Genomic DNA, 144179 nt, shown 5'->3' on the forward strand with positions numbered 1-144179 from the left:
GAGGAGATAGGGAATCTACCTGAAAAAGAATTCAGAATAGTGATAATAAAAATGATCCAAAATCTTGAAAACAGAATGGAGTTACATACAGATAAATAACCTGGAGGCAAGGATTGAGAAGATGCAATAAATGTTTAACAAGGACCTAGAAGAAATAAAAAAAGAGTCAATTAAAAATGAATAATGCAATAAATGAGATCAAAAACACTCTGGAGAGAACCAACAGTAGAATAACGGAGGCAGAAGATAAAATGGTGAAAATAAATGAAGCAGAGAGGAAAAAAGAAAAAAAGGATTAAAAGAAATGAGGACAACCTCAGGGACCTCTGGGACAATGTGAAACACCCCAACATTTGAATCATAGGAGTCCCAGAAGAAGAAGACAAAAAGAAAGGCCAGGAGATAATAGCTGAATACTTCCCCCAAATGAGGAAGGAAATAGCCACCCAAGTCCAAGAAACCCAGAGAGTCCTAAACAGGATAAACCCAAGGTGAAACACCCCAAGACACATATCAATCAAATTAACAAAGATTAAACACAAAGAACAAATATTAAAAGCAGCAAGGGAGAAACAACAAATAACACACAAGGGGATTCCCATAAGGATAACAGCTGATCTTACAATAGAAACTCTTCAAACCAGAAGGGAATGGCAGGACATACTTAAAGTGATGAAAGAGAAAAACCTACAACCCAGATTACTGTACCCAGCAAGGATCTCATTCAAATATGAAGGAGAAATAAAAAACTTTACAGACAAATAAAAACTGAGAGAATTCAGCACCAACAAACCAGCTCTTCAACAAATGCTAAACAGTCTTCTCTAGACAGGAAACACAGAAAGATTGTATGAACGTGAACCCAAAATAACAAACCAAATGGCAACGGGACCATTCTTATCAATAATTACATTAAATGTAAATGGGTTGAATGCCCCAACCAAAAGACAAAGATGGCTGAATGGATACAAAAGCAAGACCCCTATATATGCTGTCTACAAGAGACCAACCTCAAAGCAAGGGACACATACAGACTGAAAGTGAAGGGCTGGAAAAAATATTTCACGCAAATGGAGACCAAAAGAAAGCAGGAGTCTCAATACTTATATCAGATAAAATGACTTCAAAATAAAGGCTGTGAAAAGAGACAAATAAGGACACTACATAATAATCAAAGGATCAATCCAAAAAGAAGATATAACAATTATAAATATATAGGCACCCAACATAGGAGCACCGCAATATGTAAGGCAAATGCTAACAAGAATGAAGGGGGAAATTAATAATAACACAATAATAGTGGGAGACTTTAATACCCCACTCACACCTATGGACAGATAAACTAAGCAGAAAATTAACAAGGAAACACAAACTTTAAATGACACAATGGTCCAGCTAGACCTATTTGATATCTATAGGACATTTCACCCCCAAACCATTAATTTCACCTTTTTCTCAAGTGCACACGGAACTTTCTCCAGGATAGATCACATCCTAGGCCATAAATCTAGCCTTGGTAAATTCAAAAAAATTGAAATCATTCCAAGCATCTTTTCTGACCACAATGCAGTAAGATTAGATCTCAATTACAGAAAAAAAAACTATTAAAAATTCAAACATATGGAGGCTAAACAACACGCTTCTGAATAACCAACAAATCATAGAAGAAATCAAAAAAGAAATCAAAATATGCAGAGAAATGAATGAAAATGAAAATGAAAACACAACAACCCAAAACCTATGGGACACTGTAAAAGCAGTGCTAAAGGGAAGGTTCATAGCAATACAGGTTTACCTCAAGAAACAAGAAAAAAGTCAAATAAATAACCTAACTCTACACCTAAAGCAACTAGAGAAGGAAGAAATGAAGAACCCCAGGGTTAGTAGAAGGAAAGAAATCTTAAAAATTAGGGCAGAAATAAATGCAAAAGAAACTAAAGAGACCATAGCAAAAATCAACAAAGCTAAAAGTTGGTTTTTTGAAAAGGTAAATGAAATTGACAAATCATTAGCCAGACTCATCAAGAAACAAAGGGAGAAGAATCAAATCAATAAAATTAGAAATGAAAATGGAGAGATCACAACAGACAACACAGAAATACAAAGGATCATAAGAGACTACTACCAGCAGCTCTATGCCAATAAAATGGACAACTTGGACGAAATGAACAAATTTTTAGAAAAGTATAACTTTCCAAAACTGAACCAGGAAGAAATAGATCTTAACAGACCCATCACAAGCATGGAAATCGAAACTGTAATCAGAAATCTTCCAGCAAACAAAAGCCCAGGACCAGATGGCTTCACAGTTGAATTCTACCAAAAATTTAGAGAAGAGCTAACACCTATCTTACTCAAACTCTTCCATAAAATTGCAGAAGAAGGCAAACTTCCAAACTCATCCTATGATGCCACCATCACCCTAATACCAAAACCAGACAAGGATGCCACAAAAAAAGAAAGAAAGAAAGAAAACTACAGGCCAATATCACTGATGAACATAGATGCAAAAATACTTAACAAAATTCTAGCAAAGACAATCCAACAACATATTAAAAAGATTGTACATCATGACCAAGTAGGCTTTATTCCAGGAATGCAGGATTCTTTAATATCCACAAATCAATCAATGTAATATGCCACATTAAAAAACTGAAAGATAAAAACCATATGATTATCTCAATACATGCTGAAAAAGCCTTTGACAAAATTCAACATCCATTTATGATAAAACCTCTCCAGAAAGCAGGCATAGAAGGAACATAACTCAACATGATAAAAGCTACATATGACAAACCCACAGCAAATATCATCCTCAATGGTGAAAAATTGAAAGCATTTCCCTTAAAGTCAGGAACAAGACAAGGGTGTCCACTCTCACCACTACTATTCAACATAGTTTTGGAAGTGTTGGCCAAAGCAATCAGAGAAGAAAAAGAAATAAAAGGAATCCAGATAGGGAAAGAAGAAATAAAACTCTCACTGTTTGCAGATGACATGATCCTCTACATAGAAAACCCTAAAGACTCTACCAGAAAATTACTACAGCTAATCAATGAATACAGCAATGTTGCAGGATATAAAATTAACACACAGAAATCCCTTGCATCCCTATACGTTAATAATGAGAAAACAGAAAGACAAAATAAGGAAACAATACCATTCACCATTGCAACAAAAAGAATAAAATACTTAGGAGTATATCTACCTAAAGAAACGAAAGGCCTATATATAGAAAACTATAAAACACTGATGAAAGAAATCAAAGAGGACACAAATAGATGGAGTAATATACCATGTTCATGGATTGGAAGAATCAATATTATGAAAATGAGTATACTACCTAAAGCAATCTATAGATTCAGTGCAATCCCTATCAAGCTACCAACAGTATTTTTCACAGAACTAGAACAAATAATTTCACAAGTTGTATGGAAATACAAAAAACTTTGAATAGTCAAAGCAATCTTAAGAAAGAAGAATGGAACTGGAGGAATCAACCTGCCTGACTTCAGGCTCTACTACAAAGCCACAGTCATCAAGACAGTATGGTACTGGCACAAAGACAGAAATATAGACCAATGGAACAGAATTGAAAGCCCAGAGATGAATCCACGTACTTATGGACACCTTATCTTTGACAAAGGATGCAAGAATATACAATGGAAAAAAGACAACCTCTTTAACAAGTGGTGCTGGGAAAACTGGTCAACTACCTGTAAAAGAATGAAACTAGAACACTTTCCAACACCATACACAAAAATAAACTCAAAATGGGTTAAAGATCTAAATGTAAGACCAGAAACTATAAAACTCCTAGAGGAGAACATAGGCAAAACACTCTCCGACATAAAGCACAGCAGGATCCTCTATGACCGACCTCCCAGAATATTGGAAATAAAAGCAAAAATAAACAAATGGGACCTAATGAAACTTAAAAGCTTTTGCACAACAAAGGAAACTATAAGCAAGGTGAAAAGACAGCCCTCATATAGGGAGAAAATAATAGCACATGAAAAAACAGACAAAGGATTAATCTCAAAAATACACAAGCAACTCCCACAGCTCAATTCCAGAAAAATAAATGACCCAATAAAAAAATGGGCCAAAGAACTAAACAGACATTTCTCCAAAGAAGACATACAGATGGCTAACAAACACATCAAAAGATGCTCAACATCACTCATTATCAGAGAAATGCAAATCAAAACCACAATGAGGTACCATTACATGCCAGTCAGGATGGCTGCTATCCAAAAGTCTACAAGCAATAAATGCTGGAGAGGGTGTGGAGAAAAGGGAACCCTCTTACACTGTTCGTAGGAATGCAAACTAGTACAGCCACTATGGAGAACAGTGTGGAGGAATCTTAAAAAATTGGAAATAGAACTGTCATATGACCCAGCAATCCCACTCCTCGGCATACACACCGAAGAAACCAGACCTGAAAGAGACACGTGCATCCCAGTGTTCATCACAGCACTGTTTATAATGGGCAGGACATGGAAGCAACCTAGATGCCCATCAGCAGATGAATGGATAAGAAAACTGTGGTACATATACACGATGGAATATACTCAGCCATTAAAAAGAATTCATTTGAATCAGTTCTAATGAGATGGATGAACCTGGAGCCCATTGTACAGAGTGAAGTAAGCCAGAAAGATAAAGAACAATACAGTATACTAATGCATATATATCGAATTTTTTAAAATGGTAATGATAACCCTATATGCAAAACAGAAAAAGAGACACAGATGTACAGAACAGACTTTTGGACTCTGTGTGAGAAGGCGAGGGTGGGATGTCCTGAGAGAACAGCATTGAAACAAGTATTCTATCATAGGTGAAACAGGTCAACAGCCCAGGTTGGATGCATGAGACAAGTGCTCAGGGCTGGTGCACTGGGAAGACCCAGAGGGATCAGATGGGGAGGGAGGCGGGAGGGAGGATCAGGATGGGGAACACATGTAAATCCATGGCTGATTCATGTCAATGTGTGGCAAAAACCACTACAATATTGTAAAGTAATTAACCTCCAACTAATAAAAATAAATAAAAAAGAGAAAAAAAATTAAAAAAAAATGGGAAAAAAAAGAGAGATAAAGGAAAGACCTATAAATACAAACCCAAAACAATCAAGAAAATGCCAATAGGAACATATATATCAATAATTACCTTAAATGTAAATGGATTAAATGCACCAATGAAAAGATAGAGACTGACTGAATGGATACAAAAACAAGACACATATATATGCTGCCTACAAGACACCCACTTCAGAGCTAGAGACACATACAGACTTAAAGCAAAAGAATAGAGAAATATATTCCATGTGAATGAAAACCAAAAGAAAACCAGAGTGGCAATCCTTATTTCAGACAAAGTAGACTTTAAAGAATATTTTAAGACAAAGAAAGACACTACATAATGATTAAGGAATCAGTCCAAGAAGAAGATTGTAAATATTTATGCACACAACATAGGAGCACGTCAATACATAAGGCAACACTGACAGGCATAAGAGGGGAAATCTACAGTAACACAATAATGGTAGGGGACTTTAAAACCCCACTTACAACAATGGACAGGTCATCAAAACAGAGAATCAATAAGGAAACACAAACCTTAAATGAAACATTAGATCAAATGGACCTAATTGATATCTTCAGGACTTTCCATCCAAATACAGAAGAATACACTTTATTCTCAAGTGCACATGGAACATTCTCCAGGATAGACCACATCTTGGGTCACAAATCAAGCCTCTGTAAATGTAAGAAAATTGAAATTGTATCAAGTATCTTTTCTGACCACAACATTATGAAACTAGATATCAACTACAGGGGAAAAAAAGAAAAACTGCTAAAATAAACTATGGAGAAAAACAAAGGTTAAAGTCAAAGAAACAGATCCATTATATAGTCATAATTGGCTCTTCCCTGCAAAAAAATGAGCCATTTATTGGAAATACAGTGACTCCAGGAGTCTAGAAGCAGGAATAAAATTCTGGCCTTGTACAGAACTTTTGGTCCATGTAATGGATTCTCAAACCCTGCCAGCAAGGAGAGCAGCAATGGCCCCTGAGAGGTTTATTCTCCAAAAGAGTTTCATTGTATGAAGATCAATACTTCATCTTCTTGCTAAAAATTAATCCCAAAGGCTGCATTTTGGACAACAGCCTCAACCGCACCCAATCTGACCAACCCTCATAACTCTGAGTTGGGAAGGGAGCATTTTCTGTAGTTGTTTGACTCAGGGCAGATGTCTTGAGACCACTCTGTCAATCATAAACAGAAGTATGGCTTTGGGTTCTCAGCTGTGAACAAGCAACACTACAAAATTTCTCAGGTGCCCATAGTGTTGTGTTAATCATTCTGCTGACCAGATCACAAACCCTAGGTATTTCCAATGATCTGGGTTGTTTACAGATCATCTCTGGTTGGCTCTCATTGCCACTGAAGTATCATGATAAAATTTGACAAGCTGGCTTAGTTGAGGTCTTTTTCAGAGAATAAATGCTCAGTAAGCACCCTCCAGCAGGAGAGGTTCAAATAAAACTTATTATTTATAGATTCTCAGTCTTCTAGCATTATTTATGGGAGCCTTCATCTGAAAAAAACACTGACAGCTGCAACTTCCATCTGCCTGGGTCTGCCTCAGTCTTGCAATATTCCCCTCTCAACTCCTCCTTTTTCTCTCTGCCCACTGCTTCCAACTTGTGCAAGTATAACATTTGGGGGATTTACATATTATTCTCCTTATTTCTCTTTTGGAGATGGGTTAAAACATAAATCAACCTGAATTAGTCTCTGGAATGATTGAGTGGTTGAGATCTCAACATGGGAATTTTAAGCCCTTTTCAATGAAATTCTAACCCTTATCTGGGTGGGTTTGACATTCTATCACTGATGCATCAGCCCTTCCTTCCCTCTATCTCATCCAGTCATATCTTCTCAAACCAGCACCAGGGTTTCTTTTTTTTTTCCCCCTTTTTTCCCCCTCTTTTTTATTTATTTTAATTGGAGGCTAATTACTTTACAATATTGTGGTGGTTTTTGCCATACATTCACATGAATCAGCCATGGGTGTACATGTGTTCCCCATCCTGACCCTCCCTTCTACCTCCCTCCCCACCCCATCCTTCAGGGGAATCCCAGTACTCCAGCCCTGAGCACCCTGTTTCATGCATTGAACCTGGACTGGCGATCTATTTCACATATGATAATGTACATGTTTCAATGCTGTTCTCTCAAATCATCCCACCTTCTCCTCCCACAGAGTCCAAAAATCTGTTCTTTATATCTGTGTCTCTTTTGCTGTCTTGTATATAGGGTCATCATTACCATCTTTCTAAATTCCATATATATGCATTAATATACTGTATTGGTGTTTTTCTTTCTGACTTACTTCACTCTGTATAATAGGCTCCAATTTCATCCACCTCTTTAGAACTGATTCAAATGCCTTATTTTTCATAGCTGAGAAATATTCCATTGTGTAAATGTACCACAGCTTTCTTCTCCATTCATCTGCTGGTGGACATCTAGGTTACTTCCATGTCCTGGCTTTTGTAAACAGCAGCACCAGGATTTCTGATACTCAGATAGCTCCTATGTTGTGCAATTGCCTAAATATAAAGTCTAGACTCTCTAGCCAAGCATTCAAACTTGCCTACTCTCCCATTCTCTCTCCAAAGGAGATCCTAACCTACTTTTCCAATTATCTTTTCCACTTAATCTTTATATTAAAATTCACACTGTTTTTTTTTAAAAATTACTACAGATGTGTTAATGGCCAGATCCCAAAGCATTATCCAAGTTTTTGTCTTCCTAAAGGCCTCTACATTGTTTCGCATCTGAAAACTACTCACCAGTCCTAGTTTCCTAAAGGTCTCATTGCCTTGCCTCCTACCATTCTTGCTTGGGTTTTCGTTTGTTTCGTTTTATTTTTGTCTAATTTTTTAACAACTACACTCCATTCACCCTTTACCTAGCTCTTCTTTCTTCTTCTACCCATTTAATTCATATTTTATAATAATCATAATTGACACTATTAAGGGCCTTGTGGGGCTCCTGGGCATGAAACCTTTGTGTCCCCTATCTCTTTGATTATACACCTTCATTCAGCCTCCATGACCTTCCCTGAGCTCCAGTGGGTAGATTCAAGCAGTTGTCAATTAGGAAAGGAGGAAACAAGACATCATTAAGAAACAATCAACAGCAGTCTTGGGGCAAGGTCCTGTTTCCCCAACAAAAGATACACACAAAATCTTTGAGCTAGTTTGCAGATATTGAAACTCTTTCCACGTGGGAGAAGTTAATGATTCATGATGGCATGCTGCCCACAAGCATATAGACATAAGATTAGTTGGACATGAAGGTTGACAATGTGGACTCCTACTTACCTTATCAATAACGCATCAGAATAATGTCCATGAGCTGATCGTGCCCTCTTTTGAACAATTACTATAAAACTTATCAAACTTGTCATTATCGTCCCCAAATTGAGACACTTGGTTTTGAAGTCATTTGTCTGCTGGGGCCCACTTTGCCTGGAAAACAATAAAGCTATCCTTTTCTACTTTACCCAGACTTTTGCCTCTGAGATTTCATTTGGCATAGGTGTACAGAGAAGTAGAACTGTTTGCTTCTTACTGCCTTATAAGGGTATGACACCACAATGAGAAATACCAGTTCAAAACACTTCCTTCCTGGAAAACACCTGTGTATTTGCACTGCTGGGGCAATGCAGGGAAATATGCTGGGTGTGAAAATGTTAATTTCGGTCCACTGACCCCCCCCCCCAAAAAAAAAGTGTTCTCACCGTGTGAAAGCTAGCATATTTCACTCTAAAATACACCTCAGAAAACTCCTTGGATTCTGATTCTCTCTGCAGTATAGTTAGTGCTTGGGGCAAGCTGGGGAATTCTCTGGAAGGAACACCGTGCTTGGATTCCTGCCTATGAGTGCATCTCTTAGAATTCCTTGATTCCTACTGCCTTGTATGGGTATGACACCACACTGAGAAGTATCACCTCACAACACTTCCTTCATGGAAAACATCAGTTTGTCCCCATTGTGTAGTTTCACTGCTGGGACCATGCAGGGGAATATGCTGGGAGTGAAAAAGCTAGGGAGACATTACTTTGCCAACAAAGGTCCATCTAGTCAAAGCTGCAGTTTTCCCAGTAGTCATGTATGGATGTGATTGAGAGTTGGACCATAAAAATAGCTGAGTCCCAAAGAACTGATGTTTTTGAACTGTGGTGTTGGAGAAGACTCTTGAGCGTCCCTTGGACAGCAGGGAGATCAAACCTGTCAATTCTAAAGGAAATCAGTCCTGAATATTCATTGGAAGGACTGATGCTGAAGCTGAAATTCCAATATTTGGCCACCTGAAGTGAAGAACTGACTCACTGGAAAAGACCGTGGTGCTGGGAAAGACTGAAGGTGTGAGGAGAAGGGGACGACAGAGAGTGAGATGGCTGGATGGCATCACTGACACAATGGACATGAGTGAGAGCAAGCTCCAGGCGCTGGTGATGGACAGGGAAGCCTGGTGTACTGCAGCCCATGGGTGGCAAAGAGCCAGACACGACTGAGCGAGTGAGCAGAACTGAACTGTGTCAGAGCTAGAATGTTTCACTCAGACCCACATTGGAAAACTGCTTGTGTTCTGATTCTCTCCACAATATAATTAATACAAAGTGGAAGCAGGGACCTTCTCTGAAGGAAATACTGTGCATGGATCTCCTGCTTAAGAGCACGTCTCCAAAAACACTTAGGATCCTTGTATGGGTATGCTGCTCACCAACAGAGAACAACCAGTTCACAACACTTCCTTCATCAAAAACATCAGTAATCCCCAGTGTGTATTTTCAGTGCTGGGACACTGCAGGGTGTCTAAATGCTTATTTGTTGTTTTCTGGCAAAAACAGTGTTCACACAGTCTGAAAAGCTAGAACGCTTCACTCAATCCCACCTAGGAAAGCTTCCTAGGTTCTGATTGTCTCTTCACAAAGTTAATTCTCAGTGCATGAGTTACTTATCTAAAGGAAACCCAGTGCCTTGACGTCCTTACTAGGAGTTCATCTCTTAGTACACCTAGCTTCAGAGGGCATCATATGAGTATGCCAGTGGCCACACAGTGAATTACAAGTTGACACCACTTCCCTCGTGGAAAAGACCAGTTTCCCCCAAGTTTGTATTTTTGTGCTGGAACACTGCAGGGATACAGGCTGGGTGTAAACCTTCTCATTGGGGTCTGCTGGACAAAAGAGTGTTCTAACTGTGTCAAAACATGGTCCACTGGAGAAGGGAATGGCAAACCACTTCAGTATTCTTGCCTTGAGAACCCCATGAACAATATGAAAAGGCAAAAAGATATGACACTGAAAGATGAAGTCCCCAGGTCAGTAGGTGCCCAGTATGCTACTGGAGAATAGTGGAGAAATAATTTCAGAAAGAATGAGGAGATAAAGCCAAAGAGAAAATGCCGGGAGCCAACACACGAGATCCTACCCATGACAAGGTCATGAGGGAGAAAACCTGACGGGCAAGGTGGATCAGGTTTTCAAGGATTTCAAAAAGGCTAGCTCACGAGATGCCACCCATGACAAAGTCATGGGGAGAAAGCCTGACAGGCAAGGCGGATCATGTTTTCAGGGATTCCGAAAAGCTGCCCCAAAGCTGCCCCCGGCGCTCATCTTAAAGATGGTATCTATTTTTCTGATGCTTGCTTCTGTAGACTACTCCCTAATTTATGTAAGGCAGAAGGCCTTCCCAGATTTCTTTCCAAATAAGAATCAATTTAGAACTTTAATCAATAAGTTTTTTGGGTGGTGGTATTTTATGAGATTATTTAGGGTGAAAGGAGTGTTTTAATTTAAACTCCTTTGCTAGTATTTTAGTTTATTGCCCTTGGTGCTAATATGCATGATTACTTATATTATTTTAATTAATATAAAGAACCTGATTATATAAGGCCCTAATAGATATAGAGCCCTTTGGGGGATGAAGAAGCCCTATTAGAAAATATAAGAAAAAATTGTTATAAAAGTGGTTATTGGGTTAACGTTTGCTTGCTGTGTTTTTGCTTTTAGAGTGCTAAGGCTGTGCTATAGAAACCATTGCTAATATAGTTACAGATCTAGAAAAATAAAAGCTTAGCCCTAGTGTTGTAACAATGAAATAGTTGTTAATTATTAGCCAGGAGTGCTAGGCAGAGGCTGCCTTATTAGAGCCGCAGAGTCTGTATGGAGTAAAACTTTTAGATAAATTTAACTGACAACTTTTGCAGAAGAATTGATGTTGGTATTAACAGGGTCATATTTTTACTATGTTGTGACATGCTGTACTGTTGCCCTATGAGACTTTAACTCTTCTGTTAAGATCACCACAGAAACAGAAAACAGGCTTACATTCACCTGACTTACATAAAATGTTAATAAGCCCTAAGGCCAAAAGATAATGTGTAAAGATTTATTATAGAAACTAAATGCAGAAGGCATCTTGTTCTTCCTTAAGGACAAACTGATGTAATGTAAACTAACCCTGTATAAACATGAGTAAGCATCTTGTATCTTGGATACATTCTGAGTGAGGGTATATAAACTGTTGTCAAAGAATAAAAGACAGACTTGGCCCTATCAAGGCTGGTCTCATGTATCTTCTATCTCTCGCTGACGCCGTTCATCCTGAGGGTACCCCCTGGATCCTGCTGGGGCTGGACCCCGGCAAGAAAACAAGACCCAGTTGTGGATGTGACTAGTGATGGAAGTAAAGTCCTATGCTATAAAGAAAAATCTTGCATAGGAACCTGGAATGTTAGGTCAATGAATCAAGGCAAATTGGAAGTGGTCAAAGAGAAGAGGGCAAGAGTGAACATCGACATTTTAAGAATCAGTGAACTAAAATGGACTGGAATGGGCGAATTTAATTCAGGTGATCATTATATCTACTACTGTGGGCAAAATCCCTTAGAAGACATGGAGTAGTTCTCAGTCAACAAAAGAGCCTGAAATGCAGTACTTGGGTGTAATCTCAAAAATGACAGAATGATCTCTGCTTGTTTCCAAGGCAAGCCATTCAATATCAGGGTAATCCAAGTCTATGCCCAATCAGTAATGTTGAGGAAGCTGAAGTTCAATGGTTCTATGAAGATTTACAAGACCTTCTAGAGCTAACACCCAAAAAAGATGTCCTTTTCATCATAGGGGACTGGAATGCAAAGTGGGAAGTCAAGAGATACCTGTAGTAACAGGCAAATTTGGCCTTTGAGTGCAAAATGAAGCAGGGCAAAGGCCAACCGAGATTTGCCAAGGAATGCACTGGTCATAGTAAACACCCTCTTCCAACAACAGAAGAGAACACTACACATGGACATCACCAGATGGTCAATACCGAAATCAGATTGGTTATATTCTTTGAAGCCAAAGAAGGAGAAGAGCTCTACAGACAGCCAAAACAAGACCGAGAGCTGACTGTGGATCAGATCGCGAGCTCCTTGCTGCAAAATTCAGACTTAAATTGAAGAAAGTAGGCAAAACCACTAGACCATTCAGGTGTGACCTAAATCAAACCCCTTATGACTATACAGTGGAAGTGACAAATAGATTCCAGGGATTATATCAGATAGACAGAGTGCCTAAAGAACTATGGACAGAGGTTCATGACATTGTACAGGAGACAGGGATCAAGACCATCCCCAATAAAAGAGATGCAAAAAGGCAAAATTGTTTTATGAGGAGGCCTTACAAATAGAGGCCTTACAAAAAGAAGAGAAGGGAAAGGAAAGGAGAAAAGGAAAGATATACCCATTTGAGTGCAGGGCTCCAAATAAGAGCTAGGAGAGAAAAGAAAGCCTTCTTCAGTGATCAATGCAAGAAATAGAGGAAAACAATAGAATGGGAAAGACCAGAAGTCTCTTTAGAAAAGTTAGAGATACCAAGGGATCATTTCATGCAAAGATGGGCACAATAAAGGACAGAAACAGTATGGCCTGAAAGAAAAAGAAAATATTAAGATGAGGTTGCAAGAACACACAGAACTATACAGAAAAGATCTTCATGATGCAAGTAATCACAATTGTGTGATCACTCACCTAGACACCCTGGAATTCAAAGTCTAGTGGGCCATAGGAAGAATCACTATGAACAAAGCTAGTGGAGGTGATGGAATTCCAGTGGAGCTATTTCAAATCCTAAAAGATGATGCTGTTAAAGTGCTGCACTCAATATGCCAGTCATGGCATATTGGAAATATGGAAATTTGGAAAACATAGCCATGGCCACCGAACTGGAAATGGTCAGTTTTCATTCCAATCCCAAAGAAAGGCAGCGCCAAAGACTATTCAAACTACCACAGAATTGCATTCATCTCACAGGCTAGCAAAGCAACTCTCAAAGTTCTCCAAGCCAGGTTTCAAGAACATGAACCGTGAACTTCCTGATGTTCAAGCTGGATTTAGAAAAGGCAGAGGAACTAGAAATCAAATTGCCAACATCCATTGGATCATCAAAAAGCCAGAGAGTTCATGAAAAATATCTACTTCTGCTTTATTGACTATGTAAAAGCCTTTGACTGTGTGGATCATAACAAACTGTGGAAAATTCTGAAAGAGATGGGAATACCAGATCACCTGACCTGCCACCTGAGAAATCTGAATGCAGGTCAAGAAGCAATAGTTAGAACTGGACGGGGAATAACAGACAGGTTCCAAATTGGGAAAGGAATACATCAAGGCTGTGTATTGTCACCCTGCTTATTTAACTTATATGCAGAGTACATCATACAAAATGCCAGGCTGGATGAAGCACAGGCTGGAATCAAGATTGCCAGGAGAAATATCAGTAACTTCAGATATGCAGATGACACCACCCTTATGGCAGAAAGTGAAGAAGAACTAAAGAGCCTCTTGATGAAAGTGAAAAAGGAGAGTGAAAAAGCTGGCTTAAAACTCAACATCCAAAAAATGAAGTTCATGGCATCTGGTTCCATCACTTCATGGCAAATAGATGGGGAAACAGTGACAGAATTTACCTTTTTGGGCTCCAAAAATCACTGCAGGGGGTGACTGCAGCCATGACATTAAAAGACGCTTGCTCCTTGGAAGAGAAGCTATGACCAACCTAGACAGCATATTAAAAAGGGGAGTCATTACTTTGCCGACAAAAATTCGTCTAGTCAAAGCTATGGTTCTTTCCAGTAGTCATGTATGTATGTGAGTGAGAGTAGAACCATAAAGAAAGCTGAGTGTCAAAGAATTGATGCTTTTGAACTGTGGTGTTGAAGAAGACACTTGAGAGTCCCTTAGACTGCAGGGAGATCAAACCATCAGTGCTCAAGCAATCAGTCCTGAATATTCATTGGAAGAACTGATGCTGAAGCTGAAACTCCAATATTTGGGCCACCTGAAACAAAGAACTAACTGGAAAAGACCCTGATGCTGGGAAAGACTGAAGGCAGGAGGAGAAGAGGATGACTGAGGATGAGATGGTTGGATGGCATCACTGACTTGATGGATATGAGTTAGAGCAAGCTCCAGGTGCTGGTGATGGACAGGGAAGCCTGGTGTGCTGCAGTCCTGGAGTGGCAAAGAGTCAGACCAGACTGAGCAAGTGAACGGAACTGAACTGTGTCAAAACTAGAATGTTTCACACACAGATCCACCTCAGAAAACTCCTTGGGTTCTGCTTCTGTCAGCAATATAATTAATACTAAGTGTGAGCAGGGGCCTTCTGTGAAAGAAGCACAATGCTCGGATCTCCTGCCTAAGAGTGCAACTCTTAGAACACTTAGGTTCTTAATGCCTTGTAAGGGCATGCCACCACCAACAGAGAACTACCATTTCACAGCACTTCCTTCATCAAAAGCATCAGTTAGTCCCTGAGATGTATTTACAGTGCTGGGACACTGCAAGAAATATGCGGGGTGTGAAAATGCTGATTTGGGTCTGAGGTCCAAATGGCTGTTCTCAACGTGTGAAAGCTAGCATGTTTCACTCTGAAACACACCTCTGAAAACTCCTTGGGTTCTGATTCTCTCCACACTATAGTTAATGCTTGGTGCAAGCAGGGGACTTCTCTGTAAGAAACACTGTGCTTGGATTCTTGCCTAAGAGGGGACCTCCTAGAACTCTTTGAGAAGTACCAGTTCACAACACTTTCTTCATGGAAAGCATCAGTTTGTCCCCCATGTGTAGTTACACTCCTGGGACAAACAGAAAATATGCTAGGTGTTAAATGCTAACTTGGGGTGTCCTGACAAAAACACAGTTCACCTCGTTTGAAAGCTAGAACAATTCACTCTCAAAAACAGCTAGGAAGACCTCCTAGGTTCTGATTTTCTCTTCACTATAGTTTATAAGGAAACATTGTGTCAGGAATTCCTTACTGAGAGCTCATCTCGAAGAACACTTAGGTTCATAAGGTGTCATATGGGTAGGCCACTGGCCGCATAGTGAATTACCAGCTCACACCACTTCACTCACAGAAAAGACCAGTTCTTTCCAAGTGTGCATTTTGTGCTGGAACACTGTAGTGAAACATGCTAAGGTTGAACCTTATTGGGGTCCGCTGGCATTAAGAGTGTTCTCACCACGTGTCAGCTAGAATGTTTCCCTGTCAAACCCGCCTCGGAAAACTCCTTGGGTTCTGACTATCTCCACACTATAGCTAATTCTTGGCACAAGCAGGAGAGTTCTCTGAAAGAAACAGTGCCCTTGGATCTCCTGCCTAAGAGAGCATCTCGTAGAATTTGGGGATGCCACTCACTAACAGAGAACTACCAGTTCACAGCACTTCCTTCACGGAAAGCATCAGTTTGTCCCACATGGGTTCTTTCAGTGCTGGAACACTGCAGGGAAATATGCTGGGTGAGAACCAGCCAACTGCGACCTGCAGGTATAAAAAGTGCTCTCATTCAGGAAAAGTTGGCATGGCTCACTCTCAAACACACCTCGGAAATCTCCTTGGATTCAGAGTCTCTCCACACTGTAGTTAATGCTTGGCACAAGCAGGGGTGTTCTCTGCAAGAAACACTGTGCTTGAATCTCCTGCCTAAGAGCTCATCTCCTAGAGCGCCTTGTTTCACTGCATTTTAAGGGTATGACACCACAATGAAAAGTACCAGTTCAAAATAACACTTCCTTCATGGAAAACATGTTTGTCCCCAGTGTGTATTTTCTTTCCTGGAACAGTGCAGGGAAATATGCTGGGTGTAAAAATGCTAATATGTGGTCTTCTGACAAAAACAGTTCACACCATCTGGAAGATAGAAAGTTTCACTCTCAAACCCAGCTAGGAAAACCTCCTAGATTCTGATTCTCTATTCTCTGTAGTTAATTCTTGGTACAACCAAGTCACTTTTTTAAAGGAAATACTGTGTCTGGAGCTTCTTACTTGGAGCTCATTTCAAAGAACATTTAGGGTCATAATGCATCATATGGGTAGGGCACTGGCCAGTCAATTACCAGCTCACACCACTTCCTTCACGGAAAAGACCAATTCCTGTCAAGTGTGTTTTATTGTGCTGGAACACTGCAGGGACTCATGCTGGGTTTGAACGTTCTCATTCGGCTCTCTTGAAAAATATAGTGTTCTCACCATGTCAAAGCTGGAATGTTTCACTCTCAAACCTCCCTCAGAAAATTCCTTGGGTTCTGATTCTCTCTGCACTATAGTTAATTCTTGGTGCAAGCAGGGGACTTCGATGAAAGAAACACTGCTTGGATCTCCTGCCTAAGAGCACATCTCTTGAACTGTTAAGTATGCCCCTCACTAACAGAGGACTACCAGTTATCAGCACTTCCTTAGTGGAATGCATCAGTTTGTCCTGCATATGTAGTTTCAGTGCTGGGACACTGCCAGGAAATACACTGGGTATCAACCTGCCAATTCACCCCTGTTGGCAAGACCAACATTCTCAGCCTATAAAAGTAAGAATATTTCACTCTCACACCCACCTAGGAAAACACCTTGGGTGCTGGTTCTCTCTTCACTACAATCCATTTTTGGTGCATCAAATGACTTTTCTGAAGGAAGCACTTTACTTGCATCTCCTACTAGGAGCATATATCATAAAACATGTAGGTCCCTACTGTCTTGAATGGGCATGCCATTCACCACACAAATAACTACCAGTTCACACCATTTCCTCCATGGATGAGATGAGTTTTTTCCAAGTGTGTATATTCAGTGCTGTGACACTGCAGGGTAATATTCTGGGTGTGAACCTGTTAATTGGGGTCTGCTTGCCAAAACAGTGTTTTTGCCTTGTGTCAGCTAAAATGTTTCACACTCAAAATATCTAGGAAAATACTCTGGGTGAAGACTCTGTTCACTGAAGTCAATTTTTGCCCAAGCAACTCACTTTTCTGAAGACTCATTCAGGATCTCTTTCTTAGCAGTCATCTCATAGAACATTTAGGTTCATAATACCTTGTACTATTCAGAAAATAAGTCTGGGAGACTATTCTGTGCGAGGGGACAGCCATGCCTGTTGTTACCCTGATTGGGTGAAACTGTACTGTCAGATTTTCTTACCAAAATGTGGCAAGCAACCTGTTTCTTACAGAAAGCTAATAATTAGTTCAAAATTTTTGGTGTAATTAAGAGAAAAAGAATTCATGTGTTTGTCTCACAGGTTTGAGGCTGCCACTATCCACCTTTCACAGTTGGAAGTACTTTTTGTCATCCAGCTACCATTCTCAGGTTCACAAAACACGTTTTCCTGACTTTTCAGAGCTTTGTAATGGCAAACCTAAGAAACTCTGCACCATTCCATGAGAAAAGTGGTCAGGGGAGAGCATTCTTTGGATGTTGCCTGCCATACCTACTGTTACCTTGATCAGGTGAAGTGGTAGTGTCAGATGCGTTCCCAGAGAGAAGTAGGAAGCAGCATGTTTCTTCAGGAAACTCAAAAACATGACTAGAGTAGTTGTAACAAAGAGAAATTGAAGCAGTGGGTTTTTCTGGCAGGTTTGAAGCCTCTGGCAGGTGTGAGGCTTCACAGGTGGAAAATATTGCTTTTACCATAAGGGCTCTATTCACAGGTTCTCAAAAGCATGTTTACTGGCGGTTTTAGAGTTGTACAAAGACACACCAGGGACACAGTGGACCATTCCGTGAGGAAAAGAAAAAAGCCAGGGGAGAGTGTTCTGTGAGTTTTGACTCCCATATGTGTTGTTCCTTGATTACGTGAAACTGTACTGTCAATTTCGCTTCTAAGCCAGATGTAGGAAGCATCCTTTTTATTTCAAAATCGTGACTACAGCTGTTGTTGTAATGCAGAGAAAAAAACCACTGTTTTTCTGGCAAGTTTGAGGCTGCAACTCTCCAGTTTTCACCTGGGAAAAATAAATCTTTTGCCATCAGGTCCCAATTCCCAGGTTCAAAACTGTATGTTTCCCTGCAGTTCCAGAGCCAGGTGAAGACACTCATTGGACACATTGTACCATTCCATGAGAAAATATGTTAGGGGAGAATTTTCTGACTACCACAACATTTTTAACTCTGATTAGGTGAAACTGTACTGTAAGATGACTCCCCAGCAAGAAGTGGCTAGCAAACTGTTGTGTTCAGAAAACCAAAAACTTGACCAAAGCTGTTGTTGTGATGAAAGAAAAATGAACCACCATGGTTTTGTCTGGTTTGAAGCTACAATTATCCAGGATCCAAAATAGAAAAGCATTGGTTTTACCATAAGGGCCCAATTCCCAGGTTCACAAAAACATGCTTCCTGGCTGTTTCAAAGTTGTGTAAAGACACACCTAGGACGTGCTGTACCATTCCATGAGAAAAAATGTCAGAGGAGAGTGTTCTGTGAGTTTTGACACCATAACTGTTGTTACCCTCATCTGGTGAAATGGTACTGTCAGGTGACTTCCAGCAAGAAGTCAGAGGCATCCTTTTTATTTCAGAAAACTCAAAGTCATGATCAAAGCTGTTGTTGTCATGAAGAGAAAAATGAACCAGTGTGTTTTTCTGGCAAGTTTAATACTGCAACTATCCAGCTTTCACTGGGGGAAATACTTTTTTTTTTTTGCCATCCAGCCACAATTCACAGGTTCACAAAAGCATGTCTCCCTTCAGTTTCAGAGCTGTGCAAGACACTTCTAGGGCACACTCTACCATTTCATGAGACTTCCCAACCGGAAGAAGGAAGCAGCCCATTACTTTCAGAAAGCTCAAATACTTGATCAAAGCTGTTGTAATGAAGAGTAAAGTGTTTTTCTTGCAGATTTGAGGTTGCAATAATCCAGCTTCCATCGGTGGAAAATAATGCTTTTACCATAAGGGCCCAATTCCCAGATTCACAAAATCATGTTTCTTGGTTGCTTCAGAGTTGTGTAAAGACATACCTAGCACACACTGTACCACTCTATATGAGAAAAAAGGTCAGGGGAGAGTGTTCTGTGCATGTTGACTGACATACCTCTAGTTAACATGATTAGGTGAAACTGTAGTGTCAGATGACTTCCCAGCATGAAGTGGCAAGCAGCCTGTTTTTTTCCAGAAAACTCAAAAAGTTGACAAAAGATTTTGCTGTAATGCAGAGAAAAATGAACCAGTGTGTTTTTTTCTGGCAGGTTTGAAGCTGCAATTATCCAGCTTCTACAGGTGGAAAATACTGCTTTTACCATAAGGGACCATTTCCCAGATTCACAAAATCATGTTTCCTGGCTGCTTTAGATTTACATAAAGACACCCCTAGGACACACTGTACCATTTCATGAGAAAAGAAGTCTGGGGAGAGTGTACTGCGAGTGTTGACTACCGTACCTCTAGATTAGATGAAACTGTACTGTCAGATGACTTCCCAGTAAGAAGTGGCAGCCAGCCTGTTGCCTTCAGATAACTCAAAACCTGACCAAAGCTGTTATTGCAATGAAGAGAGAAATGAACCAGTGTGTTTTCCCTCCAGGTTTAAAGCTGAAAATATCCAGCTTTCACAGAAGGAAAATACTTCTTTTGCCATCAGGACCCAATTTCAGGCTCACTAAACATGTTTCCCTGTACTTTCAAGACTCTGTAAAGAGACTCCTAGGACACATTGTTCCCTTCCTTAAAAAGAAAAAAAGTTCAGGGGAGGATTTTCTTTGAGTGTTGACTGCCATACCTCTTGTTTCCTGATTAAGTGAAAGCATACCGTCAGATGTTTTCCTAGCAAGAAGTGGTAAGAAGCCTGTTTCTTTCAGAAAACTCAAATGCTTTAACAAAACTATGCTTGTAATGAAAAGAAAATGAACCAGAATCTCTTCAAGACAAACACAACCTTGGTCAGGGATTTGAGTTTTTTTAATGAAACAGGCCGCTTGCGACTTTTAGATGGGATGGGTGTCATCTGACAGTACACTTTCACCTAAGCAGAGTAACAACATGTATGGCAGTCAGTACCCACAGAACACTTTTGACTGGCCTCTTTTCTCACTGAATGGCACAGTGTGTCCTAGGAGTGTCTTTACAAACCTCTGAAACTGCAATAAAGATGATTTCCTTAACCTGGGAACTTGGGCATGATGGCAAAAGCAATAATTTCCCCCTGTGTAAGCAGGATAGTTGCACCCTCAAACCTGCCAGAAAGACACACTGCTTCATTTTTCTCTTCAACAACACATTTGGTCAAATATCTGAGTTTTCTGGAGGAAAAATGCATGCCACATCTTGCTTGGAATTCATCTCACAGGACAGTTTCACCTGATTGGGGTAACAATAAGTACGCCAGTCACACTCACAGAAGACTCTCCCCTGACCTCTTTTCTCATGAAATAGTACAGGGTGTGTACAGTTTATGGGTGTGTTTACAAGGCACAGAAACTCCAGCGAAGCATGTTTTTGCGAACCTGGGAATTGAGGCCTCATGGCAAAAGAAGTATTTTCCCCCTGTGAAAGCTGGAAAATTGCCTCCTCAAACCTGCAAGGAAAACACGCTATTTCATTTTTCTCTTTACTACAGCAACAACTTTGGTCAAGCATTTGAGTTTTCTCAAAGTAACAGGCTGCTTGCCGCTGCTTGCCACTTCTTGCTGGGAAGTCATCTGACAATACAGTTTCATCTGATCAAAGTAAGACAATCATGGCAGTCAACACTCACAGAACATTCTCCCCTTATCTCACTGTTCCTGGAATAGTCCTGTGTGTCTCAGGAGTGTCTTTACACACCTCTGAAACTGCTGGGAAACATGATTTTGTGAACCTTGGAATTGGGGCCTGAGTGAAAAGGCAGTATATTCCACCTGTGAAACCTGGATAGTTGCAGCCTCAAACCTGCCACAAAAACACTCTGGTTCATTTTTCTTTTCATAACAATGACAACTTTGGTCAAGTGTTTGCGTTTTCTAAAACAAACAGGTAGCTGCCACTTCTGCTGGGAAGTCATCTGACAGTATCTTTTCACCTAATCATGGTAACAATAGATACAGCAGTCAACACTTGTTGAACACTATCCCCTGATCTCTTTTCTCAGTGTGTCCTAGGAATGTCTTTATACAACTCTGATGCTGCAGGGAAATTTGCTTTTGTGAACCTTGGAATTGAGGTATGATGGCAAAAACAGTATTTACCCCTGTGAAAGCTTTATAGGTGTGTCCCCAAACCTGCTGCAAAAACACCCATGTTAATTTTTCTCTTCAAAGCAACTTTCTTCATGTATTTGAGTTTTCTGAAAGAAACAAGGATGCATTCCACTACTTGTGGAGTGACATATGACAATTACATATTATTCAGGGTAACAACAAGTATGACAGTCAATACTCAAAAAACACTCTCCCCCTGATCTATTTTCTCATGGAATGGTACTGTATATCCTAAGAGTATATTCACACAGCTCTGAAATTGCAGGAAAACGTATTTTTTTTTAACCTGGGAATTGGAGCCTCATGGCAAAAGCAGTATGTTCCCCCTGTGAAAGCTAGATAGTTGCAGCCTCAAGCCTGCCAGAAAAACAATCTGGTTCATTTCTCTCTTAATTACAACAACAAATTTGGACAAGTATTTGAGTTTTCTGAAAGAAAGAGGCTGAGTGCCATTCTTGCCGGGATGTCACCTGACCGTAAGGTCTCACTTAATTAGGGTAGCTGCAGGTGTGGTAGTCAACAGTTACAAAACACTCTCCCTGGACCCCTTTTCTCATGGAATGGTACTGTGTGTTCCAGGTGGTGTCTTCCCAGCTCTGAAACTGCAGGGAAATGTCTTTGTGAACCTGGAAATGGGGGCCTGATGGTAAAGCAATATTATCCCCCTGTGAAAGCTGGAGAGTTGCAGCCTCAGAGCTATCAGAAAAACACCCTGATTGATTTTCCATGACAGCAAGAACTTTGGTCAAGTTTTGAGTTTTTTCAAAGAAACTGTTTACTTGGCACTTCTTGCTGTTAAGTCATTTGACAGTACAGTTTCATCTTATCTGGGTAACAATTATGGGAGTCAACACTTACAGAACACACTCCTGTAACTGATTTTCTCATGGAATTGTACAATTCCATGTATCCTAGGTGTGTCTTTACACAGCTTGAAGCTGCAGGGGAACATGTTTTTCTGAACCTGGGAATTAGGGCCTGATGGTAAAAGCAGTATTTTCCTTCTATGAAAACCTGCAAGAAAAATACATTGATTCATTTTTCTCTTCATTACAACAACTTTTTCAAGTATTTGATTTTACTGAAAAAACAGACTGCTTGCCACCTCTTACTGGGAAGTCACTTGACAGTATGGTTTCACCTAATTAGCATAACAAGAGGTATGGCACCCAACACTCACAGAACACTCCTAAGCTCTTTTCTCAGGGAATGCTACAGTTTATCCTAGGTGTGTTTTTACACCACTCTAAGAATGTGAGAATGTATCACATGTTTTTGTGAACCTGGGAATTTGGGTCTCATAGTAAAAGCAGTATTTTCCCCTGGTGAAATCTGGATAGTTGCAACCTCAGCCATGCAAAAAAATATACTGGTTCATTTTTGTTTTTATTACAACCACAACTTTTATCACATAGTTTAGTGTTCTGAAAGAAACAAGTTGCTTGCCACTTCTTGCTGGGACATCTGACATTGCAGTTTCACCTTATCAGGGTAACAACAGGTATGATAGTCAACACTCACAGAACACTCTGTCTTGATTAGTTTTTCCATGGAGTGGTACAGTGTATCCTAGGTGTGTATTTATACAGCTCTGAAAGTGCAGGGAAACACTTTTTTTGGATACTGGAAACTGGAGCCTAATGGTAAAATCAGTATTTTCCTCCTCTGAAAGGTGGATAGCTGCAGTCTCAAACTTGCCAGAAAAACACACTGGTTCATTTTTCTCCTCATTACAACTACAATTTTGGTCACGTATTTGAGTTTTCTGAAAGAAATAGGTTCCTTGACACTTCTTGCTGGAACTCGTCTGACAGTAGAGTTTCACTAATCAGGGTAACAATTGGCATGGTAGTCAACACTCACAGACACACCCCCCCGGCCTCTTTTCTCATGGAAACGTACAGTGTGTCCTAGAACTGTTTTTAGACAGCTGTGAAACTGCAGAGACACATGTTTGTTTGTTTTTTTTGGAACCTAAGAATTGTGACCTGATTACTAAATTAGTATAATATCCCTGTGAAAGCTGGAAAGTTGAACCCTCAAACCTGCCAGATAAACACACTGATTATTTTCCTTTCATTATAACACAACTTTCATCAAGTATCTGATTTTTCTGAAAGAAACAAGCTACTTGCCACACCTTCCTGGGAAGTCATCTGATAATAGAGTTTCAGCTAATCAGGGCAACAACAATTATGGCAGTCAACACACAGAACACTCATCCATGACCTCTTTGATCGCGGGATGAAACAGTGTGTCCTACTTGTGTCTTTACACAGCTCTGAAACTCCAAACATGTTTTTGTGAAACTGGGAACTGAGCCTGATGGTAAAAGCAATATTTTATTCCTGTGAATGCTAGATATTTGAAGACTTACTTGTGGGGGGAAAAACAAAACAAAACAAAACTGTTGTTTATTTTTCTCTCCATTACAAGAACAACTGTGGTCATGTATTTGAGTTTTCTGAAGTAGCAGCTTACTTGCCATTTCTTACTGGGAATTCATCTGACACTAGTTTTACCTAATCAGTTGGTGACAGGCATGGCAGTCAACACTAGCAGAACCCTCTCTCATGACCACCTTTGTTATGGAGTGGTATAGTATATATCCTGGGTGTGTCTCTACAACGCTGAGAAAGTGCAGGGAAGTATATTTTTTTGAACCTGGGTTTGGGCCCTAATGGCAAAAGAAGTATTTTCCTGCTGTAGAAGTTAAATACATGGAGCCACAAACCTGCCAGAAAAACATCCAGGTTCATTTGTCTCTTCATTACACTAATAACTTTGGTCAAGTTATTGAGTTTTTAAAAGATACAGGCTGCTAGCCACTTCTTGCTGTGTGTCATCTGACAGTACAGTTTCACCTAATTGGTTTAACAACATTACAGCGGTCAACACATAGAAAACTCTCCCCTGATCCCTTTGCTCATGGAATGGTTCAGTGCATCCCAGGAGTGTTTTTACACAGCTCTGAAACTGCAGAGAAACATGTTTTTGTGAACATGCGAATAGGGGCCTGGTGACAAAAGCAGTGTTTTCACCTTATGAGAGTTGAAGAGTTTCAGCCTAAAATCTGTCAGAAAAAACAATGGTTCACTTTCCTCTTCATTACAACCACAACTTTGGTCAAGCATTTGAGTTTTCTTAAAGAAACTGGCAAGCAAGAGGTGCTCACCACCTGTTCCTGGGTGTTCATCTGATAAAACAGTATCATCTAATTAGGGTAACAACATGTATGGCATTCAACCCTCAGAGAACACTCTCTGCTGAACTTTTTTCTCATAAAATGGTATACTGTGTCCTAGCAGTATCTTTACACAACTCTGAAACTGCCAAGAGACATGAATTTTTGAATCTGGGAAATGGGCCTGATAGGAAAATTAGTATATTCCCCCTGTGAAAGCTGGATAGTTACACCCTTAAATCTGCCATAAATGCACACTGGCTTATTTTCCTCCTCACTAAAAATACAACTTTGTTCATGTATTTTAGTTTTCTGAGACAAATAGGCTGCTTGCTACTTCTTGTTGGGAACTCAAACAGTATAGTTTCTCTTATTCAGGGTAACAACAGGTATGGCAGTCAGCCCTCACACAGCACTCTCCCCTGACCTCTTTTTTCATGGAATGGTACAGTGTGTTATACGTGTGTCTTTACACAGCTCGGAGACTGCAGGAAAACCTTTTTTGGGGAATCTGGGAACTGTGTGAAGATTGTAAAAGCAGTATTTTCCTCCTGTGAAAAATGGATACTTGCAGTCTCAAACCAGCCAGAAAAACACACTGATTTTTCTGTTCACCACAACAAAAATTTGGTCAAGTATCTGAGTTTTCTGACAGGAACAGGATGCTTGCCCCTTGCTAGGAAGTCCTCTCACAGGACGGTCTCACCTGATCAGGGTAACAAGAGTTACCTGTACACAGGTACACTTTCCCCTGACTTCTTTCTCATGGATTCTTACAGTGTGTACATGGTGTATCATTAAGATCTCTGAAACTACAGGTAAGCATGTTTTTATGAACCTGTGACCTGGGCCTAATGGTTAAAGCAGTATTTTCCGCCCATGAAAGCAGGATAGTTGCAGTGTCAAATCTGCCAGAAAAATATACTGGTTCATTTTTTTCTCATTACAGCAAATACTTTGGTCAAGCATTTGAGCTTTGTGAAAGAAACTAGCTGCTTGTCACTCCTTGCTGGAAAGTCATCTTATATTACAGTTTCACTTTATCAGGTAACAATAGATATTGTATCACAAAACACTTTCCCCTGACACAGTTTTCATGGAATGGTACAGGGTATTTTAAGTGTCTTTACACAAAAATTCCCCCTGTGTAATCTGGAGAGCTGCAGCCTCAAACCTGCCAGAAAACACACTAGTTCATTTTTCTCTTCATTACAACAACAGCTTTGGTCAAGTATTTGAGTTTCCTGAAAGAAACACGCTGCTTGACACTTATCGCTGGCAAGCCATCTGACAGTACAGTTTCACCTAATCAGGGTAACAATTATGCCAGTCAACACTCACAGAACACTCTAACCTGACCTTTTTTTCTCATGGAATGGTAGAGTGTGTCCTAGATGTGTCTTTACACAGCTCTGAAACATCAGGGAAACATGATTTTGTGAACAGGGAACTGGGGCCTGATGACGGAAGCACTATTTTCTTCTTGTGAGAGCTGCATAGTTGCAGCCTTAAATCTGCCAGAAAAAATACTCAGGTTCATTTTTCTCTTTATTACAACAACAATTTTGGTCTATTATTTGAGTGGTCTGAAAGAAACAGGTTGCTTGCCATTTGCTGTTGGAAAGTCATCTGACAGTACAGTTTCAACTAATCAAGGTAACAACAGGTATGGCAGTCAACACTCTCAGAACACTCTCCCTTGATATATTTTCCCATGGAATGGCATAGTATTTCCTAAGAGTGTCTTTACACAGTTTGGAAACTGCAGGGAAACAAGTTTTGGTAAAACAGGTAATCAGGGCCTGATACCAAAATACCCTTTTAAACCTGGATAGTTGCAGCTTTCACCCAGCCAGAAAAACACACTGGTTCATCTTCCTCTTCATTAAGCAACAACTTTGGTCATGTATTTGAGTTTTCTGAAACAACAGGCTGCTTGTCACTTCATGTTGGGAGTCATCTGACAATACAGTTTCACCTTATCAGGGTGACAACAGGTATGGCAGTCAAACACAGAACACTCTCCCTTGATCTCTTTTCCCATGCAATGGTACAGTATGTCCTAGGATTGTCTTTACACAGCTCTGAAATGGCAGGTAAACATGCTGTTGCAAACCTGTGAATTGGGGCCTGATGGAAAAATTAGTAATTCTGCTTTGGAAGCTAGATAATTGCACCCTCAGACCTACCAGAAAAACACATTGGTTCATTTTTATCTTCATTACAACAACTGGAGTCAAGCTTTAGAGGCTGCTTGCCACTTACTACTGGGAAGTAAGCTGACAATACAATCACACCTAATTAGGGTTACAACAGGTATGGCAGTCAGCACTCGCAGAACACTTTTACTGAAAGGTTGTTGCTGAACCACGAAAGATGCTGCGATTCTTGGCTTCCGGAGGAGGAGAATTCAATCCGGGGCCAGTGACGAGGCTTGATCACTCAGAGCTTTTGTGTAATAGTTTTATTAAAGTATAAAACAGGTAAAGCTTCTGACATAGATGCCAGAAGGGTATCCCCCTACTAGTCTTTAGCTGGATGTTACATAGCTACTAGCAGTCTGCTAATTAGAGAAAGGAAATGTATCAAAACTCAGACACTGGCACCAGGCCCCTCACCCACAACCTGCATTTTGAGATGACATTGGCACAAAGTGAGTTGTCCTGGGCCATAATCTGATTGACATGAATCTTGAAGAAAGGCAGGTTGCCAAGCAAATACAGTCTCATTAACATAGCTTAAGAGAACATTTGCATGAGTAAAACATACTGGTTTGTCAAGTTGGTTCTGAGTCTTAGGCAGAATTGAAGATGGAGTCTAGGGTAAATAACATAGGGTTCATTAGCATAGCTTGAGAAAACACTGCCATAAAAAAACACATTAGTTAAGTTAGCTCAAGGTTTGAGAAAAGTTAAGTTCAGGTGGAGCCAGGTGTCATCCTGGCAATACAGAATTTTTTTTTTTTCCATTTATTTTTATTAGTTGGAGGCTAATTACTTTACATCATTACAGTAGTTTTTGTCATACATTGAAATGAATTAGCCATGGATTTACATGTATTCCCCATCCCAGTCCCCCCTCCCACCTCCCTCTCCACCCGATCCCTCTGGGTCTTCCCAATGCACCAGGCCCGAGCACTTGTCTCATGCACCCAACCTGGGCTGGTGATCTGTTTCACCCTAGATAATATACATGTTTCAATGCTGTTCTCTTGAAACATCCCACCCTCGCCTTCTCCCAGAGTCCACAAGTCTGTTCTATACATCTGAGTCTCTTTTTCTGTTTTGCATATAGGGTTATCGTTACCATCTTTAGAAAGATGGTAGCAATACAGAATTTTTAAGAGAAAACTCCTTTTAAATTTGTATAGAGAAGGGGAAAAAATCTTAGCACTTGTAGTTTGTTTTCTCCTGCTGCTTAAGAGAGACATAAAAAATGTCTGACGCTTGAGCCTATTTCCTCTGTTTGGAGACCCCTGGCCTTCCTGCCTGTTAACCTCTCATTACTTGATATTTTTTCTCATGGAATGGTACAGTGTCCTAGGGGTATATTTAAACAGCTTTGCAACTGCAGGGAAACATGTTTTTGTGAATCTGGGAACTGGGGCCTGATGGTAAAGCAGTAGTCTCCTCCTGTGAAAGCTGGATAGTTGGCACTTCAAGCCTGTCAGAAAAACATCCTGGCTCATTGTTCTCTTCCTTTTCAACAACAGTTTTTGTCAAGTATTTGAGCTTTCTGATTGAAACAGCTGCTTGCCACTCCTTTCTGGGAAGGCATCTGACATTCCATGTTCACCCTATCAGGGTAACAATATGTATGGTTGTCAATGATTACAAAACACACTCCCCTCACATCTATTCACATGGAGTGGTACAGTGTGCCCCAGGAATGTCTTTACACAGCTCTGAAACTGCAGGAAAAATGTGCTTTTGTGAACCTGGATAAAGGGGCATGATGTTAAAAGGCATATTTTCCTCCTGTGAAAGTTGGTCAGTTGCAGCCTCAAACCTGCCCCCAAAATATACTGGTTTATTTTTCTCTTTATTACAACAATTTTAGTCATGTATTTATGCTTTCTGAAAGAAACTGCCTGCTTGCAACTTCTTGCCGGGAAGTTATCTGAAAGTAGTTTCACCTAATCAGGGTAACAACAGGTATGGCAGTCAACACTCACAGAACACTCTCCCTTGATATCTCCTCTCATGAAATAGTACACTGTGTCCAAGTGTGCACTTACTTAGCTCTGAAACTTTAAGGAACCATATTTTTGTAAACCTTGGATTTGGGGCCACATGGAACAAGCAGTATTTTTGCCCTGTGAAAGCTGGATGGTTGCAGACTCAAACCTGCCAGGAAAACACACTGTTTCATCTTTCTCTTTATTAAAACATCAACTCTGGTCAATATTTGAGTTTTCTAAACATTTTTCTAAAGAAAGAGGTTGCTTACCACTACTTTCTGGAAATTTACCTGACATTGCAGTTTCACCTTATCAAGGTAAGCAAGGTATGATAGTCAACAATCACAAAACACACTATCCTGACGTAATCTCTCATGGGCTGGTACAGTGTGTCCTAGGAGGATCTTTACACAGTTCTTAAACTACAGGGAGACATACTTTTGTGAGCCTGTGAATTGGTGTCTGATGGCAAAATTGGTAATTTTCCCCTGTGAAACCTGAAAAATCATACCCTCAAACCTGCCAGAAAAACACAATTTCTGTTCATTAAAACAATAACTATGGTCAAGTATTTGAGTTTCCTGAAGGAAACAGGCTGTCTGCCACTTTTTGCTGGGATGTCATCTGACAGTACAACTTCACCTGATCACAGTAAAAATAGGTATGGCAGTCAACACTCACAAAACACTCTCCCAACTTCTTTTCTCAAGAAATGGTATGGTGGGTTCCAGGAGTGTCTTTATACCACTAACAAACTGCAGGGAAACATATCTTTGTGAACCTGGGAATTGAGGCCTGATGCAAAAGCAACTTTACCCCCGTGAAAGCCGGATAATTGCCTCCTCAAACCTGCCAGAAAAACACTCTATTCCACTTTTCTCTTCATTACAGCAACTACTATGGTCAAGTATTTGAGTAGTCTGAAAGAAGCAGGCTGCTTGCCACTACTTGTGGGAAGTCATCTGACAGTAGAGTTTCACCAAATGAAGGTAACAACAGGTAAGGCAGTTAACACTCACAGAACACTCTCCCCTACCCTTTTTTTCTCATGGAATGGTACAGTGTGTCCTAGATGTGTCTTTATACAGCCCTGAAGCTGCAGGCTTGCTTGAGTGCTTGAATGTCGCTCAGTCGTGTCCAACTCTTTGTGAACCCATGGACTTTACAGACCATGGGATTCTCCAGGCCAGAATACTGGATAGGTAGCCCTTCCCTTCTCCAGGGGATCTTCCCAATCCAGGGATCAAACCCAGGTCTGCTGCATTGCAGGTGCGTTCTTTACCAGCTGAGCCCCCAGGGAAGTCCTTCTCATTCTCATGGAATGGCACAGTGTCCTGTGTCCTGTCTTTACACAGCTCTGAAACTGCAGGGAAACATGTTTTTTTGTAAACCTGGGAATTGGGCCTGATGGTAAAAGCAGTATTTTCACTGGTGATGAACAGCTTTATTCTGGGTGACCTGGCTTCTGGCTGCTGCTGTGGAAGTTGACTTCAGAATTTTGAGCCACCAGAACAAGATAATTGCCCCCCAGAATATTGAGAAATCTGTGGGAAATATGCCAAGGAAGGGTCACGTAAAAAACATAGTTGTAATTTGACCATCCTACTAAAATGATACAAATATGCACAGACACAGAATAGTGAGATGTTATAGCACCTAACATCTGACACCATGACTGACTTAGGAAGTCAGAAGCTATACAAGCTGCAATTAATGTAGAATGGTTTTGAGAGGATGTGCCCATATGTGGCAGAAAGCATGCCCAAGGTGGTCTGTCTGCCAAAGGTGATGGAAGGAGGCTAGGCAAACCTCCTGGTTGGAACAATTAACTGAGGGAGCAAAAATTTGCTGGGTTTTAATCTTGAAAAGCCTCATGAATTCTCACTACTGGTAAAGGAGACCTAGGCTAAGGAGGATAAAGAATGCATATTTACAGCTTTTAGGATCACCCAGTGGGGCTCCTGCCAGAGGTCTGGAGCAGAATTAGGGAACTGGAAGTTACAGCAGGCATACTCCCTCTCATTGAAGATTTCTCAGGGAAGTGTAAACAAGACCCAAGTCCCAATCAGAGACCCTGAAAGACAGCTCTTCTCACAGGGTGGGCACTAATGTGCTTCCAGTGCAGTAGTTTCCCAACAACAGGTGGAAATCAGAAAGAAGTCAGCAGGGGTGAGTCCATGCAGGGCTCACCCCTGCCTCTGCAGTGGGACCTGGAAGGCCAGGTGTGCCCACTGTCCCCATCTGCCGTGGAGGAGGGGGGCATCTGGCGAGGCCTCTGCCCCGAGGAGGTTTGTCAGATGAATCACATTTCCCTCTTTGAAGAGCAGGCACTGGAGCCAAGGGCCTAAGACGCTCTGGGCAGGCAGGGGGATTCGTCTCTCAGTCTCATACTCTTCTAGAAATTCCATTAGTGAATTTTCCCATCTTCTGCCTCCAGTGATTAATGTTGGCAGAAGCTGCTGAATTTGACAATGTCTTCTGACAGAGAACCCTGACAAGGGCTTTGATCTTCCTTGTATGAGCCAGGGCATTTGGGGACAGCAGATGGAAAGTGTAATCAGCACAGTTTCTTTCGATACATGTCCTTGCATAGCCTCTCTCCCACTTCCCCTCACAATCAAGCAAAATTCTGGCAATGTCACTTTGGTATTTACAACTTTGCTGGATACATGGCCTAATTGTACAGTGAAAGAAACTTAGGAGCTGAGATGGGGTATCTCTATCAGAAAGGATCTGCAGAGAAAGGGTCTTTCTCCAGAAAGGGTAAGAAAGGAGAGGTGGTAGGTGACAGGAAAATGGAGGTTATGTGAGATTGATTAATGCTCAGTCTTTGGGAATACCACTTTCATATGTATACATATGCATGTGTGTATATGTACATGTATATGTATATATAAAGTAGCTTTTCTAGTTGTCCTCATTAGGAGGATTGGTTAGAATTGTCTAGAATGTCATTAATGGATGTGAATGTTCCTTGATATACCCACTGTAAAGATGAGGCACAGAAAACTTAGATAACTTGCTCAAATTCAAATCATGGCAAATGGTGGACCTGGGATTCACCCCAGAAGACCTGCTCCAGTATCTGCTGCCTGCAGGGGTAAAATACATTGCCTTTTGGTGACATAAGAACAAATTTTAGAAAATCCTGAGGAATATATTTCTGGTATTCATTCCAATATTTCTATCAAAGATAGTTGTTGTTCAGCTGCCCAGTCCTGTCTGACTCTTTGCGATCCCATGGACTGCAGCACACCAGGCCTCCCTGTCTCTCACCATCTCCCTGGAGTTTGCCCAAGTTCATGTTCACTGTATTGGTGATGTCATCTACCCATTTCATCCTCTGATGCCGCCTTCTCCTGCCCTTGATCTTTCCCAGCATCAGGGACTTTTCCAGTGAGTTGTTTGTTCGCATCAGATGACCAAAATACTGGAGCTTCAGCTTCAGCGTCAGTCCTTCCAGTGAATATTCAGGATTGATCTTGCTTAACATTGACTGGTTTGATCTCCCTGCTGTTCAAGGGATTTTCAGGTCTTCTCTAGCACCACAGTTCGAAGGCATCAATTCTTTGGTGTTATGCCTTCTTTATGATCCAGCTATCACAACCATATGTGACCACTGGGAACACCACAGCCTTGACTATACAGACCTTTGTCAGCAGAGTAATGTGTCTGCTTTTCAACACACTGTCTAGGTTTGTCATTGCTTTCCTGCCAAGAAGCAATTGTCTCCTGATTTCATGGCTGCAGTCACCGTCCCCAGTGATTAAGAGCTCAAGAAGAGGAAATTTGTCACTACTTCCACCTTTTCCCTTTCTATTTAACATGTAGTAATGGGGCTGGATGCCATGACCTTAGTTTTCTTTAATATTTAGTCTTAAGCCAGCTCTTTCACTCTCCTCCTTCACCCTCATCAAGAGGTACTTTAGCTACTCTTTGCTTTCTGGCATTGGGGTGGTGTCATCTGCATATCTGAGGTTGTTGATGTTTCTCCTGCCTATCTTGATTTTGGCTTGTAACTCATCCTGCCCAGCAGTTCTTGTGATGTGTTCAATGTATAGGTTAAACAAACAGGGTGACAGCAGACAGCCCTGTCATATTTCTTTCTCAACCTTGAACCAATCAGTTGCTCCATACCAGGTTCTAACTGTTGCTTCTTGATCCTCATACACGTTCCTCAGAAGACAGGTAAGACATAAGAACAAACCTTGGAAAATCCTAAGGAATATATTTCTGGTATTCATCCCAATATTTCTACCAAAGATTACTATAATAGTAAAGTCAGAAGAGAACATGGGCCAGCCAAAAACTAGAAGTACTCTGCATGTCTGTTAACAGAAGAATAATGTGTTGCATATTCATCAAATGAAATGCTACACACCAATAAAAAGTGTTGAACTGTTTATACCTGCAGCATGGATGAAACTAAAATATATTATTATAAGGGGAGAAAGAGTGCCCTCTTCTTTTATGTCTTAAAAGTTTAAAGTTTTTATCTGATATTATCCCAGGGATTAGGGCAAATCTAATCGCTGTGTCTGGTGAAAAGTCTCCTTATGTAATTTGTAATTTTGAATTGTGAATTAACCTTTAGGTGGGCTTTATCAATGGAATTTTTATGCCAAGTCAACAGTGTTTTCAAGAGTATTTAGTTTTGTCCTCTTTTGCTAGTATACCCTCCTGCCCCAAATTTATGAAAATTTTTGATTTGGGGCCTTTTGAGACTATGAAGCTTATGTAAATCCAAACTTAAATTTATAAAAGTTAGGCCTGTGGTTATGATTCCCCAAGGAAGACTACTGTTTTCTACACACAGATGAGGCCAAGACAGATAAACTTTCCCCATGTGCTAGTGAGTAGATTTTTTTTTGTTTCACTGAGGATGTAATTGGGAATTTTATACCATTTTGGTTCCAACTTCCCACCTTGGTATAGTCAAGACTTTGTATCCCATGGCTATGTGGTCAAAAAGCCACACACCACCTGGTTACCTAGGGCCACAGCTTCCAACACTAACATCACCCCCACACCACCACCCCTACTGGGGCAGTCCTAGTACCAGGTCATGTTTATTTACTTCATGATTTTTGACCCCTACGAATTTTTCCTTCTCTAATGGCTCACTTTGCCTTTAAAAAGATGTCAGCTACAGTTTAGCCAAGATTTCTAGTTTTTGTGGTGGGAGAGTTTTCAAGTTTTCTGTTCCCTCAATGTTGTTTATCAAATAAGTTTTAGAAATGCTAAACTCACCACTTCCTTGGAGATTTTTTTCCCTTCCTGTTCCTTGGAGATTTGCATCATTAACCTGCAAAAGACAACAATTTAAATTTAAACCTTTTTTGAGCAATGTATGCTAACACTTCTCCTGTTGTGGGTTTGCCCCTGAATCACTGTGTTGTTTGCATAATATGAATGAGGCAGTTCATCTCATGAGAAAGCTCATAGACGGTCGTGGGCTTAACTGTTTCTTGAGGTCACTACTTTAACCTGTCAATAGGATTGTGCTGTACTCACAGGATGGAGGTGGGTAGGGAGGTTGCTTTCTGCTATAGCATTAAAACAGGTAGCAGTTTTAAAACAAATGTCAACACTATTCATATGTGTTTAGAAGAATAGAAGAAAAAAATCACCTTATTTTATGCCATTTAATAGGACAATCTGACCCTGTTAGGAGGTGACACTTTTCCAGAGTCAGTGGAATAAAGGCTCTGAAGGAGGGTCAAAAAATCTGATGCCACAGTATAGCTATAGCTTTGCCCACAGCTGCTTCCCATCTAAGAAGGAGTTAAGGATGTGAAAAGTCTTAGAATATCCTGTATAATATTTTTATTAGTCAAAAGAGTTAAAAGTCAATGGTTAATCCATAATCTGCTGGTTTCTAATGCTATTTATTAGATCAAGACTCATGCTCAGAATTTATTTTACAGAGATCTAGAGATTGAAGGACAATTCCATAGAGTATCAGCTCTGTAATTTTGTAAACTTGGCAGGTTGTTCCTCTGAGTTTGGGCTTTATCCTCTGAACTCTACCAAAGTAACTAATCATAATTTTAGGAATTATATGTCCCAACAGGGACAACAAAACACAAAGAATTCTGATGGTATAAAATTTTCCAAAGTATAATTTTTAAGGTTAACATGATTAATCAGACATCTATTAACTAGAAACCCATTTAGGGAGATTTATAAATTAATGATTAGATATCAAAGATATAGAAATGGGAGAAAAATCTCATGCAAGGGTTAACAAGAAACTTCCTCTCTCATTTCCTAAAAAAAAGGAAAAAAATGAAGTCCAGAACCCACTCTGAATACTTAAGAATCTACCATTGAGATAAATGCTAATCCTGTTTTTCAATATTTGCAGCTTAAAAGTTGCTCGTGTTGGGGGGTTCAAAGTCCGTATCTGCCTTAGAAACTCCTAATCTTTCCCTCCTGGTCACACATACCATTCAAACTCTCCGCCCAGACCAGGTTCCTTTCTTATAAACTCACATAGCATCTCTTAATTCTTTTATTTGTCATTCTTATTGCACTCGTTGATTTCCATCTCTCCAAACATGAACTCCATGAGAACATACCTCTAACATTCTGAAAACTCTGGTATCCTGAAGATCAATGATAGGAATGTTCAGAAAGAAGCCAGCCCTGGGTCCGCATGTGTTCTTCCCTCTCCAGTGACGTGACATTCATATTACTAACATTTCTCAGGAGCTTACCTTTCGTGAGGCACTTGAGTTACAGAGATAGGTAAGATAAGTCGCTGTGGCAGAGATGCTGGCTCGCAATCCTCACTTTTCTTAAGCACATGGCAAGACAACACAGCCCAACCCCACTGCAGCTCGGCCGTGAACTCTCCCAGGACGTGTACACAGAAGGGACTCAGCCAGGCTCTGACACCCCCTGGAAGCACTCCTTGTGCTCTCACCTCCACAGTGACTGGGGCAGAGTGAACACAGCTGCCTCGGAAGCCACACATTACACAGCCAGAGTCTCCCTTGACTGCAGTCATGCAGAGGAAAACCTGCATGACAGCCTCTGCTGTCTGGGACGGCTGAACTCAGAGAAACAATAATAAAATTATCCTTGTTCTGAAAGCCCTTGAGATTTGGGAGTCTGTTAACACAGGCTGTCTAGGACGGTTATAACTTTCCCTCCAAGGAGTAAGTGTCTTTGAATTTCATGGCTACAGTCACCATCTGCAGTGATTTTTGAGCCCCCCAAAATCAAGTCAGCCACTGTTTCCACTGTTTTCCCATCTATTTGCCATGAAGTGATGGGACCAGATGCCATGATCTTAGTTTTGTGAATGCTGAGCTTTAAGCAAACATTTTCACTCTCCTCTTTCACTTTCATCAAGAGGCTCTTTAGTTCATCTTCACTTTCTGCCATAAGGGTGGTATCATCTATCTGAGGTTATTGGTATTTCTCCTGGCAATCTTGATTCCAGCTTGTGCTTCTTTCAGCCCAGGGTTTCTCATGATGTACTCTGCATATAAGTTAAATAAGCAGGGTGACAACATACAGCCTTGACATACTCCTTTTCCTATTTGGAACCAATCTGTTGTTCCATGTGGTTTTTCCAGTAGTCATGTATGGATGTGAGAGTTGGACTATAAAGAAAGCTGAGCACTGAAGAATTGATGCTTTTGAACTGTGGTGTTGGAGAAGACTCTTGAGAGTCCCTTGGACTGCAAGGAGATCCAACCAGTCCATCCTAAAGGAAATCAGTCCTGGGTGTTTGTTGGAAGGACTGAACTGAAGCTGAAACTCCAATACTTTGGCCACCTGATGCAAAGAGCTGACTCATTGGAAAAGATCCTGATGCTGGGAAAGACTGAGGGCAGGAGGAGAAGGGGACAACAGAGGATGAGATGGTTGGATGGCATCACCGACTCAATGGACATGAGTTGGGTAGACTCCGGGGGTTAGTGATGGACAGGAAGGCCTGGCATGCTGCAGTCCATGGGGTCGCAAAGAGTTGGACATGACTAAGCAACTGAACTGATCTGAACTAACACAGGCTAGACTGCCTAATCCTGTTCTAAGTCTCAAGAGGGTCACATGTCCTAAGAAGACATAACCTATTATAGTGCAATAGGTTTCAAAGAACCCCCAAGATTGGAGCAAAGAAAGGGATTGCATCTCAGTGTTGGTTTCAAAAGCTGCAGGCTTTGCTCCCACCAAGGATGCATGACCAAGTCCAAGTAGGTGAAGATACCACATAGTGGATGTTCTTTCATTAGTATGCTGAGCAAGTTTCTCTAAGGACTTGGTCATATGGAAATTTAATCATTTTGTTCTTACTACACATCCCTGTGTGCTTAGTTGCTTAGTCATGTCCAGCTCTTTGTGACCCCAAGGACTGCAGCCCACCAGGCTCCTCTGTCCACGGAATTCTCCAGGCAAGAATACTGAGTGGTTTGCCATGCCCTCCTCCAGGGCAGCACCTTCCCAACTCAGGGATTGAATCCAGTTCTCCCACATTGCAAGTGGATTCTTTACCATCTGAGCCACCAGGGAAGCCCAAGAATACTTGAGTGGGTAGCCTAGCCCTTCTCCAGGGGATCTTCCCGACCCAGGAATTGAACTGGGGTCTCCTGCATTGAGGGCAGACTCTTTACCAGCTGAGCTACCAGGAAAGCCCACACATGTCCCTAACATCTCTCAAAAGTGAAAACTCTAATTCCATTATTTCACCCCAGTCTCTGAAGGAGTTTGTCCTTTGGGCTTTTCCACTGCTATACTGACAAGGAAGGATCAGTGCAGTCCTCTGTATGTCCCAGGAGACCAGGTCAGCTCAGGGTCCTGCAGGGTTAGCAGCATCCCTTGGCATCTGCTCCAGCGCCGGCCACTTCCAGACCTCAGGAAAGAGGGGACCTGAAGTCAGCGAGTTTCCATAGGCAATACAACAACTATGATGAGGAGGAAGCCTTGGATCTTTGCACTCATTCCTGAGTTTTTGTGAACCTGTCAGAGGAACTAAAGCAAGGGTTCGGGATTCAAGTCACGGAGGAGGAAGAGAGGAACAATGAACAGACAGGATGGAGGATGGACACGTGAAAATTACTTTTTAACAAAGTAATATTTTTCACTGCCTAGGCAAATGACTTCTGTGAATTTCTTGTATGAAAAGGAACTTATGTTTTGTTTTCTTTTTACTTAGTTATCACCATCATTAGGTTTTGATGCAAGTGGAAATTTACAATAAAATGAAGACAAATAGCATCAAGGATCACATACAATTCTGTGATATGGTGATCTGTAATTCACGCAATGTACTGCCTGAGGCTCATATCTTGATCTCCTACTCCAGTTGCTGCTGATGCCATTTGAGGAAAATACAGATGAAGAGAAAAACAAGTATCACTAGGCTAAAAAATTAAGACAATTACAAGAATATAAATACAAATGTATAATGTATTGCTATACAAATAAATAGTATTTTTAGTATAAAGCTACATTTGCATGAAGAAGCTACATTTGCACTGCTTAGTAACAAATGATTAAAATACACTGAAACATGTTAAAGTTGTATGAGTCATATATATACAGTGTCACAATTCACACAAAGTTTCACTGAGAATAAGCCATCTGAAGGCCATGTGTCCTGATCTGAAACTATCAAAGGCCTTGAGCAAACCTCCTGGCTCAGGAAAGATGCTCAAAAAGCTGCCCCATCCAGATTGATCTGACTTGACTCCACTTTTGGTTTTCAAAATAAGCTATAATCTTCTAAAGGGGATCATAATGTAGACTGATATAAACAGATACTGAACAAGAAGGAACTTTTCTATTGGCACAGAAGATTTACATCACTATTTTCCCAAATGTTATTATTTGAAAGGATGGATGAACCACACATTTATAATACTGGCAGAAATAACACTTTAACACTGAGATAAAGGACATAATGCAGCTACTGATACACATTAACAAAAGCACCAGTCTCCCCTTCTTTTTCTTACTTCATGCCAATTTAACACTTTAGGCTAAAAACTCAGGTATGTCTTATCATTTGTACCCTTCTTTGGACTCCTTAATGTTTCTCATTCTGTAAATCAGGCTTCACTCTTAATGGACTTGGTAATAGAAAGTCACATGCCAAGTACTTGCCTTAAAAGACACTTCTATCATCTACGCAAATCACACACACCCAAATCATGTAGAAATACCACAGCTATCAACAAGGATTTGGGCCATAAGAGAGTCAAAATTTGGCTTTCTCCACTGACAGTATCAGCCTGACCAAAGTGTCTTGCTTTTTATCACAGTAGTAATTTCAGATTTCTTCTTGTAGTCAGAGAGGCTTGTGGCTAACTGGGATCTTGTGCCAAAATAAAGCAGTGGGTGTGTGCTCATGGGTGTCAAGCCATGTGAGTTGAATGAACCAGCTTCTCATCCATTCACACTTACAATTTAAAGGGAAAGAAAGAAGTAGACTGCCTACATGTTGCTTCAGAATGATAACTCGAAGCAAGCTGGGGTCGTTCGCCAAGAGATAAATAATAAAAGAAATCAAGGAAACAGTAACTGGAGGTTTCAAACTTTCCCTCTAACCAGTGAACAGGCACTCTGCTCTCACTTCTCACACAGAACGCACTGCACCCATTCCCAAATGAACAGTTTATTTAATTTACCTAACTTTGATACTCTATAACTAAGTAACTGATATTGAAATACAGGGAGGTATGATAATTTATTTTTTGAATCAAAATCATATTTCTATGCACTTGACTTCTGGATTAAATATATTACCTACAGGAAAAATCTATCAAATCTTATTGAAATGTTAATCTAATTTTAAATTATTTTGAGTTGATATTTTCCTTTAGTTTTATATTCAGAAAGTACTTAAAATGAGCCTAAAAGTTGCAAGTGGAAAGAAATTAAATTCCATTGTATACATCTTTCACCAGAATTAAAAAAAAAAAAAAAAAACTGTAAAAACAGTTCCCATAGCAAATACTTCAACTTTTAATGAATCCACATCTCCAAACTGTTTCCTCCTCTTCCTCTATTTTTTTTTTTAGTATTGCTGAGAAAGAAAATACAGTTTTATTATATAATTAAATACTATTAGAAGTCCAGCTGGAAATTGGCCTTACATTTATAAAAAGCCAAAGTAGATTTTATTTCTTCATTCTGTCTCCTTTAGTAAAACATTTCACTCACAGAAAAAGAACTATTTCAATATGGGGGAGGGGGCTTGTGGGTAAGTATCATACAGAAAAGCCAAACTATGAAGACTTTCTTATTCCATACTGTTGAACTTGAATTGAATTATCTTTGAAAATTTTGTTTCAGCTGATTAGAAAAGAAAACAGAATCCAGTACCAGGAGGGCAGGTTCAGCTTGTCTCTGCTCCAGAAAGGCTTCCTGGTATCAGGGAGATGGAGCTGCCTCCCTGGAGGTACCACTGGTACTGTTGCTTTGGGTGAGGAGGTGTCAGAGCCCCAGATGGTGGTCGGGCAAGAAGTGAGCACAAGTCAAGGTTTTCCCAGCCTGTCAGTTCTGTGATGGCCTCAAACTTGAGACTGTATTGCTGTCTAAAGAGAAAAGTTATCGGCAACTCTTAATGTCATCACACTGGGGGATGAGACTATCAGGCGACTAAGTGGGAAAGATGAAAAATAACCAACTCTAAAAACTGGACTCTTGTCAGAATAAAAACTCCGTTTGTGTGAGGCTTGCAATAGGCTCATTCAGCCATATCAGGGCAGAGTTTCAGAACCTCCCCCTCCTCCAGTGAGCCCATGTTCAAAGTTAATACAAGATAAGGGTTATCTAAACAGCAGATAGGAGTGTACTGCATATTTCTTCTTAAAGATGAAGAGTAACATGGAAACTTATATTACCAGATATAAACTAGATAGCCAAGGGAAATCTGCTATATGGCTCAGGAAACCCAAACAGGGACTCTGAATCAACCTAGGGGGTGGGATGGGGAGGGAGGTTCAAAAGGGAGGGTATATGTGTTTACCTATGGCTGATTCATGTTGAGGTTTGATAGAAAACAGCAAAATTCTATAAAGCAATTATCCTTCAATAAAAAATAAATTAAAAAGAAAAAAAATGACAGAAGCTTTTTGAATTCCATAAACCTGTACTACTTATTATTCCATCTGGAATAAAAAACTTTAGACACCTTTCATAAGCTTGGAATCTAATATTCTGAATTTATTCTAAGACATAGATCAGATAGATGGATGGATTTTTTAAAGGACATTGAGCCCCCTGGGTACTTTTAGCAGACTAAGCATTGAGATTTATAGGAATAAAATTCTTTACAAGATTAAGGAAGAAGTGAATGAAATCAAACCTTTCATTTTCAGATATACACTTTCGTTAGTTCTTTCATCAAAAGCATATCAGTGAAGGAAAACCAGAAATGTTTCTTCAGTTATTATTAAACTGGTTCAAGAGTCAGGGAACCCTTTGAAATGGAAAAAAAACAACACAGTATTCAAGTTTTCATTGTAAGATTACCTTGCACTGGCAAGATGTAGGAGATTTCTGACTTCAATATTCTTCAATAAAAGAATATTGCTAAAGGAGCTTTTTGAAAAAAATTTAAAAAAGACTACATTTTGGCTAAAGACAACCAAAATCTCTCCTGTAAAGCTGCTACTTCCTTTTGAATCTCCAAAGGTAACAACATTTTGTTTGAGACGCTTGGCAGTCGCGGCTTCGTGGGCTGTGCTGCGTGATCATCTAAATCGTTAAGCAAAACACACACAGCTGATATCGAGCTGCCTGCCGCCCGAGTCCTCTCACTGGAGAAGCACTGTTCAGAGGGTGGGGGGCCCACAGGCCCATGGTGGGAAAACTGGAAATGTTAAAGGTAAGAAATGAAACACAAGAAGGGAGGTTCAGAGTTAGGAACATTTCCAAGCTTTTTTCTACAATAATCTCCAAGGCCCTCTCAACTTCTATCTCTAAAAAGTACCCCTGTATATGGTGCCTGATGTTTCTTAGTTTGACAAAAATAAATACCCGAACAAGAGGAAGCAAGATGTCTGCTACACTCTGAGGGTGCTCAGCTTGCCCTGCCTTCACTTGAAGGGCCTCGGCCTTGGATGTGCCAGTACCAGTGCTCCTGACACTGGGGACCGCCTTCTCTGGTCAGAGCTCTGTAGCCCGGAGGAAGCAAACGTGTGCTCACCCCCGGCCCCAAACAGACCCTAGCACCATGCTTGTTTTTCTGTATCCTGATTGTCATGCCTGAAAGATTCTCCCTAACATACACGAGGCTTAATGCCATGAGACTAAATGGCTAAAGATTATTGTTTAAGAGAAGCTTGCTCGTTCAAAAAGAAAATAAGGATCTGGTTTAAACTGCAGACAAAAGGGGAAGTTAACATATTCTTTTGGTTTGTGTTCCTTGAAACACTGTCCTCAGGCCGACGGCCCCTTGTCAGCCTGCTGACTCCTGCGCTGTCTCAAGGAGTCTCCCACCGCCTCTGAGCCAGCCGGGCCGGGCTGCTCCAGGCCGTCATCTCCCACCTCACCGGGCGCCTCGTCCTCCCGGGCCTCCCTCGGGGGCTCCGGGTCCCGGGCATCAGTCTTCTCCTCATCCGCGCCCGCAGCCGGGCCGTCCTCCTCCTCCTCCTCTGCTTCCTCCTCGTACCCAAGGTCCTCCTTCTCATCCTCGTCATCCACAAGGGTGTCCTTGTTTTCTTCTTCATTTGAATCATCCTTTTCCTCCTCTACATCCTGCAACTGTTCAGTTACATGAACCTTCTCTGATCTGAGATTCTGCTCTGTGGAAAAAAGAGAGGGGGAGCATTCTCTGATTAAACAATGGGCACTCAAAATGCTTTCACTAGTATGTAGAATCTAAAAAAATAAAACAAGCAAATGAATATTATAAAACAGAAACACACTCATACAAACTAGTGGCTTATACAGACTCAACAAACTAGTGGTTACCAACCGGAGGGGCAAGAGACCAACCGGAGGGGCAAGAGAGGGGAAGGGGAAGAGAGGTACAAGCTACTAGGTATAAAATCTACACGATACAAGGATGTAATATCCAGCACAGGGATATAACCAGTATCATAACTTAAAATGGAGTATAACCTATAAAAATAATGAATCAACTCTATTGAACACCTGAAACAAATACAACATTGGACATCAACTATACTTCAATTTTAAAAAGGTCATTCAGTAGTCGGTTGTGTTTAGCTGTGAAATGAAACAATGGGGCATAGGATGGCTTTCACCATCTTGAAACTATGTTACCACAAAGGACAGATCTCTGGATGGCATCCTAGCCCCACCCAGGGCATCTCCACTTCTCTCTGGAGACTCGCTGACCAAGCTGACTTGGGCACAGCCCAGGGGCATGGAGGGCAAAGGTTCCTCTGTGCTCTGTGTTAGGTACCTTGCAGAATGCTCAGTGAAACACTCACTGGTCATGGTGACTGGTTCAAACTCTGACTTAAGCAGAGCCAGTTGGAGTACTTTCCAGGAATTTTTGGCCAGAGTGAGGAGGAAAAGTTTTCTTTCTTTCTAGAGGGATTGTTAAACTGATAAAATGTGAGTTGGGGTTGTTGAAAGCCACTGAATCAGCTTCACAGAGACAGAAACCTATCATCTTTAGGCTAAGCATGAAACCAGAACATCCTTGGATTTTTCAGCTTTGTAAACTAATGGATTTTTCTTTTTTCCTGTAGGTTACTTTAAACTGGGATTCTGTTACTTTTAAGAATTCTAAGGAACATAACATAGTTTGTAATTATATATGGAAGTCTGAAAGCCTTAAAAACTGTAAGAATTAAAAAAGAATTATAAGCTCATTTAGTTGAGCTCACATAAAATTCAACAATTACAAAGTCTCATGAGTCTTCAAGGAGACCTGCTTGCGGTCCAGTGGTTAGGACTCCGCACCTCCCCTTCAGGAAGTGCGGGTACAATCCTGCTCAGGAAACTAAGATTCCACAGGACACAACTATGGCCCAGAAAACAAAGTCTTTCTGCAAACAACAGGAATAAAAGCATGGAAATCCAGGAGTATTTGGTCCCAGAAACAGTGTGCAGTAGTGAAAGGATTTGGGAAGACTGCTTTAAAGGGCGCAGGGCCATTATTGGTGAGTGCCACCTCCCCTCCCACCTTGCTCATCCCAGTTTGAAAGAAGGAGAACATTGTCAACTGATTAATGAAGGGCATACAATTCAAGGGAAACAGTAATTGCCAAAATGAAATGTTCCTTAATGTAAGAGAGGACATAAAAGAATGCTTGCTCAAATCTATCTAGAGAACACATTTCAAGGAATTTGGTAGCGGTTATGGTTTGGTCACCAGCAAACCATGGGGAAATTCACTATGAGCACAGAAAGGCATACCACAGACTTCTAAAGATACTCTATCTCATAAATTTGTCATACTTACCAGAATGTTCAGATAAATTTCTTGGAAATGGCAAGTACAAACATTCTGATATTACTACCAAGACCTGGAGGGAAAACAGTGATTTTACAGTGAATGACTAGGACATTCATTACCAAACAACCTTAAAGTTAGGCCTTGCTTCTATAACCAGATATTCATAGATAAAATACAAAGCAATTGGTCAAAAGTCCTCAAAAAACAAGGCAAGGGTATAATTAAGAATTTTCTATTTTTCAAATGTGGATATAATGTTGGAATATACTATTAATTTCACACAGAGGTCGCAAAGTCAAATGTATACACACAGTCCACTAAAAACAGATGAATTAATAAGCAAGTATAAGAAAACAGACTCTATCAGCCAAGCCTGAAGTGATCCTTTAAAAAACCCTACTGTGACAAATGATATACCACTCTAATGGCAGAAAGCAAAGAGGAACTAAAGAGCCTCTTGATGAGGGAAGATGGAGGAGGAGGGTAAAAGAGCCAGCTTAAAACTCCACATTCAGACAACTAAGACCCTGGCATCTGGCCCCTTTACTATACGGCAAATGGAAGGGGAAAATGTGGAAGCAGTGACACATTTCCTCTTCTTGGCTCTAAAATCACAGAGGACGGTGACTGCAGCCATGGAATCAGAAGACGACTGCTTCTTGGCAGGGAAGCTATCACAAACCTAGATAATTGTATTAGAAAGCAAAGGCATCATTTTGCCAACAAGGTCCAAAAACTCAAGGCTATGGTCTTTCCAGTAGTCATGTACTGATGTGAAAGCTGGACAATAAAGAAGGCAGAGCACTGAAGAATTGATGCTTTTGAACTGTGGTGTTGGAGAAGACTCATGAGAGTCCCTTGGACGGCAAGGAGATCAAACCAGTCAGTCTTAAAAGGAAATCAACCCTGAACACTCTTTGGAAGGACTGATGCTGAAGCTGAAGCTCCAATACTTTGGCCGCCCCATGCGAACAGCTGACTCACTGGAAAAGACCCTGACGCTGGGAAAGACTGAAGGCAGAAGGAAAAAAGGGCAACAGAGAATGAGATGGTTGGATAGCATCACTGAATCAATGGACATGAACTTGGGAAACTGTGGGAGATGGTGAGGGACAGGGAAGCCTAGCATGCTGCAGTCCATGGGGTCATGTAGAGTTGGACATGACTTGATGACTGAACAACAGTATGATAAATAAAACGAGTCTGTATATGGGTTGTCTCTTACCAGTGGGAAACTCCTGATTATGTGGAAGAGTATTTCAGGGTGTAGAATTACTAAGAGTGCCGCAAGAAATTACTAGAAGTGCATTGGGAGGACCCTGAGGGATGGGGTGGGGAGGGAGGTGGGACGGAGGGTCAGGATGGGGAACACATGTACACCCATGGCTGATTCATCAGAATGTATGGCAAAAACCACAATACTGTAAAGTAATTAGCCTCCAATTAAAAAAAAAAGCAGTGGGGCGATAATAATAATAATAAAAAGAAATTACTAGAGGGACAAACTGTGAGAAAACACATCAATGATGTGAACTAGATCTTAGTTTAAAGAGTGATTGACTGGCCTCACCTCCAACCTTGATTGCAGCCCTGACTCACTTTCTACTTACTACTAATAAGCGGTTTCCCTTGATAAACTACAAGCTTCCCAGAGGCAGGTTCATTCTGGCTCATGTTTCACACCCAGACTGTGGGCTGCGGTGATGAAACTGACGGGACAACGTGTGAAACGGGGCTGAGGCAGTCGGGGTCCCTCGCTCCCGACACCCTCCGCACGGCCTCCGCCCCGCACCGCGCAGCACAGAGACCAGCGCGGGGGGGCGGGGGGCCGCCTGCTGAGCAGGGCTGCACTGGCCCTCCTGTACCGAACTAACTGCTGAGCTTCGCCTTCACTGTGAACAACTGCCGAGTCTTTAAAACAGGAGCAATACTTCATAAATTTAAGGGGTTCAAAAATTTTAAGACTCCAAAGTCATGGTCCTTTTGATTCAATTTTATAAACATCAAATGAGTAACTCACTTTGACTATTACCACTTGCATATTCATTTATTACTTTACTTAATATTTGGTTCATTACATTTAAGATATCATGCTAAAATCTGAGGGGAAGGGTTCAGAAAAAGATAAAAAAGGAAATTATAAAGCAATATGTAACAGGGAACTCATTAAAAAATGAAGAAAGCTCTTTGATAGATACTTCAGAGATACAGAGACGATAACCAGTTCTGGGGGTGGGGAAGGATCCAGAATGATTCCTTGAGAGAGGTGGTCTTTGGGGCCCTGGACATGGTTAGGAGAGAAGGAGCACCACCAGCGGACTGACTCGTGTAAGCAGCACCAAGCTGCACACAGAGGCTCTTGGATCCAGTTGCTGTTCAGTCACTCACTCATGTCCGACTCTGTGACGCCATGGACCACAGCATGCCAGGCCTCCCTGTCCTTCACTATCTCCTGGGGTTTACTCAAACTCATGTCCATTGAGTTGGTGATGCCATCCAACCATCTCATCCTCTGTCATCCCCTTCTCCTCCTGCCCTCAATCTTTCCCAACATCAGGTCTTTTCCAACTGGTCAGCTCTTTGCATCAGCTGGCCAAAGTATTAGATCCTGGATCCAGAGAAACGCCTAAATGCCAGACAGAGGAAACCCAGGTGCAGGGCAGTGGGATGCACGAAGCACCGTGGGTTGGAGATGAGCAAGCTCCAAGCTGTTAAACTGATGTGAACAATAAAGAGAACACTTCCATCTGAAAAGACAGAGTCTGAAAGCCAAATGACAGCACATGCTTATAGGAGCTATTCACTGCACACAATACTTTTTTCTGACTTTCTTTTTCCTTTTGCCTTTCTTAACACCAACTGAAGTGGAAAGTTTCAGTTTGGTCACATTGCAAAGAAAGAAGAAACACTTGCCAGTAACAAATAACTGGCATTTACAACAGAGCCTGGAAGGGGGTAAGTCCCACCTTTGAGACACCTGGGCCATCTAGAATGCTAGGTAAGAGGGCCTACAAGAGACTTACGGTACATCAGCCTCAACCCTGGGCAACTCACTTAACTGTTTTCTCACTTGCATTCTCTCAAAAGGACAAGTCTGGAGTCAGTCTACCACCAAGGGCTGTTTCATGTCTCTAACACTACATAACTCCATTACACTGTCATCCTTTAAGAAACTGGGAGGAAAATCCTCTCATTCCATCAGTTCAGGATCTATTTTCCAGTCTAAAGAACCACTGTCTCATGATGGGCCACTTTCTGAGCCACTAAACATGGCACTGTTTACAAACAGGGCCTATACAGGAATGGTACCCTCCTCTCCCTCTTCCCTCCAACAGTTAGATTTTCAGGTTTCAGCTTAGCAGACCAGGCATCTAAAAGAGGAGAGCAGACAGATTTTCCATTTTTCATGGAGTGAGAGCTACACTTCCTGATAGTAGAGACCCTCTCTGTGGAAGCTCTGCACTAGGAAGCAGTCAGTAGCATATACTAGGTTGATCAAAAAAGTTCATTCGAGTTGTCCCACAAGATCTTAGGGAAAACCCAAATGAACTACTGGCCAAACCAATAGAAAAATGGTTCACCCAAGTTGCAAAATTCAGACAGTATCTACACCAACTGAAATGGAGACCAGATAAGAGAGGAAAAGTTTGCTGCCTGTATATTACATGGCTTTTCTGCCTGTCCACAGCTTTGCTGTTTTCCATCCTTCAAAGCACAGTTGCTGATGTCAGAAAGTGATGAAGCCAAAGTGATCTGATGTACACTTATGGGTCTTTCCCATATTGGTTTAAAATGCAAAATATATACTTGATTTCTAAAACTGAGTCCTTGGATTACCTGTGAAAAATAACAATGCAAACTAGTATAGCCACTATGGAGAAAACCGGAGATTCCTTTAAAAAACTGGAAATAGAACTGCCACACAACCCAGCAATCCCAATGCTGGGCACACACACTGAGGAAACCAGAATTGAAAGAGACACGTTCACCCCAATTTTCATCACAGCACTATTTACAATAGACAGGACATGGACACAACCTAGATGTCCATCAGCAGATGAATGGATAAGAAAGCTGTGGGTACATATATAAAATGGAATATTACTCAGCTATTAAAAAGAATGCACTTGAATCAGTTCTAATGAGGTGGATGAAACTGGACCCTATTATACAGAGTGAAGTAAGTCAGAAAGAAAAATACCAGTACAGTATATTAACGCATATATATGGAATTTAGAAAAATGGTAACAATGACCTGATATGTGAGACAGCAAAAAAACACAAATGTAAAAAAAGACTTTTGGACTTTGTGGGAGAAGGCGAGGGTGGGATGATTTGAGAGAATAGCATTGAAGTGTGTTTATTACCACATGTGAAATAGATCGCCAGTCCAAGTTCAATGCATGAGAGAGGGTGTTCAGGGCTGGTGCACTGGGATGACCCTGAGGGATGGGATGGGGAGGGAGGTGGGAGGGAGGGTCAGGATGGGGAACACACGTACACCCTTGGCTGATTCATGTCAATGTATGTCAAAAACCACTATAATACTGTAAAATAAATAGCCTCCAATTAAAATTAATTAACAAAAAAATAACACTTGGTAAAATATTTCAACCATTACTAGGCTCAATAAAGACAGCAAACAAAAACCAAACTAGCAGTCTTGCTTTGACTTCCCATCTTTTAAAATTATGGGAAAAAAGGAAGATGTAATGGTGAGGCTTATGGGAAACAAAGACTAGATCAGGAAATCACTTCTCTATGGGAAATGTCATGCCCTTCCTGGCCAATGTGTATATTAACATTTCATGCAAAAGATTGGCACAATAAAGAACAGAAATGGTATGGGCCTAACAGAAGCAGAAGAAATTAAGAAGAGGTGGCAAGAATACACAGAACTATACAAAAAAGATCTTAATGACCCAGATAACCACAATGGTGTGATCACTCACCTAGAGCCAGACATCCTAGAATGCGAAGTTAAGAGGGCCTTAGGAAGCATCACTACAAACATAGCTAGTGAAGGTGACGGAATTCCAGGTGAGCTATTTCAAATCCTAAAAGATGCTGTGAAATTGTTGCACTCAATATGCCAGCAAACTTGGAAAACTCAGCAGTGGCCACAGGACTGGAAAAGGTCAGTTTTCATTCCAATCTCAAAGAAAGGCAATGTCAAAGAATGTTCAAACTACCAGACAATTGCACTCATCACACACACTAGCAAAGTAATGCTCAAAATTCTCCAAGCCAGCCTTCAACAGTACATGAACCGTGAACTTCCAGATGTTCAAGCTGGATTTAGAAAAGGCAGCGGAACCAGAGATCAAATTGCCAACATGCATTGGATCATTGAAAAAGCAAGAGAATACCAGAAAAACATCTACTTCTGCTTTATTGATTATGTCAAAGCCTTTGACTGTGTAGATCACAACAAACTATGGAAAATTCTTAAAGAGATGGGAATACCAGACCACCTGAACTACCTCCTGAGAAATCTGTATGCAGGTCAAGAAAGAACAGCTAGAACTGGACATGGAACAACAGACTGGCTCCAAATTGGGAAAGGAGTACATCAAGGCTGTGTACTGTCACCCTGCTTATTTAATTTACATGCAGAGTACATCACACAAAATGTTGGGCTGGATGAAGCACAAGCTGAAATCAGGATTGCTGGGAGAAATATCAATAACCTCAGGTATGCAGATGACACCACCCTTACAGCAGAAAGCAAAGAAAAACTAAAGAGCCTTTTGATGAAAGTAAAAGAAGAGAGTGAAAAAGCTGGCTTGAAACTCAACATTCAAAAAACAAAGATCATGGCATCCGGTCCCATCAATTCCTGGCAAATAGATGGAGAAACAATGGAAACAGTGACAGACTTTATTTTCTTGGGCTCCAAAATCACTGCAGATGGTAACTGCAGCCATGAAATTAAAAGATGCTTGCTCCTTGGGAAAAAAGCTATGACCAACCTAGACAGCATATTAAAAAGCAGAGACATTACTTTGCAGATAAAGGTCCTTCTAGTCAAAGCTATGGTTTTTCCAGTGGTCATGTATGGATGTGAGATTTGGACTATAAAGAAAACTGAGCACTGAAGAATTGATGCTTTTGAACTGTGGTGTTGGAAAAGACTCTTGAGAGTCCCTTGGACTGCAAGGAGATCCAACCAGTCCATTCTAAAGGAGATCAGTCCTGGGTGTTCATTGGAAGGACTGATGCTGAAGCTGAAACTCCAATACTTTCACCATCAGACATGAAGAACTGTCTCATAAGAAAAGCCCCTGAAGCTGGGAAAGATTGAAGGCAGGAGGAGAAGGGGACGACAGAGGATGAGATGGTTGGATGGATCACTGACTTGATGGGCATGAGTTTGAGTAAACTCCGGGAGTTTGTGATGGACAGGGAGGCCTGGCGCTCTGCAGTCCATGGGGTTGCAAAGAGTTGGACATGACTGAGCAACTGAACTGATCTGAACTGATGACTCACAGAAGGAAGGAGACCCACTGAGGTCACCGAGATCAAGCTTCACATGACAGCATCCCATGCCGTGCTTTCAGTCCCCAGTTAAAGGCAAAGGTGACGGGGATTAGTGAGCCTGAGACCTCACTGAAGGCAAAGCTTCTGTCACTTTCAACACACATTACAGGTGCAGAAAATGCACGTTGAGCAGAGATACATGCTTGCTGTTTTGCAGAAATGTATTAATAGAGAACGTATGAATCTATTACTGCTTTGAAATTATTATTTCCTTAAATAACGTTCTCTTCCCAACTTCTTATAAAGGAACAGCATCACTTGGTCACTTGAATAGTCTAGAATCAACTCTCTTCTTCAGATCAAGTCTCTAACAACCTTCCTACACTGATAATTTGATTCAGTTTCCAAATAAACTTAGGCCCAGACAGGCCTGACTTTTTCAACTTAAAGTCAATCTCAAAAATAAAATTCTAAAACTATTTATACTGAGAAGAGTTTTCAATGTTTGGACTTCCCTGCTGGCTCAGACGGTAAAGTGTCTGCCTGTAAAGAGGGAGACTCAGGTTCAATCCCTGGGTCGGGAAGGTCTCCTGGAGAAGGAAATGGCAACCCACTCCAGTATTCTTGCCTGGAAAATCCCATGGATGGAGGAACCTGGTAGGCTACAGTTCCTGGGGACACAAAGAGTCGGATACCACTGAGCGACTTCACTTTCACTTCCAATAGCCCTTATCAACTACATCCAGCATAACTCCATCTCAGAATCATCCAGGATTTCATACTGTTTACCCTACAGAAGCCACACACTCATGCAGCTCCACAGTAGACAGCAGATGGGAGAAATACATTGATATCCACAAAGTTATACCCAAAGTCAAATCATTTTAGGGCAGAGGAATAAGGACACATTAATTAGCAATAAGATTAATAGAGCAGAATGGAACATACCCAGGCCTACCAAATTACCCAGGACTACTTAAGTTCTATCCCTACCCATGAAGTTAACATCAGCAGTCAAATGATAAATACAAACAATAATATAAGGTAAGCATACTCATGGCAAAATAAAATCAAGCCTCCTTGGCACCCTGGAATATGACTTTGAGGCACCAACTTATGGCTTGCTATAAAGGTGACTGCTAACATTTTCCTTATGTTATTTTTTAAAAGACTGTGCAAAAGACCTGAAACACATTACAAAATATAAGGGCAGACTTTAAGACAACCTTACCTAGGGGGGAGGAGCTAAGATGGCAGAGGAATAGGACAGGGAGACCACTTTCTCCCCTACTAATTCATGGAAAGAACATTTGAACGCTGAGCAAACTCCACAAAACAACTTCTGATTGCTAGCAGAGGACATCAGGCACCCAGAAAAACAGACCATTGTCTTCAAAAGGAGGTAGGACAAAATACAAAAGATAAAAAGAGAAACAAAAGAGCTAGGGATGGAGACCCATCCCGGGAAGGGAGTCATAAGTTTCCAAACACCAGGAAACCCTCTCACTAGCGGGTCTGGGGGAAGTTTTCAAGTCTTGGAGGGCAACCTAACTGGAAGGAAAAATAAATAAAATCCACAGATGACATGCTCAAAAGCAACTCCCAGCAGAAAAGTACCCCAGACGCTCGCATCTACCACCAGCAAGTGGGGGCTGAACGGAGAGCAGCGGGCGGCATTGCTTAGGGTAAGGATGGGGCCTGAATGCCCTGAAGGCAATTGGAGAGAGCTAATGTGAGGTAGCAACTTAAACTCTGGGATAGCAAGAGAGAAAGAATAACTGGCGAAAAGCACGCTAACCGAACACACTGCCGGCCTTTTGCAGAGCAAAAGAAAGACTGAGCAATTCCAGAGAAGAGCTAGCTGGCGGCGGACCAGCCCATCCCCTCCGGAGGCAGGAGGCAGGGGGGACGGGAAAGGGGAAACTCAGCCCCAGAGACGGCATCCCCTACCAAACTGCAAACAGGCTTCCAGTTTCTAACCAAAGACTTCCTGAGATTCTGGATGGTTGACATCCGCCGGGAGGGTTGCATTAGCGACCAGCTCCCCAGGACAGACACAAGGCGCACCAGACCAGCGCGAGCACGCGCACACGCGCGTGCACAGAAACTGAGGCTGGAACCACAGAGGGGATAAGGCGCACCGCACCCGGGGAGAGTGCGCTCATCAAGCTCCTGGCTGCCTGAGCTGTTCGGGCCGGGGAAGGCACAAAACGCAGGCCCAACCGAGTCTGCGCTCTTGTGGAGTACCCGAAAACTGGAACCGCAGGCAACTCAGGACCCGCTCCCTATAGAGCAGCCTGGAGCCTGAGCAGTGTAGACGGGGAAAGCACACACGCCCGCGAGGGGGGGGGGCATACCCAGTGTTACTGGAACACTGCGGGTCCTCCCCACACACGCCAGTGACATTTGTCTGCAGCGCCCCTCCCTCTCCACAGCACAACTGAACAAGCGAACCTAAACAAGAGACCACCTCCACCCACTTGTGTCAGGGCGGAAATTAGACACTGAAGAGACCGGCAAACAGAAGCCAAATAAAAAAAGGGAACCGCTTCAGAAGTGACAGGTGCAACAGATTAAAATGCCTGTAGTTAACACCGACTACACCGCAAGGGGCCTATGGATATCCAGAAGTGTAAGCTGGAACAAGGAGCTACCTGAAACTGAACCGAACCCACACTGCCCGCAACAGCTCCAGAGAAATTCCTAGATATATTTTTACTATTTTTTTGTAATTAAAAAGAAATTTTTTTTCTTTTCATTTTCTTTCTTTTTTTTCTTTTATTTTCTTTTAAAATTCCCTATTACTCCTCTATTACTCCTTAATTTTCACTTTCTTTTATGTTCTTTTAAAGTCCTCTATTACTCCTCAATTTTCATTTTCATGTTTTTATTATTTTTTAATTAATTTTTTCTCTTTTCTTAATTTTTTTTCTTTTATTTCCTTTTAAAGTCCTCTCTCACTCCTCTACTACTGCTTAATTTTCATTTTCATTTCACTATAACCTTTGAGGAACATACCTCAACATAATAAAAGCTATATATGACAAACCCACAGCAAACATCATCCTAAATGGTGAAAAAATTGAAAGAATTTCCCCTAAAATCAGGAACAAGACAAGGGTGCCCACTCTCACCACTACTGTTCAACATAGTTTTGGAAGTTTTGGCCACAGCAATCAGAGCAGAAAAAGAAATAAAAGGAATCCAGATAGGAAAACAAGAAGTGAAACTCATGCTGTTTGCAGATGACATGATCCTCTACATAGAAAACCCTAAAGACTCTACCAGAAAATTACTAGAGCTAATCAATGAATACAGTAAAGTTGCAGGATATAAAATTAACACACAGAAATCCCTTGCATTCCTATACATGGACAATGAGAAAACAGAAAGAGAAATTAAGGAAACAATACCATTCACCATTGCAACCGAAAGAATAAAATACTTAGGAGTATATCTACCTAAAGAAACAAAAGACCTATACATAGAAAACTATAAAACACTGATGAAAGAAATCAAAGAGGACACAAACAGATGGAGAAATATACCGTGTTCATGGATTGGAAGAATCAATATTGTCAAAATGGCTATACTACCCAAAGCAATCTATAGATTCAATGCAATCCCTATCAAATTACCAACGGTATTCATTGCAGAACTAGAACAAATAATTTCACAATTTGTATGGAAATACAAAAAACCTTGAATAGCCAAAGTAACCTTGAGAAAGAAGAATGGAACTGGAGGAATCAACCTGCCTGACTTCAGACTATACTACAAAGCCACAGTCATCAAGACAGTATGGTACTGGCACAAAGACAGAAATATAGATCAATGGAACAGAATAGAAAGCCCAGAGATAAATCCACATACCTATGGACACCTTATCTTCAACAAAGGAGGCAAGAATATACAATGGAAAAAAGACAACCTCTTTAACAAGTGGTGCTGGGAAAACTGGTCAACCACTTGTAAAAGAATGAAACTAGAACATTTCCTAACACCATACACAAAAATAAACTCAAAATGGATTAAAGATCTAAATCTAAGACCAGAAACTGCAAAACTCCTAGAGGAAAACATAGGCAAAACATTCTCTGACATAAATCACAGCAAGATCCTCTATGACTCACCTCCCAGAATATTGGAAATAAAAGCAAAAATAAACAAATGGGACCTAATGAAACTTAAAAGCTTTTGCACAACAAAGGAAACTATAAGCAAGGTGAAAAGACAGCCCTCAGATTGGGAGAAAATAATAGCAAATGAAAAAACAGACAAAGGATTAATCTCAAAAATATACAAGCAACTCCCACAGCTCAATTCCAGAAAAATAAATGACCCAATCTAAAAATGGGACAAAGAACTAAACAGACATTTCTCCAAAGAAGACATACAGATGGCTAACAAACACATGAAAAGATGCTCAACATCACTCATTACCAAAGAAATGCAAATCAAAACCTCAAGAAGGTACCATTACACGCCAGTCAGGATGTCTGCTATCCAAAAGTCTACAAGCAATAAATGCTGGAGAGGGTGTGGAGAAAAGGGAACCCTCTTACACTGTTGGTAGGAATGCAAACTAGTACAGCCACTATGGAGAACAGTGTGGAGATTCCTTAAAAAACTGGAAATAGAACTGCCATATGACCCAGCAATCCCACTTCTGGGCACACGCACTGAGGAAACCAGAATTGAAAGAGACACATGTACCCCAATGTTCATTGCCGCACTGTTTATAATAGCCAGGACATGGAAGCAACCTAGATGCCCATCAGCAGATGAATGGATGAGGAAGCTGTGGTACATATACACCATGGAATATTACTCAGCCATTAAAAATAATACATTTTAATCAGTTCTAATGAGATGGATTATACAGAGTCCATTATATATGGATTATACAGTCCATTATACAGAGTGAAGTAAGCCAGAAAGATAAAGACCAATACAGTATAATAATGCATATATATGGAATTTAGAAAGATGGTAACAATAACCCTATATGCAAAACAGAAAAAGAGACACAGATGTATAGAACAGACTTTTGGACTCTATGGGAGAAGGCGAGGGTGGGATGATCTGAGAGAACAGCATTGAAACATGTATATTATCAAGTGTGAAACAGATCACCAATCCAGGTTGGATGCATGAGACAAGTGCTCAGGGCTGGTGCACTGGGAAGACCCAGAGGGAGCGGGCAGAGAGGGAGGTGGGAGGGGGGATCGGGGTGGGGAACACATGTAAATCCATGGCTGATTCATGTCAACGTATGACAAAAACCACTACAATATTGTAAAGTAATTAGCCTCTAACTAATAAAAATAAATGGAAAAAAAAAAAAGACAATCTTACCTACAGGGCTGTCCTTTTTCTATAAATTTTTAGTCATCAGTTCCTATCTATAATATAGTGTTTAAGAGCTATGTAATTAGTATATAGTATAATAACTTTTATGAACTTCTCGAGTTTAAAAGCTCAAATTGATCAAGTAGGTAAAGAAAAAGATTTCAAAAATATATAACCAAGAGAAAAACACACCCAAGCATTTACAGTTGTCCATATATTTAATTATAAAGTATAAAATTATTCCAAACCGTATCTAAAACTCTGCAAAAAAAGTATACAGATACCTAATGGATAGGGATTTTCAAATCCAAAGAAAACATAGTGATGTGGTTTGCATCTCATTTTTTCACATAATAATGATTGTGATTTTTTTTTTTTAATCCACATTATCTTACAAAATTTACCTTGGGAAAACTGGAGTATATGTATAAGAAGCTGGTCACATTTATATTTTCAATTTGAGGATACAAACAGGAAAAATCAATTTGCTTACCCAAGGAACAAATTCACAGCTTTGGCCTTATCACAACAGTGTTCTAATCAAGTAGGCAATGTATGAATTCACAGCTGACTCAGTTGTCTTGGAAACTAACTTATCAAATTAAGTCTCTATTTCTCTCTTCAACACTGCCTATATTTTTGGTGGCACGTATCTTCAGAATATTTAAGAGGGGGGATTGGGGGATAATAACTTAATGAATTTTCCATTATATCTCAAATTTCCATTGAAAGTAGTATCATACAAACAAATGTTATTTAGCTGCTTAAATTATACACAAAATGATGTTTGTTTATGTGCTTTTTCTTTCTTGGCTGCTTTCTAGTTTTGCATGAAACCAACTGGCTTTAAAGAAAGAAAAGAGATTCACATTATCTCTTACCAGACCCATGAAAAGGCCAAAAATCAAGGTGGCTATCACAAAAAAGAAGTAAGAACACCAAGCAGGAACTCCAAGGGTCACTGTGAAATAGTTGTGAAGATGCTGTAATCAGAAGAAAAAAGTTAAAAAAAAACACATATTTATAAAGAGAACTAAAAATGTTTGAATCTCCCTCTTTACCACTTCACTCAAGTCTACAATTCTATTTATATGAGCTCCCACAAAGATCATCCAGGGGATTATGCATCTATATTATTTTTCAAGAGCAAATCAGATTTTATAACACTGAGAATCTGAGAGTCAAAATCAAGGTCGTATCTAATAAGAGTTATACTTCCTTGAAGCTAATGACCAAACAGAACTCTGGTAGGATTGTTTATCCTTCTTCCATCATGAGTTTTTTTTTGGTCACTATCCCCTAATAGCTTATATACCTTAATACTCATAATATGATATCCATAAAAAAGTAAAGTTTTTTTTTTTAAAAATTGGGCCTTTATCAATTTTTAAGTAGAACTAAATTACTGCTTATGGAACATCAACCATTTAAATGTTTCCATACTTCCTTTTTCTAGTCATATTCTTATTGCTCGACACCCAGCCCTCCTTTACAAATTTCCTAATCACCATAAAACCTACATGTAATAATACAAGACATTTTTCTGTTAATTCATTATGAGCAAATAAGATTCCATCAGTCTTTGAAGAAAGTGTACATCCCTTCTTGTTTACTATCCCCGGGACTCTATTTTTCACTCAAACAGTAAAAGTGAGTAAGGAGATACAATCTGAGCCAGAAGTACCACATGCAAAATCATACAGGAATTACAGATATGAACCCGCTAGTGTGGAATCAAAGCCCATTTAGACATGGACTTGAAGGAGCTATGTTGCCTCATGATGGCTTTGTGATCATCTATTTTAGGCCCTTTTAGCTTCAAAAAAATTCACTAAAAAGTCAATAGTTTTATGATATTTTTATGTCTATAGATAGGTTATCTACAGAATTACTGGGCACAGGATGAAATGGCTGCAAACTAAATGCCACCTGCAAACAGAAATAATGACTGAATGACTTCCCCAGAACTGATGAGGTTAACAAAAACTAGACCAAGATTCTATTTAAATATTTCTCAAAATCAAAGTTACTGAAGTATCTCCCATTGGCTTCTCAGTTTGTAACTGTCAATAAAATTAGATAATATATCTGATCCTGGCTTAACTTAGAATGACCAAAACAGACTGCTAACTGATCTAGAGCCGTCTGAGAGCTCTTCTCTCTGACTGTTAACTCAGCAGTAGATACACATCTAAAGACTCCTCAAGTTTTTAAATACTGACACATGTAATCAAAGTGTTCAATAAATAGTTATTGAATAAATAAAATACACCAGCAAATCTTTAAACTATTCACAGGAATGCACACAACTCCTGACTTATAAAGCTGTCATCTGTCTTCTGTTGATGGCACTGGTCATTGCTCTATCTTCAACCAGGACAACTATCTAGGAATAATCTAGTACTCTCTAGCCCAAGTAGGCAAAAGAGGTATTTAGGATATAAAAGGTTGTTTTGCTCAAACTCTGTTCAGTGGAAGTTTTAAGATGCATTGTACAGTTCTATAGGAAATTTGGCATATTGAACATAGCTTATTTATGCTTATCTTGATTATTCAATGTCATCATCAAAATTAAACTCTGAAATGAGCCAAGGAATTAGAAGACATGAAAGCCAGGGTGCATCTGTGCTGACCCATGGACATATGAATTCTGTAACTTGTTTTATTAGTACCTGCCCATATAGTTGGAATGAATAACACATCCAGTTATAAGTCCATCTGGACAGTGTCTTAAGCCCTTTTGCAAAACACATGATTTAAGAAATGCTTAACAAATTTTCTCAGTTATTTTCTAGGATTCAGTAAATGATGTGCCTTTGAATCACTGCATTGAGTCATATTCTCAGTGCATTCAAAAACATCCTCTTACAGGTTCCACTTCAATTTTCTTGTACTGGCATACTCTTTAAGGGATTTGCTTGAGCTTCTTAGAGAACTCTGCCATCTTGTGGTCTTTCTAGGTGATTACTAAAAAATTACTAAAGCCTCATTAATCAAGTTGTGTTTTCAAAACTGCAGCCACAAATCTTTATCGTTTACTTTGTCTGAGTCCACAATGGTTTCAGAGTACCTTTAAGACTATTACGGTTCCTGTACTAGGCACATGAAGTTTCCTGTAAACATGTTTCCAAGTAATAACTGATTAAACCCGATTTTAGATTTCTGTGCTTGTTTCTTTGCCAGGCAAAGTAACTTTTCACTTGTGGAAAATACTGACCCAAGTTCAATATTATATATGCTCATTACAAGGAAGCATCATATTATTTCCTTAAAATGCATGCAAATGTCACCTGCTGGGCCCAATACCTTATAATATTATATTTTTGTACTAGGTGACTGAATTAGAGCTAATTTTTAGCTATAAACAGATTAGAATGAGAGGACTAGATGAAGACACTGTTTACAGAAGAAAAAAAGGGGGACATTATAACCAGTGGTCAGATGGATTTGAGGAATGGAGCCAGGATAAGGTGTCCAAGGTTCAGAGGTGGAGCATTTTATAAAATTCACTCAAAACATAACAAAAAAGTTGAAAGTTGAAAAAAATAATTCCAGGTAGGTGCTAACCAGAAAGAAAAAATTACAGTATTAATATTAGACAAAATGACCTTATAGAATGTAAATGCAATTGCTATGTGTCAAATTTTACAATTTCTTATAAAATTTTATACAATTTCTTATAAAATTAAACTTTTAGTTCTTTTAAAGAAAGTATGGGAAGTCCAAATATATATATATATACACACTGTACTTCTCAATCACTAATAAGAACATATTAATTGGTTTTTCAGAGATGGATCATGTTCTGTTCTTCAAACGGCCTTTTCTCTGCAGTCCAATGCATTCACACAGAATCCATCCATGCTAAACAAGGCTGTGCCCTGTGCCTACAGAGATAAAACAGCAACTCCTGGCCTTGATGTGCTCCAAATGCCACACACTGAAATCATTTGCATGACATAATGAAAAATGGCAACTCCTTGTTATTAGTCAAGCTATAAGAGGTTTGAAAAATTATTTATTTTCCCTGTACTGTCTTTGAAAAGAAAACTACTTTATAACAATGTATGAGGGTCACAATTAATTTCCATCTAATCTCTTTTTAAGGCTTCCCTGATAGCTCAGTTGGTAAAGAATCCTCCTGCAATGCAGGAGACCTCGGTTTGATTCCTGGGTCGGGAAGATCCACTGGAGAAGAGGTTCCAGTATTCTTGGGTTTCCCATGTTGCTCATCTGGTAAAGAATCCGCCTGCAATGCTGGAGACCTGGGTTCGATCCCTTGGTTGGGAAGATCCCCTGGAGAAGGGAAAGGCTACCCACTCCAGTATTCTGGTCTGAAGAATTCCACAGACTGTATAGTCTATGAGGTCGCAAAGAGTCAGACATGACTGAGCAACTTTCACAATCTCTTCTTAACCCTCAGAACAAATTCTCTCCTGACCTGCAGCTGTAACAGATCCTGTACTAAGCTTTTGAAGATTCCTGACACCTATTACAACTATCCTGTTGGTTTAGACAATATATGGCTATAAGGTTTTCAGATAACTATCAAAATATATGACTCCTAAATATATTTAGTGTCAAATATTGCAACAGGCTGAATCCTTACTCTTAGTTCCTGGTTTGCAATTCAAAATTCTGAACCTTTGAATAAACTTCTCACCAATAAAAGAAAATATCAGAAGAAAACCAAATGAAACTCAAACTATATGAAAAGAGGAAAAATGCTAGTTATTTTTTAATATGATATATAAATGTCAAAAAAAGACAATTAACAGAATTTTTTAAAAAAAGATTAAGTTCAAGTCACCAATTTATTTCCTGTTGCCAAAGGAAAAAAAAAAACCTAAAGTAGGTATATCTCAAAAAGCAAAAAATATAATACAACTGAAAAACTGAGAGGCAAAAGTTCTTTTCAAATTTCTCCAAGCATATACCAATATGAACAAAAAGCAGAGTTCTCATGAGCTCCATGAACTGTTGTTGTTCAGTCATTCAGTCATGCCCGACTCTCTGCGACCCCATGGACTGTAGCACACCAGGCTTCTGTGTCTTTAACCAAGTTCTGGAGCTTGCTCAAACTCATGTTCATTGAGTTTGTGACGCCGTCCAACCACCTCATCCTCTGGCATCCCCTTCTCCTCATGCTTTCAAACCTTCCCAGCATCTGGGTCTTTTCCAATGAATCGGCCCTTCACATCAGGTGGCCAAAGTATTGGATATTCACCTTCAGCATGAGTTCTTCTAATGAACATTCAGGACTGATCTCCTTTAGGACGGACTGTTTGGATCTCCTTGCAGTCCAAGGGACTCTCAAGAGTCTTCAACACCACAGCTCAAAAGCATCAATTCCTGAGCACTCAGCTTTCTTTATAGTCCAACTCTCACATCTATACATGACTTTGTATGGAAAAACCATAGCTTTGACTAGACAGATCTTTGTTGGCAAAGTAATGTCTCTCCTTTTTAATATGCTGTCTAGGTTGGTCACAGCTTTTCTTTCAAGGAGCAAGCATCTTTTAATTTCGTGCCTGCAGTCACCATCTGCAGTGATTTTGTACTTGTTTCAATTGTTTCCCTGTATATTTGCCATGAAGTGATGGGACCAGATGCCATGATCTTCATTTTTTTAATGTTAAGTTTTAAACCAGCTTTTTCACTCTCCTCTCTCCTTCATCAAGAGGCTCTTTAGTTCCTCTTTGCTTTCTGCTAAAAGGGTGGCATCATCTGCATATCTTGAGGTAATTGATATTTATCCCAGCAATCTTGATTCTAGCTTGTGTTCATCCAGCCCAGCATTTTACATGATGTACTCTGCATATAAATTAAAGAAGCATGGTGACCATATACAGCCTTGATGTACTCCTTTCCCAATTTGGAACCACTCTGTTGTTCCATGTCTGGATTTAACTGTTGCCTCTTGACTTACATACAGATTTCTTAGGAGGCAGGTAAGGTGATTTGGTATTCCCATCTCTTTAAGAATTTTCCCCAGTTTGCTGTGATCACACAGTTCAAGGCTTTAGAGTAGTCAGTGAAGCAGAAACAAATGTTTTTCTAGAACTCCCTCGCTTCTTCTATGACACAACGGATGTTGGCAATTTGATCTCTGGTTCTTCTGTCTTTTCTAAATCCAGCTCGAACATCTGGAAATTCTCAGTTCATGTACTGTTGAAGCCTGGCTTGGAGAATTTTGAGCATTACTTTGCTAGAATGTGAAATGAGTGCAATTGTGCAATAGTTTGAACATTCTTTGGCATTGCCTTTCTTTGGGATTGGAATGAAAACTGCCCTTTTCCAGTCTTGTGGCCACCGCTGAGTTTTCCAAATTTGCCAGCATATTGAGTGCAGCACTTTCACAGCATCATCTTTTAGGATTCGAAATAGCTCAGCTGGAATTCCATCACCTCTATTAGTTTTGTTTGCAGTGATGCTTCCTAAGGTCCACTTGACTTTGCAATCCAAGATGTCTGGCTCTAGGTGAGTGATCATACTGTCATGGTTATCTGGGTCAGTAAGATCTTTTTTGTATAGTTCTTCTGTGTATTTTTTTCCACGTCTAATTAATATTTCCTTGAATATTAAGTTCCAAATATGACAAATGATGTATAATCATAACTTAGAAAAGACAAATACAGGAAGGTAATCACATCTAAAGATCTTTTGAAATACTTTAAAAATATGTACTTAATTCCCTGGCAATTTTGTCAAATCTGGCAGGATTTAGATCACCCTACATGTAGAGATGAGGAAAGGTTACATGACACATTCAATATTATGTAAAAGTTCAGCATTTTAACCTAAATAACAGTTCTAAGTTACTAAGACTCAGTGAAATGATACAATCACACATAGCAGCTTCCCAGGTGGCGCTAGTGGTAAAGAACCTGCCTGCCAATGCAGGAGACGTGAGACATGGGTTTGATCCCTGGGTCAGGAAGATCCTCTGGAGAAGGTGATGGAACCCCACTCCAGTATTCTTGATGGAAGAATCCCATGGAAAGAAAAGTCTGGTGGACTACAGTACATGGGGTCACAAAGAGTCAGACATGACATTGTCTGAGCCACATAAAAGGGGCTTGCAAATTTTTCCTTAAAGGGCTACATCATGAATATTTTGGCTTGTGGGCCATATGACCTCTGTCACAACAACTCATCTCTATCACTGTAGTACGAAAGCAGTCACAGAAAATAGGTAATAAGTGAATGTGACTGTGTTCCAACAAGACATTATTAAACAAGACAGGCAGCCCAGCCTGCCCACAAGCTGAAGTCTGCTGATCCCTAACAGATCTTCGATCTGTAGGGAGGTTATGACAATGAGAAATAAGAGGAAGTGAAACCACAGAAGCCCTTTCAGCTTTGACAAAGGGATTCACTACTGATCTATGAAATATGACTTTGGTCTTTTGGTCCCTGTTCAATTTAAGTCCTTCTACACAAAGACACATTCCCACTACGACTCCAGGTAAGAGTAGTAGTGTGGCTTAAGAAGAAAAGTGAAATTATAAAACCATTTATAAGTATTCATTTTCCTATTATTTAGAAACTACCTTCTCACTCTTAAAAACCCCTCTGCTGATATAATCATAAAGGGCCTTATTTACTCACCCATATCTTGCCAGAGATGCTAAAAAGACCAGCCATTCCAGACATCCTAAAAAAAATAAAGGCAAGGAGAACCACTGGTGATGGACAGCATAAAAACAAACAAACAAAACCTCAAGTCACAAGGGCTACTCCTCCACTGTGTGCAGTACATCATCCTCTCTCCTGGATTCTCTTCCCTTCTGACAGAGCTTAGACCCCAGGGCCGTGTTGTGGATTAGTCAGGAGTAAATGCAGTCAAGTCCGCTGGTGCTTTCTCGCTGCATGGTGCATGCCTGGCAACATCCCTAACACTGAGCAGCTGCAGATCTCTAGGGAAAAGTCACACGCTCTGCCCTCACAGTCACAAGCTCAGTGGGCAACTGAGAGGGCACCGTCCGGCTGCAATCCTCTAGGCTCGTACCTTGGATGAGAGCTCATATCCTTTCTCTCCCTTCAAACTGTACACACCCTCTCCACCCCTTGCCCTTATGTCACTGTGCAACCAGCAGCTGTCAGACGGCCTCTCTCACCATCCCAGCAGCACATCTAGCCTGGTGCACACCCGCATCCAGCTTCTTCTGTTCCAGTGGAGGAAACTACCCCCCCAACCACAGTCCAAACTCTCCACTTGTGCCTTGGATCCCATCCTTTCCCTGTTGCTAATGACTTGGTTTTTCCCATCATCCCATTTCCTGCATCAGCAATTTCTCCTTCTCTGATGGATCATTTCACTGCATGAAAACATGTTCTACTCTCACTCATCTTTTGAAAAGAACATCACTGGATCGCAGAAGGCCCCCCACCTCAGCTTCCCAAACTCCAAAGAGGAGACCACACTTGCTGCTCCTTCCTCCTCGCCTTACCTTTAACCCACTCAAATGCAGCTTCTGTCCTCCCTGCTGCACTCCTTGACCCCCTGTTAAGGCCAAAATGGCATCGCATTGCTTCATTCAGTGTCCTTGTCTCAGACTTCATCTCCCCCAACCCCTCATAGACATGAGACACAAGGGACTACTCTCTCCTTCATGCACTTTCCACTTGCCTTTTAGGAAATCACACACCCCTGCCTGCCCTCCTGCCTCCCTGGCACTCATTTTCAATTTCCTTCTGCTGACTCCTTATCTACCCAGCTTCTTAACTTTGGAGTGTCTTGTGACTCAGTCCCAAGCACTTTTCTTTTTCTCTCTCCAGGTGACCCCCCTTCCTTCTAAAACTTAAAATACCATCTATATGCCTTTTGTGTGGACCAATCCCCACGCATTCAACCTGGAAACTCTACAAAGAGGTCTGCATCTCAAACTTAATATGTCCAGTGCTGAACCCTTGATTTTCTCTTGCTCAAACCAGTAACTGGTACCAAGACCATCAAGTGCTCAAACCAAAAACCCAGGAGTTGAGTTGTTTGTGTGTGTGCATGTTTGCAGTATATGTCTGATTGCGTATGAATCTTACCTCTCCTTCACCTTAGTAGAGTCTACCTTTAAAACCTATTTTATTTTTAAACAGTGAAACTATTAAAACATTTTACAGCTACATTTATACCATATACAAATCTAAATTTCATTTAAAAGTATCAACTGATAGTGGTGTTTGATTCACATTAGCAATCACTACATACATGATCAAAGAGACTGCTTTCTTGAACTTTATTACAAAATTATTTTTATTGAGTTAACTACTCAAGTTTCAGAATGCTTTAATTTTTTCCCTAGGTATACTCCTTTCTTTAGGGCTCCCAAAGCTTCAAACAGTTGCTCTTTCCTATCTTTAAATTCAGCCCTGTCTCAGTTTAATTCAACATTTATTAACAGACGTTGATTTCAATCTTTTTCTTCTTAGCTATAATTATGATATACAGGGAAATAAAAGCCATAAAAGAAGCCTAACACTTACCAAGTGTTTTTTATTTGGGGCCATGATTAGTACTGAATTTCAGTCTTCAGGAAAGATCTGGGAAGGTGAGGACTATGACCTCATCTCCATATAGAGACTAAGAAGCCTGCTCTAAGTGGGCTCCAAGTGATGTTAAGTCACTTGGTTAACTAGTGATGAGACAGACCTCTCCACTGGAAAGGTGGTTTTTCCCTGATAATGGCTAGGTCATTTGCGGGCTGAAATGTTGGCACCATGTGGATACCCCATCACTCCACAATCTCCTAAGAGCTTTACATCCGTAACGTCAAAGGCCCTGGTCTGCATCAGGTCACTCTCACGCAGCCAATGCACACAGTTCCTATAACACTCAACTTACAACTGTACTTATATTCAGTATTCAGAAGGCATCTAAAGTTGTATGGCACTTAACTTTAAAAACTTTAAAGGCCTGTTCAGCAGTCATTTGTTAACAGTAAAACTGTAATTTTATTAGTAGGAGCTTGTTCAGCTGGTAAAGAATCTGCCTGCAATGCAGGAGACCTGGGTTTGATCCCTGGTTTGGGAAGATCCCCTGGAGAAGGGGATTCCATGGATGAAAGAGCCTAGTAGGCTATAGTCCATGGGCTCGCAAACAGTCAGACCCGACTGAACAACTTCACTGGTTCCTGGAGAAGGGAAAGGACACCCACCCCAGTATTCTGGCCTGGAAAACTCCATGGCCTGTACAGTCCACGGAATCACAAAGAGCTGGACACAACTGAGAGACTTTCATTTCACTTCGCTTCTGAATCTGTAGTTCAGTGGTTCCCAACTTTGGCTGCTTCTCAGAAACACCTGGGGCTTCCCTGGTGGCTCAGATGGTAAAGAATCTGCCTGCAATGCAAACCTGGGTTCTATCCCTGGGTTGAGAAGATCCCCTGGAGAAGGGAACGGCTTACCCGCTCCAGTATTCTGGCCTAGAGAATTCCAGGGATGGAGGAACCTGGCAGGCTACAGCCAGTGGGGTCACCAAGTGTTGGATACGACTGAGTGACTTTCACAGAAACACCTGAGGCTGCTTGACCAGTACCCGCGCAGTCTCTGGGACAGTAGCCATGTGTGGGTAGTTTTCAAAAGTCCACAGGTGATTCCCCTGGGCAAGTGAGGATGCAAATCACTGCTCTCAACCATCATAACGGCAATTCTTACCATTTCAAAAGGCTTCCCAGGTGGTGCTAGTAACAAAGAACCTGCCTGCCAAGCAGGAGACATAAGGGACGTGGGTTTGATCCCTGGGTTTTCCCCTGGAGGAAAGCACAGCAACCTACTCCAGTATTACTCCCTGGAGAATCCCACAGACAGAGGAGCCTGGTGGGCTGCAGTTCACAGGGTTGCAAAGACTGGGACATGACTGAAGTGACTTAGCATGCGCACACACGCACACCATTTCAAATTCAGAGAGGTGGAGTTTTGGTGAGTCAATAAGCTGACTTTACAGTTTTCTGAAAATGTGAAGAAAGTGCAACACTGTCAGTTTTCACTAGAAAACTAGTGCTCTTGATACTCATGCCTCCTCAAGAAGAATCAAACATCACAGATGTAAGCCACACTGTATGATTTCTGGGAAATCAGGTCCACAATAGGGTATATTTTCTGCCCAGTTCTCAAAGCGATCATACTAATATTGTATAAGTGAAGAAGAAGGCCCAAGACCTGGAATCTATGACTAAGAAATAAAGCTGATTAGTTTGTGGAGGGAGCAGAGACGGCTCTAATTTGGCCAACAGGGTCTAAAACTGGCCTTAAGTAAATTTCCCTCAGAAAAAACCGACATCATCATGAAACATTAATGATACTCAGTTCAAACATATCCCTATACCATTTTTTTTTTAAACCGGAAATTTATTCCATTTTCCAAACTACAAATGTAAAAGTTTCAAATAAAAGCCCAAGCATTAGTCATGCCCATGTTTCTGGCCAATGTCAAACAAATATCTTTACAATAGTTAGGCATTTCAAAACCACACCACAAGGGTATGTCAACTAGAATTATGTAAGATTCACTCCTTTAACTAGCCCTGTGTTCTGCAGGTCCAGCAGGGCAGACTCTCGCCCAGCCAGCAGGTCAGGTGCAAGAGTCAACACTCCACACCCCCAACTTACTGATGAACGTCCGAGGCTGGGATGCGAGGCTGAGGCGAGAGGTGGGAGCAGATAAGGGCAAGGGCAGGGAAGTCTAGTTTGTTATAATAATGGCAGTGACACTCATGGCAGTGGGGCTGCTCAAGTGTGAACTGTTTCAGCCTCAGCAAGATTAAAAGCCCAGAGTCTATCTGTGGGCCTGAGGCACAGCAGCTGGAAAGTGAGAGTGCCCTGGATCCCTCTCCGCTTCTGTGCTCACAGCGCCCCACCTTAGTGGCGCCACCACGAAGAGGGGTGGTGGGGAGACACTGGATCCACGGGTTCGGAGCGGCAGGGATGCTGAGAGGGCCCTGGAGCAGCAGAGGAAGGCCCTGGGTGTGGAGTGAAAATGCAGAAGAGCCTCACAGGTGCTCTGACAAGCAGCTGTCAGAGGTCTCCAGGCCAAACCACAGGTACCAAGCCCTGAGCAAGGGAAGCTGACCCCTGAACACAGTCAGAGTGAGGACTAAAAACACTTAATCCCTCCATCCAAGAAAAGTCGCTGTCTCTTCAGCCTCCATGACTAAGCAGGAGGCCCAGTATATTACTGGATTCTCGGCACTGGAAAAAGAAATGCCCAGCTTCCTTGCTAAATGTGTGCCTTTCCATCAGAGAATGACACACACACGGGTGCGGGGCTTGCTCCTGGTGTCTCAGTTTTGCAGGAAGGGCAGCAATTGTTCTGTGGGGAATCTCATTTCACCACCTGAAGCAAAGTTGCAACAGGGCCTCCATTAAGAGGCTCCCCTAATGCCTGAGGGAGCTCTCCTAAGTGCCACCAGTGCTGTGTAACAGAAGACTGCCACTGTTAGACTCAGCACCCACCCTGCACAGCCACCAGTGGTGGCCCTGCTCAGCGGGCAGAACGCAAAGCTGCTCTCACTGCAATAGCATGAGGCCAACCTGCATTACTGCCCTCAACCATGTCCCTGAGGAAGAAGCTAGAATCCTATTTCATTCTAGTATTAATGTCTATTATAACCCACTCAAAGCAGCTTAAAGCAACCTCTAATCTTTGTTGTCATCACCAACAATCACAGGAAGAACTGATGGAGAAAAGCCACGCCCACTGCACGAGGCCACGCCCACTGCACGAGAGGCCACGCCCTTCCGCCTGCAACCCAGAGGGGCACAGGGGCTTCAGCTAGGTTTTGCGCCCTCATTCCACTGGCGTGGGTAGGGTCAGACTGCATAATAATAGGGTATTATATTTACGATTTTTAAAAGAGTTCTTACATTTTATAGACACATACCAAAATATAATAAAATGACACACTTGGTATTTGTTTCAAAACAATTGATAAAACAAGCTATAATTTGATGGTCATTATAGGTGTGTGATATGTACATGGGGGTTTACTGTACTATTTTTTGTATTTTTATGTATATTTGAAAGTTTCTGTAATAAAAAGTGAAAAAAAATTTGAGTTCTTGTACAAAAATTTGGAACAAAGTGGCTCATACCATTATGATTTTCATATGATTTATACATATCACAAGCAAAATAACATGCTGCCTTAAAATACTACTGTAATAAGGAAAAAATGCAAATGGATGAATTTCTAAAATTTCCACACATCCACTAGTAGCTACAATTTCCAAATTCAATACATCACTCCCAAGATAAGTTAAAAGGCAAACATTTTAAAAGGAGTGCCTTAAAAACATACATTTTGCAAGGGATCACCTGCAAGTTTAAGAATTAATTCTAAGTTCTTTGCATCCTCAGAATTCATCAAGTCTCAAAAATCCTGTGAATCAGTCCCTTTTCCAGCTCACTTTCCAACCTTCTGCGGTATGAAACCTGTACATCATCCAGTGACACCTCCAAGTAACAGCTGGGTTGCCATGCTACACTTTTCGGCTGAAGACCCAGATTCCTGTCCAAACACCTTGTGCCACCATGGCTGCTTTTCAGCAAGTTCTGCAAAATACAGTATCTCAAAATTTCCCTCAAAGTTTAGGTGAGCTGGTCTCACAATGACCCCGCAGGGGAGCCAAGGGTGGTACACAGAGTGGCAGGGGCCCTGCCATCGGCACAAGCTGGCTTCCAGCATGCGGGACTGAGGCTTAAAAGTATTTTAAGTCCACCTATGCTCTGCATCCCCACTGCCATCAGGCTGGTCCATACCACCATCCCTGGGCGAGGCTGGTCCACACAGTGCCCTTGAGCCTCTGGTCACGGCCTGCACTGCTCACACCCCGGCTCCTCACCAGCCACAGGCCTGACCGTCTGCCTCCTGCCCTCTGTTTACACTGCTCCCCCTTCTCTTTTGCTGTGCCTAACCCTGGCCACCTGACTCTTCCTCAATACACTAAGCTCTTTCCAGTGTGGGGCGTGTGCGAATGCTACCTCCGTTCCTGTAACAGTCCTCACCTGCTCCTCGCCCAGCCAGGCCCTGCGGTCCTGCAGACCCCATCTGCAGGGACCCCTCAGAGCCAGCTCTCCTAGTACCCATCTAACAGAGGCCCGCACTCCCAGTCAAGCCCTGACTTAGTAAGGGTTTGTTTTCTGTTTTGTTTTGTGATTCTTTACATCCCTAATGTTTTCATCATCTGTCTTACTGTAAGTCACCCTAGGAGACCACAGGGGTCACATTTATCATGTTGACTGCTGAACATCTAGCACCGAAAATAGTATCTGCATAAAATCAATGCTCACTGATTTTAAAGAATGAAAATCTGTAGAATGAAACATCAGAGGTGAGCTGCTTTTAGAATAAACCATGTATTTCCTATAGACACTATCAGATCACTTATTCCTAAAATGTAACATGATTTGATCCTATTTCAGCAGGGATATTCCTTATGCTTATATATATATCAACATAAAATCAATTACAAATACCACAGTTCATTCCAAATGAAAACTATGAACAAGGTATTATTGCTTGACCTTATCTGCCTCACCAAGCATTATACAATTTACCATCATGGCCAAAGGTTACCCCAGCAGTATTCTGTTAAGCAGCCAAAGACACCATAGGTCTTACTCTCCACACAGACAGATACTTTAGCAATTCCTTCATGAACTCTAAATTCAAGAAAAAGGTTCTGCTCTACCTTCTCAATAATTTATAAGGAAGGAGGTATGGTAAATGGTGTTCAATACCATATTTAGTAAAGAGAAAAGAGGTGACGGTGCTAAAGTTGGAGGAGAGCTCTCTGTAACCCCCCTGAATCTGGATACTAAACCCTAGCATCCTAACAACCAGCTGAAACACATAGGGTCACAAAACCAGAAATACAACATGGGCCAAACAGGGGCACGTGTCATCTGGGAAATCAGAAGTGAATATGAAAAGAAATGTAGACTTTCAAGGTCTATGGGTTGTTAAGTTGAGACTATCTGTTCTATTAGTAACACTGTCATTAAAAAAACAAGTTACGTTAGAGAAGCTGGGGATTTCCAGCCAGTCAGAGGCTCAACAGACTGCCACTTCTTCTCTAAGATATAGTTCTGCAGGTCTTCGTAGACTCCTGGGCCACGGTAACGGCGGAATATCCCATCTTTTGCACTATAAATTATAAAAACAAAAAATAAACTAATTAAAATAACAAGTGTTACAGATAATAAAAACGAAAATAAGTACTGGTTTTACATGTGAACTCCACTCTGAATTTTAACTTCACTCAAAATGAAAAACAAAAAGAAATATTATAGTTAGGCATAAATAAGAAAGCATACACAAATACTTATTACAAATGAGAAATTCCAAAGGATAGAAAATTAAACATTCTATTTTATCACTGCACAATTTGCGACTGTAAGCAAAGTCCTTCGCAGTGGCTAATCTGTCAAGTTACTTTTTATTATTTTTGCTACAAATTATTTCAATTTTTCTCTTACATCAGCAAAACTGCAGTTGTTATCAAGTTTTAAAAAACTCTATCCACATTTCCAAATTGATATCATGCAAGTCTCTCTCCTGAAAACTGGGTCTCCCTGGTGGCTCAGTGGTAAAGAATATGCCTGCCAAGGCAGGAGACCTGGATTTGATCCCTGGGCTGGGAAGATCCCCTGGAGAAGGAAATGGCAACCCACCCTAGTGTTCTTGCCTGGAGAATTCCATGGACAGAGGAGGCTGGCAGGCTATAGCCCATGGGGTTGCAAAAGAGTCGGACAGGACTTACCAACTAAACAACAAATGCCTTAGGTCTTCCCTCCCTCTCACCTTCGGTCTAGGTAAGTTTCCTAAGGGAGGAGCCGACCCTTTTCTCTCCTGTTAACTCATTCACTGCTCCTGCCAGCGGGGCTCCTGTTCCCGCGACCGCACGGAAGCGGCTCATACTGGGATGGCTCTTCAGTGCGGTGTCCCCGGAGCGCTCTTCCGCCATTTCCCCTGTGTGTCCTGGACACTGGCCCTCCCTCCCTCCCTCCTTCCCCTGGGCTATCCTGACATGAGGTCTCCGGTCCTTCTCAGTTCCATGCGCCCTGTGCTCCTTTGCAGATGTCCTAGCAGGGGTCACTGATCCTTAGCGTGCTCCTTTTCCCACCGCGTCTATTCTCTCACCGTATGTATTTCAACTGTGATCTAATCCCTGGTATGTACCTCCAGTCTACACCTTTCTTATGATCCTGAAATTAAACTATCACCTAAACTTCTCATTTGGAATTAGCATAAACCCTTCACACTATCTTTTCCATTCTGGTCTCTATCTTCCAAACTGAACTTTATTCTAATAACTTCTCAATAGCTTTGCTAGTTAAACAGGCCTGTCAGTAAGTCACCAGAGGCTCTCCCTTTCTTATGGCTAATCAGTCACCAATGATCCCACCTCCTCAGCATCTCTGGAAACCATCCCTGCCTGTCTCCTTCCCCCTCACTACCTGAACTTCTCTAGCACCATCACCTGGGATGATCCAACTGTACCTCTCAGGCCAGCCACAGAGAACTAGTTCTCAGAAGGCATCTCCTTTTCTCCTAGGCTTTTCCATGATACATCCTCTATTTGGAAAGATCTTGTCTACCTTACTTGCTTCACATACTCTTGTTACCTATTAAGAATCATCCCACCTTTCATATCATCAGAAAAACCCTCTTCGGCCTCCTCACCTATCTGCTGCCTGAAATTAGACTCTCGGTAGCACCTGGGCGCCCCTCTCTGCTGATCACTATCGTTCAGTGGAGACCAGTCTTTCTCCCTGCACATGCTAAGCTGAACAAATGAAGGTAACGGACAAGAACTAAAGAATCCCAGGACACACTTTTTACACACACACCTACTAATTTCTAATCATTACAAGACCAGAAAATTATTTGAACTTACTGGAAAAATGCTGGGAGGGTGGTAACAAAGAAGCGGCCACTCAAACCTACAAGAAGCAGAAACAGAAAAGTTATAAGCCAAACTCAGACTAACCCAAGCATCTAACTCAGGCTGTAAGGGCAAGAAGCCTTGATCTTGTTATTACAACCACATAAGTAAAATCCCTCCCATTACTGAATCACATTTACTATTTTTTAAAATAAAATTTTAACCATCTTTATTTACCTAATGCTTTCCAGTCACTGACATAAAACTTGCTTATCTTTGATGTGTTAAACTGGAGTTTTCCAGCTTATATGATACTAAGGACTGTATGGTGGCTGAAAGGATAAGTTGTAAAGACACACAACCTAGTTAAACAACTAAATTCTCCACTTACTAATGTTGTGTTCTTAGATAAGTGACTTAATCTTTCTGATTATCAGTTACCTCATATATAAAACGGGGATATAAAATCCTAACTGAACTGTTCTGAAGTTATCTTAGATCACTATATTAAATTATTCAATAAATTATACATATTATTAAATAGCCATATATTTAAAAATAACAATGAATATGACATAATAAAATCATGTATAATCTTTGCACATTCATAAACTTTGCAAGTACAGTCAAGAAATTCCATGTACAATTCAGCTCAGTTCAGTTCAGTTGCTCAGTTGTGTCTGACTCTTCGTGATCACATGGACTGCAGCATTCCAGACTGCCCTGTCCATCACCAACTTCTGCAGCTTGCTCAAACTCATGTCCATTGAGTCAGTGATGCCATTCAACCATCTCACCCTCTGTTGTCCCTTCTCCTCCTGCCTTCAATCTTTCCCAGCATCCAATGAGTCAGTTCTTCACATCAGGTGACCAAAGTATTGCAGTTTCAGCTTCAAAATCAGTCCTTCCAATGAATATTCAGGACTAATTTCTTTCAGGATTGACTGGTTGGATATCCTTGCAGTCCAAGGGGCTCTCAAGAGTCTTCTCCAACACCACAGTTCAAAAGTATCAATTCCTGGCACTCAGCTTTCTTTATGGTCCAATTCTCACATCCATTCATGACTACTGCAAAAACCACAGCCTTGAATAGATGGACCTTTATCAGCAAAGTAATGTCTCTGCTTTTTTTTTTTTTATTACTTCACAACATTTCAGTGGGATTTGTCATACATTGACATGAATCAGTCATGGAGTTACATGTATGTGTCTCTGCTTTTTAATATGCTGTCTAGGTTGGTCATAGCTTTTCTTCCAAGGAAAAAGCGTCTTTTAATTTCATGGCTGCAGTCACCATCTGCAGTGATTTTGGAGCCCAAGAAAATAAATTCTGTCACTGTTTCCATTGTTTCCCCATCTACTTGCCATGAAGTGAAGGGATCAGATGCCATGATCTTCATTTTTTGAATGTTAAGTTTTAAGCCAGCTTTTTCACTCTTCTCTTTCACTTTTGTCAAGAGGCACTATAGTTTCTCTTTGGCTTCTGCCATAAGGGCGGTGTCATTTGTATATCTGAGGTTATTGATACTTCTACTGGCAATCTTGTTTCCAGTTTGTGCTTCATCAAGCCCAGCAGTTTGCTGTTAAAGAAGCAGGATGACAATATACAGCCTTAACGTACTCCTTTCCCGATTTGGAACCAGTCTGTTGTTCCATGTCGAGTTCTCATTGTTGCTTCTTGACCTGCATACAGATTTCTCAGAAGGCAGGTAAGGTGGTCTGGTATTCTCATCTCTTTAAGAATTTTCCACAGTTTGCTGTGATCCACACAGTCAAAGGCTTTGGCATAGTCAATAAAGCAGAAGCAGGTGTTTTTCTGGACCTCTCTTGCTTTTTCGATGATCCATGGATGTTGGCAATTTGATCTCTGGTTCATCTGCCATTTCTCAATCTAGCTTGAACACCAGCAAGTTCTCAGTTCACATACTGTTGACCTCACTTAGAGAATTTTGAGCATTACTTTGCTAGCGTGTGAGATGAGTGCAATTGTGTGGTAGTTTGAGCATTCCTTGACATTGTCTTTCTTTGGGATTGGAATGAAAACTAACCTTTTCCAGTCCTGTGGCCACTTCTGAGTTTTCCAAGTTTGCTGGTATATGAGTGAAGCACTTTCACAGCATCATCTTTTAGGATTTGAAATCACTCTGCTGGAATTCCATCACCTCCACTAGCTTTGTTCCTAGTGATGCTTCCTAAGGCCTACTTGACTTCATATTTCAGGATATCTGACTCTAGGTGAGTGATCACACCATCATGGTTATCTGGGTCATGAAGATCTTTTTTGTATAGTTCTTCTGCATATTCTTGCCATCTCTTCTTAATATCTTCTGCTTCTGTTAGGTCCATACCATTTCTGTCCTTTATTGAGCCCATGAAATGTTTTCTTTTTGCATGAAAAACGTTCCCTTGGTATGTTTAATCTTCTTGAAGAGATCTCTAGTCTTTCCCATTCTATTGTTTTACTCTATTTCTATTGATCACTTAGGAAGGCTTTCTTATCTCTCCTTGCTATTTCTGGAACTCTGTATTCAAATGGGTATATCTTTCCTTGTCTCCTTTGCCTTTCACTTCTCTTCTTTTCTCAGCTAATTGTAAGGCCTCCACACATAATCATTTTGCCTTTTTGTATTTCTTTTTCTTGGGGTGGTCTTGATCACTGCCTCCTGTACAATGTCACAAACCTCCATCCATAGTTCTTCAGGCATTCTGGCTATCAAATCTAGTCCCTTGAATCTACTTCTCACTTCCACTGTATAATCTTAAAGGATTTGATTTAGGTCATACCTGAATGGTCTAGTGGTTTTCCCCACTTTCTTCAATTTAAGTCTGAATTTTGCAATAAGGGGGCTTTCCTGATAGCTCAGCTGGTAAAGACTCCACCTGGGAGACCTGGGTTCGATCCCTGGGTTGGGAAAATCCCCTGGAGAAGGGAAAGGCTACCCACTCCAGTATTCTTCCCTGGAGAATTCCATGGACTGTATGGTACATGCGGTTGCAGAGAGTCGGACACAACTGAGCTACTTTTCCTTTCATACTAAGGAGTTCATGATCTGAGCCACAGTCAGCTCCCAGTCTTTTTTTTGCTGACTATGGAGCTTCTCCATCTTCGGCTACAAAGAATATAACCAAGCTGATTTCAGTATTGACCATCTGGTGATGTCCATGTGTAGAGTCATCTCTTGTGTTATTGGAAGATGGAGTTTGCTAGGAACAATGTATTCTCTTGGCAAAACTCTGTTATTTTTTGCCCTGCTTCATTCTGTACTCCAAGGTCAAACTTGCCAGTTACTTCAGGTATTGCTTGACTTCCTACTTTTGCATTCCAGTCCCCTATGATGAAAAGGGCATGTTTTTTTGGTGTTAGTTCTAAAAGGTCTTGTAAGTCCTCATAGAACCAATCAACCTCAGCTTCTTCAGCATTAGTCGTTGGGGCATAGACCTGGATTACTGTGATACTGAATGGTTTGCCTTGGAAACAAATAGAAATCATTCTGTCAGTTTTGAGACTGCATCCAAGCATTGCATTTAGGACTCTTTGTTGACCATGAGGACTACTCCATTTCTTCTAAAGGATTCTTGCCCATAGTATAGATATAATGGTCATCTGAATTAAATTTACCCATTCTAGTCTGTTTTAGTTCACTGATTCCTAAAATGTCAATGCTCACTCTTCCCATCTCCTGTTTGACCACTTCAAATTACCTTGACCCATGGACCTAACATTCCAGGTTCCTATGCAATATTGCTCTTTACAACATCGGACTTTATTTCCATCACCAGTCACATCCACAACTGGGTGTTCTTTTCACTTTGATTCCATCTCTTCATTCCTTCCGAAGTTATTTCTCCACCCTTCTCCAGTAGCATATTGGCACTTGCTGACCAGGGGAGTTCATCTTTCAGTGTTATGTCTTCTTGCCTTTTCATACTATTCCTGGGGTTCTCAAGGCAAGAATACTGAAGTGGTTTGCCATTCCCTTCTCCAGTGGACCATGTTTTGTCAGAACTCTCCACCATGACCCGTCCGTACTGGGTGGCCCTACATGGCATGACTCATAGTTTCATTGAGTTGACAAGGCTGTGGTCCATGTGATCAGTTTGGTTAGTTTTCTGTGATTGTGGTTTTTGTTCTGTCTGCCTTCTGGTGGATAAAGATAAGAGGCTCATGGAAGCTTCCCGATGAGAGGGACTGACTGTGGGGGAAACTGGGTCATGTTCTGATGGGCAGTGCCATGCTCAATAAACCTTTAATCCAATTTTCTTTTGATGGGCTGTGTTCCCTTCCTGGTTGTTTGGCTTGGGCCAAACTATGGTAAGGGCAATGAAGATAATGGCAACCTCCTTCAAAGGATTTGTGCAGAAACTGTTGTATTCAGTGCTCCTGACCCTGCAGCAGGCCACTGTCGACCCCCACCTCCACTAGAGACTCCTGGGCACTCACAGGCAAGTCTGGCTCAGTCTCTAGTGGGGACACTGCTCCTTTCTCCTGGCTGCTGGTACACAAAAGGTTTTCTTTGTGCCTTCCAAGAGTCTGTTTCCCCAGGCCTGTGAAGTTCTGAATTAAATCCCACTGGCCTCCAAAGTCAAATTCACTGGGGGTTCTCAATCTCTTTGCCAGATCCCCAGGTTGGGAAAATCTGTTGTAGGTCCTAGAACTTTCTTAACAGTCTGAGAATTTCTTTGGTGTAATTGTTCTACAGTCCACGGGCCATCTGCTTGGTGGCTCTATGATTGGGATAATAGTGACCTCCTCCAAGACAGCTTATGCCACAGGCTGCATGACCCAAGTCTGCTGCAGTCAGAGACCCTGTCCCTGTGGCAGGCTACAGATGACCCATGCATCTGCAAGAGACACTCAAACACTCAAAAGCAGGTCTGGCTCAGGCTCTGTGGGGTCTCTGGATCCTGGTGTACATAAGGTTTTGTTTGAGCTATGTTTTGTCTCTGTACATTAAACAATTTTTTTTTTTCAATTTGTCTCAGTAAACCTTTACTGAACACAACTTACACATCCATTGTTATGCCAGATACATGTAAAGACAAAGACAAAGAAAACCCTTAGTCACTCAGTGAATATTTACCAAGCACCTTCTTTGTTCTGGGAATTGTGATAACTATTCAAGATACAAATAAGCAAAAACACGTCTAGGCTTTGCTCCCACAGAGTGTACAGTCCAATGGCAGAAGGAAAACCTTAATCAAATAATCACAACTATGACTATAGAGATCAATGGGATCAAGAAAAGAGGCATGCAACAAAAACCTGAATGACACTAAAAGTAATGAGCAGAATGCTCTTTAAATGTTTAGAAGTAAACAAAACTCATGTGTGCACAAACAGTGAGTAAGTCTGGTTCTGTCAAAAGTGAAGCAATGCTGAAGGAGGCCCCTGACCAGCTCTCATCACTTATGCTTTTCCCATTGAAGAACTAGCTGGACAAAATCAAGTATCTATTCAAATAAAGTGGCTCAAATTTTACATCTCTCTGGTCTCACTTGCAATATGAAACACCGCAGCTTTACTTTTAATAAAATGGGAAATTTGCTTATACCCATTCTATTAGTTAAAGCTATATTCAGTAAATGGCTTCCCTCATAGCACAGTCAGTAAAGAATCTGCCTGCAATGCAGGAGACCTGGGTTCAATTCCTGGGTCGGGAAGATCCCCTGGAGAAGGGAATGGCAATCCACTCCAGTATTCTGGCCTGGGAAATCCCATGGACAGAGGAGCATGGCAGGCTACAGTCCATGAGATCACAAGAGTCAGACATGACCGAGCAACTAGACCATATTCAGTAACTAATTTATTAATTAATAATGAGTCTTCCCAAATTTTTTTCTGATATCAAACTATGTATATTCTAAAACATCCCTGTGGCATTTAAAAGAAAATATTCTGAAGGTAATAAAAATCAATTTACAAAAAGAAACATTTACTACAAACACTTCTCATGACATATCTGGAAGAAAATAAAGGTTGTACTGGCAGTTACAAAACCTCAGGTGACCTGAGAAGTCCACTGAGGACTGTAACAAGCATGTTCACCTCAAATACTGTTTGGAAATCCAGCCCAGGCAGGGAACCAGGATATCTCTTAATAACTTTCCAACTCTAAATTACTAGAGGAAAGAGCATTGGTAATTCTAAATTATTACATGCTTTAAGCTTCAAATAATTATTGCAGTTTCATATCTCATTTTTCTCCTAGCTAGAGATTCTTACACCCATCCAAATTTTCCTAAGGAATTACTGTTTTAAGGAATTATGCTTTGTTCATATATGGCCTTTTAAAACAGAATGAACAAATAGCATCCCATCACTACCTCATTTCTATTTAGATTTTTATAGAATAAATAGAATATCTAAAAAATGTTAGGTATTACTGAAAGAGATATTTTTAACTTGTTTTTTAAAATCCTTCATGTGCTCTTCGAAGAAGGCAACTGCACCCCACTCCAGTACTCTTGCCTGGAAAATCCCATGAACAGAGGAGCCTGGTAGGCTGCAGTTCCTGGGGTTGCGAAGAGTCAGACACGACTGAGCGACTTCACTTTCACTTTCATGCATTGGAGAAGGAAATAGCAACCCGCTTCAGGTTCTTGCCTGGAGAATCCCAGGGACGGCGGAGCCTGGTGGGCTGCCGTCTATGGGGTCGCAGAGTCGGACACGACTGAGCGACTTAGCAGCAGCAGCAGCAGCGTGTGCTGTTGTCATCATTGGCCATGGCAATAAATAAAAAATATATAAACCTTAAAAGTAGTTCATAAAACACATTAAATTATACAAAATCTCAAAAGTAGTTCATAAAACATATTAAATTATAAAACATGAATTTCCAAATTCACAAGCAGCTTGTGACTTAGCTTGGGCTAAACTCCACTTCTGCCTCTTATTAGTTTTTAATATGAGACAGTTGATTTAAAGACACTAGGCCTTAGTTGTCTTATTATAAATGGGCGTCACAATTTTTATCTTGCAGTATTGTAATATTAAGTGGTCTTATATTTATATAGTACACAGAGAAGAATGTCTTATATATGCTGCTGCTGCTAAGTCGCTTCCTGACCCAGGGATCAAACCCGGGTCTCCTTTGGTTCCTGCACTACAGGAGGATTCTTTACTACTGAGTCACCAGGGAAACCCATATAATAATACTAAATTAATGCTATTATTTTCTTTATTTAAATCTTTACTTCAAAGTTAGAATAAAATAAGAGGACATACAAACAGTAATTTAGTTGAGTGCTTTGGACATTGTGTATTATTTTGAATAACATAACTTAAAACTTTATAAATAAATGCACTCATGAAAATCAAAGAGTACAAAGAAAATAAGAAAAAAGAAACAGTGATAGATGGTCTCTGAGATTTCTGCATCTTTCTCATTCAGATTAGATGGTACAATAGCACACTTGTTCCCAAAATGGCTAGATTAAAGATTATAAAAAATTTACAGTTTTGACATGAATGTCTTCTATTTATTAATACTGTATTATGAAACATTAAGGGAGATTTTCATCACCTGAAAAGTTAAACCATAACCACTTTGGAATAGAGAAGCACCCTGTCAGGTTGTGGCTTTAGGATTTAAAACCAATGGATAAGGAAGCTGTGGTACATATACACCATGGAATATTACTCAGCCATTAAAAAAGACTTCATTTGAATCAGTTCTAATGAGATGGATGAAACTGGAGCCCATTATATAGACTTAAGTAAGCCACAAAGATAAAAACCAATACAGTATACTAACACATATATATGGAATTTAGAAAGATGGTAACGATAACCCTATATGCAAAACAGAAAAAGAGACACAGATGTACAGAACAGAATTTTGGACTCTGTGGGAGAAGATGAGGGTGGGATGTTTCAAGAGAACAGCATCGAAACATGTATATTATCAAGGGTGAAACAGATCACCAGTCCAGGCTGGATGCATGAGACAAGTGCTCGGGCCTGGTGCACTGGGAAGACCCAGAGGAATCGGGTGGAGATGGAGGTGGGAGGGGGGATCGGGATGGGGAATACATGTAAATCCATGGGTGATTCATGTCAATGTATGACAAAAACCACTACAATATTGTAAAGTAATTAGCCTCTAACTAATAAAAATAAATGGAAAAAAAAAGTGGAAAAAAAAAAACAAGCATGGATTTTAAAGAATTATAACAGGGAAGCAGCTCATTTCAAGTGTACATAATGGTTCACTGAAACAAACTTCAGAAAAGTATGGAAGAAACAAATGCACCTCTTAAATACTTAAAGAGATAAAGTCTGACCACAAGGTGTCCCAAAACTTAGACATACATTTTATACTTTAAAGATAACTTCTACTTTAAAATGAATATTAAGCAATTAATTCTTATTAGCAACCTTATCTTAAACACATAGAGCAAAAGAAAAAGAGGAATTAAAGATTAGGGAAGTAAAAAACACAGCAGGGAACTTCATATGTAAAGACACAACAGAAATTACCTAATTTCAATATGAAGGAAACTGGGATAGCTATTCAGTTTTAGTTCAATCACTCAGTCATGTCTGACTCTTTGCTTCCCCATGAACTGCAGCATGCCAGGCCTCGCTGTCCATCACCAACTCCTGGAGTTTACTCAAACTCATGCCCATTAAGTCGGTGATGCCATCCAACCATCTCATTCTCTGTCATCCCCTTCTCCCACCTCCAATCTTTCCCAGAATCAGGGTCTTTTCTAATGAGTCAGTTCTTCACATCAGGTGGCCAAAGTAATGAAGTTTCAGCTTCAGCATCAGTCTTTCCAATGAATATTCAGGACTAATTTCCTTTAGGATGGACTGGCTGGATCTCTTTGCAGTCCAAGGGACTCTCAAGAGTCTTCTCCAACACCACAGTTCAAAAGCATCAATTCTCTGGCACTCAGCTTTCTTTACAGTCCAACTCTCACATCCATACATGACCACTGGAAAACCACAGCCTTGACTAGATGGACCTTTGTTGGCAAAGTAATGTCTCTGCTTTTTAATATGCTGTCTAGGTTGGTCATAACTTTTCTTCTAAGGAGCAGGTGTCTTTTAACTTCATGGCTGTAGTCACCATCTGCAGTGATTTTGGAGCCCAAGAAATAAAGTCTGTCAATATTTCCATTGCCATCTATGTGCCATGAAGTGAAAGGACCAGAGGCTATGACCTTAGTTTTCTGAAAGTTGACTTTTAAGCCTTTCTCACTCTGCTCTTTTACTTTTGTCAAGAGGCTCTTTAGCTCTTGTTCACTTTCTGCCAGAAGGGTGGTGCCATCTGCATATCTGAGGTTATTGACATTTCTGCCAGCAATCTTGATTCCAGCTTGTGCTTCATCCAGTCCAGCATTTCTCATGATGTACTCTGCATATAAGTTAAATAAGCAGGGTGACAACAGACAACCTTAACATACTCCTTTCCCGATTTGGAACCAGGCTGTTATTCCATGTCCAGTTCTAACTGCTGCTTCTCGATCTGCATACAGATTTCTGAGAAGGCAGGTTAGGTGGCCTGGTATGCCCATCTCTTTCAGAATTTTCCACAGTTTGTTATGATCTACACAGTCAAAGGCTTTGGCATAGTCAATAAAGCAGAAACAGGTGTTTTTCTGGAACTCTCGTTTTTTCAATGACCCAAATAATGGCATTTTCATCTCTGGTTCCTCTGCCTTTTCTAAATCCAGCTTGAACATCTGGAATTTCACAGTTCATGTACTGTTGAAGCCTGGCTTGGAGAATTTTGAGCATTACTTTGCTAGCCTGTGAGATGAGTGCAATTGTGTGGTGATTTCAGCATTCTTTGGCATTGCCTTTCTTTGGGATTGGAATGAAAACGGACCTTTTCCAGTCCAGTGGCCACTGCTGAGTTTTCCAAGTTTGCAGGCATATTGAGTACATCACTTTCACAGCATCATCTTTTGGGATTTGAAATAGCTCAACTGGAATTCCATCACATCCACTAGCTTTGTTCATAGTGATGCTTCCTAAGGCCCACTTGACTTCTAATTCCAGGATGTCTGGCTCTAGGTGAGTGATCACACTATCATGATTATCTGCATCATGAAGATCTTTTTGTACAGTTCTTCTGTGTATCCTTTCCACCTCTTCTTAATATCTTCTGCTTCTGTTAGGTCCATACAATTTCTGTCCTTTTTTGTGTCCATCTGCATGAAAATCTCCCTTGGTATCTCTAATTTTCTTGACGAGATCTGTAGTCTTTCCCTTTCTATTGTTTTCCTCTATTTCTTTGCATTGATCACTGAGGAAGGCTTTCTTATCTCTCCTTGCTATTCTTTGGAACTCTGCATTCTAATGGGTATATCTTTCCTTGGCTCATTTGCCTTTTGCTTTTCTTCTTTTCACAGCTATTTGTAAGGCCTCCTCAAATAACCATTTTGCTTTTTGCATTTCTTTTCCTTGGGGATGGGCTTGATCACTGTCTCCTGTACAATGTCACAATGTTCCATCCATAGTTCTTCAGGCACTCTATCAGATCTAATCCCTTCAATCTATTTGTCACTTCCAGTGTATAATCATAAGGGATTTGATTTAAGTCATACCTGAACGGTCTAGTGGTTTTCCCTACTTTCTTCAATTTAAGTCTGAATTTGGCAATAAAGAGTTCATGATTTGAGCCACAGTCAGCTTCTGGTCTTGTTTTTGCTGACTGTATAGAGCTTCTCCATCTTTGGCTGCAAAGAATATAACCAATCTGATTTCAGTATTGACCTTCTGTTGATGTCCATGTGTAGAGTCTTCTCTTGTGTTGTTGGAAAAGGGTGTCTGCTATGACATGTGCATTCTCTTAGCAAAACTCTATTAGCCTTTGCCCTGCTTAACTCTATATTCCAAGGCCAAATTTTCCTGTTACTCCTGGTATTTCTTGACTTCCTACTTTTGTATTCCAGTCCTGTACAATGAAAAGGACATCTTTTCTGGGTGCCAGTTCTAGAAGGTCTTGTAGGTCTTCAGAGAACCGTTCAACTTCAGATTCTTCAGCATTACTAGTCAAGGAACAGACTTGGATTACTGTGATACTGAATGGTTTGTTTTGGAAATGAACAGAGATCATTCTGTCGTTTCTGAGATTGTATCTAAGTACTTCATTTTGGACTCTTTTGTTGATTATGAGGGCTCCTCCACTTCTTCGAAATTATTCTTGCCCACAGTAGTAGATATAACGGTCATCAGAGTTAAAATCACCCATTCCGGTCCATTTTAGTTCGCTGATTCCTAAAATGTTGATTTTCATTCTTGCCATCTCTTGTTTGACCACTTCCAATTTGCCTTGATTCATGGGCCTAACATTCCAGGTTCCTATGCAATATTGCTCTTTACAGCATTGGATGTTACTTCCATCACCAGTCATATCCACAACTGGGTATTGTTTTTGCTTTGGCTCCATCTCTTCATCCTTTCTGGAGTTATTTCTCCACTGATCTCCAGTGGCATATTGGGCACCTACCAATCTGGGGAGTTTATCTTTCAGTGTCCTATTTTTTTGCCTTTTCATACTTTTCATGGGGTTCTGAAGGCAAGAATATTGAAGTAGTTTGCCATTCCCTTCCCCAGTGGATCACGTTTTGCCAGAACTCTCCACCATGACCATCCTTCTTGAGTGTCCCTACAAGGCATAGCTCATAGTTTCATTGAGTTAGAGAAGGCTGTTGTCCATGTGATCAGATTGGGACAGATATTAGCTTTTGTTAATTAACCTCACTGAGCCTGTTTCTGAGTAATATAAAAAGAGTTTGTTCTTCCTAGGATTGTAATGATGCTACAACTTATGTAAGTTGCTCAACACAATTACAGGCTGAAGTAAATGCTAACTAAATGTTAGTTATTATCACCAAAGACAGAAGTAGAAGGAAAAAATTTTAAAAAGTAAAACTAATCTTACCTTCAAAACTGAAATGAAGTTGTCAATATAATGGAATATAAATAACTAAGTTTCATTATTATAAAACTAAAATGTCAACACTAACTGAAGTGCAGTAAACTAAAGTAGTTTCTATAATAAATTAGTGACTTTGAGGACAATGCTTACTTTTGGCCATGGTTTTACCTCTAATCTAGTGCAACAGCCATGGATGTTTTCTGAGCAGCTGCTGTTTTCTGTCTTGGACAACTAAGCTCATCCACATAGAAACGAAGGTTCAAGTAGACAGTCATTAACTTTCCGAAGTCAACTCAACTGAAACATCACCTGGTCTACACAGTATTAAACAGGCAGCATATGTAATCTAAGGCCTGTGCTCTCTTTGACTTCTACATCTCAGATGTAAAAATGCAATGTGTTTATAATCCCCAGTCTTTATAATCCTGAAATCTTACTTTCTACTTAAACTACCTAAAAAAATATCTTATTAGAAACACCAACAGTTGAGTTACAGGCATAACTAAAGAGTATGCATGAACACTTCAAAAATTCTTGCTTTCCCTTCTTTTTAAAAAAGAATGAAATTATCTCTTACTAGCATTCCTGCACATGGCAAACCTGATGAAAGTTACAGTAATAAAGATTTGCATCCAAACCTTCAACTATACACAGAAATATCCAGTGAACATCTCAACTGTGGGAAAAATAATATCATTGTGATGGTTTCCCACTGCTTATTAAGGAGGTAAGATTTTGTAAAAATAAAACAAATACTTGCTTCCAAGAATACAGACAAGATGTCCCGGAGGTTTGCCCATAAGTCAGTACCACATAAGACAGTCTCTCTTCATTCGGCTTCCAGGACTGCCTACTTCTCCATCTCCTTCCTACCTCACTAGCTTCTCCTTCTCAGCTTCTAAATGTTGGAGTGCCCCAATTCTCAATTCTGAAAACACTTCTTTGCCCATATTCCCTGGTGTTGGTGTTTAGTCACTCAATCGTGTCTGACTCTGCGATCCCTATGTCCATGGGATTTCCCAGGCAAGAATACTGGAGTGGGTTGCCATTTCCTTCTCCAGGGGATCTTCCCAACCCAGGGATCGAACTCGAGTCTCCTTCTTTATTGCTGAGCCACCAGGAAGCACACATTCCCGAGGTAATCTCAATTTGTCCCTTTGCTTAAAATACCATCTACCTGATAATTCTTAAATGCCTTTCTCTAGCTCATCTCTATTTGGATTTTCACTAAACATCTCAAAGCTAAACCCTGTTCCAAACCTGATCCTCTTTTAATCTCTTCCAACCTCACTCTTTTCACAAGTGCTGCAATCCATCTATCAGGAAATCCTTCTGGGTATTCCAGCCAAATGCGTATCTTCAATCCACCCATGTAACACTGCTGCTTTCATCCAAGCCCTCATCCCTCCACTCTAGGCTACTGAACTGACCTCTGAACTTTTCTTCTGGCTTATACTTCCGACCTCCTAAAGACAAATTTTTGCATAGCAGCCAAATGAATACTTTTAAAACATAAATCAAATCATGTAACTCCCCCGCTAAACCTTCCAGTTAGCTTCCTTTCTATCACGCTTGGCATAAACCCAAACACTTTGCCGTGGCCAACAAGAGCCCACATGATCTGGGCTCCAGCCACCTCTCCAGTCCCATTCGTCTCAGGGACCCCACTGGCAATGCTTTTCTCAAATAAGCCAAATGCCCCTACCTGCACATACTGTTTGCTCCACCTGGAAAGATCCGCTCCTAAACCTCACTGAAATTCATTTCCTTAATTTGTCAAGACCTACAATTAAAAAGTCCTTCCCTGGACATCCTATTAAAACAGTGGCTCCTGCCATTTTTTACATTTTTACCTTGCTTTCTTTTCATTACAGCCCTTACCACCACCAGACATTACTTCCCATTTTACTTTTGTGACTGTTTATCCCCTTCACTAGAATGTAAACTCAATACGGAACCACATTTTTCCCTTCCTATTCATTTGCATCTTTTTTTATCTGCATCATTGATCTTATCACTGGTATACAGAACAGGGCCTGGTGCATGATACCAACTCAAAAATTTGTTGAAAAAACACATTATTTCTAAACTATATTAAAATATTATTTGAAAGCATTACATTTGTAATTTAAAGTACAATTATAAGCATAAAATAATATAATCTAAAGTGAAATATTCTCTAGGCTACACAGTCATGCGTGTGAATTTTGTTGTTTTTTTTTTTTAATCAGTTACAGGCTTTCAGTAGCTACCATTTAAAAAAATTCTAGAGTTTCTACTTTAAAAAAACTAAGACATAAAACAACCACATTTTGATTTTTTTGGTCTTTATTTCTTTCCTATTTTCATGGAACACTAAACCAGTGACTTTTTTCCTTCTTTGAACATGTATCATATTTATATTAATACTATGAGTCAATGATGAATTTGCTTTTAAAATATTTCTGTCATAGTCAATTTCTCTTATTTCACTATACATTTAATCCATTCACAAGTGAAAAATAGCTATAAGTCTACATTTTAGAAGGAAAGACTATATTTATTAATAGTTAGGTTTTAGATCTATGACTTCATCACAAAGCTGTTTAATTTGTTTAATTCAAACTATGCTGTGAATTTCCAGCAGGTAACCCAAAAGGCTGAAATGAGAATAGACCAGATGCTTCATTTCTAAAAAAAAACTCATCATAGAATGTGTCCGGTTAACAAGGCTGACACCTCACTTCACTGGACTCAAACTTTTAAAAACACAAAAACAAGTTTACAGCAGATATGTAACTGTAACGATTTGATCTCCAAATATAAAAACTCATTAAAATAGCAGAAAGTCAAAAGTGAAAGTCATGTCCGACTCTTTGCAACCCCATGGACTATACAGTCCATGGATTCTCCAGGGCAGAATACTGAAGTGGGTAGCCTTTCCCTTCTCCAGGGTACCTTCCCAACTGAAGGATCGAACCCAGGTCTCCCTCATTGCAGGCTGATTCTTTACCAGCTGAGTCACAAGGGAAGCCCAAGAAAACTGGAGCGGATAGCCTTTCCCTTCTTCAGCGGACCTTCCTGACCTAGGAATGGAAGTGGGGGATTCTTTACCAACTGAGCTATCAGGGAAGCCCATATAATAGCCCAAATCATCAACTAATAATGATAACTGTTAGTCCCTCAGTTGTGGCCAACTGTTTGCAAACCCGTAGCCTGCCAAGCTAATTTATCCATGGAATTCTCCAGACAAGAATATTGGAGTGAGTAGCCATTCCGTTCTCCAGGGGATCTTCCTGGTCCAGGGATCAAATTTGGGTCTCCTGCCTTGCAGATAGATTATTGACTGTCTGAACCACCAGGGGAGCCCAATAATGGTAACTGTCCATCTCTAAATAGCAGACAGGCATTACTGGTTTTGGTTTAAATGCTTAAAGAGGCGGAGGCTTAAGGACTCACAGCTTGTAGCAGAGACCTCTCTCCATGGGTTTGTCAACACATAGATATTAACTGACACCATTCATTTTGTTGTCCATGTAACTGGTAATTCATTATTTTGTGATTGTTGGACTCACAGCTATTACAGAGAAGGGATAGCTACATTTTCACCTCGACTATCTTTTTCTTTCCTATGAAAGCATTCAACAGGTAGAAATTAAATGTAGATAGGAAAAAATTACTTATACAGTTTGAAAATTGTCAAATTTGAGATTTAAATAATAAAAACCCAACTTTTCTCAATTTACATATATTACACAGTTATTTTTAAACTAGAAATACAAATTTATTGTATTTTTTCAGAATTCAAGTCTCTATCTCCCTCTTTTGAAAACCTGTATCATTACAATTTTTTCATTAGTATTCATTTTCATTATTCATTCATTATTTCATTATTAATTTTCATCATTAACAAATAATAAATGTAGATAGTGAAAGAATTAGAAATTCACCATTCTGGAACTCTTAATAAAATATCTTGCTCAGGTAAGATCATCACAGATCTTAAAACCTCAAAGTATTGCCCCATATATTACCTGCCAGCTATAAAGTGTGGCCTTTTCCTCATAATTGAGATGTGTAGTATCATCACCTTAACCAAGTGCTCAAACTCAGCACCACTAATAGTGACAGTACATGTCTTCTGATGGGATACAATATAAAGTCACAGCATCACTTCTCCATAAGTATTTAACTCAAATCATCCCTTCAGACAAAAGTTCAAGTTTACAGAAAATGCAGAAAATATAAGAGCAAGTTAAATGTCACCATAAAGAAACATCTCAGAAAATCCCTAGCTTGTTCTCTCCAGAATAACAACAGCATGGAAAAAAATGGAGTAGTCTAGATTGATAGAGACTAAAAACACTTAACAATGAAATGTAACTGGTGAACCTTGATTGGATCCTGGTTTAAAAAACTATAAAATGACATGGAAAATAATTAAAGACACATTAATATGCTGAAGTAATGAAGGGTGAAGTCTCATGATGTTTGCAACTTATATTCAAATGACTTAGCAAAAAAATCATAAAAATATATACACACATCTGTATGTGTAAATATGAATACACAAACAGATACAAATATGCTAAAATATTGTTTGTTGATTTTAGATAGTCAGTTTATGGTAATCAATATTCTAGTCTTTCAACTCTTCTGCATGTGTGAAAAAATTCAAATTAAAAGCAACAAACTTTTGTATTTAATGTTCAACATTTACAGTACCTGGTTCTTGAATGACATCTACCTTCCCCACACTGATCTGAAGTATTTCACCATTCTTTGCAAATGTCTCCCATTCTGAATCAGTCTGCTGACAGGAGGGACACCAAGGGGCATAACTATAAAAGAATAACAGCTATTCAATACACATAAAAACATCAATAAAACAAAATAGAGAAATAGAGTATTTAAACTGACAAAATAAATTCTTAACTAAAAGGAGGCACAAAGGCAAGTTTTTCCAAAGTTACTTGATACAGAAGTATATCCCCCCCCCCCCCCGGAATTTAATGTTATGAATATTAACTTCCTAGGGAAAAATTCACCAAGTTTAAGATTTTTCACAATTACTATACACTTAAAATACTTTATTTCAATGTTATTCCGATAATCAACCCAAATTTTATCACTTTGCAGATACTTTCTGATATTTGAGGGCGAACACTGTTTTGCAAGTGCTACTAAAGAAGGATAATTTTCACAAGGGCCTTGGACTGCAAGGAGATCCAGCCAGTCCGTGCTAAAGGAGATCAGCCCTGGGTGTTCATTGGAAGGACTGATGCTGAAGCTGAAACTCCAGTACTTTGGCCACCTGATGTGAAGAGTTGACTCGTTGGAAAAGACCCTGATGCTGGGAGGGCTTGGGTGTAGGAGGAGAAGGGGACGACAGAGGATGAGATGGCTGGATGGCATCACTGACTCAATGGACATGAATTTGGGTAGACTCCAGGAGCTTGTGATGGACAGGGAGGCCTGGCGTGCTGCGATTCATGGGGTCACAGAGTCGGACACGACTGAGCGACTGAACTGAACTGAACTGAGCCCGTAAACTAGCCAAACCAGTTTCAAATTCATCAAAGCTACAAATGTGATGAGCAAAGACCATAAGACTTGTTGCTAGTGGGTCCCCAGAATGTGAGTCACTTCCAAAACTCTGTGGCAGTTTTGAAAAGCATTTTGAGAAAGAAAGTAGAAGCTATAGCTGAAAACTCTGACACTAAAGAGTTAGAAAAACATGTGTCTTTAATTAGAACTCTGCTATTTACATTTATTTTTTTTCATTCAATAAACATGAACTGAGCACCACCTTAGAAGCTGAGGCTACAACTCTGGACAAGACTAATGCATCTCCTCTCCTTATGGATTTTACAGCCCAAAAAGGTAATCAGAATCCAAGAGGCAAATGTGAGTACAGAAAAGATGCTGTAGAGACCCTCAGAAGCTGGGTGATCTCAGAAGGGCCCAAAGAAAAAGAACATCTGTGCTAAAGTAGGAGTTAACAGTCAGAGTGGGATCAGGAATATCCTCATCTAAGCAGAGAAAACAATATATGTGTAGGTGCAGAGTAATGAGCATTTAAGAGTTTTGTAAGGGGTCAGCACTCTATTTGAAGCTCTCTGGTTAGCCCTAAAGAGGTAAGAGAATTATGATCAAATTTACATCTTGTAAAACTCACCCAGCAGTTCTGTGGATAATGGATCAGGGAAGAATAAGATGGAAGCAAAGAAAAGAGGTAGAAGGCCAGCCCTGTCTAGTTCCATCTTTAAAAAAAGACTAGTATAGTCAAGTCCAAGATAATTCTAAAAAGTCACTAATCATGCTATTACAGCTCACTGTCCAAGCCCTCATGTCCAGGCGACAGGGACCAGAGAACATAGTCCAAGAACAATCTGCTGACATTACATCTTTGAACATCGATTTTTCTATAAGCACTTTTATCTCTATATTTCCAAGGCAAAATACATCCTGGTATACAGTAAGCACTCAATAAATGTTTACAGAATAAGTAAATGAGCCAATTTTAAAGAAAGTTATATTCTTCATCTGAGAAAATTTGGTATTTTCTACATATTTTCTAAATATCCAAATGGCAGACTAGACTGGGGTAAACAATTGGTAAACTCTCTAGGGTGAAGAGGAACATTTTATTATTAAGTCAATTTCAAGAGGCATTTCAATATATTGGATAAGAATTCTGCTGGAGGAATCAAAAAGACCAACTACAAATTAACCATGTGACTTTGAGCAAGTTAATAATCCTCTGTGCCTCAGCTTTCTCAAATGTTAAATGAGATAGTAAGAGCAGCTACCTTAGAAGGTTATTGAGAGATTAGATGATGCATGTAAAGCAGACACATATTAAGAAAATCATTAGAGTAAATGATATCTGTAATAAACGGTTTGGTTTCAGAGACATTTTTATGGTGCATTAGCTAGCTCATCTGAACCTTACAATAGAAGGAGAAAGAGAAAAACAACAGAATGGGAAAGACTACAGATCTCTTCAAGAAATACAGAGACACCAACGGAACATTTCATGCAAAAATGAGCACAATAAAAGACAGAAATGGTATGGACCTAACAGAAACAGAAGATATTAAGAAGAGGTGGCAAGAATACACAGAAGAACTGTACAAAAAAGATCTTCATGACCCAGATAACCATGATAGTGTGATCACTCATGTAGAGCCAGACATTCTAGAATATGAAGTCAACTGGGACTTAGGAAGCATCACGATGAACAAAGTTAATGGAGGTGATGGAATTCCAGTTGAGCTATTTCAAATCCTAAAAGATAATGCTGTGAAAGTGCTGCACTCAATACGCGGGCCAACTTGGAAAACTAAGCAGTGGCCACTGGACTGGAAAAGGTCAGTTTTCATTCCAATCCCCAAAAAAGGCAATGCCAAAAAATGCTCAAACTACTGCACAATTGCACTCATCTCACACAAAGTAATGCTCAAAATTCTCCAAGCCAGGCTTCAAGAGTACATGAATTCTGAACTTCCAGATGTTCAAGCTGAATTTAGAAAAAGCAGAGGAAGCAGAGATCAAATTGCCAACATCCGCTGGATCACAGAAAAAGCAAGAGAGTCCCAGAAAAACCTCTACATCTGCTTCATTGATTACACCAAAGCCTTTGACTGTGTAGATCACAACAAACTATGGAAAATTCTTCAAAAGATGGGAACACCAAACCACCTTACCTGCCTCCTGAGAAATCTGTATGGAGGTCAAGAAGCAACCGTTAGAACTGGACATGGAACAACAGGCTGGTTCCAAATTGGAAAAGGAGTACGTTAAGCCTGTATGTTGTCACCCTGCTTGTTTAACTGATATGCACATCATGAGAACTGCCAGGCTGGATGAAGCACAAGTTGGAATCAAGATTGCCAGGAGAAATATCAATGACCTCAGATACACAGATAATACCACTCTTATGGCAGAAAGCAAAGAATTAAGGGCCTCTTGATGAAAGTGAAAGAGACGAGGGGAAAAGCTGGCTTAAAACTCAATGTTTAATAAACTAAGATCATGTCATCTGGTCTCATCACTTCATGGCAAGTGGATGGGGAAACAATGGAAACAGAGACAGACTTTATTTTGGGGGGCTCCAAAATCACTGTAGATGGTGGCTGCAGCCATGAAATTAAAAGATGCTTCCTCCATGGAAGAAAAGTTATGACCAACCTAGACAGCATATTAAAAAACAGAGACATTACTTTGCCAACAAAGGTCCATCTAATCAAAGCTATGGTTTTTCCAGTAGTCATGTATAGATATGAGAGTTGGACTATAAAGGCAGCTGAGGGCCAAAGAATTGATGCTTTTGAACTGTGGTGTTGGCGAAGACTCTTGAGAGTCCCTTGGACTGCAAGGATATCAAACCAGTCCATCCTAAAGGAAATCAGTCCTGAATATTCATTGGAAGAACTGGTGCTGAAGCTGAAACTCCAATACTTTGGCCACCTAATGTGAAGACCTGACTCATTGGAAAAGACCCTGATCCTAGTAAAGTTTGAAGACAGGAGGAGAAGGGGATGATAGAGGATAAGATAGTTGGATGGCATCACCGATTCGACATACATGAGTTTGAGCAAGCTCCAGGAGTTGTTGATGGACATGGAAGCCTGGCATGTAGCAGTCCATGACGTCGCAGAGTCAGACACGACTGAGTGACTGAACTCACTGAACCTTACAACCTCACTGCTGTAAGGCCACAAGACAGATTCAGAGAGATTTGCTGAACCTATTTCTTAGATTGACTTGCTGAACTAAGATTGCACAGACCAAGAAACCAGATGGAGGTATTTCCGTGATAAAAGTGTTCAAGGAAAAAAAAAGTGTTCAAGGAAAATAAGATCCAACAGAGAGACAGACACACAGACAGTAGGAATAAGACATACCTGGTGGCTCAGACAGTAAAGAATCTGCCTGCAATGCAGATGACCCAGGTTTGATCCCTTGGTCAGGAAGAACCCTTGGAGAAGGGAATGGCTACCCAGTCCACTGCTCTTGCTTGAGAAACTCCATTGACAGAGGAGTCTGGCAGGCTACAGTCCATAGGGTCACAGAGTTGGACATGACTGAGCAACTAAGCATATGCATTTATATATATATATATATATACACATTATATATGAAATTCTGAAGTATAATTTAATGAACTCTAGATTTTTTTTTTGCTTTGTTTCCCTAGACCTGTTTTTGCATACAACTCATGGACACCTTTGCTATATCAGTAATCATTAAATGATACAAATTTCATCATCTAACAAAATCCTAGTGCCTAATCTCCAGATAAATTATTTTACAAACCGGGATTTGGGTGAAACTGACCCTCAAATATACAAATACCATTGAGATAATTTTAGGTCCTCCATCTTCTTTGTAGCTGCTACCCAGTGGTTTGTGGCACTTTAATGCTATTATTTCTTAGATTTAATCAGTTTATTGTGCTGGAATGTACCAAGGTCATCCATTAACCTAGTGCATTCTTTGCTAATGGAGATAAACCAGTCCTGAGTCTTACATGAGGGAACTGGTCTACTGTTGTTGCAACTTTTAAAGTTACTAATGTTGTTTTGTATCTAAATGATCCCATTTAGAATCTGTTGTTCATTGTTCAGTTGCTAGGTTGTGTCCAACTCTTTGCCAACTCAAGGACCAAAGTGAGGTCTACAGTACTCCAAGCTTCCCTGTCCTTCACTATCTCCCAGAGTTTGCTCAAACTCACGACCACTGAGTCCATGATGCCATCCAACCATCTCATCCTCTGTCATCCCATTCTCCTCCTGCCCTCAGTCTTCCCCAGCATTAGGGTCTTTTCCAATGAGTCAGTTCTTCACATCAGGTGGCCAAAGTTTCAGCTTCAGCATCAGTCCTTCCAATGAATACTCAGGACTGATTTCCTTTAGGACTGACTGTTTTCATGTCCTTGCAGTCAAAGGGACTCTCAAGAGTCTCCTCTAGCACAATTTGAAAGCACCAATTCTTTGGTGCTCAGCCTTCTTGATGGTCCAACTCCCAAATTCATACATGACTACTGGAAAAACCATGGCTTTGATTATACAGATCTTTGTTGTCAAAGTGATGTCTCTGCTTTTTAAGACGCTGTCTAGGTTTGTCATAGCCAAGAGTCTTTTAATTTCATGGCTGCAGTTACCATCTGTAGTGATTTTAGAGCCCAAGAAAATAAAATCTGTCACTGTTTCCTCTTTTCCCTCTTCTATTTGCCATGGAGTGATGGGGTCCAATGCCATCATCTTAGCTTTCTGAATGTTGAGTTTAGAATCTACTATAAGATTCTATAAAATTTTATTTTCTTGGGCTCTAAAATCACTGCAGATGGTGACTTCAGCCATGAAATTAAGAGGCTTAACAAAGGGAGAAGAACCAAATTAACAAAATTAGAAACGAAAATGGAGAGATCACAACAGACAACACTGAAATACAAAGGATCATAAGAGACTACTACCAGCAGCTCTATGCCAATAAAATGGACAACTTGGAAGAAATGGACAAGTTCTTAGAGAAGTATAACTTTCCAAAACTGAACCAGGAAGAAATAGAAGATCTTAACAGACCCATCAGAAGCAAGGAAATAGAAACTATAATCAGAAATCTTCCAGCAAACAAAAGCCCAGGACCAGATGGCTTCACAGCTGAATTCTACCAAAAATTTAGAGAAGAGCTAACACCTATCTTACTCAAACTCTTACAGAAAATTGCAGAAGAAGGTAACTTCCAAACTCATTCTATGAGGCTACCATTACCCTAATTCCAAAACCAGACAAAGATGCCACAAAAAAAGAAAACTACAGGCCAATATCACTGATGAACATAGATGCAAAAATCCTTAACAAAATTCTAGCAAACAGAATCCAACAACATATTAAAAAAATCATACACCATGACCAAGTGGGCTTTATCCCAGGAAAGCAAGGATTCTTTAATATCTGCAAATCAATCAATGTAATACACCACATTAACCAATTGAAAGATAAAAACCATATGATTATCTCAATAGATGCAGAAAAAGCCTTCGACAAAATTCAACATCCATTTATGATTAAAACTCTCCAGAAAGCAGGAATAGAAGGAACATACCTCAACATAATAAAAGCTATATATGACAGACCCACAGCAAGCATCACCCTCAATGGTGAAAAATTGAAAGCATTTCCCCTGAAATCAGGAACAAGACAAGGGTGCCCACTCTCACCACTACTGTTCAACATAGTTTTGGAAGTGTTGGCCACAGCAATCAGGGCAGAAAAAGAAGTAAAGGGAATCCAGATAGGAAAACAAGAAGTGAAACTCTCTCTGTTTGCAGATGACATGATCCTCTACATAGAAAACCCTAAAGACTCTACCAGAAAATTACTAGAGCTAATCAACGAATATAGTAAAGTTGCAGGATATAAAATTAACACACAGAAATCCCTTGCATTCCTATACATGGACAATGAGAAAAGAGAAAGAGAAATTAAGGAAACAATACCATTCACCATTGCAACAAAAAGAATAAATTACTTAGGAGTATATCTACCTAAAGAAACCAAAGACCTATACATAGAAAACTATAAAACACTGATGAAAGAAATCAAAGAGGACACAAACAGATGGAGAAATATACCGTGTTCATGGATTGGAAGAATCAATATTGTCAAAATGGCTATACTACCCAAAGCAATCTATAGATTCAATGCAATCCCTATCAAACTACCAATGGTATTTTTCACAGAACTAGAACAAATAATTTCACAATTTGTATGGAAATACAAAAAACCTTGAATAGCCAAAGTAACCTTGAGAAAGAAGAATGGAACTGGAAGAATCAACCTGCCTGACTTCAGACTATACTACAAAGCCACAGTCATCAAGACAGTATGATACTGGCACAAAGACAGAAATATAGATCAATGGAACAGAATATAAAGCCCAGAGATAAATCCACGAACCTATGGTCACCTTATCTTCGACAAAGGAGGCAAGGATATACAATGGAAAAAAGACAACCTCTTTAACAAGTGGTGCTGGGAAAACTGGTCAACCACCTGTAAAAGAATGAAACTAGAACACTTTCTAACACCATACACAAAAATAAACTCAAAATGGATTAAAGATCTAAATGTAAGACCAGAAACTATCAAACTCCTAGAGGAGAACATAGGCAAAACACTCTCCGACATAAATCACAGCAGGATCCTCTATGACCCACATCCCAGAATTTTAGAAACAAAAGCAAAAATAAACAAATGGGACCTAATGAAACTTAAAAGCTTTTGCACAACAAAGGAAACTATAAGCAAGGTGAAAAGACAGCCCTCAGATTGGGAGAAAATAATAGCAAACGAAGCAACAGACAAAGGATTAATCTCAAAAATACACAAGCAACTCCTCCAGCTCAATTCCAGAAAAATAAATGACCCAATCAAAAATGGGCCAAAGAACTAAACAGACATTTCTCCAAGGAAGACATACAGATGGCCAAAAAACACATGAAAAGATGCTCAACATCACTCATTATCAGAGAAATGAAAATCAAAACCACAATGAGGTACCATTACACGCCAGTCAGGATGGCTGCTGTCCAAAAGTCTATAAGCAATAAATGCTGGAGAGGGTGTGGAGAAAAGGGAACCCTCTTACACTGTTGGTGGGAATGCAAATTAGTACAGCCACTATGGAAAACAATGTGGAGATTTCTTAAAAAGCTGGAAATAGAACTGACATATGACCCAGCAATCCCACTTCTGAGCATACACACCGAGGAAACCAGATTTGAAAGAGACACATGCACCCCAATGTTCATCGCAGCACTGTTTATCATAGCCAGAACATGGAAGCAACCTAGATGCCCATCAGCAGACAAATGGATAAGGAAGCTGCGGTACATATGGAATATTACTCAGCTATTAAAAAGAATTCATTTGAATCAGTTCTAATGAGATGGATGAAACTGGAGCCCATTATACAGAGCGAAGTAAGCCAGAAAGATAAAGACCATTACAGTATACTAACACATATATATGGAATTTAGAAAGATGGTAATGATAACCCTATATACAAAACAGAAAAAGAGACTCAGATGTATCGAACAGACTTGTGGACTCTGGGAGAAGGCGAGGGTGGGATGTTTCAAGAGAACAGCATCGAAACATGTATATTATCTAGGGTGAAACAGATCACCAGCCCAGGTTGGGTGCATGAGACAAGTGCTCGGGCCTGGTGCACTGGGAAGACCGAGGGATCGGGTGGAGAGGAAGGTGGGAGGGGGGACCGGGATGGGGAATACATGTAAATCCATGGCTAATTCATTTCAATGTATGACAAAAACCACTGCAATGATGTAAAGTAATTAGCCTCCAACTAATAAAAATAAATGAAAGAAAAAAAAAAGAAATTAAGATGCTTGCTCCTTGGAAGAAAAGCTACAACCAACCTAGACAGCATGTTAAAAAGCAGATAGATTACTTTGCCAACAAAGATGCATCTAGTCAGAGCTATGGTTTTTCCAGTAGTCATGTATGAATGTGAGAGCTGGACCATAAAGAAAGCTGAGCGCTGAAGAATTGATGTTTTTGAACTGTGATGTTGGAGAAGACCCTTGAGAGTCCCTAGGACTCCAAGGAGATCCCACCAGTCAATCCTAAAGGAAATCAGTCCTGAACATTCATTGGAAGCACTGATGCTGAAGCTAAAACTCCATTACTTTGGCCACCTGATGTGAAGAGCTGACTCAATGGAAAAGACCCTAATTCTGGGAAAGATTGAAAGTGGGAGAAGGGGAGGACAGAGGATGAGATGGTATGATGGCATCACCAACTCCATGGACTTGAGTTTGAGCAAGCTCCAGGAGTTGATGATGAACAGGGAAGCCTGGTGTGCTGCATTCCATGGTGTCACAAAGAGTTGGACACGACCAAGTGACTGAACTGAACTATAAGTAAAATTCCTCCAGGGCCCAAATGAATATAAAGAAGGAAAAACACATGTTCCTAATGATGTTTCTTTTTGTCTCCCTCTCCTTCTTCTCCCCTCCTCTCTTCTGTGTCTCTTCCTCCTTCCCACCCTCCCTCTGTCTCCCTCATTTTGCATAGGTAAACATAATTTGTTTAAATACATATACATGAATAAGACTAATTACAATGGACTGAAAACATTTATATTAAAAAACAGTTCATAGTGGTAGTCTTCTAAGAACTATAATAGAGTTGACCTGCTCTAATTTTGTCTTTTACATATAAATTAATCTTTCTTTGATTTAAAAATTTCCAAGAGGAATTAGTACCTTTACAGTCATGGAAACTGTAAGAGTATTTTTAAACTTTTTGAAGGTGACAGTGGCATGTAAAATTAGTACACTTCATAAAGACATATGAAGTATTATATATTCCAGAAAGCAAAATATTGCTAAATCCATGAACTTAGGTGTCAGTCTAATGTTTTTAACCATTACTGGGAAACAGAATTCAACAGCAAGCTTTTGTTCTCTACACTGGTATTCACGTACAAATCGTACATGTACATCTGCTACATGTAAGGTGGTTGAAGGCCCTTGAGCCTCTGAGAGCATGAACTCACTGAATTTTGTATGATTTTATTAAGCATACTAAACATTTCAAGAGAAAGAATTTGATATATTTTCTAGAAATAAAATTTCATGAAAAATAATTTTTATTCCCCAATAATGGTCAAGTTTTCTTTTGCCTTGATTTAAAACTTTACCAGTGTTTCCCAGTACACTCTCGTTTCTGATCCTTGCAGACATGAGACGAACCATGACAGATACAATTAATTTTCACTTAGAACTTACTTTGACCAACATACTCAGAAGAATCTGTAACAGTGAAGACAACATTGGTATACTAGGTTCATCTTTCTATGACTTACTATATAAAACCAAATCACAATGTCAACAAATAATGCCTTAACTACAAGTGTTCTTCTTTCTGGGAAATCTGGATAAACTCTTAATAGCCAAGAGTTGCAAGTATTATGCTCAATTCTCTTTCTCAGAAAATCATTTCTAAGACATGCTATCATAAAATGTAGAGGAAAAATAAAAATTGACAGCTCTGTGAAAACCATGACACCTGGTAGAGAAATTTAATAATTTCACTAGAATTAATACTCCACGAAGGCAACAACTGGTGCCTTGCTTGTAACCTCGAACAGAGCCTGGCACATTCCAGGTCACAACAAATATGTATTATATCAATCAACAAATGGGAGATGATAGTGAGTATCCTCAGTACCCAAGGATACCAGGAAACCACTGTTCCTTCAGTGATACACTAGTTCTTGATTAAAGATTAAAACATATTATTTGTTCATTCACTGAGTCAAAAGTATTTACTGAACATGTAGAATTTGACAGTTATTAAGGTTTTGTAGATAAACAGGAAGAAGAAAAACTTTGTTCCTCGACTTAAAAGCTTATCATCCACAGGAGGAATAAGACAAAAATCAAGTACAAAAACATGTAAATTAATTTATGAATTGTGAAATAAGGCCACGATAGATACAAACAAGGCACAATGAGAAAGAAGTTTCCTGTTGGTTGGGATACAGGGAAGGCAGGCACCTGTGAATGGTGAGGTGTCAGAAATGAGCTCAAAGCAATGTTCTTTCTTCATCTGCAGAATTTAGAGAGATGGTAAATCCATAGGCAGGCCTCTGAATCCTTTAGGGAAAAGGCTTCCCCTTACATGGGTCAGGTACTGAGAGCCTAAGCACAAGTCAGCCAGGCTCTGTGCCTTCCTCCAGGTTTCCCCACGGCATAGCTACTCTCCTCAGCTTGTACTGGGGATTGCAAGGCTCAGGACAGCATTCTAGTCCCGGCCATACCCACCACTTATTAAAGATATGGCTTAAAGCTTTAACCTTTCCAGTTTTAATTTCCTCTAGTTAACGAGAATGAGCATAATGATTCTACACCAGATTGCTGTAATGCTCAAATTCTGAGACAGGGCATTCTGAACATGTGATGTGAGCAATGTAACTGTTTACTGTGATTAAAATGATGATGATGATGCATGTTTATCTGTAACAGTACCCAGGGAAGTGGTTTCTAATCAGAAGCATTTAGAAGGCTGTATAGGGGGTGGACTAAAACTTTGTTGATGTCACATGACTGCTAGGATGTCATGGGATACCAGAGGTACCAAAGGTTTTGCAGTGTGTGAGCCATCCTCACATATCAAACAGCTGTGCAAGCCAAAATGCCAACAGTATCTGGTGAGAATTGCTGAGGAACACTCAACAGAAAGAAAGCACCCATTAAATATTTGCTAAACAAGTGCTACCCATGCTACTTATCTCCTTTACACACAGTAGACTGCCAGCCTCCTGAAATTGAGACATGTAATTCATTCATCTCCACGTTCTCAAGTCCCCAACTTTGAATCTGACACATAACAAGCTTCTAATGACTATCTCTTATACATTTAATCAACAAATCATGACAATCGATGAAACTGCAAGAAATTATAACTATCTAACATGGGTAAGTTAAGGCAATGATGTTCTGTCCAAGTATAAGAAGGATACTGGAGAAACAACAGTAAATCCAAGAGATCCTAGGGAAATAAATGAGGGTTTCCTCCACCACCAGACTCAGTAATTTCCATTCTGAAACATGATCATAAATTAATTTAACCCAAAGACTTATTTTTCCTCTGGATATCCACCAGAACAGGATACAAAATTGTATTATATTGCATACTTTCATACTTCAAAAGAACAAAAGCAGTATTCTCAACAACTTATATGATGGGGGCCAAGCAAGTGTTTAAAACAGCAAAAGGTTACAAGGCAATTGAATGAATAATAGTATGAAACAATCAGTTCAGTTCAGTTCATTTCAGTCACTCAGTCGTGTCCGACTCTTTGCGACCCCATGAATCACAGCACGCCAGGCCTCCCTGTCCATCACAAACTCCCGGAGTTTACTCAAACTCATGCCATCGAATCGGTGATGTCATCCAGCCCTCTCATCCTCTGTCGTCCCCTTCTGCTCCTGCCCCCAATCCCTCCCAGCAACAGGGTCTTTTCCTATGAGTCAACTCTTCCCATGAGATGGCCAAAGTATCGGAGTTTCAGCTTCAGCATCACTCCTTCCAATGAACACCCAGGACTTATCTCCTTCAGGATGGACTGGTTGCATCTCCTTGCAGTCCAAGGGGCTCTCAAGAGTCTTCTCCAACACCACAGTTCAAAAACATCAATTTTTTGGCACTCAGCTTTCTTCACAGTCCAACTCTCACATCCATACCTGACTACTGGATAAACCATAGCCTTGACCAGACGGACCTTTGTTGGCAAAATAATGTCTCTGCTTTTTAATATGCTATCTAGGGTTGGTCATAACTTTCCTTCCAAGGAGTAAGCATCTTTTAATTTCATGGCTGCAATCACCAACTGCAGTCATTTTGGAGCCCCAAAAAATAAAGTCTGACACTGTTTCCACTGTCTCCCCATCTATTTCCCATGAGGTGTGGGATCAGATGCCATGATCTTAGTTTTCTGAATGTTGAGCTTTAAGCCAACTTTTTCACTCTCTTCCTTCACTTTCATCAAGAGGCTTTTTAGTTCTTCTTCACTCTCTGCCATAAGGGCAGTGTCATCTGCATATCTGAGATTATTGGTATGTCTCCCGGCAATCTTGATTCCAGCTTGTGCTTCTTCCAGCCCAACGTTTCTCATGATGTACTCTGCATATAAGTTAAATAAGCAGGGTGACAATATACAGCCTTGACGTGCTCCTTTTCCTATCTGGAACCAGTCTGTTGTTCCATGTCCAGTTCTAACTGTTGCTTCCTGACCTGCATACAGGTTTCTCAAGAGGCAGATCAGGTGGTCTGGGATTCCCATCTCTTTCAGAATTTTCCACAGTTTATTGTGATCCACACAGTCGAAGGCTTTGGCGTAGTCAATAAAGCAGAAATAGATGTTTTTCTGGAACTCTCTTGCTTTTTCGATGATCCAACAGATATTGGCAATTTAATCTCTGGTTCCTCTGCCTTTTCTAAAACCAGCTTGAACATCTGGAAGTTCTCGGCTCACGTATTGCTGAAGCCTGGGTTGGAGAATTTTCAGCATTACTTTACTAGCATGTGAGATAAGTGCAATTGTGCAGTACTTTGAGCATTCTTTTGGATTGCCTTTCTTAGGGATTGGAATGAAAACGGACCTTTTTAGTCCTGAGGCCACTGCTGAGTCTTCCAAATTTGCTGGCATATTGAGTGCAGCACTTTCACAGAATCATCTTTCAGGATTTTAAATAGCTCAACTGGAATTCCATCACCTCCACTAGCTTTGTTCGTAATGATGCTTTCTAAGGCCCACTTGACTTCACATTCCAGGATGTCTGGTTCTAGGTGAGTGATCACACCATTGTGATTATCTAGGTCACGAAGACCATTTTTTGTACTGTTCTTCTCTGTATTCTTGCCACCTCTTCTTAATATCTTCTGCTTCTGTTAGGTCCATACCATTTCTGTCCTTTATTGAGCCCATCTTTGCATGAAATTTTCCCTTGTTATCTCTAATTTTCTTGAAGAGATCTGTAGTCTTTCCCTTTCTGTTGTTTTCCTCTATTTCTTTGCATTGATTGCTGAGGAAGGCTTTGTTATCTCTCCTGGCTATTCTTTGGAACTCTGCATTCAAATGGGAATATCTTTCCATTTCTCCTTTGCTTTTAGCTTCTCCTCCTTTCATAGCTATTTGTAAGGCCTCCTCAGATAATGGGAATAGAGAAAAGAAAACACGAAAAGGCCATTTAAAGATTAGATAATCTTCCCTAACCCAAGAAAGAACAAACTTTTCAAAAGAGGTTAAGAGGAAGAAAGCACAGCAAGCCAATCATAGAGACACGGCAGAAACAGGAGTAAAATGTATAAAAGAATATGAAAGCAAATATGAACAGAAAAACTGAATGTACAAAAAGTCCACACCATTAAAGAAAATGTTAATGTTAATGGGAGAATTTTTCAGGTTTTAAAAAAGGTTACAGAACAGAAATGGTAAATTACTACAAATATAGTTTTAGTTGATATTTTTCTTTAACAGAGAAGTGCTTTTTTAAAAATTGAAAATTCAACAGCAAGGATACAAAATTTGAGTGTTTGAAAGACAAAGAAAACACAACAAATTATATTTTACAATAGGGTTTTTTTTGGGTCTTGGAGAAAACAAACACTGCTAAGTCCTTAAAAATAAATTACTGACACTGATCTAACCAGGAATTGTGTTATAGGAGCTTAGTATGAATTGGGACAGAAAAGAAAAAATTCCCAGAGGAGAGGTGGCATATAAACAAATGAACAAATGAAGAACTGTCATTTAAAGTAATGTTAAAATTTTAATACTGGGTTGAGCTATTCTGAATAAGCTTTTTCACCAACCCAACATTATCAGAAAGCTTCCTAATTTGCTTATTTAGAGAAATTAAAAATATCACCGGTGGATACTTAACAATCTCCATTTATTATGACCAGTTCATCTAAACAAAGTGATAACTTATTGGATATTTGAAAAAATTCCTAGAAATTTATAGTAGGTCTATAATAGTACTGAAGATAAATTTTATTTTTTAAAGTATTGAATTTTGTCAAAGGAGTATCACAAAGAGCCAAATTTTTTTCAGAATGAGCACATAGATTCTTGAATTTGGATATACATAATGGTTTAAATCTTCTTTCCTTTACAGGATTTTAAAGGAAAAGCCTCACTTTATATTGACCTATTCTGAAGTGAACTTGATGGGAAGAGAACTTCTAAAAAGATCTCAAGTGTCCATATAGCTTACTTCTGCTTACAAGTGTCATCTTGTATCAGAGCCCAAACATTCTCCATGTTCAGTTCTATCTGTTGCTTCTTGACCTGCATACAGATTTCTCAGGAGGCAGGTAAAGTGGTCTGGTATTCCCATCTCTTTAAGAATTTTCCACAGTTTGCAGTAATCCACATAGTCAAAGGCTTTGGCATAGTCAATAAAGCAGAATTAGATATATTTCTGGAACTCTCTTGCTTTGATGAACTAACAGATGTTGGCAACTTTATCTTTGGTTCCTCTGTCTTTTCTAAATCCAGCTTGACCATCTGGAAGTTCACAATTCATGTACTGTTGAAGCCTGGCTTGGAGAATTTGCAGCATTACTTTACTAGCCTGTGAGAAGAGTTCAATTATGCAGTAGTTTGAGCATTCTTTGGCATTGCCTTTCTTTGGGACTGGAATGAAAACTGACCTTTCCCAGTCCAGTGGCCACTGCTTAGTTGTCCAAGTTTGCTGGAATAATGAGTGCAGCACTTTCACAGCATCATCTTTTGGGATTTGAAACAGCTCCACTGGAATTCCATCACCTCCACTAGCTTTGTTCATAGTGATGAAGACCCTCTTGACTTCGCATTCCAGGATGTTCTAAATGAGTGATCACACCATTGTGGTTATCCAGGCCATGAAGATCTTTTTTGTATAGCTCTTCTGTGTATTTTTGCCACCTCTTTTTAATATTTTCTGCTTCTGTTAGGTCCATACCATTTCTGTCCTTTATTGTGCCCATTTGTGCATGAAATGTTTCCTTGGTATCTCTAATTTTCTTGGAGATCTTTAGTCATTTACATCCTATTGTTTGCCTCTTTCTTTGCACTGATCACTGAGGAATGCTTTCTTATCTCTCCTTGCTATTCTTTGGAACTCGGCATTCAAAGGAGTGTATCTTTTCTTTTCTCCTTTGTCTTTCACTTCTCTTCTTTTCACAGCTATTTGTAAGGCCTCCTCAGACACCCATTTTACTTTTCTTTTTCTTGGGGATGGTCTTGATCACTGCCTCCTGTATAATGTCACAAACCTCCATCCATAGTTCTTCAGGTACTGTGGGCAAAAATCCCTTAGAAGAACTGGAGTAGCCCTCATAGTCAGCAAGAGTCTAAAATGCAGTACTTGGATGCAATCTCAAAAATGACAGAACGATCTCTGTTTGTTTCCAAGGCAAACCATTCAATATCACAGTAATCCAAGTCTATGTCCCAACAAGTAATGCTGAAGCTGAAGCTGAATGGTTCTATGAAGACCTACCAGACCTTCTAAAACTAACACCCAAAAAAGATGTCCTTTTCATTACAGGGGACTGGAATGCAAAAGTAGGAAGTCAAGAAATACATGGAGTAACAGGCAAATTTAGCCTTGGAGTACAGAATGAAGCAGGGCAAAGGCTAATAGAGTTTTGCCAAGAGAACTCACTGGTCATAGCAAACACCTTCTTCCAACAACACAAGAGAAGACGCTACACATGGACATCACCAGATGGTCAATACATAAATCCTATTGCTTATATTCTTTGCAGCCAAAGATAGAGAAGCTCTATACAGTCAGCCAAAACAAGACTGGGAGCTGACTGTGGTTCAGACCATGAACTCCTTATTGCCAAATTCAGATTTAAATTGAAAAAAGTAGGAAAACCACTAGACAATTCAGGTAGGACCTAAATCCAATCCCTTAGGATTACTGTTCCCCTTCATCCCATGGGTAAACCGCTTACCCACCCCATTCCTAAAACACTTCTTCCCAAAGCAGCGGAGAAGCCAGGCAGGGTGACGCCCTGCTCCCAGGGTCCTCATGGGGCAGGCCAAACACGCCTGCAAGGCGGAGAGGTTGGGCTCAGCCAGGCCTCGCAAGTCCCTAGCTGCGCGGGCCTGGGCCCAGGTCGAGACCAGGGCAGAGCTGGCGCGGGAGCGGCGCCTACAAGGACCGTGCGGCGGGGGCGGGCAGGCACACTCACAATTTCAGCATCCACTCGCCCTCCATCACCAGCGTCCAGTTTGAAGCGGTCATGGGCCGCACCAGGCTCCGCTCCGGCGGCTGCGCGGCCTGCTCCTGGTCGGCCTCCGCCTCTGCCACCGCCACGACCCAGGCGGCTAGGAGCGCCGCGAACAGCGGGCCGCGGCGCCCGCCCGCCATACCGGGACGCGGAGCCGGGCTCCTCCCGGGGCTAAGGAGAAGGACGCGGCGGGCCCGCCGACCTGGCCTTCCCAGGTGGTGCGCGGAGAGGCCCGCCCGGCCCGCAGACCTGCCCCGCCCGCTGCGCCGGCGGCGGCCCGCCTCTTACAGGTCTGGGCCACCGAGGCCACGCCCCCTTCCGCCTAGACTCGCCGTTGCCCGGGGCGCTGGCTGCCTTGGCAACGGCCGTCCTTCCTTCCGGACAGCCGCGTTGAAGATAAGCAGTGACCTAATGTTGCATAATTAGAGCCTGACTGGCTAGTGCCAAGTAACGGGTTGGCACATGTGGTTTCTTTCTAAAGAGAAAAGTGGCCAGTAATTAAACTATGCATCCTCTATTCAATGATAGCAAAATAGCAACAGTGGACTGCAAGTAAACTGTTTTACTGTAAAGAAAAAAGAAGGGATACGTTGGGCTTCCCTTACTGAAAAGGAGAGGAAACTTTAAGTACTCTTTGAATGTGTATAATGAAGTAGCACTGCCTAATAGTAAATAATGAAACCAGATCGTGCAGTTTTAATTTTTATAAAAATTAATTTAATTTCACAAAAAATAAATTGTTTAAAGCATGGATACTAACAGATAAAATGAATCAGTTTATAGGAATAGTGACAGTTGCAATAAAATGGACCTCGAGCTCCTCTTGGCTACACATTTGTTGGATTGAAAATGAAAGTAACCTTAAATTATTTCCAAATCTCTTTCCAGATACACGTATGATGCATCTGTACCTTGAGATTACCACACCCAAGAATGTATGACAATTACCATTAGAGGCCGGGTGTGCTTTTAAAAGGTGTGGTTTAAAAGAATTTATTACATATGTAAAGCATAGTGTGGTCCACTTATCATGAAACACAGTAATTTCTGTCCTGGGCTTAAGGACAGCTATACAACTAAGAGTATTGCAAGGAACATGAGATCAATATCCAATCTGTACTTACAGGTGAGAAAGAGGAAGGTGAATTTTGCCTGCAGAGACAATCATACCTTAGTTCAGTTCTGCTGACTTGTTCAGTTGTGTCTGACTCTTTGCAACTCAATGGACTGCAGCACATCAGGCTTCCCTGTCCATCACCAATTGCTGGAGCTTGCTCAAACTCATGTCCATCGAGTCAGTGATGCCATACAACCATCTCATTCCCTGTCATCCCCTTCTCCTGCCTTCAATCTTTCCCAGCATCAGAATCTTTTCCGATGACGGAATTCTTCACATTAAGTGGCCAAAATACTGGATCTTCAGCTTCAGCATCAGTCCTTCCAATGAATATTCAGGACTGATTTCCTTCAGGATGGACTGGCTTGATCTCCTTACAGAGACTCTCAACAGTCTTCTCCAAAAACATAGTTCAAAAGCATCCATTCTTCAGTGCTTAGCTTTATTTATAGTCCAGCTCTCACATCTGTACATGACTAGTGGAAAAACCAAAGCTTTCACTAGATGGACCTTTGTTGGTAAAGTAATGTCTCTCTTTTTTTTTTTTTATTATGCTGTCTATGTTGGTCATAGCTTTTCTTCCAAGGAGCAAGCATCTTTTAAGTTCATGGCTGCAGTCACCATCTGCAGTGATTTTGGAGCCCAAGAAATAAAGTCTGTCACTGTTTCTGTTGTTTCACCATCTATTTTCCATGAAGCGATGGGACCGGATGCCACAATCTTCATTTTTTGAATGTTGAGTTTTAAGCCAGCATTTTCACTCTCCTCTTTCACTTTTCATCAAGATGCTCATCAGTTCCTCTTCACTTTCTGCCATAAGGGTGGTGTCATCTGCATATTTGAGATTATTGATATTTCTCCCAGCAATCTTGATTCCAGCTTGTGCTGCATCCAGCCCAGCATTTTTCATGATGTACTCTGCATATAAGTTAAATAAGCAGGGTGGCTGAAAGGGCCCACGTGGGGTCTCATTGATAATATGGCTCTTTATGTCAACCTCGCAAAGAATAAATCACAGTGTTCTGTGAGACTGATCAAATTGCCCAAATGGCATCATGTTATCTCACTGGTGCCTAAGTTTTCAAAGCTGCGAGAGCACCAGATTCCAGACCCTGGGCTATGTGACCATCCCTTCAGAGAATTTTTCATTAGTGGGGTATAAGAAGGACTCCATCAGAAAGGGAGAACACTGGTTCTCCTTAAGAGCCAGTCACCCTCTATTTCCCTCTAATAAATTTCCCTTTCTTGCCTGACTGCCCAGCTCTCTTTTTTTCTCTGCACTCACCTTACAGCAACAATACAGCTTTGATGTACTTCTTTCTCAATTTGGAACCAGTCCACTGTTCTATGTCTGGTTCTAACTGTTGCTTCTTAACCTGCATACAGATTTTTCAGGAGGCAGGCTGTCTAGTATTCCCATCTTTTGAAGAATTTTCCATAGTTTGCTGTGATCCACATGGTAAAAGGCTTTGGCATAGTCAATAAAGCAGAAGTAGATGTTTTTCTGGAACTTTCTTGTGTTTTCAATGATCTGATGGATGTTGGCAATTTGATCTCTCTTTCCTCTGCTTTTTCTAAATCCAGCTTGAACATCTGGAAATTTTTTATTCAGACTTTTGAAGCCTCACTTGGAGAATTTTGAGCATTACTTTGCTATCATGTGAGATTGTTGCAGAAACTAGTACTTGAGAAACCAAGCACCACACTCAGAGAGTTGGAGAACTCAGATTTATTATGCCAGTGGGCCCAGAGGAGTTACCACTCCAAGTTCTGAGCCCCAAACAAAGGAGTTAGAGAGTTTTTACACACGGACAGGCATAATTAAGCGGGCTTGTGGGTCTGCAGGGGCTGGGTGATTGCAAAGAGCATGACAAGGGTGAGTGAAATAAGCTCTAGTTCCTAGTATTGTGAGTCCCTGTTTTCTGAGACCTACATGATCCAGGCTTTGCAAGGAGCAGTCTGAGTTATAGAGGCAGAAGCAGCAGGACGTTATGTAAAATTTTAACTTTTCTTCTTCAAGATGAGTGCAACTTTGAACATTCTTTGGCATTGCCCTTCTTTGGGATTGGAATAAAAACTGACCCTTTCCAGTGCTGTAGCCACTGCTGAGTTTTCCAAATTTGCTGACATATTGAGTGCAACACTTTCACAGCATCATCTTTTAGGATTTCAAAGAGCTCAGCTGGAATTCCATCACCTCCACTAGCTTTGTTCCTAGTGATGCTTCCTAAGGCCCACTTTACTTCAGACTCCAGGATGTCTGGGTTTAGGTAAGCGATCACACCATTGTGGTTATCTGGGTTATTTGGCCTCAGGCCAATGAACAGGGAGGAAACAGCCCCACCCATCAAAGAAATTTGGATCAAAGATTTACTGAACATTGCCCTGCCCATCAGAACAAGACCCAGTTTTCCCCATAGTCAGTCTCTCTCATTAGGAAGCTTCCATAAGCCTCTTAGCCTTAGTCATTAGAGGACAGACAGACTGAAAACCACAATCATAGAAAACTAACCAAATTGATCATATGGGTCACAACCTTCTCTAACTCAGTGAAACTATGAGTCATGCTGCCTAGGGCCACCCAAGACAGATGGGTCATGGTGGAGAGTTCTGACAAAACGTGGTCCACTGGAGAAGGGAATGGCAAACCGCTTCAGTATTCTTGCCTTGAGAACTCCATGAACTGTATAAAAGGCAAAAAGATAGGACACTGAAAGATGAACTCCCCAAGTCAGCAAGTGCCAATATGCTACTGGAGAAGGGTGGAGGAATAACTCCAGAAAGAATGAAGAAACGGAGACGAAGTGAAAAGAATACACAGTTGTGGATGTGACTGGTAATGGAAGTAAAGTCCGATGCTGTAAAGAGCAATATTGCATAGGAACCTGGAATGTTAGGTTCATGGATCAAGGTAAATTAAAAGTGGTCAAACAGGAGATGGCAAGAGTGAACATCAACATTTTAGGAATCAGTGAATTAAAATGGACTGGACTGGGTGAATTTAATTTAAATGACTGTTATATCTACTACAGTGGGCAAGAATCCCTTAGAAGAAATGGAGTAGCTCTCATAGTCAACAAAAGCATCCAAAATGCAGTACTTGGATGCAATCTCAAAAATGACAGAATGATCTCTGTTCGTTTCCAAGGTAAACAATTCAATATCACAGTAATCCAAGTCTCTGCCCTGACAAGTAATGCTGAAGCTGAAGTTGAATGGTTCTGTGAAGACCTACAAGAACTTCTAGAACTAATACCAAAGAAATGATGTCTTTTTCATTATAGGGAACTGGAATGTAAAAGTAGGAAGTCAAGTGATCATACCTGAATTAGGTGTTAATTGTAGTTGCTCAATTCTATGTGGAATCACTACTTATCCTCAAAATATAGGACCCAAATTTACAAACCATTGTAAATTTGGGTGAAGTCCTTGAAATAAATGTTACCAAAAATCAGCTATTTTATGCAGATCAATCCTATAAACACAGTGGAAAATATTTTGTTTTTATAAAGAAATAGCATACACAGAAATTCTATCATTCTTTTCGGTGTACTTTATATATATAAGGGACTTCACTGATGTCTCAGATGGTGAAGAGTCTGCCTGTAGTGCGGGAGACCCAGTTCAATCCCTGGGTTGGGAAGATCCTGTGGATAACAAAATGGAACCCACTCCAGTATTCTTGCTGGGAAGTCCATAAGATGGTGGAGCCTGGCAGGCTATAGTCCGTGGGGTCATAAAGAGTCAGACATGAGTGAGTGACTTCACTTTCTTTCTTTTGTATATGTATATGATTGGCAAAATATTTTTTTTCTTAAAAATAGGATCTGATATTAGGAAATTACTATTAATTGTGTTGAGTGTGATAATAGTGTGACTATTATCATATTATTGATAATACGACTATGTTTTATAAAGTCTTTATTAGTTACAGATAGTGAACTATTTATGAGTGAAATGATATGATGTCTAGAATTCACTTTAAAATACTCCAGAAATAAAATTTGGGAGGTTGGAAGGAAGATGCATCAAATAAAAGTGGCACCACATCAATCAAAGCTGAATCTAAGTTCATTTTTGCTATTCTCTCTACCTTTGTGTAGGCTGGAAAATTTGCAAAGTGAAAGAGAGTATCATGGTTGAAGCTCTTCTTTATTTCTAACACAAACGGCCTTCAGGCTAGAGTAATTAGGAAAGTGTCTAGCAAGAATGTGTGGGCAAGTGAATGTGGTGGGGTGGCATAGATGAGGGATGGCACTGACCTGACACTTCTTACCTTTGTGACTTAGGGCTAAAATCATTTAACAACAATTTTCTGTTTAAATGCAGGTAATAATAGAGCCTTGGAGAAGAAAATGGCAACCCACTCCAGTATTCTTGCCTGGAAAATCCGATGGACGGAGGAACCTGGGAGGCTGCAGTCCATGGGGTTGCAAAGAGTTGGACATGACTGAGCGACTTCACTAGTAATAGGGCTTACTGCAGATGGTGGCTTTAAGATTAAATGAGATAAATAAAATGCCAGTGTTCAATCCTTCTTTGCTTTTAAAGTATGGGATCACAGTTTACAGAAGATTGGTACATGGTAATGGGAAAAAGAGCTATTGTCCCTAGGGTAGTTTTCAATTATGACACTATGAGGCAGCTATGGTTATACAAAAACACATGGTTTCTAATAGGAAAAGAAAGTGAGTTAACAAATAGTCCAATGGTAGAAAGTTTAAATACATGGTAATGAACAAAGACCTTGGTAAAAGGTAAAATTGGTAATATAGGGCTTAATATTATGAAGATAATCAAAAAGAGTTGAGGAGATTGTATTCAGATTGTAAACTGTAATAATAGGGCATAGAAGTAATGCACAATGGTTTTCCTAAGAGGATAGGGAAACTGGCATGGAAATATTAAATAAGCTACATAGTGCTGTAAAAATTAGTCCATAAAGTAATAATATCACAGGAATTTAATTACACAAACAGATTTGCTAAATGCCTTATAGGAACAAGAGGGAGAATTATTAAATAGGACACTTACTAGAACAGATGGTAGAAGAAGCCATACATGATCCAAGTAAACTGAGTTGTGCCAAGCTGGTGACTAGAAGCGAATCCGTAAGGAGCCTTGACAGGCCTCCAAGGAAAGCGGTTCCTGGGTGACCTCTTGGGGAAACCGGTTACGTTTTTTCAGAACTAATAAGTGAGTTCAGAGAAAGCTGCATACAACAGAAATAGACAGAGATCAGTTCTCTTCTTCTATACCAGTAAGAATTAGTTTTAAAATGTAATATGGACAAACATCTCATCAATAAAATCTATAAAACTACTTAAAGAAAGAAGGAGAGAAACATGCAAGACATATGAAGAAAGCTAGGGGATTTTGTATGATGGTGTCAACTTTCCCAAATTAATCTATAAGTCCAACGCAATAGGATTCAAAATGCAACTAAGTTCTTTTACAAAGCATTCTAGAAATTTATCTTAAAAAGCTAATGCTTAAGTCAAGCTAATAGAATTTTTTGAAAAACAGTGATGTAGGTCCTGCCTGAGTATTAAATCTGCTATAAAGTTACAGTAAAGCAGGGAGGTATTGGTATAAGAAGAAGCAAACAGATAAATGGATCAGAGTAAAGACTCAAGAAATGAAACTATATGTATATTGATATTTATATATGTTAAAAGTGGTATAGTTGACAGGATAAGGTAGACTTAGATTGCATTAACAAATAGCAAGCCTCCCAAATTTCAGAGGTTTGATTCAGAAAGCTCCTTTCTATGTCATGTAAAGTCCACTTCCGTCTAAGAGACTCTGGGGAAACTGAACATGACGCAGGCTCTACACAAGCCAGGCTGCTTCACTCTCACAGCTCTGCCATGTCAGTGCAAGGCCTTCTCTGTTACTACAGCAGGGAATGGGGAAAGAAAAAGGCTGAAGGGAGCGTCTGGCTTCCTTAGTCCAGAAGTAGCACATCCTGGTTCAGCTCATGAGTCACTGGCCAGAATTAATTATGACTGCCTCACTTGTAGGATGGGCTTCCCAGGTGGTGCTAGTGGTAAAGAACCTGCCTGCCAGTGCAAGACATGTAAGAGATTGCAAGTTCGATCCCTGGGTCAGGAAGATGCCCTGGAGGAGGGCATGGTAACCCACTCCAGTATTCTTGCCTGGGGAACCCCGTGGACAGAGGAGCCTTGTGGGCTACAGTCCCTAGGGTCACATAGAGTCAGACACGACTGAAGCATGTCAGCATGCACTTATACAAGGTGGTCTTGCATGAGAGCTTGAATATTGATGCACACTAATAATGTCCAGAAATGACATTTCAAATCTGTGGGAGCAACTGGATGAATCCACAATACTGTTAGGGCAATTTCCTCTCCTTTGAGAAAAAAATAAATACCTTTGACTCAATCTATATAGCAAAATAAATTTCAGATCCTCTAGTAAAAAAGCATAATATAATAAATGCTCTTGGAAAAGTTTTGGGATGATACTTTATGATCATCTGATGGGGAAAGTCATCCTGAGTAACAAAAGAAACACTGAACCCATAAAGGAATTCTGGTAAGTTACTACCGAGTTAGACAATTTTAAGTAAAGCCAAACTGTAAAATTACCTGTAACTATTTACAACACACAAAGGTTTGGTATCCCTGAAATTCAAGAAATTCTACAAATAATTAAGAAAAAGATATATAACCCAATAAGGAAAATAGAAAAGAATATAAATACAGAGAAGAAATCCAAATTCCAGAAGAATATGAAAAACTGTAGATACATACTGCAGGTCAGAAAAAGGACATTTTATAGCTGCAAATGCAATTTATTTGATTATTCCCTGTGATTTCCCTTGGAGTCCAAACTGCTATGATTAAGACCAGCCACCTCAAAATTATAAAAAGTCTTCTGTGAGCTCTAAATACAATAGCTTCCTTTCTATAGCTACTCGTCCCCTCATTGTTTGACTATATTCTCTGATTACATGATATTTGGGAACCTGGAAAGCATGTCAGTTTTGTAGTAGGGTTAAGTGAAAACTGGAAAAGAGAGGGGCATAAATTTTATTCAAAGCAATTGTGTGCTACAAACCTGGCAAATTGTACATGAAAAGGAAAAGCAAAACTGCCATGAATCAAGTTTAGATATCATGTGTCATATTAAAGGGAAGGGAAGTCACTCACTCGTGTCTGACTCTTTGATGTTAGGTAGTCTCTAATAGCAATACGTGAACCATGAACTTCCAGATGTTCAAGCTAAAAGGCAGAGGAACTAGAGATCAAGTTGTCAACATCTGCTGGATCATCAAAAAAGCAAGACAGTTCCAGAAAAACATCTATTTCTGCTTTATTGACTATGCCAAAGCCTTCGACTGTGTGGATTACAATAAACTGTGGAAAATTCTGAAAGAGATGGGAATCCCAGACCACCTGCCCTGCCTCTTGAGAAACTGGTATGCAGGTAAAGAAGCAACAGTTAGAATTGGACATGGAACAACAGACTGGTTCCAAATAGGAAAAGGAGTATGTCAAGGCTGTATATTGTCACCCTGCTTATTTAACTTATATGCAGAGTACATCATGAGAAACGCTGGGTTGGAAGAAGCACAAGCTGGAATCAAGATTGCCAGGAGAAATATCAATATCCTCAGATATGCAGATGACATCACCCTATGGCAGAAAACAAAGAAGAACTAAAGAGCCTCTTGATGAAAGTGAAAGAGGAGAGTGAAAAAATTGGCTTCAAACGCAACATCAGAAAGCTAAGATCTTGGCATCTGGTCCCATCCCTTCATGGCAACTAGATGGAGAAATAATGGAAACAGTGACAGACTTTATTTGGGGGGGGGGCTCCAAAATCACTGCAGACAGTAACTGCAGTCATGAAATTAAAAGACACTTGCTCCTTGAAAGAAAAGCTATGACTAACCTAGACAGCATATTAAGAATCAGAGACATTACTTTGCCAGCAAAGGTCCAGTCTAGTCAAAGCTATGGTTTTTCCAGTGGTCATGTATAGATGTGAGAGTTAGATTATAAAGAAAGCTGAGTGCCAAAGAACTGATGCTTTTGAACTGTGGTGTTGGAGAAGGCTCTTGAGAGTCTCTTGGACTGCAAGGAGATCCAACCAGTCAATCCTAAAGGAAATCAATCCTGAATATTCATTGGAAGGGCTAATGCTGATGCTGAAGCTCCAATATTTTCACCACCACATGTGAAGAAGTGACTCATTAGAAAAGACCCTGATGCTGGGAAAGATCAAAGGCTGGAAAAGAAGGGGACGACAGAGGATGAGATGGTTGGATGGCATCACTGACTTGATGGACATGAGTTTGAGCAAACTCTGGGAGTTGGTGATGGACAGGGAAGCCTGATGTGCTGCAGTCCATGGGGTCACAAAGAGTCAGACACCAGTAAGCAATGAACTGAACAGAACTCAACCAACCTTTCCCTCCAAGGACAAAAGCCAAAAGGTAGGAATACAATCTTAAAGCCTGGGAAAAGGAGACCTCAAGTGGAGCAGGTTAGAAAAGAAATGATGAAAAGGCAGAGAAACATAGCACAAATGAAAAAGCAAGGTGGAAACTCACAAGACCAAATAAACAAAGAGGAAATAAGCAATCTACCTGAAAGAGAACTCAGAATAATGATAGTAAAGATATTCCAAAGACTTGAAAATAGAATGGAGAGAATACAAGAAACATTCAACACAGCTAATGCAATCACCAAGGGCATAGAAAAAAATAAATAATAAGGAAAAAGTGAATAATAGCACAATTACTGAAATTAAAAATACTCTAGAAGGAACCAATAGCAGATTAACTGAGGCAGAGAGACAGATACGTGAGCTGGAAGATAGAATGGTGGAAGTAACTGCTGAAGAACAGAATAAAGAGAAATGAATGAAAAGAGTTGAGGATAGTCTCAGAGACCTTTGGGACCATATTGAACACACCAACATTAGAGTTATAGGGGTCCCAGAGGATGAATTTTTTAAAAGGCACTGAGAAAATTTTTGAAGAAATTATAGTTGAAAACTTCCCCAAAGTGGGAAATGAAATAGTCAATCAAGTCCAGGAAATACAGAGTCCCTTACAGGATAAACCCAAGGAGAAACATGCCAAGATACATATTAATCAAACTAACAAGGACTAAACACAAAGAAAGAATATTAAAAAACAGCAAGGGAAAAGCAACAAGTAATATACAAGGGAAAACCCATATGATTAACAGTGAATCTTTCAGCAGAAACTCTGCAGGCCAGAAAGGAATGGCAGGATATATTTAAAGAACTGAAATAAAAAAAATCTAAAACCAAGATTACTATACCCAGTAAAGATCTCATTCAAAATTGATGGAGAAATCAAAAGTTTTATAGATAAGCAGAAATTAAGAGAATTTAGCACTCCAAACCAGCCTTGCAACATATATTAAAGGGAATTATATAGCCAGTAAACACAAGACAAAGGGAAGACCTACAAAAACAAACCAAAACAATCAAGATAATGCCAATAAGAACATATGTATCAATAAGTACCTTAAATGTAAATGAATTATATGCATCAACCAAAAGATACAGACTGACTGAATGGATACAGAAACAAGACCCATGTATAGGCTGCTTACAAGAGACTCGCTTCAGACCTAGAGACAAATACAGACTGAAACTAAGAGGATGGAAAAAGTTATTCCATGAGAGTGGAAACTAAAAGAAAGCTGGTGTGGCAATCCTTATGTCAGATAAAATAGACTTTAAAACAATGAATATTAAAAGAGGCAAAGAAGGACACTACATAATGACCAAAGGACCAGTCCAAGAAGGGATATAACAATTGAAAATATTTATGGACCCAACGTAGGAGCACCTCAATACACAAGGCAAACACTAACAGGCATAAGAGGGAAAATCGACAGTAACACAATAATAGTAGGAGACTTTAATACCCCACTTACACTAATGGACAGATCATAAAAACAGAGAATCAATAAGGAAGCACAAACATTAAATGAAACATTAGACAAAATGGACCTAGTCTATATCTTCAGGACTGTCCATCCAAATGTAGAAGAATACGCTTTATTCTCAAGTGCACATGGAACATTGTGCAGGATAGACCACATCTTGAGCCATAAATCAAGCCTCAGTAAGTTTAAGAAAATTGAAATTGTATCAAGTATCTTCTCTGACCACAATGATATGAGACTAGATATCAACTACAGGGAAAAAAAACTGCAAAAAACTCAAACTCATGAGAATTAAACAATACATTACTAAATAACAAAGATGTTACTGAAGAAATAAAAGGGAAATCAAAAGATTCCTAGAAACAAATGACAATGAAAACATGATGACCCAAAACCTATGGCATTCAGCAAAAGCAGTTCTAAGAGGGAAGTTTATAGTGATACAATCATACCTCAAGAAATAAGAAAAACATGGAATAGACAAGCTAAGTCTACATAGCTGGAAAAAGGACAAAAAAAAAAAAAAGCCCAAAGTCAGCAGAAGGAAAGAAATCATAATGATCAGAGCAGAAATAATTGAAAAAGAAATGAAGTAAACAGTAGCAAATATCAATAAAACTAAAAGCAGTTTCTTTGAGAAGATAAACAAAATTGAAAAACCACTAGCAGACTCATCAAAAATAAGGGGGAGGGAATAAGATCAACAAAATTAGAAATGAAAAAGAAGTTACACAACACAGAAATACAAAGGTTCATAAAAGAATATTATATGCGAATAAAATGGACAACCTAGAGGAAATAGACAGACTCTTAGAAAAGTTCAAACTCCCAAGACTGAACCAGGAAGAAACAGAAATTATGAACAACCCAATTACGAACAGTGAAATCAAAGCTGTGATCAAATATCTCCCAAAAAACAGAAGCCCAGGGCCAGATGGCTTCACAGGGAAATTAGATAAAACTCTTAGAGAAGAGCTAATGCCTATTTTTATTTAATTCCTCCAAAAAATTTCAGAGGAATGAACACTTCCAATCTCATTCTGAGGCCACAATCACCCTGATACTAAAACTAGACAAAAACAACACAAACAGAAGAAATTACAGACCAATATCATTGATGAACATAGATGCAAAAATCTTCAAAAAAATTCTAGCAAACAGAATTCAACAACACATTCAAAAGCTCATACACCATGATCAAGTTGGGTTTATTCCAGGGATGCAACAATTCTTCAATATATGCAAATAGATGAATATGATACACCATACTAACAAATTGAAAGATAAAAACCATGTGATCATCTCAATAGATACAGAAAATGCCTTTGACAAAATTCAACACCAATTTATGATAAAAAACACTTCAAAAAATAGGCATAGAAGGAACCTACGTCAACATAGTAAAGACCACATATGATAAGCCCACAGCTAACATTATTCTCAATGGTGAAAAACTGAAAGCACTTCCTCTAAGATCAGGAATAAGACAAGGGTGTCCATTTTCACCACTATTATTCAACATAGTTTTGGAAGTCCTACCTGTAGCAATTAGAGAAAAAAAGGAATAAAAGGAATCCAGATTGGGAAAGAAGAAGTAAAATGCTCAATGTTTACACATGGCATAATACTATACATAGAAAACCCCAAAAAATTACTAGAGCTAGTCAGTGAATTCAACAAAGTTCACAGGATACAAGACCAATACACAGAAATCAGTTGCATTCCTATATACTAAAAATGAAAAATCAGACAGAGAAATTAAGTAATCAATCCCATTTACCATTGCAACAAAAAGAGTAAAATATCTAGGAATAAACCTACCTAAGGAGAGAAAAGCCCTGCAAACAGAAAATTGTAAGACACTGATGAAAAAAAATAAAAATGACATAAACGGAGAGATATTCCATGTTCCTGGATAGGAAGAATCAATACTGTGAAAATGATTATACTATCAAAAGCAATCTCCAAATTCAATGCAATCCCTATCAAACTATGAATAGCATTTTTCACAGGATTAGTAAAAAATATCACTATTCATATGGAAACACAAAAGTCCCCAAATAGCCAAAGCAGTCTTGAGAAAGAAGAATGGAGCTGGAGGAATCAACCTTGCTGGCTTCAGACTACACTACAAAGCTACAGTCATCAAGACAGTGTGGTACTGGCACAAAGACAGAAACATAGACCAATGGAACAAGATAGAAAACCCAGAGATAAAACCATAAGCCTATGGGTACCTTATTTTTTACAAAAGATGCAAGAATATACAATGGGGCAAAAATAGCCTCAGCAATAAGTTGTACTGAGAAAACTGGACAACTACATGAAAAATAATAAAATTAGAATACTTCCTAATGATATACACAAAGATAAACTCAAAATGGATTAAAGATCTAAGTTTAAGACCAGAAACTATTAAACTCTTAGAGGGAAACACAAGCAGAACACTCGATGTCATAAATCATAGCAAGCTCTTCTATGACCCACCTCCTAGAGAAATGGAAACTTTAAAAAAAATAGGGAACTAATTAAACTTAAAAGCTTTGCATAGCAAAGGAAACTACAAACAAGGTGAAAAGACAACCCTCAGAATGGGAGAAAATAATTGCAAATGAAACAACTGACAAAGAATTAATTTCCAAAATATACAAGCAGCTCATACAACTCAATACCAGAGAAACAAATAGCCCAATCAAAAAGTGGGGTGAAGACCTAAAAAGACCTTTCTCCAAAGAAGACATACAGATGGCTAAGAAACACATGGAAAGATGCTCAACATCCCTCATTATTAGAGAAATACAAATCAAAACTTCAATGAGATACCACCTCACACCAGTTAGAATGGCCATCATCAAAAAGTCTACACACAATATATGCTGGAGAGGGTGTGGAGAAAAGAGAATCTTCTTGCATTGCTGGTGGGAATGTAAACTGATACAGTCATGATAGAAGATGGTATGGAGATTCCTTAAAAATCTAGGAATAAAACCACCATCTGACCCAGCAGCTTTCCTGATAGCTCAGTTGGTAAAGAATCTGCCTGCAATGCAGGAGACCCCAGTTTGATTCCTGGGTCAGGAAGATCCGCTGGTGAAGGGATAGGCTACCCACTCCAGTATTCTTGGGCTTCCCTTATGGCTCAGATGGTAAAGAATCCACCTGCAATGTGGGAGACATGGATTCGACCCCTGGATTGCAAAGATCCCCTGGAGAAAGGAAAGGCAACCCACTCCAGTAATCTGTGCTGGAAAATTCCATGGCCTGTATAATGCATAGGGTCGCAAATAGTCAGTCATGACTGAGCAAATTTCACCTTCACTTCACTGGCCCAGCAATCCCATTCCTTGGCATATACCCTCAGGAAACCAAAACTGGAAAAAAAAAAAAAAGACACATGTACCACGATGTTCATTGCAGCAATATTCACAATATCTAGAACAAGGAAGCAACCTAGATGTCCATCAACAGATGAATGGATAATGAAGCTGTGGTACATATATACAATGGAATACTAGTCAGCCATAGAAAGGGACACATTTGAGTCAGTTCTAATGAGGTGGATGAACCTAGAGCCTATTATACAGAGTGAAGTAAGTCAGAAAGAAAAATATAAATATTGTATATTTACGCATATATATAAAATCTAAAAAGATGGTACTGATGAACTTATTTCAGGGCAGCAATGGAGAAACAGACATAGAGAACAGACTAACGGACACAGGGGGAGGGGAGGAAGGCAAGGGTGAGATGTATTGAGAGAGTAACATGGAAATACACAATACCATATGTAAAATATGGGAATTTGCTGTATGACTTAGGGGTCTCAAGCATGGTTTCTGTGACAATCTAAAAGGGCGGAATGGGGAGCGAAATTGGAGGTGGGTTCCAGAGGGAGGGGACGTGGGTGTACTTATGGCTGACTCTTGTTGATGTATGACAGAAAACCACAAAGTTCTGTAAAGCAATTATCTTTCAATTAAAAAATTAAAAAGAAAACTAAAAGAAATAGAGGCTGAATTTTATCAAATATGTGTTCTTCATCTTTTAAAAATATCACAGAATATTTTTCCTCAAAAATTATCATGCTGCATTGTATTAACTGACATGTGAATGTGGAAGCAACCTTTCATTCTTCAGGAGAGCTATCTTTTATTTAGGCCTCCTATTCCTCTCTTCCTTCAACAAGGGCCATTACAGATTACAGTCAAAGATGAGAAAGAAAGTGAGACTGGAGGAGACATGGCTGACTTCACAGCAGCAAAAAAAGGGGAGAAAAATAGAGAGTCAGTGATAAACTGTGGGCTTCCTGATATGCATTGAGAAACCCTGCCATTTATAAAAGTCAATGGCAATCTGCTAACAAGAGCAACTATATGTACATATGTAGTAATTTTCATTTACATTTTTGAAATTTTCTAAGAAAAAATTTCCACTGTTTGATTTGTTTTCTTTCAGTGGTACACCTATCAATTTTCTATGAAATACTGTTTCCAAGAAACAAAATTTTTTACAAAATATACTGGTTTTTAAAGTATCATTTAGTATTTAAATACCTTTCTAATAATTTTTTTTTAAATCACCACCTTTGAGTGACTTACACATGTCCTTGTCTGTTGTTGTTGTTGATCAGAGGCCAAGTCCTGTGTCTCCTTGTGACTGACTCCATGGACTGCAGCGCCCTAGTCTTCCCTGTCCTTCACCATCTCCCAGAGTTTGCTCAAACTCTTGTCTATTGAGTCGTTGATGCCATCCAATCATCTCATCTTCTGTCATCCACTTCTCCTCTTGCCCTCACTCTTTTCCAGTATCAGGGTCTTTTCCAATGAGTCGGCTCTTTGCATAAGGTGGCCGAAGTATTGGAGCTTCAGCTTCAGCATCAGTCTTTTCAATGAATATTCAGGGTTGGTTTCCTTTAGAATTGACTGGTTTGATCTCCCTGTAGTCCAAGGGACTCTCAAGAGTTTTCTCCAGCACTAACCTTCGAAGGCATCGATGCTTTGGCACTCAGCCTCCTTTATGGTCCAACTCTCACATCCACACATGACTACTGGAAAAACCATGCTGCTGCTAAGTTGCTTCAGTCGTGTCCGACTCTGTGCGACCCCATAGATGGCAGCCCACCAGGCTCCCCCATCCCTGGGATTCTCCAGGCAAGAACACTGGAGTGGGCTGCCATTTCCTTCTCCAACGCACGAAAGTGAAGTCGCTCAGTCGTGTCCGACTCTTTGTGACCCCATGGACTGCAGCCTACCAGACTCCTCCGTCCACGGGATTTTCCAGGCAAGAGTACTGGAGTGGGGTGCCATTGCCTTCTCCAACTGGAAAAACCATAGCTTTGACTTTGTAACTTTGTAAGGAAGGTGATATCTCTGCTTTTTAATATTCTATCTAGGTTTGTCATAGTTTTTCTTCCAAAGAGCAAGTGTCTTTTAATTTCATGGTTGCAGTCACTGTCCACACTGATTTTGGAGCCCAAGAAAATAATCTCTACTGCTTCCACATTTTCCTCATCTATTTGCCATGAAATGATGGGACTGGATGCCATGATCTTAGTTTTTTGAATGTCGTTTTAAGCCAGCTTTTTCACACTCCTCTTTCACCCTCATAAAAAGGTTCTTTAGTTCATCTTCACTTTCTGCTCTTAGAGTGGTATCATCTGCATATCTGAGGTTATTGGTCTTTCTCCTTGCAGTGTTGATTTCAGTTGATGATTCAGCCAGGCCATCATTTGTCATAATGGACTCTGAATATAAGCTTAATAAACAGGGTGACAATATATAGCCTTGTCATATTTCTTTCCCAATTTTGAACCAGTCCATTGTTTCATGTAAGGTTCTCACTGTTGTTTCTTGCCCCACATACAGATTTCTCAGGAGGCAGGTAAGTTGGTCTGTCATTCCCATGTCTTTAATAATTTTCCACAGTTTGTTGTGATCCACACAATCAAAGGCTTTAGTGTAGTCAGTGAAGCAGAAGTTGATGTGTTTCTGGAATTCCCTTGCTTTCTCTATTATCCAACAAATGTTGGCAATTTGATTTCTGGTTCCTCTGCCTTTTCTAAAGTCCAGCTTGAACATCTGAAAGTTTCAGCTCATGTAGTGCTGAAGCCTAGCTTGAAGGATTTTGAGCATAACCTTACTAGCATGCAAAATGTGAGCAACTATACAGGTAGTTTGAACATTCTTTGACATTGCCTGTCTTTGGTACTGGAATGAAAACTGAACTTTTCCAGTCCTGTGGCCACTTCTGAGTTTTCCAAATTTACTGGAATATTGAGTGCAAAACCTTAACAGCATCATCTTTTAGGATTTGAAAGAGCTCAGGTGGAATTACATCACCTCCATTAGGCTTGGAGCTATTACTGCTTCCTAAGGCCCTCTTGACTTCAGACTCCAGGATGCCAGGCTTTAAGTGAGTGATCACACCATCATGATTATCTGGGTCAGTAAGATCTTTTTCATATTGCTTTGTGTGTGTGTGTGTCTGTGTGTGTGTGTGTGTGTGTGTGTGTGTGTGTGTGTATCCTTGACACCTCTTTTTAATCTCTTTACTTCTGTTAGTTCCTTACAGTTTCTGTCCTCCATCATGCTCATGTTTGGATGAAATGTTCCCTTGGTATCTCCAATTTTCTTGAAGGGCTCTCTAGCTTTTCCCATTCTATTATTTTCCTCTATTTCCTTGCACCGTTTGTTTAAGAAGGCCTTCTTATCTCTCCCTGCTATCTCTGGAACCCTGCATTCATTTGGGTATATCTTTCCCCTTCTCCCTTGCTTTTTGCTTCTCTCCTTTCCTCAGCTATGTGTAAAGCCTCCTCAGACCACCACTTGCATTTGTTTTTCGTTGGCATGGTTTTCATCACTGACTTCTGTATAATGTTATGAACCTCTGTTCATATTTCTTCAAGTACTCTATCAGGTCAAATATTTTAAATCTATTTGTCACCTCTACTCTATAATCATAAGGGATTTTATCTAGGTAATACCTGAATGGCCCAGTGATTTTGCCTACTTTCTTCAACTTAAGCCTGAATTTTGCAATAAGGAGTTCATGCTCTGAGCCACAGTCAGCTCCATGTCTTGATTTTGCTAACTGTATGAGCTTCTTCATCTTTAGCTATAAAGAATATAATCAATCTGATTTTAATACTGATCATTTGGTGGTGTTCATGTGTACAGTAGTCTCTTGTGTTGTTGGAAAAGAGTGTTTGCTGTGACCCGTATATTCTCATGACAAAACTCTTTGCCCTGAGTCATTTTGTACTCTGAGGCCAAACCTGCCTGTCACTCTAGGTATTCCTTGACTTCCTGATTTTCCATTCCAGTTCCCTATGATGAAAAGGACATCTGTTTTTGTTGTTAGTTCTAGAAGATCTTGTAGGTCTTCATAGAACCATTCAACTTCAGCTTCTTCAGCATCAGTGGTTGGGGTACAGACCTGGATTATTGTGATGTTGAATGGCTTGCCTTGGAAACAAACTGCAATTATTCTGTCATTTTTGAAATTGCACTTAAGTAGTGCATTTCAAACTCTTTTGTTGAGTATAAGAGCTTCTCCATTTCTTCCTAAGGATTCTTGCCCACAGTAGTAGATATAATGGTCCTCTGAATTAAATTATCCCATTCCTGTCCATTTTAGTTCACTGTTTCCTATGATGTTGATGTTCATTCTTGCTATCTCCTGCTTGACCATGTTCAACTTACCTTGATTCATGGAGCTAGCATTCCAGGTTCCTGCAAAATACTGTTCTTTATAGCATCAGACTTTACTTTCACCACCAGAGACATCCACAACTCAGCATTGTTTCTGCTTTGACCCAGCTGCTTTATTTTTCTGGAGCTATTAGTAGTTTGCCCTCAGCTCTTCCTCAGTAGCATATTAGACACTTTTGGACCTGGAAGGCATATCTTCTGCTGCCATATATTTTTGCCTTGTCATACTTTCATGGGGTTCTCAAGGCAAGAATGCTGGAGTGATTTTCCATTCCCTCCCCCAGTAGACCACATTTTGTCAGAATTCTTAACTATGACCTATCTGTCTGGGTGGCTCTGCAAGGCATGGCTCATAGTTTCATTGAGTTATGCAAGCCCCTCCGCATGACAAGACTGTGTTCCATGAAGGGCATGTTCTTCTTTCAGTCAGTTCAGTTCAGTTCAGTTGCTCAGTCATGTCTGACTATTTGCGACCCCATGAATCGGAGAACACCAGGCCTCCCTGTCCATCAACAACATGTTCTTGTTTAAACTGTACTAAATACTAAAATCAGTAGGTGTGGCATATAGCCTGTTGTCAACCATCTGAAAGACACTTAGAAAGAGTTTGTGGCTTTAATTTATTAGAGGCCATTGTCACATTGAGCCATGTGCATTTATAGAATAGTTTCAACCTCACACGGATTACATTTTTTTTTCCATTTATTTTTATTAGTTGGAGGCTAATTACTTTACATCATTACAGTAGTTTTTGTCATACATTGAAATGAATTAGCCATGGATTTACATGTATTCCCCATCCCGATCCCCCCTCCCACCTCCCTCTCCACTCGATCCCTCTGGGTCTTCCCAGTGCACCAGGCCCGAGCACTTGTCTCATGCACCCAACCTGGGCTGGTGATCTGTTTCACCCTAGATAATATACATGTTTCAATGCTGTTCTCTTGAAACATCCCACCCTCGCCTTCTCCCAGAGTCCACAAGTCTGTTCTATACATCTGAGTCTCTTTTTCTGTTTTGCATATAGGGTTATCGTTACCATCTTTCTAAAGTCCATATATATGTGTTAGTATACTGTAATGGTCTTTATCTTTCTGGCTTACTTCGCTCTGTATAATCGGCTCCAGTTTCATCCATCTCATTAGAACTGATTCAAATGAATTCTTTTTAATGGCTGAGTAATATTCCATGGTGTATATGTACCACAGCTTCCTTATCCATTCGTCTGCTGATGGGCATCTGGGTTGCTTCCATGTCCTGGCTATTATAAACAGTGCTGCGATGAACATTGGGGTGCACGTGTCTCTTTCAGATCTGGTTTCCTTGGTGTATATGCCCAGAAGTGGGATTGCTGGGTCATATGGTAGATCTATTTCCAGCTTTTTAAGAAATCTCCACACTGTTTTCCATAGTGTCTGTACTAATTTGCATTCCCACCAACAGTGTAAGAGGGTTCCCTTTTCTCCACACCCTCTCCAGCATTTATTGCTTGTAGACTTTTGGATAGCAGCCATCCTGACTGGCATATAATGGTACCTCATTGTCACACGGATTACATTATAAACCCTTCACAAGCTCAGATTTGTATGTGAGCAGCTGATGTTTTAGTAAGGACACAGTGAAGTAATTTTCAGTTACTTTGTTATCAGAAAGTTATCCCTGACCCTATATTGCAGATGGGAAATATTTTGGAACACTTAGAATACAAAATTTGTAATATGTACAAACACTTCTATTTGTTAAAATGGGATTTTATACCAAAATGACTAACTGTGAATTCATAAGCAAGTCAGGAGAGAGGATATAGAGATTGCCACAGGGTTTGTAAAGTGAGTTTGTTCATTTTGTGGTAATTCATTGGGCTATACACTTCTGTTTTGTGTGCTTTTATATATATATATATATATATATATATATGTAATGTTTAATGTTTATTTAAGTATCTACTTGCATTTTCTGCCCCTTTTATTTTTTCTTGGCATTTTTGTTGTTGTTGTTGTTGTTGTTTTATTTGTTTGTTTATTTTTAGGCCATGCCATGTGGCATGCAGGATCTTAATTCCCTGACTAGGAATCAAACTCATGCTCCTGCACTGGAAATGCAGAATCTTAACCACTGGACCTCTGGGAAAGTCCCTGTATACTTTTATATATGCATATATTACTGTACCTAAAGTATTGGAAATTTTCATATTCTTGAGTTTGTTTAACATATGACAATGTTGATCATGTTGGAAAATCAATACATTAGGTAGGTTATAAAATACCATAATAGTCCATGTTGGAAAAATACACAAGCATGTTCATGCACTCATAAAAAACTGAATATATTTTCACCAATGATTTTTCAGCTGTTAATGAATAGTGTGTAGCTACAAACAGCCTAGTTATAGATAGTGATATATTAGTATATAGGAACAATCAAGAGTTCCTTGAGTTTTTACCACTTCAGTATTTATGTATAGTTTCATTTTTCTGTTGATGACATTTAGTTTATTTCTAGACTTTACCCTCCTAACATTGTTGCAATGAGTAATCTTTTATACCCAGTGTATTGCCCGAGTGCAAGTCTATCTATAGAAGAGTTTCCTAGAAATAGAATTGCTGACTTAAGGATATATGCATTTGTATCTTTAACAGCCATGGCCCAATGGTCTTTCAAAGAGATAGTTTCAATTTTATGCTCCCATAAGCAATACATGAAAGTAACTGTTTCCACATCACACTATGTATGAAAGTACTTTCCTGTTAATGCCATTTGTTTGTATTCTGTTCCCCACTCCCCGAAATTAGCTTAACGCAGAAAATATTACAGCTACACAACAAATAAATACCTTGAATGATATTAAAAATTATCACCTACCCCCCGTTTTTTGCTTTGCTTTTTTCTTAGATTTTCAAATTAATAAGAAAAAAGTCAAGCTACAGAAGAGTATGCATAATATATTACCATGTGTATAAAGATATTAGAAAAATGATATTAGTGTGTATTTATGTATGTTCAGAGAAGTTCTCTAGAAGTTTAAATAGTTCATATATTCCCATGAATCAAAGAGTTATTTCCCAGTCCTGAGCTTTGTTAAGTACGTCAAGTGCCTACACAACCAAAATGCTGAGATGAAGCAGATAGAGGTCTATGAAGTTACGGAGACTCTCCTTTTACCCGGCATCAGCTGGAGCTTCATTCTCACTGTGAGATCCCCTCCCACAGTGGGAGCATTTAATTAGAAAGCATCTCCATTTTATACCTAGATATAGCCCACCTGACAACCTCCCTAAATGCCCACCTCTATGAAGCTGGGTTACACCTACTATAGACTTTCCGTAGCCAGGACCATCCCCCAAGGGCCTTTAAGAAACAATGCCTTTACCTTCCAATAGGAATCAGTAACTCTGCTTACCTGGAGGTCCAGGAAAGGAGGTCGCTTACCTGCGTTTCCAATGGGGGTAAATCCTCTGTAAAGGCATGAGCAGATCTCAGGCAACTGATTTAACTCTTTCTTCCTAAAGGATACAGTACTGTGTCTTTAAAAATTTGAATAGCTGGGAATGGGGTGAGATGGAGGTTTTAAACTGAATATCTTTTCTGTCCATATAAATGTATTACCTATTAAATGATCATATGAATACAAATAGCAAAAATAGTAAATTAGAAACATCCAGTTTATAACCATGAGCATATGATATTTCTGGATCTTTATTTTGTCTGTACTCATGGAAAATATTTCTATGTTATGTTTAAACATCACTAATTTAATTCTGGTAATGGAATATTTGGCACAGAAAAATTTGAGAATGAGAAAGAAAGTGTAACAAGATTAAACTCTTTTGGCTAAGAACAGTACAGATCCTTGTGTTTAGATTTGAAGCTTTGCCTAATAATAGCCTATTTTTTCATCTTAAACTATATTAGTGGATTTTATGGGTGCTCTGGTGGATTAATGACATTTCGATTTTTAGGGGTGACCATTGTATTTTATTGTGCTTTCTTAAGTAATGGTGAGGTTTCAGGATGTTGTACTAGCCCTGTCCTTGTCACTTTATTGCCTTTGCAAGGCAAAGCTTTTTTGTCTTAGATGCAGATGTAATATGTTACATACCTAGAATTTGGGCCACTTCTTACTTATGTAACTTCAAAGTTATTCAGCTTCTACAGGTTTCACTAGTATTCTTCCCATCTGTAAAATGGGAAAGTCAATGGCAACTGTTTCAGCCCAGATCCCTAGAAAACAGAGCCTGAGGCTGGATTGAAAGCAATGATGCTTAATGTGCAGGGTGCATGAAAGCCTGAGGCAGTACTGAGTCAGGAGGTATGGAGTCATGGTCATCAGCCAATGTATCCACCTGGCACAGATATCTTGGATAACAGAAAAGAGTATCGTTGCACCAGATCAGTTCTTCAGAAGCAGGAAAAACAGGGAATGTTTTGTCTAGGTGTCACATATCTCCTCTTTTGCACTGGAAAAAGTTCTCATCAAATGGACTTCAAACCCCTTCACTGCCAAGTAGCATCATTTGGCCCTTTCAGCTGCCTCTTGGGATGCTGTAGCCCAAGTCCTGTGGTGTAATATTTTATCAAAATCCTCAAGTGTCTGGAGGAATCAGAACTTTAGATGGCCTGCCTGGCTACAAATTATATATTTCATCACAGGTTATATTTTTTGGAGATATCTATTCTCAATTCTCCTATATCAAGTCAGATAAGATATGAAATTCAATGTTTTGTGGGAGAAATATTATTTAATTATATCAAAAAACCCTACAGCTTTACCATCATAATTATGCCCATAATCTATACATTGTCTGAGCCTAGCTGTGTTCTATAAAAAATAATCTATGAATAATGAAAATGAATATCTCCTTCAAATTTTTCTGTAGGCCTTTGATGTAATTCTTTCAATGATTTGTCTATCCATTAACTTAGTTTTCTCGGAAGAAGGAGAAATGTCTGCTATGATTTATTTTAAAATAGTAAAATCATTTAAAAGTAAGAATTCTCAACAGTTCATAAATACCTTGCTATATTTTCAAGCTATTTTGAAATAGCTGACTGAATACACATTTTTCTTGTTTCTCTAAAATAGATTTCATCTCATTAGAGGGGAAACAGTGGAAACAGTGGCTGACTTTATTTTTCTGGGCTCGAAAATCACTGCAGATGGTGACTGCAGCCATGAAATTAAAAGACGCTTGCTCTTTGGGAGGAAAGTTATGACCAACCTAGACAGCATATTAAAAAGCAGAGACATGACTTTGTCAACAAAGACCCACCCATCTAGTCAAGGCTATGGTTTTTCCAGTGGTCATGTATGGATGTGAGAGTTGGACTGTAAAGAAAGCTGAGCACTGAAGAATTGAGGATTTTGAACTGTGTTGTTGGAGAAGGCTCTTGAGAGTCCCTTGGACTGCAAGGAGATCCAACCAGTCCATTCTAAAGGAGATCAGGTCTGGGTGTTCATTGGAAGCACTGATGCTGAAGCTGAAACTCCAATACTTTGTCCACCTGATGCAAAGAGCTGACTCATTGGAAAAGAACCCGAGGCTGGGAAAGATTGAGGGCAGGAGGAGAAGGGGAGGACCGAGGATGGGATGGCTGGATGGCATCATCGACTCTATGAACGTGGGTTTGGGTGGACTCCAGGAGTTGGCGACGGACAGGGAGGCCTGGCGTGCTGCGATTCATGGGATCGCAAAGAGTTGGACACGACTGAGAGACTGAACTGAACCGACTGAGAATGCTGAAAAGTTCAATCTCGCTGTCTCTAAAATATCATTTATATATACACATAGCATTTCTTTCTAAACATTTGAAGTAGCCCAAGTCATATAGCTATGTTTCAAGACTAATTGAGCAGAGGAACAGTGAGAAAAGATGAAGAGGAAATGATATTTTTAAAAGGTTTAAATGCAATAGTAAGACCAAGCCCGTTCAATAGGAAAAAGAAAATCTTTTCAACACATGATATTGGGAAAACTGGATACATAATATGCAAGGGAATGAACTTGGACTCTTACCTTACACTGTTTTTAATTCAAAACAAATTAAAAATAACTAAACATAGGGATGAAACTATTAAAGCCTTAAAAGAATACAGAGAGAGCTTCATGATAGTGGATTTGGCAATAATATCTTGAATATGATACCAAAAGCATAGTCAACAACAGAAAAAACAGAGATAAATTGGACTACATCAAAATTTAAAATTTTTCCACAAAAGACACAATCAATAGAGATAAAAGATAACCAATAGGATGGGAGAAAATATTTACAAGTCATATATTTGGTAAGGGGTTAATATCAAACATATACAAACAATGCCTACAACTTAATGACAACAAAAACAACCCGACTGAAAAATGAATTTTAATAGACATCCATGCAATGAAGATATACAAGTGAACAATAAGCACAGAAAAGATGCTTGCCATCATTAACCATTCAGTTCAGTTTGGTTAAGCCACTCAGTCTGTCTGACTCTTTGCAACCCCCTGGACTGCAGCATGCCAGGCCTCCCTGTCCATCATCAACACCTAGAGCTTGATCAAACTCATGTCCATCGAGTCAGTGATGCCATCCAACCATCTTGTCCTTTGTCATCCCCTTCTCTTCTTGCCTTCAATCTTTCCCAGCATCAGGGTCTTTTCCAGGGAGTCAGTTCTTTTCATCAGGTGGCCAAAGTATTGGAGTTTCAGCTTCAGCATCAGTCCTTCCAATGAATATTCAGGACTGGTTTCCTTTAGGATGGACTGGTTGAATCTCTTTGCAGTCCAAAGGACTCCCAAAATATTCTCAGACACCACAGTTCAAAAGCATCAATTCTTATAGTGCTTAGCTTTCTTTATAGTCCAACTCTCACATCCATACATAACTACTGGAAAAACAAGACGTTTGACTAGATGGACCTTTGTTGGTGAAGTAATGTCTCTGCTTTTTAATATGCTGTCTAGGTTGGTCATAGCTTTTCCTCCAAGGAGCAAGCATCTTTTAATTTCATGGCTGCAATCACCATCTGCAGTGATTTTGGAGCCCCCCCCCCCCAAAAAAATAAAGTCTGTCACTGTTTCCATTGTTTCCCCATCTATTTGCCATGAAATGATCATTAATCATTAGGGGAATGCAAATCAAAACTATAAGGAGATAGCATCTCATTCCTTTAGGATGGGCTACTGTCAAAAAAAACAAAATAACTAGTGGTGAAAAGATGTGGGAAAATGGGAACCCTTATGCACTATTTGTGGGAATGTGAAAGATGAAGATGCTGTAGAAAAAAGTATGGTAGCCCCTCAAAAAACTAAAGAGGAACCTAAGATCATCTTGATGAGGGGGAAAGAGGAGAGTGAAAAAGCTAGCTTAAAACTCAACATTCAAAAATGAAGATCACGATATCTGGTCCCATTATTTCATGGCAAATAGATGGGGGGAAAGTGGAAAGAGTGACAGATTTTATTTTCTTGGGCTCCAAAATCACTGCAGACAGTGACTGAAGTCATGAAATAAAAGACACTTGCTCCTTGGAAGAAAAGCTATGACAAACCTAGACATCATATTAAAAAGCAGAGACATCACTTGGCTGACAGAGGTCCATATAGTCAAAGCTAGGGTTTTTCAAGTAGTCATGTATGAATGTAAGAGTTGCACCATAAAGGAGGCTGAGCACCAAGGAATTGATGCTTTCAAATGGTGCTGCTGGAGGAGACTCTTGAGAGTCCCTTGGACCTAAAGGAGATCAAACTAGTCAGTTCTAAAGGAAATCAACCCTGAATATTCACTGAAAAGACTGATCCTGAAGCTAAAGCTCCAATATTTTGGCCATCTGATGTGAAGAGCCAGCTCTTTGGAAAGGACTCTGATGCTGGGAAAGATTGAAGGCAGGAGAAGAGATCGACAGAAGGTGAGATGACTAGATAGCATCACCAACACAGTGGACATGAATATGAGCAAATTCTTGGAGATAATGGAGGATAGAGGAACCTTGCAAGCTGCAGTCCATGGGGTCACAAAGAGTCAGGCAAGACTTAGCAACTGAACAACAACAAAGTACTAAAAATAGAATTACCATATGATCCAGTAATTTCACTTCCAGCTCTATATCCAAATAATTGAGAGCAAGGTCTTAAAAAAAATATTTGTACACTCACGTTCATAGCATCACTATTCACAATAGCCAAGAGGAGGCAGCAACCCAAATGTCCCTCAACTAGATAAATGGATAAACATAAGTATGTTGTGTAAGCATAATGAAACATTATTCAGCCTTAAATGAAAAGGAAATTCTGACACAAGATGCAGCGTGGGTGAAGCTTGAGGATATTATGCTAAGTGAAATAGTTCAGTTCAGTCACTCAGTCGTCTCCGACTCTTTGCGACCCCATGAACTGCAGCACGCCAGGCCTCCCTGTCCATCAGCAACTGCCGGAGTCCACCCAAACCCATGTCCATTGAGTCGGTGATGCCATCCAACCATTGCCTCCTCTATCATCCCCTTCTCTTCCTGCCCTCAATCTTTTCCAGCATCAAGGTCTTTTCCAATGAGTCAGATGTTCATATCAGGTGGCCAAAGTATTGGCGTTTCAGCTTGAACATCAGTCCTTCCAATGAACACCCAGGACTGATCTCCTGTAGGATGGACTGGTTGGATCTCCTTGCAGGCCAAGGGACTCTCAAGAGTCTTCTGCAACACCACAGTTCAAAAGCATCAATTCTTTGGCACTCAGCTTTCTTTATAGTCCAACTCTCACATCCATACATGACCACTGGAAAAAACATAGCCTTGACTAGATGGACATTTGTTGGCAAAGTAATGTCTCTGCTTTTTAATATGCTGTCTAGGTTGGTCATAACTTTCCTTCCAAGGAGTAAGTGTCTTTTAGTTCATGGCTGCAATCACCATTTGCAGTGATTTTGGAGCCCAGACAAATGTCAGCCACTGTTTACACTGCTTCCCCATCCATTTGCCATGAAGTGATAGGACCAGAGGCCATGATTTTAGTTTTCTGAGTGTTAAGCTTTAAGCCAACTTTTTCACTCTCCTCTTTCACTTTCATCAAGAGGCTCTTTAGTTCTTCTTCACTTTCTGCCATAAGGGTGGTGTCATCTGCATATCTGATGTTATTGATATTTCTCCCAGCAATCTTGATTCCAGCTTGTGCTTCCTCCAGCCCAGTGTTTCTCATGATGTACTCTGCATATAAGTTAAAGAAACAGGGTGATAATATACACCCTTGATGTACTCCTTTCTCTATTTGAAACCAGTCTGCTTTTCCATGTCCAGTTCTAACTATTGCTTCCTGACCTGCATACAGGTTTCTCAAGAGGCAAGTCAGGTGGTCTGGTGTTCCCATCTTTTTCAGACTTTTCCACAGTTTTTTGTGGTCCACAGTGAAAGGCTTTGGCATAGTCAATAAAGCAGAAATAGATGTTTTTCTGGGACTCTCTTGCTTTTTCAATGATCCAGCAGATGTTGGCAATTTGATCTCTGCTTCCTCTGCCTTTCCTAAAACCAGCTTGAATATCTGGAAGTTCACTGTTCACGTATTGCTGAAGCCTGGCTTGGAGAATTTTGAGCATTACTTTACTAGCATGTGAGATGAGTGCAATTGTGCAGTACTTTGAGCATTCTTTGGCATTGCCTTTCTTTGGGACTGGAATGAAAACTGACCTTTTCCAGTCCTGTGGCCACTGCTGAGTTTTCCAAATTTGCTGGTATATTGAGTTCAGCACTTTCACAGCATCATCTTCTAGGATTTGAAATCGCTCAACTGGAATTCCATCACCTCCACTAGCTTTGTTCATAGTGATGCTTCCTAAGGCCTACTTGACTTAACATTCCAGAATGTCTGGCTCTAGGTGAGTGTGAGTGATAATAAGCTAGTCACAAAATGGCAAATTGGTATGATTCTAGTTATATGAGGTACCTAGAGCAGAAAAATTCATAGAGTAAGAAAGTAGCATGGGGATTGTCCATGCTAGGGGAAGAATGAAAAAAGAGGTTATTGTTTAAGGCTGCATAGTTTCAGTTTTGCAAGATGAAAATTCTCTAGTTAATGCACAGGACTGCACGCTTAGAAGTTTAAATGATGATTTTTGTGTTCTATGTATTTTATCTCAATTTAAATAATTATATGAAATAAATACAAATGCAATTTCCAAAAAATTGGAACACATGTACATTGTGGTTGAGAATGTAAAATAATGTAGTTGCTTTGAGAAATAGTTGGGTGGTTTCTCAGTAAGTTAAATATAAATTATCAGATGACTGACTTACAGTCATAGGTATATACTCAAATGATTTTAAAACAGGGACTAAAATAGGTATTTATGCAAATTATCACAAAAACATTATTTAAATAATCAACAGATAGAAACAACCCAACTGTCCATCAACAGATGAATAGATAATCAAAAGGTGGCATTTACATACAACAGAATATTCTCCAGCCTTAAAAGGAATGCAGTTCTGTGAACCTGAACAGCAATAAATGTCCCGAGTGGCTCAGTGATTTAAAAAAAAAAAAAAATCTGTCTGCCAATGCAAGAGACGGGGGTTGGATCCCTGTGTTGGGAAGATATCCAGGAGAAGGAAATGGCAACCCACTACAGTATTCTTGGCTGGAAAATCCCAGGGACAGAAGAGCCTAGCAAGGTACAGTAAATGGTGTTGCAAAGAGTCAGATGTGATTGAACAACTGAGCATGGATACACAAGTGAAATAACCCAGACATAAAAGGACAAATATTTCCCGTTTTTTGAGAAATCTCCACACTGTTCTCCATACTGGCTGTACTAGTTTGCATTCCCACCAACAGTGTAAGAGGGTTCCCTTTTCTCCACACCCTCTCCAGCATTTATTGCTTGTAGACTTTTGGATAGCAGCCATCTTGACTGGCGTGTAATGGTACCTCATTGTGGTTTTGATTTGCATTTCTTTGGTAATGTTGAGCATCTTTTCATGTGTTTGTTAGCCATCTGTATGTCTTCTTTGGAGAAATGTCTGTTCAGTTCTTTGGCCCATTTTTTCACTGGGTCATTTATTTTTCTGGAATTGAGCTTCAGGAGTTGCTTGTATATTTTTTAGATTAATCCTTTGTCTGTTGCTTCATTTGCTAGGGATGCATGAGACAAGTGCTCAGGCCTGGTGCACTGGGAAGACCCAGAGGAATCAAGTGGAGAGGGAGGTGGGAGGGGGGATCAGGATGGGGAATACATGTAACTCCATGGCTGATTCATATCAATGTATGACAAAACACACTACAATATTGTAAAGTAATTAGCTTCCAACTAATAAAAATAAATGAAAAAAATAAAATGATTAAAAAAATAAAAAGACAAATATTGAAAGATTTCACTTTTATGAAATATCTACTTGGGAAAATTCATAAGGACAGAAGTGATTAGAAGTTACCAGAAGCAGAGGAGGAAGGAAGGGAGTTATTGTTTAATGGGTTGTCATTATTTTTCAGTCACTCAGTCATGTCTGACTCTTTGCAACCCCATGGGTTGAAGAATGCCGGGCTTTGCTGTCCTTCCCCATCTCCCAAAGATAGCTCAAACTCAAGTCTATTGAGTCAATGTTGCCATCCAACCATCTTGTAATCTGTCATCCCCATCTCCTTCTTTCTATCTTTGCCAGCATCAGGGTCTTTTCCAATGAGTCGACTCTTCACATAAGGTGGCCAAAGTATTGGAGCTTCAGCTTCAGCAACAGTCCTTACTATAATATTCAGGGTTGATTTCCTTTAGGATTGACTGGGCTTGATTTGGCAGTTCAAGGGACTCTCAAGAGTTTTCTCCAACACCACAGTTCAAAAATGTTTATTCTTCAGCACTTATCTTTCTGAGGTTCAGTTCTCACATCCATACATGACTCCTGGAAAAGCTGGAAAAACCATAGCCTTGACTAGATGGACATTTGTTGGCAAAGTAGTGTCTCTGCTTTTTAGTATGTTATCTAGGTTGGACATAATTTTCCTTCCAAGGAGTAAGCATCTTTTAATTTCATGGCTGAAATCACCAACTGCAGTGATTTTGGAGCCCAAGAAAATAAACTCTGACACTCTTTCCACTGTTTCCCCATCTATCTGCCATGAAGTGATGGGACCAGATGCTATGATCTTAGTTTTCTGAATGTTGAGCTTTAAGCCAACTTTTTCACTCTCCTCTTTCACTTTCATCAGGAGACTTTGTTTAGTTTCTCCATTACTTCCCTGTAAATAAATTTTTCAGTACCATTTTTCTAGATTCCAAATATATGCGTTAGAATATGATATTTATCTTTCTCTTTCTGACTTACTTCACTTTGTATAATAGGTTCTAGGTTCACCCACCTCATCAGAACTGACTCAAGTGCATTCCTTTTCATGGCTGAGTAATGTTCCATTGTGTATATGTACCACAACTTCTTTATCCATTCATCTGTCGATGGACATCTAGGTTGTGTCCATGTTCTAGCTATTGTAAATAGTGCTGCAATGAACAATAGGATACATGTGTCATTTTCAATTTTGGTTTCCTCAGGGTATATGCCTAGGAGTGGGATTGCTGGGTCATATGGTGGTTTTATTCCTAGCTTTTCAAGGAATCTCCATACAGTCTTCCATAGCGGCTGTATCAATTTACATTCCCACCAACAATGCAAGAGCATTCCATTTTCTCCACAACCTCTCCAGCATTTATAGTTTGTAGACTTTTTGATGATGACCATTCTGACCGGTGTGAAGTAATGTCTCATTGTAGTTTTGATTTGCATTTCTCTAAGGAAAGCTATGACCAACCTAGATAGCATATTCAAAAGCAGAGACATTACTTTGCTAACAAAGGCCTGTCTAGTCAAGGCTATGGTTTTTCCAGTGGTCATGTATGGATGTGAGAGTTGAACTGTGAAGAAAGCTGAGCACCGAAAAATTTATGCTTTTGAACTGTGGTGTTTGAGAAGACTCTTGAGAGTCCTTTGGACTGCAAGGAGATCCAACCAGTCCATGCTAAAGGAAATCAGTCCTGGGTGTTCATTGGAAGGACTGATGTTGAAGCTGAAACTCCAAAACTTTGGCCACCTCATGGGAAGAGTTGACTGATTGGAAAAGGTCCTGATGCTAGGCGGGATTTGGGGCAGGAGGAGAGGGGGGACAGCAGAGGATGAGATGGCTGGATGGCATCACCGACTCGATGGACATGAGTTTGAGTAAACTCCGGGAGTTTGTGATGGACAGGGAGGCCTGGCATGCTGCAATTCGTGGGACTGCAGAGTCGGACACGACTGAGCAACTGAACTGAACTAAACTGAATAATGAGTGATGTTGAACATATTTTCCTGTGTTTTTTAGCCATCTGTATGTCTTTGAAAAAAATGTCAGTTAGGTGTTTTTTCCACTTTTTGTCTAGGTTGTTTGTTTTTCTGGTATTGAGTTGTATGAGGTGCGCTTGTATATTTTGGAAATTAATTCTTTGTCAGTTGTTTTATTTGGCATTATTTTCTCCCCTTCTGTGGGTTGTCTTTTCACCTTGCTTGCAGTTTCCTTTGCTGTACAAAAGCTTTATGTTTAACCAGCTCCCACTTGTTTACTTTTGTTTTTATTTCCATTACTCTAGGAGGTGGGTCATAGAGTATCTTGCTTTGATTTATGTCATTGAATGCTCTGCCTATGTTTTCCTTTAAGAACTTTATAGTTTCTGGTCTTACATTTATGTCTTTAATATATTTTGAGTTTATCTTTGTGTATGGTGTTAGGAAGTGTTCTAACTTCATTCTTTTATTCGTACCTGTCTGGTTTTCCCATCACCATTTATTGAAGAGGGCTTTTTTGCCCCATTGCATATTCTTGCCTCATTTGTAATAAATAAGGTACCCATACGTGCATGGGTTTATTTCTGGACTTTCTATTTTGTTCCATTGGTCTATATTTCTGTTTTTGTGCCAGTACCATACTGTTTTGATGACTGTAGCTTTGTAATATAGTCTGAAGTCAGGAAGGTTCATTGCTCCAGCTTCATTCACCTTTCTCAAGACTGCTTTGGCTATTCAGGGTCTTTGTGTTTCCAAAAGAATTGTGAAATTTTTGTTCTAGTTCTGTGAAAAATGCTATTGGCAATTTGATAGGGATCACATTGAATCTGTAGATTGCATTTGGTAGTATAATCATTTTCACAATATTGATTCTTCCTACCCAGGAATATGGAATATCTCTCCATCTGTTTATGTCATTTTTTATTTCTTTCATTAGTGTCTTATAATTTTCTTTGTACAGTTCTTTTGTCTCTTCAGGTAAGTTTATTCCTAGATATTTAATTTTTTTGTTGCAATGGTGAATGGGATTGATTCCTTAATTTCTCTCTTTTTCTGAGTTTTTTTTGGGGGGGTTCATAATTTCTATTTGATCGTGGTTCAGTCTTGGAAGATTGAACTTTTCTAAGAATCTGTCCATTTCTTTCAGGTTATCTATTTAATTGCCATATAGCTGTTCATAATAGTCTCTTATAATCCTTTGTATTTCTGCATTGTCTGTTGTAACCTCTCCCTTTTCATTTCTAATTTTGTTGATTTCATTCTCTTATTTTTTTCTTGATGAGTCTGGCTATAGGTTTGTCAGTTTTATCTTCTCAAAGAACCAGCTTTTAGTTTTATTAATCTTTACTATTGTTTTTCATTTCTTTTTCATTATTTTTGTTCAGATCTTTATGATTTCTTTCCTTCTACTAAATTTGGGGGATTTTGTTCTTTTTCCAATTGTTTTAGGTGTAAAGTTAGGTTGTCTATCTGATGTTTTTCTTGTTTCTTGAGATAGGATTGTATTGCTATAAACTTCCCTCCTGGAACTGCTTTTGCTGCATCCCATAGGTTTTGAGTGGTAGTGTTTTTGTTGTCATTTGTTTATATAAATTTTTGATTTTCCCTTTTATTTCTTCAGTAACCTGTTTGTTATTTACAAACGCGTTGTTTAATCTCCATGTGTTTGTGATTCTTACGGGTTTTTTCAAGTAATTGCTATCCAGTCTCAGATCACTGTTGTCAGAGAAGATGCTTGATATGATTTCAATTTTCTTAAAGTTACTAAGGTTTGATTTGTGACCCAAGATATTGTCTCTCCTGGAGAATTCACTTGAGAAGAAGGTGTATTCTTCTGTATTTGGATGGAAGGTTCTGAAGATATAAATGAGATCCATCTCATCTAATGTATCATTTAAGACTTGTGTTTCCTTTTTAATTTTCTGTTTTGATGATCTGTCCATTGGTGTGAGTGGGTGTTAAAGTCTCCTACTATTATTGTGTTACTGTCAGTTTCTCCTTTTATGTCTGTTAGTGTTTGTCTTATGTATTGAGGTGATCCTTTTTTGGGTGCATAGATATTGACAATTGTTGTGTCTTCCTCCTGGACTGATCCCTTGATCATTATGTATTTTCCTTCCTTATCTCTTGTAATATTCATTATTTTAAGGTCTATTTTGTCTGATATGAAGATTGATACACCAGCTTTCTTTTGCTTCCTGTTTGCATGGAATATATCTTTCCATGCTCTCAGTTTCAGTCTATGTGTCTTTAGGTCTGAAGTGGGTTTCTTGTAGATAGCATACATAAGGGTCTTGTTTTTGCATCAATTCAGCCAGTCTGTGTCTTTTGGTTGGACCATTTAATCCATTTACATTTAAAGTAATTATTGATATACATGTTCCTATTGCCAGTTTCTTAATTGTTTGTGGTTGATTTTGTAGATCATTTTCCTTCTGTTGTATTTCTTGACTATATAAGTCCCTTTAACATTTGTTGTAAAGCCATTTTGGTGGTACTGAATTCTCTTAATTTTTGCTTGTCTGAATAGCTTTCTATTTCTCCATCAATTTTGAATTAGGTCCTTTCCAGGTACAGTAATATTGGTTGCAGATTTTTCCCTTTCAGTATTTTAATTATATCCTACCATTACCTTCTGCCCTGCAGAGTTTCTGCTGAAAGATCAGCTGTTAAACATATGGGGTTTCCCTTGAACGTTACTTGTTGTTTCTCCCTTGTTGCTTTTAATATTCTTTCTTTGTATCTAGTCCTTGTTAGTTTGACTAGTATCTGTCTTGGTGTGTTTCTCCTTGGGTTTATCCTGTATGGGACTCTTTGTGCCTTTTGGACTTGATTGACTATTTCCTGTTCCATGCTGGGAAAATTTTCAGCTATAATCTCTCCAAAAATTTTCTCATACCCTTTATTTTTCTTTTCTTCTTCTGAAAGTGAAAGGGAAGTGAAAGTCGCTCAGTTGTGTCTGCCTCTTGGCGACCCCATGGGCTATACAGTCCATGTAATTCTCTAGGCCAGAATACCAGAGTGGGTAGCCTTTCCCTTATCCAGGGGAACTTCCCAACCCAGGGATTGAACCCAGGTCTCCTGCATTACAGGTAGACTCTTTTACCATCTGAGCCACAAGAGAAGCCCTATAATTTGAATGTTGGTGCGCTTGATATTTTCCCAGAGGTCTCTGAGACTATCCTCAGTTCTTTTCATTCTTTTTACTTTATTCTGCTCTTCAGAAGTCATTTCCACCATTTTATCTTCCAGCTCACTGATTCATTCTTCTTCTTCAGATATTCTGCTATTGATTCCTCCTAGAGTATTTTTAATTTTAGCAATTGTGTTGCTTGCATGTTTATTCCTTAATTCTTCTAGATCTTTGTTATTTGATTCTTGCATTTTCTCCATTTTGTTTTCAAGGTTTTTGATCATCTTTACTATCCTTATTCTGAGTCCTTTTCCAGGTAGTTTGCCTATTTCCTCTTCATTTATTTGGATTTCTATGTTTTTAGTTTGTTCCTTCATTTGTGTATTATTTCTCTGCCTTTTAATTTTTTTGTTTAACTTATTGTGTTTGAGGTCTCTTTCCCAGGCTTCAAGGAAAGTTGAATTCTCTCCTTGAAAAAGGTTGAATTCTTTCTTCCTTTTGGTTTCTGCCTTCCTAATGTTGGTCCAGTGGTTTGCATAAACTTTGTATAGGGTAAGATTTATGCTGAGTTTTTGTTCGTTTTTCCTCAGATGGGTAAGGCTGAGTGAGGTGGTAATCCTGTCTGCTGCTGATTGGACTTGTTTTGTTTGTTGTTTAGGTGAGGCATCCTGCACAGGGTACTACTGGTGGTTGAGTAACGCTGGGTTTTGTATTCAAGTGGCTTCCTTTGTGTGAGTTCTCACTATTTGATACACTCTAGGGTTAGTTCTCTGAGTCTAGGGCCTCGGAGTCAGGGCTTCCACTCCAAAGGCTCGGGGCTTGATCTCTGGTCAAGAACAAAGATGCTACAAGTGGTTTGTTATGGCATTAAGTGAGATTAAAGCAAATAATCAAAGATGAACCCCAAATAGCAGTTACAAAACCAGGCAAATAATAATTAAAATAATGGAATATACACAAATGTGTATACACCAATGAGCAAGGTAAAAACAGCCCAACAAAAACAAAGTACAGTAGATTGACTCAGCAAACAAAGGAAGTAAAAAATTATATTTACCAGTTAAGAGCAAAACTAACTAAAGCACAAATGGGAAAGCAAAAATGAAGCAAAATACCAAGTGGGGTATAAAGCACTGAAAACAAAACTAACAAATATGTTGAGAGGAAAGGAAAGAAAGAAAAGAAAGAAAGAGTAGATATACAAAGTTAAATAGAGTTAAATAAAAAAGATTTACATACACTAAAAATTAACTTTAAGGAGAAAAGAACAGTAGGAAAAACAAACAAAGGGATAAATGTAGAAAAATAATAGAACTTTTAAAATTAAAATTATAAAAGGGAGAAAAGAAAAAATGGAGGAGAAAAAAGAGGAAAATGCCACAGATCTGCAAAAGCCCAATGTAGAGGCAGAGGTTTATAACAAGAATAGAAATTGTGACTGAATATACACATATACATATACACCCATAAGCAAAATCAAAAGAACCCAGCAAAAATAAAGTACAATAGATTGACCCAGCAAAAAATGGAGAGCAAAAATTATACCTACCAGAACAAGAATAAATAAAGTACAAACTGGAAAAGAAAACTAAAGCAAGGTGCCAAGTCAGTAATAAAGCAATGAAAATAAAAGTAACAAATATGTTAAGAGGAAAGGAAACAAATGAAGGAAAGAATAGATATGCAAAGTTAAACAGAGGTAGATAAAGAAGATTTATATCCATTAAAAATTAACTGCAAGGGGAAAAGAAGAGCAGGAAAAGCAAAGGAATAAATGTAGAAAAAATAATAATAGGTTAAAAAAATTAAACTTAAAAGAAAAAAAAAGAAAAGGAAAACTCCACAGAACTGCAAAAGCCCAATGGAGAGGCAGAGGTTTATAACAACAATGTGTAAAAAAATGTGACTGACAGGGGGAAAAAAAAAAGCTTAAAAGCTTAATTAGATTTCATAGTGCCAATAAAATCAACAACTACAACCGAGGGGGAATAAACGGCGTGGGGGGGATGCAAAGGAATATACAGTCTGTTCAGTCACTCAGTCGTGTCCAGCTCTTTGCTACCCCATGAACCACAGCACGTCAGACCTCCCTGTCCATCTCCAACTCCTGGAGTCCACCCAAATCCATGTCCATTGAGTCAGTGATGCCATCCAACCATCTCATCCTCTGTTGTTCCCTTCTCTTCCTGCCCTCAATCATTCCCAGATCAAGGTCTTTTCCAATGAGTCAGCTCT

General features: G+C 39.8%; 1 protein-coding gene across 1 annotated transcript; it reads right to left on the reverse strand.

The window, feature by feature from the left end:
- Positions 1-38185: 38185 nt before the first annotated feature.
- On the reverse strand, positions 38186-107067 carry TMX4 (thioredoxin related transmembrane protein 4). The gene is made up of 8 exons (XM_070471866.1): positions 106712-107067; positions 89646-89761; positions 73060-73105; positions 71178-71306; positions 63775-63820; positions 57045-57146; positions 44338-44401; positions 38186-42703 (listed from the first exon to the last, which is right to left on the reverse strand). Exons 1-8 carry the CDS (start codon positions 106888-106890, stop codon positions 42339-42341), a joined length of 1047 nt encoding a protein of 348 aa, XP_070327967.1. The 5' UTR covers positions 106891-107067; the 3' UTR covers positions 38186-42338.
- Positions 107068-144179: the final 37112 nt, after the last annotated feature.

The sequence above is a fragment of the Odocoileus virginianus genome, chromosome 9 (genome assembly GCF_023699985.2).
Source record: "Odocoileus virginianus isolate 20LAN1187 ecotype Illinois chromosome 9, Ovbor_1.2, whole genome shotgun sequence".
Taxonomy (NCBI): domain Eukaryota; kingdom Metazoa; phylum Chordata; class Mammalia; order Artiodactyla; family Cervidae; genus Odocoileus; species Odocoileus virginianus.

Bases quoted from the DNA above. Each gene is read 5' to 3' on its own strand.
- TMX4 (XM_070471866.1), bottom strand. From the start codon at position 106,890: ATGGCGGGCGGGCGCCGCGGCCCGCTGTTCGCGGCGCTCCTAGCCGCC. The intron at 71,307-73,059 runs GTAAGTTCAAAT...TATAATTTATAG, and splicing joins ACCCTCCCAGCATTTTTCCA to TGCAAAAGATGGGATATTCC. The intron at 63,821-71,177 runs GTAACTTGTTTT...TATTTTTTTTAG, and splicing joins AAATCCCCAGCTTCTCTAAC to GATGTCTGGAATGGCTGGTC.